The 143,240-nt window shown below is 42.5% G+C and overlaps 6 protein-coding genes across 12 annotated transcripts in view; 3 read left to right on the top strand and 3 right to left on the bottom strand.

Annotated features, from left to right (window-relative positions):
* Positions 1 to 8,261: 8,261 nt before the first annotated feature.
* PPARA (peroxisome proliferator activated receptor alpha) lies at positions 8,262 to 17,857 on the top strand. Of its 3 annotated transcripts, XM_062490884.1 has the most exons (6): positions 8,262 to 8,469; positions 10,246 to 10,406; positions 11,382 to 11,520; positions 13,981 to 14,183; positions 16,986 to 17,433; positions 17,610 to 17,857. In XM_062490884.1, the coding sequence occupies exons 1-6, from the start codon at positions 8,262 to 8,264 to the stop codon at positions 17,855 to 17,857; spliced, it is 1,407 nt and encodes a 468-aa protein (XP_062346868.1). The 3 variants fall into 3 exon arrangements, with proteins under 3 accessions (XP_062346868.1, XP_062346870.1, XP_062346869.1); XM_062490886.1 differs by lacking the exons at positions 13,981 to 14,183; positions 16,986 to 17,433; XM_062490885.1 differs by lacking the exons at positions 8,262 to 8,469; positions 10,246 to 10,406; positions 13,981 to 14,183 and having other exon boundaries at positions 11,419 to 11,520.
* Positions 17,858 to 27,813: 9,956 nt separating this feature from the next.
* CDPF1 (cysteine rich DPF motif domain containing 1) lies at positions 27,814 to 35,560 on the bottom strand. Its single transcript, XM_062491573.1, has 4 exons — positions 35,457 to 35,560; positions 35,390 to 35,399; positions 33,177 to 33,287; positions 27,814 to 27,957 (listed from the first exon to the last, which is right to left on the bottom strand). Exons 1-4 carry the CDS (start codon positions 35,558 to 35,560, stop codon positions 27,814 to 27,816), a joined length of 369 nt encoding a protein of 122 aa, XP_062347557.1.
* An 8,524-nt stretch (positions 35,561 to 44,084) lies between these two features.
* PKDREJ (polycystin family receptor for egg jelly) lies at positions 44,085 to 50,424 on the bottom strand. The gene is given in 3 exon segments (XM_062491574.1): positions 44,085 to 44,381; positions 44,384 to 44,475; positions 44,478 to 50,424. Coding segments are annotated over 3 exon segments (6,336 nt in total).
* A 341-nt stretch (positions 50,425 to 50,765) lies between these two features.
* On the top strand, positions 50,766 to 69,172 carry TTC38 (tetratricopeptide repeat domain 38). Its single transcript, XM_062490888.1, has 14 exons — positions 50,766 to 50,789; positions 54,761 to 54,838; positions 55,306 to 55,387; positions 55,739 to 55,910; positions 56,870 to 57,043; positions 57,870 to 57,945; positions 59,136 to 59,255; positions 61,411 to 61,470; positions 62,529 to 62,567; positions 63,321 to 63,402; positions 64,279 to 64,444; positions 66,432 to 66,591; positions 66,871 to 66,944; positions 67,393 to 69,172. Exons 1-14 carry the CDS (start codon positions 50,766 to 50,768, stop codon positions 67,484 to 67,486), a joined length of 1,401 nt encoding a protein of 466 aa, XP_062346872.1. The 3' UTR covers positions 67,487 to 69,172.
* A 952-nt stretch (positions 69,173 to 70,124) lies between these two features.
* LOC134043450 (zinc finger CCCH-type antiviral protein 1-like) lies at positions 70,125 to 94,682 on the bottom strand. 5 transcript variants are annotated; one of them, XM_062491782.1, is made up of 15 exons: positions 94,385 to 94,682; positions 91,541 to 91,673; positions 88,715 to 88,967; positions 88,488 to 88,604; positions 88,036 to 88,104; positions 87,422 to 87,484; positions 85,188 to 85,289; positions 83,622 to 83,745; positions 82,236 to 82,401; positions 80,328 to 80,448; positions 79,683 to 79,779; positions 79,194 to 79,260; positions 74,551 to 74,681; positions 72,531 to 72,682; positions 70,125 to 71,948 (listed from the first exon to the last, which is right to left on the bottom strand). In XM_062491782.1, exons 1-15 carry the CDS (start codon positions 94,663 to 94,665, stop codon positions 71,542 to 71,544), a joined length of 2,283 nt encoding a protein of 760 aa, XP_062347766.1. In that variant the 5' UTR covers positions 94,666 to 94,682; the 3' UTR covers positions 70,125 to 71,541. The 5 variants fall into 5 exon arrangements, 3 of the variants coding, with proteins under 3 accessions (XP_062347766.1, XP_062347767.1, XP_062347768.1); XR_009933138.1 differs by lacking the exon at positions 74,551 to 74,681 and having other exon boundaries at positions 71,833 to 71,948; XR_009933139.1 differs by lacking the exons at positions 70,125 to 71,948; positions 72,531 to 72,682 and adding an exon at positions 74,888 to 76,821 and having other exon boundaries at positions 74,550 to 74,681.
* Positions 94,683 to 133,983: 39,301 nt separating this feature from the next.
* The window catches only part of ETV6 (ETS variant transcription factor 6), a 120,527-nt gene continuing 111,270 nt past the window's right edge, over positions 133,984 to 143,240 (top strand). The window contains exon 1 of the mRNA XM_062491785.1: positions 133,984 to 134,195. Coding sequence (XP_062347769.1) covers positions 134,163 to 134,195 — 33 coding nt within the window. The 5' untranslated portion in view covers positions 133,984 to 134,162. The remainder of the gene's footprint in view (positions 134,196 to 143,240) is intronic.

The following is a 143,240-nucleotide window of genomic DNA, read 5'->3' on the forward strand; positions in this document are numbered from 1 at the left end:
GCAGTATGAATTCAGCAATTGTCTCTTCTGTTTGGCCTGTCATTTTCCAGCCAGCACAGGAGAATAAGTGAGCTCAGGCTGAAGCAGCCACAGTGTGTTTGTGGTGCTTTGGGGGTGCAACGTGGGCAGGGGGCTGTAGTAAACACCTGTGTAAATGGTACTTCTGAACTCTGGGTACTGCCTCAGTGCTCCCAAGCTTTTATCGTGCTATTTAAAGTCACAAAATCATATACAGCTGCAAAAATTTCATTGCCAGTCAATAAACTCAAAATTAATTGTCATCTGTCAAATATAGTACGTGACCTTGAATAAGATTATATTTACTTGAAGTGTTTATGTCATAGGAACAATCCTTTGCACTTCTCTTGAAGAATAAGCAAGGTTGAAATAATACAGGAAGGTTAAATATGCTCAGAAAACAAAAGATTTGGTAATTATTTCTTATCCTTCTTTTATGACAAATTTCAGCTAAAGACAAGTATTTTTACTTATAACACAGCAAGGATTCTAATTTCTAAAGAGTACATTACTGCAATATGTTGTTATATATATCTTATGATAACATGCTAAAGAATATGTTATTATCAATAACTTGCTATCACACATAAAAGTCTGCATATAAAAAACAAAAGGGATTCCTATATCCTGTTTTGTAAGAACACATTTTAAGTTATCTGTACGTACATGTGAACCCTAAAGATTGTTGAAATACCATCAGTTTCAGAAAATGCATCCAAGTGTTTGTTGGACTTTAAGTTAGTGGCAATTGGCTTTTTCTTTTCATAAATATAGTATGTCTGAATTTTCACATTTGTAAGGAAGAGTTACTAGACACTTCTGCTTGTAAAAGTTATGATGTTTTTCTTGACAAAACAGTCATGTATGTTATGTTTTTGTGGGTTTATTTGGTTTTGATTCTTTTTATCAAGCATGTGAGCAAATAAATCTTCTGAGTGAGAGGTTTATGTAGCAGCACCATCAATATGCCAAAAATTTTGCCTTGCACTGCATCTGTGTGTATTAGATTATAATTTTAATTGACAATTTCAGTTGCACAGATGTCTTTAATTTGTGACCTTATGAAGTTTATTTTTACCATATGTAGTGAAAATGTACTCTGCAGGAGACTTAGCAAGGGGCTTACGTTTTATTTACTTCAGGAATTGATTATATTTGAGATAATAATTTAGTCACCACTCTTGAAATGAAATTTCTATTTGCCTGTTACCCTCAGATATCTGTATCCTTCAACAAATAAGGTCTCTGTAGAATATCAAGGTATAGTTAGAAAATTGTTGAGCAGGCACTTTTCATAATCTGAGATACAGTAATCACATGTATAAAGAAAGCATTCCAATTTAGTCTTAAGGATCTGGTTCCCAATGAGCAGCTTGTTGGAGCAAATGCGTGGGCTGTTTGTAAATGCTGTCCATGTTGTAATCAACTTTGACTTCACCACTCAAACTTACTTCTATGTATTAATTGTAGAAAAAAAAAACCCCACCTTATAATGGCTTAGGACATCTAATCTATGCCTGCAGCTCATAAGACACACTTTTTCTGAGATTTTTTGTTTGTTCCTTTTTCTTAATTCTCTTAAATCTGGCCACACCATGCAACCAGATTTAGCCTCAATCTGAGCTCTGATCTCTGAAATTAAGGTATCCCTAACTGTCAATCAATTCAAAATTTTGGCTTATGTAATTAGCTCATCAGACATTGGTACAGTATTGCAAAACTTAGAAAAAACCTGGCCACTTCCAAGTAAATGGGCAACGAGTTTTTGGGACACACCGATAAAATGGGTAAGGAGTTTTTGGGACACGTGAGGAAAGTAAAATAACTTTCAGTTCATCAACAGGGTCATAAAACTAAAGCAAATACTCAGGTGACACATTTGTGTGAACGTGACCTTGGCTCTTGGATCAAATAACAAATATACGTATGTCATGTTTGTCAGAATGTGACCTCTCCTTGGTTCAAATATCAATCATAAATCAAACCCCAGCTTTTGATGTACATGCAAAGGGAGCTGCCTCTTAAATGATGCACCAGATCTCCATTTCTCAGCAGTTGTGGTCTCCACATGTCTGTGTTCAGCGCACACACACCCAGCATGTGTGTCAGTATGTTCTGTCACCTTCATTGCCTGCCAGGTGTTGTCACAGAGGCTTTAGAATCTGTAGAACTTCGAAGCACAAACTGTTGTGATTAATACATGTAATTTTTTCAATCCTCCTCGAGAGTGGAATAATTTGAGAGGAATATAGCAGAGAGTTGAAGAGATGCTGACATTGAAATGGATTGGATGAAGAGCAAAACCCAAGGATTAATTTGGGAGAGGAAAGGAAAAAGGGGAGTGTTTTGCAAGTGCAAAGTTGTAAATGCAACAGTGGTGTGGGGTTTTCATTAGAAGCTCTGGTGAGCTGTGAGCAGTGTTGGTGGAACTGTAGTGAACCTGAAAGGCAGCACATGGCAGAGAGCATAGACTTCTCTATAACATGGTGGTTACTAAGATGTTGCTGTGGCTGAGTTTCTTGCAGAAAAGAAATTATTATTGTCCTTTTGAATCTCTTGTTAATAAAATATACTTTCTTCAGTGGTCATGCCTCAAAAACATTGGATATTATGAACTCCAATATGAATATTTGCTTTAAGTGCATTAACAACCAATGTAATAAACAGAATAATCTTCCCTCATACTGCTTTACAGGCTGATTTTTTTAAATGACATGTTAACATCTTGATTCCATAGATTAGGCTGGAAGTCAGTATGATTACAAAAATGGAAACAGACACCACTACTAACTGAGAGGTTTTTAGGCCTTCTATCTGGAGTATAAAAGTTGAAGCATGACAAAAGGCTTTTTTAAACACAAAGTTTTTCACTTGAGTCTTTGGCAGTGCTTGCTTGGATTTGATGCCGTCTAAATTTTAGACCGGATTATAATGTAGTTTAAAAAATACAAAAACCTAGGAACTCAAAATATGCAAAACAACCAACAACCACAAAAAAAAAAAATCCCAAAGGCTCAAAAACAAGCAAAAAAACCCAAACAAAGACTCCTCCAGAACTTCTTGAAGAAAATAGTAAATTGAAGGGAAACATAGGTTTTTCAATAACCCTAAGTATAGTATTATACAGTTTGTTAATTTACATTACTCTTGACTTATACTGAAGTCCTGAGTAGACAGCTCTTTAAAGGATTCAGCAGACACAGATTTAAAAGAGATTTGAAAGCTTTACTTTGACATACAACTATTTCTGACTTCAGTTACAGTTTGAGATTCACTAGACAGAAAAGTCAGGTCTTCTATTCCCAATAACGGAAACCTCCAAAGGATTTACTTTTTGTATATGAAAACTCATGTTTAGAGGAAAAAAAACTCCAACCACCAAATCTCAGTCATGTTGACATTCTGTGCAGACTGGAACCTCTTGAAGGCAGTTCAAACAACACCTCATCCTCCACTCTTTACAATATGGGATTTTCCTTTTATCAGAAGGGCCTTGATGCAAATTTGGGTAATGCCATGTTTCATACATCCATTTATGTGGAAGAAAGCAAGCATGATTGCAGATAGGTGTAAACTTGAGGTGATAGACCTGTAAGTCTTGTCTTTGGAGCCTGGAGGGAAAGGTTGCAAAACCTTCCTGTCCCATTGCTGATGAAACCCAATCTGGCTCCTGTTGTCAAAGGGATTGCAGGGGCTCCTTTTAAACACAGGCTTCAGATCTTAATGCGCTGATACCCGGGAGCTGTGGTCTTTTGCTATGTCTGCAGCTGAGCTGTCTGTTACAGGCTGACTAGTCTAATGGTGTAGATGAAATATGGTGAAATCTGTTTTCAGGTCTAATATGAAGTTAGTGTAAATATAAAGCATTCTGAACAGGGTTCCTAGTTACCAGGATTTTGAGGGGCTTGTTAAATTTCAGAAGGCCACTTGATGTTGTTTTATTCTTTACAAGCAGCTGAAGTCTTTCTCTGAGCTAGATTCTACTCTCAGTTTGAGTTTCCAGCAATGAAACTTTATATTTTGTTATTTATTTATTTATTTATTTATTTATTGAAGCACATTGTGTCAACTCAGAGCAAATGTCTGTATCTTCCATTTAGTGTATTTCTGTGGCAGTTTTACTGCTGGAAGGTGAGTATCAATGGGATGTGCACATAGCAGCCTGCATGACATTTCTATGGCCCTGACAAAAGATGGTAATACCCCTTAATCTAATAGAGGTGCTGTCTGATCTATAAAGCAGTTTTCACCTCTCACAGGAGACCAAAGAGGCATTGGCTTCTTCAGTTCAGGCAGTGCAAGTGCCTGGTTTGCAGACCCAGCCTGTCCACACGGTCATTGGATTCTGCAGAGGAGATTCAGGCTGCACATACAGTTACATTTTGGCCATGCAGCACGTGTGTTGCTCTTCCCAGCTGCTTGTTTCTGCTCTCTCCATTGAGCCAGGACTAATATTTGTAAGGCTTTGCAGTGAACTGGATCAGGGAAGTGGTTGAATTGAAAAGTGCCACGCTTTTAGTGTGTCATCATGGCCTTGAAGATCAGTCATGGCTCTGGAAATTCCATTGAGCTCCACTCAACCCAAACATGTTAAGTGAGCTGTTTGACATTAGGTGAGATTAATTACCTCTCTTATTTCTGTTTGCTGAAAATTAATTTCCTCTTTGTAGTATTTTCTCCATTAGTAACTTCATCTGTTGTGTGAAAGTGAGAGGGTATGATATTTGAAATAGTTTCGTTATGACCTGAATAGTGTTGTTGCTGCCCTGTTATTAGTTGCTTCTTAAACAGTAATCTTGGCATAACAAACAATTTTTAAAACTGTTTAGTGTATAATAAATGTGTTACATAAGTGAAAGAAATCATTGGTGGAAAATGTGGATATATAGTCTCGAAGGTCTAGAAAGCAGCTGAACAGTTAAAAGCAGGAGTCACATTTTAAACAGGGGTTGAGTGGTCCTGTTCAGAGACACTGATTTGTAATGTATACTAGCCAGTGTAATTTAAAATCCAGTGGGACAGAAAATCCTGGGTCCAAACAAACACAGCTTCTTAGCTCAGTAAGTTCTCCTTGAGTTTCGCTGAGTAATATAAAACAAAAAACCCCCCATTCATACATTGTTTTTATCATTTTGTGTGGGCTTAACCCCAGGCAGTAACCACACCCCATTTGCTCGCTCCCCTGCCATGGGGCTGGGGAGAGAATTCAAATCAAGATTGCATAGAGTTTTTCCTTACGTGACTCTTAAGATCCTGACTTTACAGTTTTGCTGTCAATTTTCAGAGTTAGGGTATGTGAATTTTGATTTCTTTTAAAGGATACCTATAAGTTGCATGTGGTGTCTCAGAGTACAGCTTAGTAAAGGGAAGATAGATTAAGTTTTTTGGCGGGGGGGGGGGTGGTTTGGAGACAGGATGTGTAACTGGCAGTCTTGATGAAGAGGTGGCTTCTGAAAATGTTTCATCATGTGCATAGAAAATGTTCTCTGTCTTATGTTATTAATACTTTTTAAAATAAAAAAATAGTACAAGTATGCAGGGTTACAAATTAAGAAAACTGAATGAATTGTCACATGGTAGAGGAGAAAATATGCATCCTTTCACAGTGGGAGACTGGGTGTCACTCTTTAGGTACCAAATCTTATTTTCTGTTCTTTTTTGTGTTGAATCAGGATATTAGATATATTCTGCAGCTTACATATTCAAGGCTCTTCCTATCCAGTGAAGTTTTCTAAAAATATCTATTGCAATCACGAGTTTTATGTGTGCTGTTTTCAGCCCCACCATTCTCAGAATGACCTAGAGGTAATGATTGTTTCAACTTTAACCCTGGTATTTGCAAGCAAGCCCTTTACACGATCAATTTGTTTATGCAGTAAGATCAGACTTTGTTACTGCTTCCCAGAGACCTTTGCATCCCAGATACCTGTTTCTTTACAGGGATTATCCCTCGTGTGGCAAGTATTAAATGTGGAAGGGCTGGAGGTTTAGTATCCCTCCATCCATTTCTAAAAATGAAGCAAGTAACTGGTAGCTGCATGTTGAGGTATTTTTGTTTAATAATCTGATTTCTTTGGGACCAATTTCAAGTTTGTAGGTAAGTTACTCAGTGGATATCGACAGTGAGGTGGTGGGAAGGGACTTTTTGTGAAAATACACATATTTCAGAGGTAACAGGATGTGAGAGAGTAAAACCTGTTAACCTTAAAACCATAATTACATTAAATAATGTAATTAATTTAAGACATTAAATAGTGTCCTTATTTTTCTATGTTCTGTTCTATTGTTTTTAGTTTGTATGTGTTGGTACTTGGGGTAGGAAAGGGATTATGGAGACTAAAGTATTGTATGGGAAACTGAGAAAATCCTCTGCAGATGTCTTTGTGGCACAGAATTTCTGTACATACTTAGAAGATAGATCTTTGAGTGGAATCATCATGCTGCATCTACTACATCTACTGTTGTAACATGTACAGGGCTTTTTGTAAAGCAAAATTCCCTCTGTGAATATTAAATGAACTTCATGTTCATTACCCTTTTTATTTCAGAAGCATTTTTTCATTCAAGCAAGGATCAATGCATATTATGTGAAACCTGCCAATGAAAGCATACACATGTGTAAACATGCAAAGAACACAGAGAAGCCAGAAGGCAGGTTACCTATAAATATTAGACATATTACTTAAAGACTTTCTGTTCTTAGTAAAAAAATTGTTTGCCAGTATTGCGAATATTAGTATATTTTGACAGTCTTCAGAAATTATGTTGTCGCCATGCTTGCTTAAGTACCTGTTAATCATTGACAAGAGCTCTAATGATTAAGCAGCTGTAATTTACTTGTAGTGTTTGAAAGTACAAAAGGGTATGTAATTTAATAGTTAAAAGAAGAAGCACTCCATTTATGTTTCACTAGCGATTAGGTTGTTTTTACAGAAATTTTGCTAAAAAGGCTGCTGAATTTTACATATTGATTGTAAAAGTGGAAAAGTATGGTGCGGTTTGGATGATAACAGGCAGCTGCTGCCATATTCAGAGGTCGGCTCTCAAGCCTTTTCTTTGCTTTCCTGACAGATAATGTCTATTTTGGTTGAAGGTAGACTTCAGTGTTCGCTCAATCTTTTAAAAATATGTCTGCTGGATAAGGAAGTGGTACTTGGAGAGATGTATGTGATTCAGCAGTGAACACTGGGTACAAGAATCCCAGTGCCTACTGGAACCTCCCCAGCTATCCTGGAGCTGAGTGTTTGCAGAGGAATGTAGTGTTTCTGTGCTGTGAACAACTGGTTTAGCCCAGGAGAACTTCATGGAGAGCACACTGAAGGAACAGTGCCAATCATATGCTCTGCCATTTTTCTCTTCTTTTTGCTGAAGTCTCTTTAGGTAGACAAATTTGGTAGTCTCCTTTGGGTTGCTAGATGTTTCTCTATATTTTCCCCCCATCACTAAATAAATACATCACACAGATAGGAATTTCATTTTATTTTCACAAATTATATACAAGGGAGTTTCTCATTTCTGAGTCTGAGCATGTTCTGGTTATGTCAGGGATGTGAGTAGATAACTAAGAGCAAACAGTACAGTTGGTTCCAGGTGTTACTGGGCTTATCCGTGCTCTGTGTCCAGCTCTCACCCACCAACACAGTTGGTACAGTAACATCCCTGTTGTCTGTAACTAGTGTTGAAAATCATGGATAAAATCCCATACTTAGTCCCCTTCATATTTCTGCTTGCTGCATTATGTGACATAGAAATTATTTTCCTTTTTTTAGTTAAAACTATCCTGTTTCAAAGAAATTGGGAAAATAGATCTGTACTAACGGTGTTTGTAGAATGAAATGGCAAGTTAGTAATAGTGAGAGCATCTCCTTTATTTTTCCTGCTCAAGAAGAGTGAGTCGAATATTGGTGTTTATGATAAGTTTTGGTGGGAAGTACATCATGCCTTCTGTAGAAACACTTGTTTGCAGTGGAGAGAAAACAACAATCTACAGATTGATCTTGTCATAACTCTCATTCATCTTGAAGTCTTTTGGGGAGTTTTCCCCACCCTGTGCTCTTGATGATTCATGTTGCATAAAACTTCCAGAGCAATAGAATGTTGTATAATATTTCACCTTTGGATTAGAAATCCTGTATTCAGTGTGCTGCAACTGGTTCAAATAGTTTTTTAAGATATCTGATTTTTTAAAAAATTATTTTTTCACCAGTAAAAAGAAGTTTAAGTGACTGCTCTACTTGATCAAAATGGTGGACACTGAAAACCAGCTCTATCCCCTTACTCCCTTGGAGGAGGAGGATATAGACAGCCCTTTATCTGGAGAGTTCCTACGAGATATGGAGAACATTCAAGACCTGTCCCAGTCTTTAGGTGATGATAGTTCTGGAGCATTAAGTTTAACAGAATTCCAGTCGCTGGGAAATGGTCCAGGATCTGATGGATCGGTTATAACAGGTAAGAGTTTGGTTTAACATAAAACTTTCTTTTATAAATAGAATGGTAGAAATTAATAGCTACTTTAATGCAATAATTATTGTTTATGACGAAGTGACGCTAGAAATATATAAGCTGATTATGGCATGGTCTTAAAATATTTAAGGCTAAAGTTAATATGTTAGACAAATGTCACTGAAGAATGGCTGTAAACATAAAGTTACATAGTCCTTGTTCAGAGGCTTTGTTTGGGAGATCAGAATGGGAATTTACTGCAGTGGTGTGGGACACTGTGATGATCTCAGTAGGGTTTTCCTGTTGAATCTGTGTGTTTGCAAGTTTTTTAGCAGGAGAGCCATTTGAAGTAGTTTACTATTAACTTTTGGTTGTTTTGCATTATGCCTTGTTTTGGGGGCTACTTACTTGAGATCAATTCCCAGCCTGTGATCCCTTTTTCACCTTGGAATAATAGAACTGAGGCAGCTGAAATGAACAGTGTGGGTTTGAAGGGAATGGGGAAAGCTGTCTCCTGGTGCTATTGACCAAAGGAGTGTTTCTAGAACTATTGACTTTGTACCCTTCTGGTTGCAGACCTTCCCATCAGAGAGATGACTTGTACAGGAAAAGTTAGGATGTGCTTTATATATGTGTATATTTGTATATAATGTGATTCTTCAGAGGCAGGAAGCTTTACCATTATTTGAGTGTAGGTGTGTACAGGGTGTACTGGTTTTGTGGGTAGAGAATGTGCTAAATGTAAACTTCCAAGGCTCCAATTCCATAAGGCAAGTAAAATGAAATCACACTTTAAAAAAACCCTGGGGTTTAGGCTGTTCTTGATGACTCTGTTGCCTTTGGGCTTGGCAGCGCTGGCAATGCAGACTCTGAGTTCTGTGCCAAGGCTTTTTCCAACATAATACTTGCTGACCTACATTCATGAGTGTTTCTTAATCTGTCTGTTAAAATAACACACCCATTAATTGGCTGAAGTCTTGTGGTGCAAGTTGCAAGATGGAAGATAAAAGAAATTCTGGCCTCAGAAAATATTTTCCTCAAACAAGGTGGAAATATTAATTGAAATAATTAAGGTTGGAACGTGTTAGTTTTGTAATGTGTTCATCTACTGGTGGCACGACTGGCGAGTTTATTTCATTGTACAATTCAGACGTGCTTTGCCCATTATAAGAAAAGCACAAAATATCTGAGCTAGGCTATTTTAGAAGCAGGCATGTTACCTTCCTTTTAACATCTGTTCAGGCTTTCTACTGATGTGCAGGACTCATCCATCTGCTTTTCAGACCTCAGTTTAGATTGCCATTTAAAATTATGAGTAGCTTTTCAAAGGTCAAGGGTCCTTGTGTGAATCTGAAGTGTATCTGTGTGAGGTAGGAATGTGTCTCTTGGGGTACTGCTCATCCCTGCAGCACAAGAGATGGAAGATGTGAAGCCCAGATGAGCTGTTCACAACCTTTCTGCAAAGAACATTGGTGTGGTGTGTATTTATTGGGTCCATATCACCCATCTAGTTCTTGTTGCCAGAGTCAGTTCAGTAAGGCCTTTTCCTTCTGACATTCTATGTCACATCAGAATTAGCAAGGTACACCCTGTATTTTGTGTGTGTTTGCACTGGGAATATGAATTATTTTTGAAAGACTTATGGTCAAATTGTTAGTTCACTTAATGACTATTTACACAAGATTCTTTTTTAGAATAAAATCATTTTTGTGCGGTTTTTAGTATAGAAATTGTATCAATCTTGATATTATAGCATTTATGAAGTGTTCCTTTTTATTTTAGACACCCTTTCACCAGCATCCAGTCCTTCATCCATTAATTTTACCACAGCTCCAGGTAGCATAAATGAATCACCTAGTGGAGCATTAAACATTGAATGTAGAATTTGTGGGGATAAAGCCTCAGGCTACCACTACGGAGTACATGCTTGTGAAGGTTGTAAGGTACAGTCATAATTTTCTTCTTAAGAACTAAATCATTTTTGCTTTATTTATGGGGTAATATGAAGATTAACATTTGGTACATAAATGTTTAATTACTATAGCTCTAGCCATTACAATTATTTAAATAATAAACCTATCTGTGATCTTTTTTCTGAAGTAAGTCATCCAGATACCATAACTCAATACCAGACCTTCATCAAGAAGGAGCAATTCACAATGGTAATTTTAATGCTGCTTTTCTGCATGTAGTTAATGAAATGCTAAAACAAAACACTAAACTGTGACCAAATAAAAAAAAAATATATCAAAGCCTTCTTGCTCCACTAGTGTTTTGTTTTGGGAGTATGGCTGGGAGGAGTATGCCTCATTACTGTTATAAGAGCCACAAATCCCGAATTTCTCGCCTCCACCACATGCTGCCTGAATCCCTTAGTATTGTACCTCTAGTAGTTTTGGGGCCAGGGCATGTCTCTCTCACAAATTACTCTTACCATTTATGCATAATTCTTGGGGTGATATGACCCAACAACTGTAAGATTCTTTTCTTTTTCCTCTACTGTTTTAGATTTTTTCCATATTAGAAGGTATCAGGAGAGAAATAACGGTCTTTGTGTACAGCTTTCTTTCATGCATCATGTCAGTATGATCATTTGAATGTAAACCTTACGGAATAATGCAGAATATCTATTAGAGAAGGGGAGCCAGTTCCTAGCGGGGTGTGTCCCACAGCCTAAATGACATGCTACTCTGTGATGTGACACAAAATGTTGTGATGGCTCTGGATTTGCTGTCCCTGTGGTTGGGCAGTGTGTGACCAACCTTGCATTGCAGACTGGACATGTCCCAGGAAGAGCAGTTGAGGTAGAGGCTGTTCTACAATAAACAGTAAAAGAAAAAAAAAATTAGCTGTGTGATTGAAGCTTAGTAGTCAACATTCATTAACATTACATATTGTTTTTTTCAAACTTTTTATAGGGCTTTTTTAGAAGAACAATTCGTTTAAAACTCATCTATGATAAATGTGATCGCAACTGCAAAATTCAGAAAAAAAATCGTAATAAGTGCCAATACTGTCGTTTTCAAAAGTGCCTTTCAGTTGGAATGTCACATAATGGTAGGTAAGAGTGCCCTTAATTTGTTTGTTCCTACCCAGAGTCTGCTGCTGGAGGCAGGGACTTGGATAGCATTTTTAGTCACACACGATTGAACCTCAGATTTTTTGCAGGATAGATGGCTGTGGGGGACGCCAGTTTCCCTGAGGGGTTCATGTGGTTTGATACAGAGCTGCCAAATGTGCTGTTACGAGATTTACACATTTGTGCTACGTGTCAGTTTGTCCATATGAATGTCCATGTATTTGCTTTCTTCACCCCAGAACTTTGGCGCCAGTACTCCCATTGAAACAAATTTCAGTACTGGAAGAATTCTGATCAAGGGTTTTGTGGAAGAGCAGGAGAACAACTGCTTTCATTGTGAAGGGGAGTTACATAGGATAGAAATCTGTAGGAAAGCAGCCTTCATTATTTTTCAGGTTACAGTGCAACAGCTCTTGGGCAGATGGTTCAGAAAGTGAGAGGGGGAGGGCAAAGGTCCGTGCTGACTGTGCAACAGGAATCCAGGAGATTGTTTGTTAAACAGAATGGTAAAAATTCAGAGTATTTAGATATCCAGTTTAAAAGTTATGTTGTTGTTTGTGCCAGTGATTTAAGATAAGGGTGGCAAGCTTGTGGCTTACAGACCAATTTCAGCCCACAAGGCAGTTCTCTGTGCAGGATGTAGCTTGCTGAGCAACATGGGTGAAGAGGGAGAGGCCAAGCCATGAGAAAGCACATCTCACTTGGACAGATGACTGTACTTTGCTATCCCTGCTTGGCTCTGATAATGTCCAGGCTGAACTTGGGGGTAGGTGTAATGTGAAAGTGAGTAAAAATGCTGGCCTAGGTAAAAAACTGTAGGTTAGGAGACAAATTTCCTCAGGAAACTAGGCAATCAGGATACGTGGGGTGGGAACATGGTTGGGGAAGCTGCTTGTGACATTGTAGTCTAGAGTCCCAGCAGGAGGCGTTGTGAGAGTTGACTTTCTGGTTATGCAGAAGTCTGGCCCTCTTGAGGTGAGCCTTGACTGAGGTTGAGGTCCATTGGGAGAGGGTTGGTAGTCTCTGCAAGACTGGGGATAACCATCCTCAGAAAGTGTGCTGGACAACAAAGTGACATCTCAGGTTGGAAGCTGAGCAGGGAACTGTACTGGTTGGCAGGAACTGACATCCATGTGAAGCTGTTTCATCTTACTGAAAACACTGTGGCCTCTTGGGCTCCAGTTGAAGGGAATAGCCACAATTTGATTGCAGAAAACACGTGAGAGGTAGCAGGGAAAAGGGATGACTGCTGACTTGCTGGCAATACTTCTCAGGAAAAGCACTACAACTAAATTTACACCCATGATCTTAAAATTGTCAGTTTTAGTTTAGAGCAGCTATTCTTCCACTTTTTCAAGAGTTATGGCGTGACTACCCACTCTTAAGGAGAGGGAAGCACCTAAGCCAGATTCCAAACAGGCTTTCCTTGTTGGATTTCTATTGAAGTCCACAGCCATATTTCAGATTATGCCTAGAGTCACCTCCTTATGTCGTGAGAAGACCCCCTGGGCATGTTGAACGGATGATGGTGTTCATGCCTTGAATTGCCCAGTGTAGGCAGTGAGGTCCTGTCCTCACTGGTTGGCTGCTGAAATGTGGTACAAGCAGCTCACTACATGAGCCATCTCAAACCCTTGCACACCTCCCAAGGGTGAAAAAGGGCTGGCTTAGCTTGAAACTGAAACCGAAGCTGAAACTGAAACTGAAACTGAAGAAGGATGTGGATGTTCCCATGAATGGCAAGAGCACTTGGCCAAAAACCAGGAGATCTCCATACCCAGAGGTGTTTCAGACTTGCATCTCCTGCCTCTTGGAAGAATATCCCAATGACTAGATTGGGTATTCAGACTGTTCTCTCCAGTCTTGGAGGGCTAGTCTGTTGAGAAAGCAGTATGGAGTGTTTGGGGTAGAGGAAATTGTGTTGCCTAAAGCCTTTGAGCTGTAAATGCAGGTCTTTGGGCTGGTGTTCCCACTGGCAGTACAGATGTGTTGAATAAAGAACAGGATGCCCCTGCAGGTTCTGAGCCAGCAGTGAGATCCAGGCCTGACTCCATTGAAGCTCTCCAGTTTGTGTGCTTTCTGCCAAGCTTCTGTCATGACTTCACTCAGTGTTTCAAGAGTTCCCAAGGTGGACTTCAAGTTTCACATTGGGAGCTGTGGAACTCAATAAGGAGAAAACAAAATACGAGTGTATTTAGGTAATGCAGAAGGGAAAAGGAATGTGTTCTAGCTCACTGGAGATAGCACTTTGTGTTCTGAAACACCTGATTTCCTTCAGTTTGGCATGTTAGTCACTGACTGTGTTGGGAAGGAGGCAATTTCTTCACGTCTACCTCAGTTTTTCTAGACAGAAAATCTTACTGCTCTGATCAGCAACAGTGAAAGGCTTAAGTTCTTGTATAATTTGTGTGTGTTTTACAATTATCTCTTCCCATCAGCAATACGGTTTGGACGAATGCCAAGGTCTGAGAAGGCCAAGCTCAAAGCAGAAATTCTAACAGGTGAAAATTATGTAGAAGATTCAGAAATGGCAGATCTTAAATCACTTGCCAAAAGAATTCATGATGCCTACCTGAAAAACTTCAATATGAACAAAGTCAAAGCCAGAATCATCCTTGCAGGGAAAACCAATAACAATCCAGTAAGTACTTTTTTTCTTACTTTAAAGTAAAACTGACAGATATATAAGGTGATTGTAGTAATTTGGTAGACTCTTCAGCAAATCTTTTAGAAAATAAATATCATGGTAATACAGACATGAACTATTCAAAGCAAGTATCTATAGTAAGTATGGTTGGTTTTAACTGCCATCAGAATAGTAAGAAGCTTTAGGAAAATCAGGTGATTACCTTGTAAGCGGAAACTCATAACCCTAAATTATGGTCCTTAATCAAAAATGAAATTATATCTGAATACCTCTTGATATGGGGAGAATGGTATAAAATTATTTTCCTATTATGACTGTGAAAAAAAATGTCTTTTTCTGTCACAAATACCAGGATAAGTACTATTAGCTTGTAGGTTGTACAGGTGCTCTGCATTACTTTTGTTTTAATCAGAATAATATTTATAGCAGGAGGGGAAAGAAAACTTTGAAAAGAGTTTGCAATTTTTTGTTTACAGTGCTGGCTATTTCCTCACCCAGCCTTCCTGGTCTTTTCTGTATGGTTCCTTTGAAAGGCAGAAGCAAGCAAGGTTGTGAAGATACCTATGCTGTGGAAGTTATTTTTCTTTCAGGGTAATTTAGCCAAGGTCTGCCTAATTTGATCAACTGCTTTTTGTTTGGTAGTATGTGGGAGAATATAATTGATGTAAGGATTTGCTTGTTTCACTTTATGCATTTTTATTTAAGCTCTGCTGTGATTTTTGTTACTTTTATGCAGAAGATAAGTGTCTTATCAGCAACTTGTTTCAGTAAAAATTTGCAGGGAAGAGACTTTACATATGCCAGAATGAAAACTATGTGAGTGTGGGGATGAGTGTTATCAAGATTGAAAGCAAACTGTCTTCTGCGTTATGGAAATTGGCATATAATAGTTTAGTCTAGCCATGCCTACAGCTTTCTGCATTAGAAGAAGGACATGTGAATTATCCCAGTCTTTTTCATTGCACTAAAGAGGTGTGTAAAATGAGGTGCAGTCTTGAACATTTTAGGGGTATAGGCTGACTGAGCCTGCAGTAAATGCCACCTTTAGCTCCTCAATGCATAAAATCAGTTTTGTGCCTGTGTCAAGACCATAAGCCACAACATGGTGTCACATGTGCAGGGATGGATCCTGCACTTAAACCCAGTTTTTGTATTTGAATGTGTGTGGCCACAGCCTCAGGACTGACCAGCCAACAGTGACCAGCATGCACATGCCCAGGTGAATATGCACATAATCAATGAAGAATCAGCCCTAGGATGTTGCAAATAGGCTGCTATCATTTTTTTCCATATGCAGGGAAGAGTAAAGGTGTTTTAGGCTATTTTATCATCTCTGAAGTAAACAAAGATTCTCATTTTATTTTGATTTTTCGGCAGAAAACAAATTTTTAAAGAAGGGGGTTGTTGGTTGTAATTAGCAACCCACCTGTTTCAGAACTGTGCATTAACAGCTGATTTCAGTGAATCCTAATTTTTATCACCACTACAATTAATTTCAGAATGAATGAGCATTTTTCATGATAATGTGGTATCATTTTTTAATTTAACTCCCAAGTCCTTAGCTATACCTCTTTTCTGCATACTGAAATTATGTTAGTTTTTGGGTTTTTAAGTGCAAAAGGCAGTGTACATCTTTTACAGGTTTAGAGATGTGTTTCTTGCTTTGCCACTTTCCACTCATATCCACTTTCCCATGTAAAGTTCTTCTGTATGTAACTGTACTGGAGTGAGATGGAATGTGCAGTAGCCATAAACATTTTAAAATGGAAAAACATAGGAACCTGACCTGTTGGACAATTTTCTGAATTAAACAAGAGAATCCTATGACTCCCTGACAGAACACTATGTGTTCCCCATGCTATTTAATCTGAGATGAGCAAGACAGCACAAGAAGGGTGCTTGGAACTAAGTTTCTGTTCAAGACCAGTTGCTCTGAGTTTGCTAGGCTGGGAAGCACTGGGGTTTGTTTTGGTTTTTTTCTTTAATGGATTGTTCTTTGTTTTAGTTGTTGCTCTGCAGATATGTATCAAAATATTTTTGAGTTCTGATTGTTCTTAAGAAAGTCTGAATGCTGCTCTTGATATGATGTTTTAAGAGAGTGGCTCATCTGTTTGTAAAGCATGTACCTTTTAAATCAAAGGGGATTATGAAAAGACCAAATTTTGTGTTTGGCATTCTAGTGGGATTCTCTGTTTAGAGATGACTCAGCACCAGCTGCAGCTAGAAGGTTGGGACAACTGGGACATTGTCCATGAAAATCTGATAATAAAACACAAAAGTAGTGCAGAGTTCACATTCTTATGCAAATATGCTGCCCTGTGTATTGAAATGACTGTCTGTATTCCTCCAGGGTACTTCAGAAAAGCATCATGATGTGCACCAAGTGTAGTTAGTTTAGGAATCCATAGGAGTGTAGGCAGAATAACCTGGACTTCTGGAGAAGGTAATAAAAGTCTTTTGTGAACCCTCTGGGACTTGGTCTGAGATGGATATGTGCATACCAAGCACAGGAGTGCTGGACCTTCACTGTAACTATTAGATAAAACTAAATTAAAGATATGCCATACATCTTTACATTTGACCATTTGCATTGTTGTTTGCAGAACAGACTTGTTAGGTATTGCATTTTGTCACACACTCTTTGTCTTGATGAGTATAAAAGAACTCAGGGTTTATTGACAGTTGAGGACTGATTAGCATAGAAATTAACGTTTATCAGAATTTTTATTCTTGAGGAAGAAAACTGTTAAATTACCATGATTTAGTGACTAAACTAGTGGGTTTTTTTCTCTGTAGCCATTTGTTATACATGATATGGATACCTTATGTATGGCAGAGAAGACCTTGGTGGCAAAACTGGTAGCCAATGGGATTCAGAACAAGGAAGCAGAAGTTCGAATCTTCCACTGCTGCCAGTGTACGTCTGTGGAGACTGTCACAGAACTCACAGAATTTGCCAAATCCATCCCAGGCTTCTCCAACCTGGACTTGAACGATCAGGTGACACTACTGAAGTATGGGGTGTATGAAGCCATATTTGCCATGTTGGCCTCTGTGATGAACAAGGACGGGATGCTGGTGGCCTATGGGAATGGTTTTATAACCCGGGAGTTCCTGAAAAGCCTGAGAAAGCCATTCTGTGATATAATGGAGCCAAAATTTGATTTTGCAATGAAATTCAATGCGCTGGATTTGGATGATAGCGATATATCCCTTTTTGTTGCTGCCATTATTTGCTGTGGAGGTAAGCATTACACATTTGTTCTCTAAGGTAGTAAATTTTAATATTTCCCTCTAATTAATTAAAAAATTTAATGGAAAAGCTTCTATCCTCTGGAAGATTCAGTTCTCCCGCTAACTACACTTTGAGGAATCATTATAAAATTATGACATGTATTCTTTTGCTTGTTTTGAGAACAGATCGTCCTGGTCTTGTAAATGTAGGACACATTGAAAAAATGCAGGAGAGCATTGTGCATGTACTGAAACTTCACTTGCAAAACAACCATCCTGACGACACCTTCCTCTTCCCAAAACTTCTCCAAAAAATGGCTGACCTCCGACAGCTGGTCACAGAGCATGCTCAGCTTGTTCAGATAATCAAGAAGACTGAATCTGATGCACATTTACACCCTTTACTACAGGAAATCTACAGGGATATGTATTAAGGATTTTTAGTATTTTTTTCCACAATATTTAAAGACAGAGAAATACAGATGGGAGCAAAACTACTTGTACAATTACATGCATTTCACTCAGCCCAGAGCAGGAAAAATCTAAAACTGGGGAACTGGAGTGTTAATACTTCTTCTGGTTTGGGATCTTTTGTCTTCTTTTGAAAAAGTGCTGCAGAAAAATACTGGTCAGAGTGCTCAATGAAGTGTCTTACAATGGTTCTTTTATTTGGAAATTTGAAGATTGGTAAGGAATACATATTTGTATAATATATCAGACTGTTAAATAACAGAAATGAACAAAATTGTATTTCCTCTTGGCTTAGTCATTTTAGTATTAATACAACAAATTCAGCACCTTCCTTCCAGGTATCTGCACAATCAGAAAGATTATGCACTTTTGCCTAATGGTAATTACTGAGAACCAGCTAACACTTTTTCTTAAAGCATTCAGTCTAGGTGTAACAAATGGCTGGATATTACTGTCCAAACACTTCTAAAAATTTGGAAAGATGTTTGATCCATTGATGCTTTAATTCCATGAAATTAAGTACAGCTTCATCTAGTGTTACCTTGGAATCCTTAGGGTTAGCATGTTTAAAAGATGGTTCTCTTATGGAATGAAACAAAATCCAAAGAGTTTATTAACTAAAATACAGCAGAGATGCTCCAACAGGTGTGTCTTGAAGAGTAAACATGATAAACTGACGGGACCGTTTTGTTTCAAAAGTCTTTTAAGGAAATGTGCAAATAACTCTTAAGAAAAATATATTGTATACCCTGTATTTTTATAGAACTTGTAATAGCTCAGGATACAGTTTTGACTTAAATATACTCTTTTGAATTATCAAGAGTTTTGGAGAGACTGAAAAATCTGATCCTACCCCAAAAAAGTAAAATTAACTTTCCAGCAGTGATCTTGCACTCTACTGCAAAGGAATGATTGGATGGGAAAGGCACCAGCTTCCTTTAAGTATTTTGGCAGTATAGTTGTTTGGATCTGTTTACTTTTCTGATGAATACTCTGCTTCATTTTTTACCCACTTGGATATATTTCTATACCTTCTTTGGCCTCATTGATAGAAATATTTGGTACTTGTTTTCACCAGATTTTGTCCTTGTGGGTAAGGTGACAGTAATACCAAGAGCAGTGTTTGTATGTGTCAGACTCTGTCATAGTACAAAAGGCAGCACAGCTGAGAGTAAGCTTATCATGCTTCTAGGAGTAAACCGATTTTTACAACCACATTTTTTGTACTCCTGGTGCAAAATAAGCCACAAGGAAATGGCTTCCTGACTTTGCCACTTCATGGGCTCTTTTCTCAGAGAGCTGTCCAGAAGTGCCAGGTGCATGCAAGGCACTCTTGCTGTTTCTCTTTCGTTTCTTTGATATGGTAACGTCACATAATTGCCTCCTAATTTTACTTTCTGTTTCACAACAACGAGGCCTCAGGAGCAATCCCAGCATTTCCACTACAGTTAAGCTTTCAATGGCAGAGGAGGACACTTTGTACTTGTTTTATTGTGGCACATTTGAAGACACCAGAATCTTCAGTGCCAGGATTGAGTGATGAAGTGAGAATAACACACTGTCATTCCTATTTCAGTGGCATTGCTTGTTTCTGTCCAGGCCCACAGGTACAGCTGGACACTGGAAAAATTACAGGTTTAAAGGCAACTTGGGGTTTATCTGGGCAATGATTGTGGCAGATACAGATAAATATAGATATGTTTAGTGTAAAATATTGAAGTACAGGCCTCAAATGTGGTGAGTATCTCAGGCAGGATAGAAACAGCAACTGCATGGGCACAAAACTTCCTCCCCTTCCCTGTTGCCAGCGGGAAGAACAGGCCTCAAACACTCAGAGAGGAAAGTTGGTCTTGCCAGGAATTCTCAGATGAGAAATGGGCTGCCTTTTGTGTCCCAGAGCAGCACACGGTGTGCCCTCAGAAACAAAGGATTTTAGGAATTCCGCTGCTTTATTCTCTCAGCCAGTCCTATTTCACTGAGGAGCTGTGGGGTTTAGGCCATGGAAATAACTGATCTGCAATATTGCTGATGCAAAAAGTGTCAAAATACCAGCCATTCTGGGATGGTGTTCTGAAACTGTAGGAGCCAACTATTAGTTTATCTTCTTAAAAAAAAAAAAAAGTAACTTGAATTTCTTTTTCCCCAAAGCTCAGATTTTTGCAAAGGGCAAATTTCAAAGTCTAGGTGCACTGTAGGTTGTCAGGAAAATCAGACACAGTCAGTGTGCATAAATATTTTTCCAGCACTTGTTCTCAAAAGTGGCTAAAACACTTTAGTAACACTTAAAAACATGGAAAATTAATAATAAATATTTAAACTGTCAGCAAAGCTATAAAGAATTGCAAATAGAGTAACTCAGTTAAAGATACAACCTTCTGCTGTTCTAGCAGCTGCTTGTAACAAGGTCCTGTTATTAGAATGAGAAAAGTGCATAATTTTTTTTTGTTATTTGAAAACAAATAAATTTTTGACTGCCTCCTTGGACATTAAAAGTTTAATTTCTGTTTTAAATTAAATTGCAGACCCCTAATGAGAAAAGAAAAAATAAAGAGAACACATCTCTGAATTACAGAAATATGAACAAGATGTTAACGCAGCCTAAAATTCTGGATGGATTCCACTGCACATTCCCACAGTCATTTCAAAGAGTGGCACAGGGCAGACAATTCCTTTCCTGAGAGTTTATGAGCAAAAGAACTTCTCATTTCTTAAGGAATTGCATTTGCTCCTTCAGGAGGTGAGTACAGCAGGCTTAGCCAAGGAGATTTTAAAGTTACTCAGTTTATGTCAATTTTTTTTTTAAATTTGGAATCCAAACTAGTTTCAAATCTATTTCTGATCTATTATTTCATCATCTCCCCTATGTGCAGATAAACTAATACTCTAAAATACCCGATCTGTAGAGGGAAGAAAAGTGATCAGATTTTAGGATTTAAGTGGTATTAAAGATTTACTGGCTCATCAAGTACAATTTGGATCTGATTCTTGGATCTGAATTCTTCTGATTCCTTCATTTTACTGTCATAGCATGGAAGAACTCTGGTTAGCAACCAGGCCCCACAAACAGCTTAAGGCAAGAGACAGCAGATGCATAGAGAAATATCCTGGGAAACAATGGTATGACTTACTTAAGTTTTCAGCAAACCTACAGATTACTCTTTTTTGAGCATTGTTTGGGGGGGGATATTTATTTATTTATTTGTTCTGGTGCCCTAGGTACTCTTTGTCAAAGGGGAAGGGGGGAAGAAAAGGAAGGTCTTGTGCCAAGCAGTAGGGAAATCTGATATTAATTCTTCTCTCCTCCTTAAATATTTCCTTTAAAGCTGCTGTTTAAAAAAAGTTAGTTACTTTGTACTTTTCAAAATACCTGATCCCACTTTTGCTTTAAACACAAACTGACACCTGATAGGAAAGTTTCCAGTTACAGAAACTGCATCTTTCATTGCATTTAAAGAAACCATATTTTGTGTTAATTGCCATTTCCATGTGCCTTTGTGCTTTGGTTCCAGCAGCTGCTGCAGAGCTGAAGTGCTGCCAGAGAGCAGAGTTTTGCATTATTCCTGCCCCACGCAGATCTCGGAAATACCAGCAGTTGCACTAAGCCCGTTCTCATGAGAGAGCTGGCACAAGGCTGCACATCAAAGAGCTTATAATAAGCATCTAAACATTTGTTTGTTTATTCAAACTGCTGAAACTTGGGGAGATTTATTCATCACGAGAGCTGGGTCACATACAATTGAGTTTGAATTTCTTCCTTATTCCTGATGGAAAGCCTGGACAAACTTAGGCCCCATCTGAGGCAGAGCAGCTGGGGGATATCTTTCTGTGGCTGCAGAGGAACAGTTTCAGTCTCTCCTGAAAAGCTCCCTGTAACTTAGCTGAAAATTTGCAACTGCATTTGACAAATGCATTTGCAGCTGTCGTTGTGCTGTTTATGCATATGGTCTTACAAATAATGGTCCCTCTCAGAAACCCTTCGTCCTTTAGGAAGTATTGGAATGTAAGGTGGAGCGTGGTATCTGTGCTTGCTTATGTCCCAAGTGCTTTCCTGATAATCAGTTGCATATAATGTTTGTATTTAGGTTTAATCAGCTTTATTATCCTTCTTTTACTGGAGATTTAAATTATATGTGGGTTTGATATAAGGTTATTGATATTGTAATGTGTTGTGGGATTTTTTTTTAATTTAATGTAATACCATTTCTTCCTGTTTTGATTTATAAAGTACAAGAATATAATTGCAAGGTATAAACTTTCACTAAATTAATTACAGAGGTGCTTAAACAAAAATGTGTAAACTATTTAATTTAAATATTTGTTACATACTTTATCTTGTGAACCCTTTGTACAGTGAGGAAGTATTTACTTTCATGGGCTGAGGATAAAGGGGCTGATGTCAAAGACAAATTGCTATTTATTCCTGTCTGGTCTTTTATTGCTGTATCATTTGTGAAGAGCTATCACAAATTTTTCTAAGTTATCAGTGTTTGGTGTTGACAATTATAACAAAACTTTAAAATATATTTTCACATAGAACATAGACTTCCTTTTATTTAATTTTAATAAAAGCAAGTCTAGTTGAGGAATAGCTGCAATCCCAAAATTGAGGTTTTAACTCAAGTTCACCAGTAGGAAAAATTGTGTGTAGAACTGAGTTCATCATTGTTTTGCAGCATGGTAGCTCATTTTCCTTTGAAAAGGGCTAAAAAGAAGCTGCATTTGGTTCGTGCACCAGTGCTGGTGTTTTCTGAGGAACTGACTTGTGGCTTACCAGGAATAACAGCATGTACTCAGGATTATTCCCTGCTACCTGCCCTGAGGGCAACCTGCTGCGTTTATAGATTTATTTCAAACGTGATTTGGCAGTGCAAAACAAGATGTTGAAATGACATTATTGGCTTCCCTACAGGAGGGTTCCTGTGGGATTTTAAATAGAATTCCGAGCTTGCTCATAGGGATTCTTTGTCTGGTGCATGCAGGTGTGACAGTCTGTGCCTACAGCATCCTGCTAAGGAAATCTGATATAGGGATGAAGGTACCTTTCAAAGGTATCTATCTTTAATTTTGCTGTAAGAGTCACCAAACACAGTAGCTATCACAAGCACAATGTATTACAAATGTTCTAGCTATCATTTGTATTTACTGCTTTTTATTTGTAACATATAACATTTTATTTCCTCAAATTGCTGCAACTTGGCATTTTCACTTCATCAGTGTCACCACACAGGTATGTTGTCTCCTAAGGTGTTTGTGTCATGTTTGCAAAAGCTCTGCTGGACTTCCCTGTGCTAACCTGCAGCCACTTCCTTTACACTGTCACTTCACATGACACAAACCAACTGTGTAACTGAGCCCACCCTAAGGAAGGCTGTTTCCTCTTTTCCTTTTTCCATTGTGCTCACAGGTTTTTAAAATCTTTTTCTGCTTCTGAAGCTGGAGTGTTTTTTTCCTTGAGCTCCTTTATTGCATCAGTCAATCTTGTCAGATTCCATTGTTGTGTATGTTTCGTAATAGAATTCCTGTTGCAAGGACCTCAATTTCAGATGAGCTGCCTCTGCCAGGGGATGGGCAGCATGCACAAGAGACTGATCTGATTACAGGCTGGACCTTAAATAAGGACTGCAAAATCAAGCATGAAGTAGTTGAAGTAGTAGTAGTATTTTGGTATGTTTTCTCAGGTTGGTTATGCAGGTAATCCCTGTTGTGGTAAAGACACCAGCCTTATTCTCAATGGCAGGAATTTATGGCATTCTTTCCACTTGAAAGAAAAAAGATTGGCAGGATGGGGAAGTCCTGAGCCACTGAAATCCTGGCAGCACACCAGTGCTCTGTTGTACTCCGGGTGTGTAGGAGGGCAGTGTCACCAGGCAGCCTGTGTGGGATGTGCTGCAGAGCTGGGAGCAGGTCATCCCGGTCCTCCTGTGGGTGGCTCACTGTCAAACAGCCACCCCTGCTCACCCCGGCCCATCCAGGGGCTCACATGGCTCATCCCCACACACACAACAGCTCTCTCCGTGGAGTCACTGTGCCTTGGCCCTTCGGCAGAGGAGGAACGTGCCCGGTTTAGTTAGCTCTTTAGTAATAATGACTCTAACCAACGTTTCAATGCTATCGATGTGCTCCAGAACCCCCTCTGAGCTGTTTGACAGTCTGGTTTAGCAACTTCTCTGGGAGCTGCCTCCTGTGCAGCTCCAGCTGTCCCACAGCTCTTACAAAGAGTTGCTCAGAATTTTCTCTAGGAATGCAGCACCACAGCTTAAGTGCCCCGGGATGCTGAAGCCCTCCCTCACATCTTAAATGGTCTGTTATCTGGTAGGACATAAAAAAAGCATAGTGTTGTTAATGTTGCCAAACCCTAATCAATAGAGGTAACAAGTGTTTCATTAAATCAAGATATCAATATTAAAGAGAAAACAAAACAGCTTATTGTTTCCAGTCATCTGTTTTTTAGGAAGTTTTGGGTACATTTTACTACAGTAAATACAGAATGTCGAACGAGCAGACATTTCTTGCAAGGAGTAGTCATACCTAATTCACATGGAATGTTTGTTTCCCAGTAAAAAGCACTAAATCAAGCCAAGTTCCCAAGTTTCTTTCTGTTAGAACAATGCAAATGACACTTCCAAGGACGAATGGATGCCCTGGTCTCTCAGGGATTTTTAGGAAAGACAGCGAATCTTGCACTTGTGAACGTTAAAGTCACATCTAGCTACATGCAATGCCGCATTCTCAAATGTTACCAGCCTACTGATCTAGGATGAAAAAACTTGAACTAAACATTTTTTTTCTTTTTTACATTCTGATTTTTTTCACTTTCTTTAAAAATAAGAGGTTGAATTCACAGTGTTTGTATAGAGACTGGTAGGAACCTATGTGCTTTAATCCTTTCAGACTGAATGTAAATCGACATAATTTGAAACACAGTTTTGCCTTAATGGTTTTAAAAAAATAAAATATTTTTAAAGGTGAATTTAATGACTTGTGCTGATCTTTTATCTCCAGGAAAGGAGCTCACTGCAATGTGACATTCAAAAGGCAGCATATTTGAAGCATCTTAAAGTACTGATGCTTCCCTGTGTACTGTCAGACACCTTTTGAAGCAGGAGTGGGTGTGTAACATACTCAGAGACATTGCATATACATTTATCTCTCTACATTACCAAAGTTTGGTGCTGACCCACCATCCAGCTGTGATCTTTCATATTCTCATGGGTTGTATGGCTGGTTTGAGACATCCATGGAATTCAACAAGTAACAAGTGCACTTCTGCATGAAGGGTAGCACTGACTAATTCAATGAGCACATCTTCAATTAAATCAGTCAGGGAAATATGTCACAGATAGCTGTTTTCCTTCCAGAATCTGGGGCTATTTTAAGCTGGTAAGAGAGTGCTGAAATGAAAGTACAGCAGAGTAAAAAGACTCAGGTTTCTTCATCAGCTGTGCTCAGGAGCATGGAAGACCTGATGTTGAGCAGCAGAAAGTACTTGGAGACTCTAGTGAAAATAATCTGTAAAGGCTGTGCATCCATGAAGAGCAGGAAAGATTGGGCATGCTATCATTCAGGCTGTGAAATCACCTATATACCAAAATATGATACTGAGACCATAATGCTCATGTTCAGTGGGAATACAAGAATGTGGAATACCTAAGTTCTAACAGCTGGGCACAGATAATAATCCACTGTCATTCCAGGAAATGCCAAGTGGCACATAGGGCAGTCTCCTTTCCCTCAAGCATAGACCAGAGATGCCAGAACAGTTCTGCTTTCCTTCTGTGGTACCTGCTGGTTTTCCTGCACCTGCCAGGTCTTCACAACCAGGTAACTTGAAGAAGAGGCATCCCTGACTTGGTTTTTCCTACTGTACAATAAATAATTGAGCTGTACTGAGCCATATTAAATATTCTGTAGTTCTACTCTGAGGTTCTGCTCCCTTTTAATACCGAGTCTTTTCCCCCTGCAGTTCAACGTAACAAGTACTTAAAGGCATGGCAGTTTCTGAGGGCTTTAAATGACTCCTCAGTCATATTGTAAAGTCAAAGATAGTGGTTATGAATAAATGAGATAACTGCATTTGTCTTAAAAGGGCACAGAGGAAGATGAACAGGAAGGAAAACACGTCAGAGAGATCAGATCCCATTCTCACTGACATGGGAACTGCACTAGGCAAGCTTTTAAGATCTGCTTTTAGGAGTAAAATCTGTCATGAACAATGGGAAATCCAGAAAACAAAATATTTCAAGGTATGTTTGCTGGTATAAACACATCCTGTGATCTCACATAACCATGTTGCTTTGGCAGCTTGCTTATAAGACTACAATTCCGAGGTGGGAAAGTTCTCTCTTCAGTTGTGGGACATGCCTTTGGTGTTTATACAGAACAGATACAGACACTCCACAGCTTTTAAACAGCATTCCTAACATGAAATTGAAATATAATACTAACCATCTTATATAAGTTTAGTATCACTTTCCCTGAAAGTGTAGTCTTTTGTAACTGCAAAAAAGTATCTGAAATGTTGCCTCCTAACATGGATTTGTTTTTCACAATTAGAGACATGCATTTTATTTATGAAAGTATTTAGGACTTGAAAAAGCTACTAATAGGACTATTATTTCTTCTCCAGTCACTGCAAGAAATTTCAGTCCTGAACAGAGAGCACCAATATACTAAGTTCAGAAAAAACCAAAGATTTAGGGTACTTAAATGCCCTAAACGATTCATTGAAATAATGTTGATTCCTTTTAACAGACACATGTTCATTCTACCAAAATTATCGATTTTTGATGTTGATTGATTATATGGATGTTTGATTATATGGATGAAAGACTTGGAAAAAAGAGATGTTAACCAAGGCACTAACAGGTTCTGAAGCAATGACCAACAATAACTTGAGTAATAAAAGGTGATTTTGTGATTAGGGAGCATTCTAGACATATCCTTAAGCTGTGTGACTCTGGTTTACATAAAAGACACCTAAATCTTAAGGCAGTCAAAACAGATAACTGAAGAAGCTAATTTTTGAGCTAAACAAATTGCTTCTTTCCATAAGAACCTTTTACCTTTTTGCCTGAAACTGTGTTTCTGACACCCCTATTAGAGCTTCAGTTTATTTTTCCGGTTCAGGAAAGAATTGAGTGTACTAATGTAACTTTTCTGTCTCCAGATTAACTGCTTTGAAAGTGAAAAGGAAGTCATCTTTATTGTAAAACATAAGCCAAATGTATTCATGCTCCTCTCCAGTTGCTGTGCTGTCATGGATTGGAAGGTTAAGTAAAAAGTGACTGCAAATGCAAGGGACTTGTAAATAGTTTTATTGATTGCAGAAGCACTAACCTTCAGAATCTCAAGTCTCAATGCTATAGTAACATTAAGATTACCATATTGAAAAATTTATGTATTATATGTATGACATTTTCCACAGCACTTTTATTTTAGACTTAAAAATAGAGCTTTAAATTCCCTGCCTAATGTAATCTTATCAGGACGGCACTGCCAGATTAGCAATTGGTGTACACTGACTTTCTTGGGTATATACCGAATTAAGCCAGATCAATCTGTTTCATGATTTCATTACACTGCAGGAGTGTCAAGAACACTCAAAGCACTAAAATAGCAAATGTGAAAATCTGGACGTGGTTCCTATGCTCTTTGGTTTCTTACTGCAAGCATTTCACATGGTGACAGCAGGCTCATCTGCCTTCCTTTCTGGCTCCTCAGCACCTCGGAGCTGCTCCCTGGCGTGGCCGGCGCTGCACGGGGATGTCTGAACCCCAGCCAAGGGCAAGGCAATGTGCTGCTCTCTCCAGTAGTAGTGAGCTGATGAAGGTCACTTCTTTAAAAGGAGCAACATGATAGTCTCTAAGCAGAGAGAGGAGAAACTCCAGCCAAAGAACTGTCGCTCTTGGGCCTTCAAGATTTATGCTTTGTATCCGTTTTCTTTGCAGGATTTCTGCTGGGGCTTCCTTTTATCCATGTCTTCTTTTATTTCCAAAGGAAAGGTGTTTAAGTTTTCCTTCACACAGGGGAGGCAGAAACTTTTGGAGTAGAACAGACTACAGTCCTGTAAAGAAATAACATTACTAGCAGGATACACAATGGAAATATTTACGTTCCAGTCTCATTAAACTACATTTATATTTAGAATTCTTCTAAAATAAATTATTCTTCTAGGCTGAAATATTCCATCAATTTAACTTTTTCTTACTTAATAATTCTAATATCTGGTTAGAGCCAACTGGGTGAAAAATAAAACCTCCCAAATCAACTGTCCCACTGCTTCTATTAAACTGACCTTCACCAATGGCATGTGAGACTTGGAGCCTCAGCACACTCTTCCTTACCGGTCTCCATAAAAATGGCCTAAAGGCCAATGTAAGTGCCAAGTACTGGGGGCTCTCCCAACAGACCATCTTTTCCATAAATCTCAAAAACCTATTCTTACTTCCATTAATCCACACACTTGTACTGTCCTAGGACACCACTAAAAAGTATCACTATTATATCACTATCACACAGGTGTCCAATAAGTGGAATAATTAAATGAACTCCATTCATCTGAGACAATTCAAATGATATTTCATCCCTTATCCTCAGTTAATACATTCACTGGTTAAAACCTAAAACCACACCTGGTACTAAAGTTTGAGCTAGTGTCTCTCCTCTGAACTCTTGACAGCAAAGAAAAAGCTGTTGTGCACAAAGAAGTTATTTCTGTTCTGTTCATAGCTTGTACAGGCCCAATATTTATTTTTTCCTCAGGAGCTGTAACCAGATGTCAGTAATTGAATAGAAAGAAGCAAAACTGATGGAACATTTTAATGCATTTGCAATGTAGAGTTTGAACAATTGGAAGAGAAACTAATTAATGCATTATTCCTTTGCTCTGCAATGAGACTTGACATCCCTGGTTCTCTTGACGTGCTGATCAAATTCCAAATAGGATTTCATGGGTAAGCTGGAATTGGTATTGCTGATGCATTATTCTTGGGGATTTAAGAATAAATAAAGACATCAGTTTAGATAGAACTGGACATCTTTTGGGGAGAAATGGATTCCCTGGGTCTTATCTAAATAGCAAAGTTTTCCCCTTGCCATGGTCATTTGCAGCTGGGAGCTAGGCTTGGCTATTCCTGTGTTCCTCTCCTTGCTTTTGTTTCTTATGTCACTATCTGGGCTTTAGCAGCAGATTCATCTGATAATTATATCAAAATCAAAATCAGCCTGCTTCCATGTGACTTGGAAGCTTGAGGAACAACTTCTCTTCATCTATTGTCCTTTTCTTCGTTGACTGCCAGGCCCCTTCATATTCAGGAATGAGTGTGGGGCTTTAGCCTCTGAAAAGCCCTGAAAGTGGATTTCAGTTGCACAACCTCCAGAGCCTATTGTTTTTTGTTTCATGGTATCCTTAATACATTAAGCTTCCAGTTTAAAAGGGAAGATTAGAGTTTAAGTTGGCCTGGCTATTGTTGCTTGCATTGCCAAATGGCACACAGCCCCCCAGCTCCAAGGCTCAGGGCTCTCAGTGGCAGCCACCGGGTCATGGCCCCTCCCTGTTCCTGTAGGTGGGATCCCCAATGTCAAGACACAACTTCTCACAGGTAACAAAGGTCCTCAACTTGCATTCTTCTAGCTGAAATGAGTTGGCAGCTAGTGCAGATTTTGGCCAACAGGGGCTGGAGAAATCACGACTATGAACCACTGCACCCCTGAGCATTTACTTGTAGTCCTGCTCTCTCGGTCCTGGGATTTTCAGCCTCTTTCAATGTCCTATGAATTAAACTTACTATGTATAGTCAAGTCCTTCTTTTAAACTCTCATCCTGGTACAGTTCTGTGTTTAATCAGATGATTCTTTTATGTGTTTACTCCCTTCCATGGCCGGGGATGGGGGGCATTTCAATTTCAAACTGAGTAATCCAATTCAGGCAAAACTGAGCTGTCCAAGCATGCTGCCATAGTTTATTTCTGTTTTGACATGAATCACATCTGAAAGTAATATAAATAAATAAATATATATATATATATAGAGAGAGAGAGAGATAAATACAGGGATGGTATCTTTACCACAATATGTAAAGGAAAGGCTTTGTCCATCCATACCCAGGACTGACCCCATATGACTGGAAGTTGAGTGGGAAGCAGCTGTGGTATTACATTTATCACTTAATACCTACAATCATGTCCAAGGTCAGTGTGCAGTCACCTTCTGCTGAGGTGAGCAATAAGGATTGAAACTTCCTCCCTTTCCTCCTTTCTTCTCCAAAAGCCACTTTTCCATGTCTTTAGAAAGTATTGCAATAAAACAGAAGTAACTATTTTAAATTACTAATATGCTCACGTTATATAATTTCCACTCTCCTTTTCTGAAAGGGTAATAGGAAGAAGGGCACTCAACCTGCCCAAGAACTTTTAAAAGCATTTCTATTATCTTCCTTTTTGTGTGGTTTTGACATGCTTTAAGACATTACAGATAATCACTGGAATTATTCCCAGTTGGATTGGAACTAATGGCACTTACCAAGGCACTCTGATAAAACGACTTGAGCAGGGTGATACAGGCTACAAAATGATTGAAGTAAATTAACTGAGTGAAATTTTAGAGGATATTTGGAGATATTTAAGTTTATGAGCACTATACAGAACAGCTGCTAAGTTATGACTTTTATTGGTATAGCCACTGTAAGGAAATACACTTCAGCTAGCATGGGCTGTCTCATGAAAAGCCTAAAGTCTGATCTGTCTTTCAAATCTCCTTAGGTACAAAAGCTAGCTAAAATCCCTTTGCCAAACCCAGGGTCAGAAAAGTCTTAATTTTGCCACACGTTAGCCTAATACTATTCTGAATTACCATAATATTAAAAGCAAACTGTCACTAAAACCTTTCCAATTGGTCCAGCTTCTTTGCCAAAGAGGCGCAAGAAAGTATGATTTTCTTCAGCTTAAATTCCTATGTTTTAACACTTAGCTCAGGAGTGAACTGATATACTTGGGTCAAGCACAAGAAGGAACCACAACCAATACAGAGATATTATCCTGACTTTCTCTATTGTCTTGGATAAGTTTTTACTTCTCTGGACTTTTAATTTTCACTACATAAAGAGGAATAGTATGTGTTTACTTACTTTGTGGTGTGGGTGTTTAAAGCACTAATTATCATTTCTGCAGATCTCTTTCAATGTTACCTAAGAAGTATTGCTAAATTCATTTTGAAACCATAGTCATATGTGTGATTCACTATCTGGCCTGGCCAGTTTGGCAAGAAGTTTATTCTCAATTATTTACAATCAATGTTTTACTTTGAGTGATACCATCAGGGGAATCTTGAAAACTCAGATAACAAGCAGTAAATGACTGACAAATTTCCACAATAGGCAAAATAAGCAGGACTTTCAAAAAAATTAGAGGCTTCCATTAGCTCACTTCGAGTATCTTCTATTCATTGCCAAGGTCTAGGTTAACTGAAACAAACACATCTTTTTAAAGAAAAAGCCCCACTTTCATTCAAAAAAGCACAGTGTGTGCGAAGACCCTACAAGACTGAAATGCTCTGACTGCTCAAACTGCCTCATTTGGAAATACCTGCTGAATCCTTCCTAAATTCAAGACACTTTGTTTGGGAATGAAAATAGTTAAATGCATTCAAGTTTGTCCCAAATGGGTCTGTGTTGCTAATCCTCTGCTGTTAAAAAGGAAGGATAAACCTGGCATGTCAGGGCAGGAATCAAGCCCCTAAGCCCAAACTCTCTGTGTAGCTGCACTTGGCTCCTCGTTGGGCTCTGTGTGGGAGGGAGTCAGCTCCTGCCACTGCAGGGACAGCAGGGAAGATCCTGCTCATGTGAGCCTCTACACAACTGCCCAGAAGTTTCCTGGCTCTGGAAACTTGAGCCCAGCCACCACAGCCACAACCAGAGAGTGCTGGCACTTCACCTAGCCAGAGCCTACAACTCCCTCTTGTAGCTTCAGAACAGAAAGAAAACAAAAAAACAAAAAACAAAACAAAACAAAACAAAAAACTAACCCTCCGAGCTGCAATCACTTTTGCTGATTTTCAGACATTTAAATGTCAGAAGATACTTCAGATAGTATGTTGAGAAATACTCCCAGTGCAGGTATCTGAATGTGCAAGGTCCCATGCCAGCTGCACATTGTGCCATGGAGGGTAGGAAACAACTGAAGCCCCCAGCAACAAGCTGGGAAGAGGCATGGATCCTTTTCCTAAAAAAGGACTCACGGCCCTGCATCACAGTTTGAGAGAGAACTGGTCGCCCTGAGACTCTGCAGGAGCCAGTGAACAGCAGGAAGACCCCAGACCCAAAATTCCCCATGGGAATGGGATCACAGACTGTAGGGGTATAAAAGCCATGGGGTGCCATCATTCAGGACCCCTCCTGGAGGAAACAGCCTGAGCTGTTCCTGCTGCTGCACCATTCAGTTATTAAACCTTTTTTTCCTGAAATTGGATGCCTGACAAAACTGGGTAAGAAATTTCTTGAACAAGGAAACAAACCAAATCAGAAGAAAGGTGCTATTGCATGCTCCTCTTAGCCCATCCTTGGTGCTGACCACCCACAAGTCAGAATAGCAACTACACTGAGCCAAGTGTGCCACAATCCTTCTGGCTGTGTCTGCCCAACTCCCAAAATTTGAGGCTCACAGCGGACAAAGGGGCCAGTTCTGCCCTGAGAAGAAGGAATTAAGACAAGTAATTTTACACCACCTTTCTGGACTGCACTCAGATTTCACAGTTTAAGGTTGCCTTCTAGCTGCTACCTAAATTCATTCTTCTTCAGAAAGCAAGCATGGCATGGTACAACTCTCTTCGCTGCTCACTTTAAACATTAACTTTTGCAAATAGGATGACAGCCCTGTGCTGTGAGTGCAAGCCTAACAATCTGTGTCTTATATTCTCTCTACAGAACAAAAAAGCTACTCTGTGTGATCTCTACTGCCCTTATACTGTGATCTATATTGCCCTTGAATTTCCTGGTGCTAAGGAAGTAGAAAAGAGCACTCCTTGTGCTTGAGAGGCTGGACTGTGCTCATCTGTATATAGAACACTCAGAGTTGCTGATCATTTTGATTTTTATACTGAGAGCTTCATGTGGCAGAATCCACAAGAACGTACAATTATGTACAATTAACATACATGTTGTGGTAGGACAAGGGGGAATGGTTTGCCTTGAAAATGGATTGTTTGGGATTTTGCTGCTTGATCTTTCTCTAACAGGTCACCAGGATTGGAACAAAGATAAATGATTGAAGCAGCTTGATTTTCTTGTACTGTACCAACACACACTGCTCTGCTACACAAACTGCAGTGAGACCCAGTGATGAGGAACTTGTCTTTGTCAGGGGTGACAGGAACCTTCATGACATAAGCTTTTTCCAAAAGCTTGCAAAAGAATAATTTCAGGCTTTTAAGTGTGTACTTCATGGTAGGGGACGGTTGAGAGGGAGAAATTGTGGAGGCTGTAAAGTTATCAGCCTTTTGTAGTTGATTTGCTCATATGGCTGTTGTGCATGAGGCAATGCAGCAGCTCTACAGCTCCTTTTTTCTTCAAAACCCTCAACTCTGCAGCTGCCTTCAGTCCTATACTACACTTTCTATCTCTCTTCCAAAAGTAGAGCAACTGTTGACCCTCTCAATGTCATCTTATTAAGTTTTTCTCAATCCTCTACCTTAAAGTAATTATCTTCTATTTTTTATGACAGGCACTCCTTAGCATGGCCAACTTCAGTACCTTGTCAAGTCACCATTACAGTTGCACAGCTTTTAATCAGAAATTCTCTTCCAAAGCTGCATGCATATGAATATAAAATACAAAGGTTTTACTGTCTTCATTATGTCACTGCTGTAAAGCTGAGGTCCTCAACTCCTGAAAGCAGGAGCTACTAGTAGAGAGCCTTGCAGTTACCTCCAGTGTGCTTACTTTATGTCGCAGATTGTACTGCTTGCTTCAGGGTATTGAGGGAGTGCAATTATTAATAATTTGGCAACCTGTTGGGAAAATCTAAAGCTATATTTTTTATGGGAGCTCCAGGCAAAATAATACAGAAGCCAGTTGAGTGTCTGTCTGCACAGGGCATCCAGCAAGGGCACCTGACTTACTCCTGGTCTTAAGTCAAACTTGGATTATGATAGTAATATGGATAAAAGGTATTCTGTCAACTCGTACTGCCTTCTCCTCACCTCTGTACACACATAAGTGTACAGCACACAGCACTGTGTTCCTCTCTCCTTTTTCTGTCCATTCAAACAGCAAATGAAGGCCAGAACCTTCCACTATTAGGAAAGATAAGGCACCTTACCATGGCAGATCACCCTGTCAGCGAGTTCCTGGGGTACAAAGACAGGATTGCATTTGCGAAGCTCCCCTTGCAGGATTCCCATCTCTCATCTGTGCAGAGCCATTGGACAAGGCCCCCTGTCCAGCACATTTCCTGCAGCACTGCATTCTGGAAGTGTGAGCAAGCCAAGAAAGATGGGGTGTGAAGATGTTTCTTAAAAGCATCTATAGAAGTGTGATACTTCAGCATTATTCTTTTGCTTTTGGCACCTGATCAATCCAAATAAAGCTGGGATGTTAACACTGAGCTTGGATAACCTGAATTAAGATTCACATTCAGACTCTTCAGGAATGGACCTGATCAAAGGTAGGCCATTGCTCTGCTGAGTGGAAGGGGGAAAACCAGTAGCACTGTGGGGTTTGAAATGATAAAAAGACAGCTGTCCACAGACAACAACCCCAGCAGGTGGTGATCGACAGCTGTTTCCATTCTTTAGGAAGCAGAGCAGTCTTATTGGGGTGACATGCTGAGTACATGCCTGACTTCCAGCTCCAGAGAGTTCTTGACCATGTCTGCCTGATGGATTTGTTGACTATGATGGCCTCCACCAAGCACCTCATGCGTTTAAAGCAAAGTGTATTATTTTATGGGAAGTTTAATGTCTGCAGACATAGCTGAAACAGAATAATTTCTGGTCAAGCTATCCCTATTTATCAGAGGAAGAAAAGGCTTTGGTCCCTGAAAATACAAATACACAGTGAACATCCACACACCCTGATATCACACGGTCTGACAAGGGATTGTCCACACAAAAAAGCACTGCTATTCAAAACTCCACATCATGCCAAAGAGCTCTTAAGAAGTGTTTTTGCCATATATATTTCATCCATGTTGTGTGTATGTATTGCTTAGCCGAGGGAGGCTACAGTGGGGGAAGGGCTATTCCCAGAAATACCAGGCTGGCAGTCAGCAGTATTCTAGCAAGACAATATTGGTATACTAGAGTTGTCAGTGGGGCTAGGAAATAGGTTAAATGCAAATTTTTGCATGGTATTGAAGCAGGGCACAAAAATTGATTATTGTCTTTCCTACCAACACTGAAAATTTTTAACCCTCCTTCTGCTTGGAAAAAATGAGATCACTTTAAGTACCAAGTGTCATGTACAGGGTGAGTAGAGCACATTATTGGGCTCATGCAGTGCACACTACCAGGGTTCTAATGCTCATAGTGGAAATGAAGTCTGATCTCAGAGGGCACTTACACAACTTGAGCATTGAGTTTGGTGGCATCCACCCATAGGATGTGTATGGGGCTGAAAACTCACAGAGCTCACATTTGAACTCTCCTGGTGTCTCAACTTCTTTGGGAGCACCCATTTTTAAGCTACCTGCAAGAAACACACACGCAAAAAAATCTTGTAGCTTCAAAACGCAATTCTGGGAACATACCTGCAAGAAGATTAAAGACATCTGGCTTTGCAAATTAAAACCCAGTGGAAAACTGACAATTGCAAACCTTGATTAGTAAATATCTTCTCCCCAGTCAAGCTGGTTTCCCATGTCCCAGTTAAATTTTCCAATTCCTCAGACAGGTCTACAAATTGCAGACTGGGAGCCTAACTATAAAGTTCACCTATTAATTTGGAACATCCATGAAACAACTCAGGTGATAAAGCACATGGCTGCGAGCTTGAAAACCCTCTGTTCAACTGAGGTTCATACTCCCTAAGTGCTTTCCAGGACGCTGTTCCCTATCTGCTGCTGTGCAGAATTTCAATCCAGTTCTGCAATGCCCATCTCCTCCCTCAAACTGGAGCCATGTAAGGGTTTGGGACTCCACTCAGGAGGGAGGTACCAGGAAGGTAAGTGTTGCAATGAAAAGACTCTCTTTTTCTTTGCTTCTGGTTCACCTTGGAATAGAGTTTTGGAAGCCTACCCCTGGATCCCTGGTCCCATCTGGCTTTCTATGGAAATGAGACCAATGGAATCACCCTATACCATGTGCTCCCAGCTGAGCACATCCACAGCCTGCCAAAGGACATCAGGGTATTCCCACTCCTCCAGGTCTGAGCCAGAGACTTTCCCTTCAGAGCTGATCCAGTTCACTAAGGCCACGTCCCTATTTATGCTTCAGCTCAGGCGTTTTCTTTGGGGACAAATCACCTGACTGTCCCTCCTTACCCCACAAGCTGGCACCACAGAGCAGTCTCACAGTACACAAATCAGAGGGTTTCAGAAAAAAAATAAACCAAAGGATGTGCTCCAAAAGCACATCCAAAAGCACCTAACACACTCCAACCTGAATGCCCAGCTGGTGGCTATGCAGCCTACAGGCTGACACCAGAGGTGATCTAAAACATCCCAAAACACAGAGAATGGGCAGCTGGTATCCAACACCCAACACCTTGGTCCATGGTCTCAGCCTTACTAAATCACACTAATTACTAATCAGTAATAAAAATACTTTTAAATTTTTTTCTTCCAGTATTTTTTTCCTTATTGCTTTTAAGAAACTAAATTGGCTTGCAGAGGAATCCAACAGCTGCTAACAGCACAAGGTAAGAGCCAGAACTGCAGCACCAGCAGAAAGGCAGGGCTGGGATGAGGGACCTGCACATCCCTCTTCTGGTGACAGTAAGATGCTATTTCTGCTTGCCCAACAGAGTGAAACTGAATCCTCAGAGACATCTGCTGACAAGGTGAACTAGGGGCAAGGTGAAGCAGAGCTGGAACTACTTGTCATCTAATGTTCCAGAAAACCAGGGAGATCCTCAGACTCCACAGAGACTTCATGACAGACACCCAGTTCAGAAAGTCCTAGCCTGTTAAACCCTGAAACTTAATTTTGGGAAAAATCTCCCTTACCTCATCACTCCTTTACTACCAGCCTTTCCTAGTCATTCCTGCCATTTCAGTAACACAGAGTTCTTTGGATGTAACACAAATGGAGCTGGACAGTGGATTAATAAATAAATTCACCTTGAGAACACCTTAGAAAATGATATTTTTTCACAAATTATATGACCCTTGGATATTATGTGTTTTCCCTGCCTCACAGGGATGATTGAGAGCATTTAATTAACTCAAGTGCTTTCCGATTTGTCAGGTGTATGGCATGCACATTTCTCCCTGTATACTGTAATTCAGATTCTTCAAGCTATGCACTAACTCAGCTAAGAAGTCTACTTTTTGAACCCTGCATTTTAGGAATACCAGCTAGGTCCCCCTGACATACCGAATTTCACCTTTTCTGCAGGTACCCAGCAGCAGTACCAACATACCCACTTGACTGAATGAGATTCAGATCCACACTTGTATGCAATTTTTTGTAATCAGTCTTCCTTAAAAAGGAGAAATCATTAGCCCTAAAGTAGAGTATGGAAAGTCACTTGAATCAAATACAGAAGCTATAATGGTGACTTTTTCTTTAAAATAGTGCAAAAGACCAAGAACCACAACAACAAAAAAGAAGTATTTATGGCAGTGAGGGTCATAGACTTTGGAATTAATATGTCCTGATCCCAAGTTAAAATAACAGCCCTGGGTTCAGAGCTGAAGTACATTAGATATAGAAACACCTGCTCTCTCGCAGACCATTGGCATGTAGAACAGAATCTGTTCAATGCCTACCACTGGAAAGGAATGATATCTATGTCCAAACACATTTTTGGCTATGCCAGTTGAAAAGCATATGATCCTGCCTGCAAGGCACCGATGAATTTATGATGCTTTCCATCTTACTCCCAACTTACAAGTCACTGGTAGCAGCTGTACCAAGTTTTATTTCACTGGGAACACCATTTGTCCCAAGAGTTTGTCTACACATCAGCAATTGGGAAAGTTAAAATCCATGACTAAAGGTGTGAGGTCAATGAAAGCACAGATTTCACAAAATAAATGCTCCCATTCAGAAGTAAAGTTTGCTATACAACAAAGTAAAGCCATTTCCTTCTGAAGAAAGGTATTTAATGGCAAGTTTATGCATGTGCTTCACACCTTTAGTCTAAACCACTAAGCAGACAAGTCCCAAGATGCACTTTCTCACAAAGAGTTGCTTCCAAAAAGTTCATTTGCTTTGAATAACTATGCCTTTATAACATAAACCCAGTTGAGCCAGACATTGCTTTATCACATTGGTCAGCTCATTGATTTGGCACTACACACCATCTTAGTGGGATGTGACAGTGTGACAGGTGTCTGTCTGCCCTCCAGAAACATGAAGCAGAGTGAGAACTCATTTCTCTCTAGCAAACCAGCAGCAGAATAGAGAATCTCTTGAGGAGAAAGTCTATGGCACTAATCCCTTCTTAATAATGATAGGAAATTTGTGATCAGAGCAGCCCAAATCATCACCAGGTGCTACCAATATTTTGTTTTTATGTTGGTATGTTCTGAAGCAGCATTATGTCCCAGTAACTTGTCACAAGTCTGTCTGGCTCACACACGTCAAACAGGTCTTTGACAACACCTTGTCCAGAACTGAATTCTGCCCAAGCACTTTCCACTCTGGAAACCACAAGGTACTTGAACACATCTTTACTTGATGCACATGCCCAGCTCTTCTGGAAAGAACACAGTTACCCACATGCTTGGGTAACCACTGAACTAACGCGGTCTACAGAAACCTGCCAGGTCAAGCCTAGAGTGCTGCAGGGTGTGTGTGAATTTGGCTCACGTGTTTCTGGCAAAAGGTGAAGCACACAGATTTCAGTGCCATAGTAAGGAAATAAATGCAGGAAAATAAAGGCACGGGATAAGTAGCGCTGAAAGAGTGTTTCTCCATGCTGTCTGCAGCTGATACCTGATATAGACATGGGGAAATAGCTCTTAGTCCAGTTCTCTGGAGACTCCTAAAGAGTTCAGGGCAATTCTGCTTGGAGCACTCTGCTAAGAGGCCTGGAAGGCATGCCAGAAATCATAAATCACCCTTAAATTGTCAGGGTCAGTGGCAAAGCAGCAGCACAGATAAGTAATCTGATTTTCTTTGCTTCAAACCTCATTAGCACAAGTATTTACAATGCATAGGTTAAGCCCCTCTTAAGACTCCACAGGAGACTCCTGTATTTCTAAGTCACTGATAAGCTAGAGAAACCATACAAGAAACAAAGTGCCTAAAACAGATGCAGACTTTGATTTTAAAAGCTGTCAGATAAAACCAACATTGACACACCCTTAATCCTCTCCTACAAAACCCTTGTTTCTTTTACCTGCCAGGATTTTCCTGGTATCCACTGTTGATGACAACAATCTATTAAAACATTCACAGTTTGATTTTCTACAGGTAAGACTGCTCTCTAGTAGAAGGGCAGGAGTTTATACCCTGGCATGTCCCAGTGTTTGGTATGATAGATATTTAAATACACTTCAGCACCAGCAATGCACTTGCCTTCTTCAGAAAAACAATCTGCTGCCTAATTGATCAGGTAGTAGATAAAACAGCAGAACCTTCTTACTTGCTAGTTAATCCCCAGGTGAACAACTTTCTTCCTCCTGTTCCTTCATGCTACAGACCTGAAGGCATGTTTAGATCACCTGTGGCTGGCTTCCTGCTCTTCTTTTGAGGTGACTTACCTTGGGTTCAGTATGAATGAGCCCAGGACAGTAATATCACCAAGCATGACCATTCAGAACTTTCGTCCTTATTCACTCTCCCAAAGATGACTTGATTGAATTAAACCTCGATTTGCAGCACCCTTTCCCCCAGGCTGGGGGGTTGTGCTGGCATTGTTATGCTTTCTCTGCTTGGAAGGAACAGAGATCACTGCAGGCTTCCCTCTAGCCACCGGGTCACAGAGCAGGCCCCAAGCCCTGCTCCTGAACAACAGCTTCCATGGATTCCCCATGGCAGCAGCAGGATAAACGGTCTAGGTGGTCACAGATGTGAAAGCCAGTGTGTTTTCTGAACAGTTGCAGGGAAAGAGGAGTAACATAAACAGGCAAATCAAACCCTTTTCTTAGGTAAAAAGTCTTTCGAACACACAAGGAGTCTCAAAAAGGAATCTATACCTAAAATCCATGATTTAACAAAGCTGAAAAACCAACACTCAACAAAAACCAAGCCCAAGTGCCCCTTACTCAGAGATGGCATGCAGCCTGCTCTAAATTAGGCAGCATTTAGTAAGAACCTCAAATTAGGTGAGAATTTAAAGCTTCACACAGGAAAGCTGCACAAGGCATCATCTACCAGTAACACAAGAGATCCAAACACTAAAGTGTTGCTGAAGTGATCATCAATTCTGGATCACAGAACTGTTATTCTTTGCCAAAAGGAAAAAAACAGACCTGAAGTCAGATTTCACTAAATTTCCTCCTAGTTCAGCCACAATTAAAAAAAAAAATCAATCTACAGCCACAGTAACCCTCTGTCCTGAACTCATTTTGTCTTCCTTCCAAACTGCAGCTCCCTATTAGAAATTTGTTACATTAAGAGCCATAGTGGGGAAGAGCAAGTTGCTCTATTAATATATAAGCGATGACCATTACTTTTTTAGTTGTCCTTAGAAAAAGTTAAGTGCAGGGCCACACATGTAACACTGAAAGTATCAGCTTGGTTAAGCACAATCTAAACTTAGTGCAATACTTTCCAACAGAGTCCAAAAATAGGAACACCAAGATTTTGTGGAAATACAGGAGAAGAGGCTAACACAGTATTTCAGGAAATAAGACACTACCATTTGACATAATCCTGAAAGGAAGAAACACAGCTCCAGTGATTAATCTCCCCACAGAAAGCAAAGTTGGGACTGTAAGGAAAGACTCAGGCCCATGACATGGGGTTGCATGTGAGTGTCCATGCTGTGGATCTGGTGTCCACTTTCTCCTGTCACCAGGAAGATGTTCAGCATTAACATAGTTGGGAAAGTTAATTTTTTCCAATAAAGCCTGACTGCAGCTCTTGGTTTGTTAGGAATGAGCTTGAGCTGGGGACTGCAGAATAAAGAAAAACTATCCAGAAGGAAAAGCAAACAAAACTACCACAGGGGTGAGGGGTATGGGGTGAAGAGTGCCAGCTTCAAGAAAACCTGGGAATAAAGACAGACCTGTCCCTACTAAACCTAAAACTTCTGCATGCACATGGCCCAGCACACCTTCTGCAGCCATGCTCATTGCCTGTGGGACATACTCCTCAAGGTTTGTTGTCCCATCTGGTGTGAACAGTAAGCACAGAAAAGCACCAGAGATCCACTGGCAGCACATCTGATAGAGCAAGTTTTTTTTTTTTTCTGGGGCACTTGCTGGGAATTTGCAAACAGCTTCCTTGTTTCATACCTTCACCCCAAGGCCACATCATTGGTTAAGTTTACAGGGGAAATTAAGTCTTTTAGTCAAGGGTTAGCAGCTTCCAAACTTCGTGACATAGGCCTATACAAAATTCCTGTCTTCTAGCCAAGTAGCAATATGAAACAAGGCGAATTCAGGCAGGCACAGAACTTCCTGAATTTTTAGTGATGTTTTCAGGTTTCTCTGTTTGTGCCTGTCAAAAAGACTAGGCTTTCCAACTAGTATTTTATTAATTTGCCTAAAAAAGATGCAGGTACTGAGGTTGCACTTCTTTCAACACCTGATGCACCAAAGAGGTATTAAGGCACACGCACAAGAACCACTTCCATAATTCTGTGTAGGACACCAGGTAATATGTGTTCTTAGAGAGCTGGAGACCTATTTTATCACTGAGTGCCAGGCCATTCCTTTTGTGCATGCTCTGTACCCTGCACAGTCTGTTATCCAGAGGGTCTGTACTAATGCTCTTTCCTTCAGAAGTTCTTTTGGACAGATTTACTTCCATGTCCATCAGAAGTAAAATAGAAGAAAAGTGGCTTTTTCTCATATGGTAAATGTACTCATGGACGGAGATGAACAACGCAAATTCTAGAATTCAATATAACGAGAGTGGTTTGCTCCTCCTGGCTCACATGCTAGGAAGGCAGGCACATAAAATTTTCACAGTTCTGACTTTTTACCCATGCAGCTCAAAATCCACTAAGAACTGGCAGCAAAACATGCCACAGATACTTAATAAACTCTTCTTTGGCTTTAGATCTCCATCTGTCCAGCAAACACAGACAGGTCTAACTAAGATTTCACTGAGGTCCAAAAAGAAAGTGTGGGCTCAGAGTAGAGCTGATTAAGCAGCAGAGCTGATGGGGTCTTGACAGAAATTTTATGTTGCCCATGTTTTTCAAAGTTTTTCAAAGAGCTAGCTTTAGGTCTAGGTAGATAAGTCTTAAAAACACTGATGTTTCATGCCAGATTCAAATGTGTGCTTCCTTTCTGCACATACACATGGCTCCAAGTATGGTTAATGGTTAATAACTTCACTCATGTTGGGAAAATTATGACAAAATAAATGAACAGCTAGGGGAGAAGGCGTAGTGCAAAGTTATTATGGCCTGTAGTTAAAAGCAGACTTCAAAGGAGGCAGCAAAAAAGAAAACAGAAAGAGCAGGTGAAAATGCTATCACCAAGCTCTGATGAAAGAAGCAAAAAACACTCACCATTCCTCTCTTGCTTTTTCCAGGCCTGGACTAAGGAAGCCCAAACCATTGCAAACATATAGATAAGTTCTTTCTTTATTTTATAGATAATTTTTTTCTTAATCCAAATCTCATGTTTTGCCTATCTATTGGGAATTTTGTGATTTTTTACACTTTTTTTGTTGTAGTGATGTTTGTGCTAGTAAGAACACTGATTTAATCAACAGATCAGTGCAAAAAGTGCACAGGATAGAGAGCTTGGTATCTCAACCAGCCTGGGAAGCACATCTCCATCACAAGTCACCTTACCAGCAGAATCCAAGTATTTTCCTACAACTCTCATAGAACAATAACCGTCTTTGATCTGAACAACCCCAGACTGCTGCATCTGGGCAGAATAAAACTTTCAGAGGAGCCTTCATCATAACCTTGTCATATTTGTAGCGACTCTGTTTGAGGAAAGATGAAAAGTGAGACAAGGTATCACTAATGCTCTTTCACTGTAACAGCTCCTTTGTCCTTAATTTACACGGAAAATTAAGGCATGAGGAAAGTATTTCTGGTATGGGATCCAGAAGCATGAAGGTCTTAAATTTTGATCATATGAAGCATGCCATTTCATTTGTAATAACATAGTTACATATCCTCTCTAACTAGGAGTGCACAGATCCACTTCTTCGGCTCCAAGGTGCCTGAAGTTGGAAGACAGGGGGCTCTAGCTCGGGAACCGTGTCTCCTGGCCGCCAGCTGCTACCCCGCCTCCGGGCTCCGCTGTCCTCCCCCACTCCCGGTTCCCTCGCCCGGACCCCGGTTCTCTGTCCCGCTCCCCTTTGCCCCAGAATTCCCGGTTCCCTCCGCCGTCGTCTCGGTTCCCAGCTCCCTCATGCTCTCCCTAGGTCCTCGTTTCCACCCTCTCGCGGATCCCCAGCTCCTTTCGCCCCCGTCTCCCGTTCCTCGATCCCCTCCTCAGTTCCGCTTTGCTCCCCGTTTCCCGGTCCCTGTGTGTCTCCCCCCGCCCTCAACCCCCATTTCCCGTTCTGTCCCGTTAACCTCCCGATTCCCACTTCCCGCCGGCTCCAGTTCCCTCCGGCGCCCACCTTCCACCCGGGGATACTCCCGTTCCCCGTTCCCCTTTCCCCGTTCTCGGTTCCCTTTTCCCTTTCCCCGTTCCCCGTTCCCCGTTCCCCCACACGCGACGCCCACCCAGCCACTTCCGGAACGGCGCGCGGACGCCGCGGCTCCGGGGCCTCCCCGACAGGGGCAGGGGGCTCCGGGCGGCCGGCAGGGGGCGCCGTGCCCCCGTGACCGCGGCCTGCCTTCCCTCATTCCCTGCTCCGGCTTCGGGGGACACGCCGTGTCCCCCGCGTATCCCCAGCCCTCGGGATGGACACGCCGATGTTTTCCAGCCCTCGGGGTATTTTTTGCTCTTACATCAGCATGTGCTCCAGCCAGAGGTGAGAGCCGTGCTCAGTGCGGAGCTGGCTCCGTGGGCATCCCGTCTGCGAGCTGGGTAGAGGAGCTGATACTGCCGTGAGATACAAGCTCATGCTTAGCCACAAAACTTGGGTGGGAGAAGTTTTTTGAAAGCAGCTTCTACTCAGGGACTGGCTGTAGTGGAGCCTGTTGGCATTCTCCGTGGGATATGCAAAATTTAACAGCGGTGACAAAAAGACAATGTGATGGATGATACCCTCAATGAAAATAAGTGCATTTATTTTAATTTTTTTATGCCCTTCTCAGCATGTTTGCTTTCATCACCTTCCAAAGGCTGATATTACTTGGTGCCTCTGACATCAGCAAATTTCACAGAACTCTCTCAGTTTCTTCAGCTGAGTTTATCTCCACATGCTTTTCCTGAGTTACCCATCTGATGTCTTCAAGATATTTTGGACGAATTGTGCTCATAGCTGAGAAAAGTAAGGATTTCAGAATTGAATGGAAAAACACGTTCTCAAGAAAGGAGGTTCCAGATGCTATGAGCCACTCTCGGGAAGTCTGGTAGCCATAGGACAAACCATAGAGCACAATGAAGAATGATGAGAGCACAGTTATGCTCAGAACCAGTCCCCAGGCCACACAGACACACCACCAGCACAGCAAAGGCTCAGTGTCCGGGATCTTGCGAAGCTGCCTGATGGTACTGCTCAGCCTCCTTCCTTTGGAAAAGATGCCCCCTTCTGTCAAATTGGAACTTGACTTCTGGGACCTTCTACCCATCTGAGGGGAATTCACACTTACCGTCTGCTCCTCTGTGTCAATTACATTTGCATCTTTTTCAGATATTATGCAATTATTCCAGTACCTAGAATCTACCTTTGGGTACATCTTAGTCACAACAGGAGGAGGATCCTTCTGGGAATACTTAAATAAGGCAATTATTAACATTTCCACGGGGAGGGTAAGCAAAGCACATTCTATTCCTACTGTTATTGATCTCAAATACCTCAGATATATTGGAGTTTCGTCATCTTTTTCAGCATTAAAGAACATAATATTAACAAGCAAGCTGAATAATATTACTGCTAAAAATGTAGACAACCTTTGAAACCTGGTGAAAGCCCCAGCGATGACAGGAGCAAAAACTGAAAGCCACAGATGGTACTCGGTCAGTCTCCTGTTAAAATTAATTAGAAAATAGTCTAATTTGGGTAGAGGTATCTGGGGGTCTGTGACGGAAAATTTCCAGTCTCGCAAGGGATTGTTCTTGTTAAGGAAAAGCCATTTTCTGCACAGAAAGAACCAGGTCTTCCTGGTGGACATGTCCTCAACTTCAGCTCTGCTTAAGAACCACGTTGGTGATTTGCCCTCGTTATTCAGCCTGACCCTGAAGGATCGAATATCTCCCAAGTTTTTCTTAGTAGTTATCAGAAAGCAATCAATGCTTCCCCGCTGGAAAGCTGGAGAAGGGTGGTGCCATAAACAACGAAATTTACTCCTGCCATACTGGCCAACTAGCTGCAGAAAGACCTCTGCTGTGGTCCCAGCATTCCAGCGACTGCCTGTGTACAAAGTGACCAAAAAGGTCCCTTCATCAGAGGCCTCGTTGTCTGGCAGAACGATAATGTATTTGATCTCCTTCTCAACCCTGTCTCTTCCTATAGCCCAGCAGCACAAAAGCAAGTAGATGGCAAAAATAGAGAGCACTGTTATAAGGGTCAGTGGGTTTTTAGGTATGTCTGCTATCAGGTTTCTCCCCAGATCTACTGTGTTGGGGAGAACTACGACTTTGGCTGCCAGGAACTTGATGTTGCCTGAGGGAAGGGCTGGCAGACGTTGGCGAGTCTGCTTGGAGTCACAGACACAGTGTATCTTCTGCCAGTCGGTCAAGGAGCCAACCTTGCACATGTCTTTGTTCCACTGACTTTCAACCCCATCCAGATATAGACAGCCATCATTAAAAATGTGTATGTCCACCAGTTTCCGGTTTGGGTACCTTAAGATATAGTGTGTCTGCAAGACAATAGAGATGTTCTGACTGTCTACGCCACTATCCTGCACTATGATTGTCAGCAGGGACTGTGGGATACAGACTATATAGGGACCTGTAATGCTACAGTCAGCAGTGGTTGTCCCATTTCCACTTGCAACTGTTGGCATGTTGTGAAAAGCAGCAAACGAGGCCACAGGCTGAGCATGAGTGAGATTGGTACCTGTAAATATCAGCACCTTGAAAGTAACTTCTAATTTTGTCATGATCTGGAAGTATATGCTTGTGGTAGTTTTATTGACCTCAAAACTAAATCCTCCAATTGTGTAAGTTTCGGTTTTATCGGGTCCCATTACTAAATTAAAAGTTGTAAGTCCACCTTTCCTGGCAAGAAAAATGTCTGCTCTTTCAGTCATCATCGGAATTAGATCCCCATTACGTGTACTCTCTGCAACTTTAAACCCCATGACTATTGATATGATATCTGATGTGTAACCTAACCAAGGGAAGGGGCTCTCATCAAATTCAAAAATAGCAGTGGCAACCACAGTACTCGGGCTCACTGCTGAACCATCTTCGTTTCTCACTATTGGATAAAAGCAGTTGTGGCAGGTGTATGTGGCAGGCAAATCATTTGTAATGTTCCAGGCTTCCTTTTTCTTCAGAGTGATATTCCAGTGTCCTGTTTCTATTAGAGTTTCTATTTCTTCAGGGACTTTCCCCAAGGAAACTACTTCTATTACCCCTTCAATGATGGAGAAAACATGTTGAATTCCATTTGCACTGACATTCTTGAGACGCAGAAGATCAGCTCTCAGGATGTTGGACAAGCATCTTAGTATTCCACTGGTCTGAATTTCTGCTTCCTCAGACAAACGGGTCCTATGTCTCTGTCTCAGTAGAGCTCTTTTTGCTTCTGTCAGTTTCCCAATGGCAAGGTCTTGTGACCTAACATTCATTTTCTCAACTGCCTCTGTGACTTCAGAAAGAACAGCCACTACTTGGTTGATTTCCATCATGCTCTTTACTGAAATACTCGAGGCTGTATTAACCACACTTTCCCGAAGTTGAGCCTGAGGGAGCTGGACAGTTGGTGTGTTTTTAATGTAGTTTAAGAGTGAGGCTGCAAGGTAAGTCAAATAACCAGCTCTAAGACGATCTTGAGTCTGCTGATCAGATGTTGACGTGCTTAAACGGCTTGCTGAAGCCAGCAGTTCATGAAACACATCTGAAAGGGACTGAGTTTCATGTGGGTTCTTTACATGGACATGTAAATTCACCTGGGTAAATGTCCCCATGGAATCACAGACTTGAATATAAAGTGTCAAAGTGTACTTGTGAGAAGGCACTCCAACTGGGAGAAAAGATGGAGGAGTTTGAGGGTCATAACCAAAGTGCAGAATTGGGCCAAACGTGTTTTCCACCACAGAAGTTACTGTGGTAGTTTGGGGTACGCTGGAAGCTACTATTACTTTATATGTCAGAGGTAAATGGCTGTCATAAAATCCTCTACACTTAACAACAAATTTTGTCAGAAAGGCTATACCATAGCGGGGGCTGATATTACACCTGCCTCCCCGAGGTGGAGTATTTACTGTAAAGGGTGATATGAAGGATGAGCTCCTACCATCCCAGGTAGTTACGCTTAAGTGAAGTACATAGGATGGATATACAGGCTTTATGAAAGTCTGAGCATGTATAGACATGTAAGCCCCAGACCTCCCTGTTGATGTTTTGGAAGCCCAATCAAACTGAATTTCTTTAGAGGTGTCTGAAAAAAGGGACCAGTAATATAGTGGCTTGTTGCTTGGTTTGCAGTTTGAGCATTTTCCAGATATGGAAAATCTCTCTGTTGGAATTATACTACTACCACAGTTTTCAAGGCATCTCACATTCAGAATGAGTGGAGGACCAGGATCCACCTCTACAATTTGGTCAGCATAAGCCATCCTTTTGCCCTTTTGAATCACCAGGCGAAAGTAGTATAAGGTGCTTCCTGGGAGGGATTCTGGTGGTATTTTTTGAATGGGACCTGAGGGTGTTATCCATCTCAAATCCTTCTGGAATGGATGGCATCTGTTTTTCAGGTTGAATTTCATGGTTTTATAGTCTGCTGAGTCTTTAGTGCAGTACCAAGTAAATATCAGTGGTCCTTCCTGTGAATCAGGATCAGAGGATTCAGAGCCATCCAGAGTCCAGCTATCAGAAAAACCCACTGTGCGGACCGAGCCTCCTGAAATATTCGCCAATAGATCAGCTCTCTCAATCTGAACATAAATCATATCATAGGCCTTGAGGACTGTTGAGGTCCTAATTGGGACTGCCTCAGCAGTGAAATAAAACAGATACAACCCGTAATCTAAAGTATTACTGGGAACAGTTAAATGTATCATTTTTACACCAAACATTGAAGAAGTGTTTACTGGATGTGACCAGTCTGGCTCAGTTTTTGTGTCCTTAGCAGGATAAACACGCCATAAAGAGTTGATAGACATGCCAATGTGGCAGTCTACATTCAACTTGACAAAGAGGAAAAATTCTAATGCCCTCTTCTTGTACAAGATATTGGATCTGGGATCGGGTCTCTGAATCCAACACCTGGTTATCCTACATTCCTTTTTCTCACAAACCACTGGTGCTTCTATGGTTTTTGCAGTATGGTTGTTGACCCTGACACTTAGAAGAGATGGTATAGATGCACTGCTGGTGCAGTTCACTTTTGCCACAAACCCTGTGTATTTGTCTGCATCAAAGGATAAAGCAGAACGACGGACAAAATGCTTGGCATTTTTTATGTGGTCATTGTAAGTGTACATGCTACTCTGGACAACGTGGTCTTTTTTTGTGCCAAAAAGCTGCAGATAGAAGGTCCACTCGCACTGTAGCATCGGATGTTGTGCAGGGATAAACCACACTAAATAACTAAAGTTCTGCAGAAAAGGACGGCCACTGCTGAAAACCTGGACGTCAAGGTCTCTTTCTGAAAGTGACCTAATCAAAGCCCTCTTCTGATTCAAATAAAGGTACATTTTGAACTTGTACCACTCTAAGGCCAGAAACTCTATGGTGAGTAAGTAGGAGAGCTCCTTGTATTGGTATAATACAGTGCATGTGTTAGGGCCATCTGTGGAAAAAGTGCTGTTGTTGTCTTTAGAAGTGTAAAATGTTCCCTGGTTGTACCTGAAAATGTAAATGCTGCTGTTGGTCTTCCCTGGATAAAGATTGACATGGATGGGAGTCTCTTTGCCAGCAGTTATTAAGCTCAGGGTACCATTGACCAGGTGGAGTTCCCCTGCCAATTTCTCAAGCCTCTTTCCATCAACATGGAAGTAAACGCTGGCCACCACTATCTCATCCAAGCTCTGAGGTGTAGAAATGGCACAGAAGTTGCTCGACAGTGTGAATGAACTGTAGGAGTGGAGCCAACCACCTATAGCCTGAGTGTCCACCAGTCTGTAGGCAAGTGTACTCAGGGTAAGGGGCTGAAGCCACCAGGACAAGCTGAGGGGCTGATGAGCAACACTAAGGAGCTTGGAGCTGATACTGAGGACATGCACCAAGTCACGCTCCACCTTGAGAGAGAGGTTGAAGCTCATGTGAGGCATCTGTTCAATACTGACCAAAGCAACGTGGATCCCGGGGTTCCTGTAGCACACAGTCATGCGGTAGCTGTAGTAGGTGGCACAGGTCTGCTGCAACTCAGCTGTTGGGTAGACAGCAGGTGATGTGTCCTGGTGCTCACTGCTGGGAAGGAGAAGGGTGGAGGGCACACCTCCCCGGCTGCTGAAGCGGTACTGCCAGCCGGCACTCTTGAGGCGTGCACACCAGCCCAGCTCCACCGGCTGCCACACTCGGATGATGTGTGTCTGCGGCCACAGCACGAACAGTCGCATATCCTGCCCCGAGATCTCGACGCTCACGTTGTGGTGAAAACACTCGGGAGCAGCGCAGGAGGCAGACGAGCACTGCACTGTAAGAAGGCTGGAGGCCCCGGGTGAGGGAGCTTGTCCTGTCCGCAGCACCACCTGCCCTGACCAGCGTGAGATGTTCCTCACGGAGGCCGAGTTCAGGTACCAGAGGCAGCAAGGTGGGGATGGTGACTGCCCTTCCTCCCCCTCTACCTCCGGCCCTGCTCCTGGGGCGGGCTGGTAACGCAGGGTCACGGTCCTGTTCCACAGGCACGACACACTGTGCTCGTTGTCCTGCCGCTGGAAGACTTGGCCGTGAGGGCCCGGGCAGCTGACCCGCAGGGGTGACGGCTGGAGACGAACAGGGGACGACGCCGAGCCCCGGCGGCAGCAGGCCAGCAGCTGCAGAAGAAGCAGCAGAAGCGCGGCCATCGCGGCCAGAGGGGACGGGGCGGAGGACCCGCGGCCTGACGGGCGCTGCTCGTTGGGGTGGCCCAACGGCTGGGACAGCAGCCCAAGGGTACCCGAGCCTTCTCCGGAGGGCAACTGGTGAGAACACTATTTAACTTCGAACACCGCGGACCAGAGGTGGGTCCGGAAGAAGGAACAAAGATTTGGGGGCCGATAACGGCCACCGAACGCCCGCGGTCCTCCCTCCGAGGCGGCGCGGACGCTCCGCGCGTACCCGCCACCCACCGCCCGCCGCTCGCGCCGGTGGCGGCCCCGCCCCCGCTCGCGTTGGAGCCGCGAAGCGGCGAGATTGCAGTGGGACCATGGCTGCGCTGAGGGACTGCAAGGTGAGGGCAGGGCTGAGGGGCTGCGAGAGGATGGCAGCGTGAGGGGCGGGCGGAGCTAGGGGGCTGCGGGGGGACGGCAGGGCGAGGGGCTGTGAGGGCTGCGGGGGGAGGGCACCGCTCACCGCTGCGGCTCTGAGCCAGCGAGGCTCGGTTCTGCCCGTGCCCGGCGCCCAGGAGCGGCGTGTGGCCTCCCTGGGGCTTCCGGGGCTGCCGACGGGCTTTGGGCTGCGGTGGGCGGGGAGCTGAGCCGGGCTCGCTGTGGCTGGAGCTCGCCCTCATATGCTCGTGTGGATTTCGGAGGAGGGAAGCTGCTGCTGGGATCTGGAAAGGGGGAAGGGTCGCTGCACCCATCCCTTCTACTGGGGAAACAGACTCATGTCTGAGCATGTCTGGGTATTGTCCCCAGCGCAGGGGTCCCACGGCACCCACCTGTCCTTTCCGTGGGCCTCGGAAATGGGTTCGGCCTTCGAAATCAGCCTCGGGTCAAAGGGTGCAACCTACAGAAGGTGCTCACTGATTAGGCAATTTGCATGCTGTTTTTCTGATAAACTCCTTTTATGGTTGTGTTTTGGTTAATTAGGGCAGTGGCAGGCCGAAACAAAATCTTGAAGATTGAGTGTGACAGGTGAATGATTGACAGAGCTCTGGGGATCTGTCACACAAGGTGCCAGCTGCACCCCACAGAGAGCACAATTCTCATAGCCAGCTAACATTCGAGCAGAGAAAAAAATACAAATAAACAGTCACCAAGATCTCATGACTGAACTCTAATCTTAGAGCGGGGGAAAGGGCAAGGCTTTGGTCTCACCAAGAAGCAGTGACAAGAGCAAAGGCCATGACTCTCTAATGCAAGAGGCATCACAGAGAAGACTCTCTCCTGGAGTTAAGAGGGCTGTGGGAGATCAGTATAAGAGAACCCAAAGGCAGCCTCTCTGAGAAGGGGAACTGATAATTGCCTTACAGACTCTTGAGGCTGATTTTTGCCCACTAACACTCCCTCCTGGATTTCTTCAGTCACAGTCTGATACCTCCCTAGAGAGAAGCCCCCAGGACCTGATTGTCCCAAATAGTCTGGGCAGGACCTCTTAAGTACATCCTAGAGGACCAGGGGTGCTGCCTTTTCTGTGGTCCCAGTAGTTCTTTAGTTCTCAGTTGGCAATGAGAGGTTATGCTTGGAGCATATCTTTTGCATTTCTTAGAAGCCAGCAGCTGCTGTGGGATGGTTCTTCCCTGTAGCCCATTGTCCTGATGTGCTAGTAGTGGCACAGAGTGGTGCCAGAGTAGTGGCATCCCTGATGTGACACTCTTGCTGCCATTCTCCTGTTTCCAGAGTGGGAGTTTTCCAGTGAGGCGTCAGTCAGGTGGGCTGTAGCCATAGCAGGACAGAGGCTTTCCATAGTGGCTGGAAATAACACATACCTCAGCTAGATCAGCAGTGTCCTTAGGGATGGATGCAGGCCCATTTTCCACTAACCCTTGCTCTGCTGGTTTGTTCTGGTGCTCACACAGAGACTTTTCCATTCCTGTGAATCAGCATCAAGTCCCTTCAGAGTGGGACATCATTTTCTGCTTAGCAAGCACCTGAAGCTGTTGTGTAAAACAGACAGTGATGCAGAGACCTGCTCCAAGTGAAGCTTTTTTTTGATGACTGATGCTGAGGGTGACTCCTGACCTGCTTTGCAGATAGCCTGTAAGTAGCAAGCCTAACCTTGCTACCTGGTTGACTTTTCTCTTTATTCTTTTTCTGGATGATAAATGACATAGAGAATAAAAATTTTCCCCCAAGGTTGTTGAATAGAGTTTAAAGACTAACTGGCAGAAAAAGATGAAGGGATACACACAAGATTATAAACGTGGCTGGAACCAGTGGAGAAACAGATAAGAAGGAACACAGTGTTTTCTTGGTAAGTTATGTAACACAGAGACATGCCCAAAGAAAAAGTTCAAGGAAAGGTCTCCTTTAATATTGGAGCATTCAGTGAATATGACTACCAGAGACTCCTTTTTATGGCTCTCCTGGACTATAAAAGAACCTCCAGTAGGAGGAAGATGCATGCAAATTCATTATAGGAATTAGTTCTTTGTATTAGATAAGAGGCATGTATTAATGAATATGTATGGTTGTGATGGATGGGGACCTTTTTGCAAAGTCTCACCACACCCACAGAACAAGGAGAGTATGTCCTGTGCAGATAGCAAATGTCTGCTTTGTAGTGCTTCAAATTGTGTTAGGAAGTTTATTCTGGCCAATTTCAGCGTATAGTGTGAATTGTATATATAGTTATAGTATGAATTGCAAAGAAAATGTGTAACTTTAGATTCAGGTCTAGTTTTTCAGGCATGTAATTTGAAGACTCAATTGCTTTAGCTGTTGGAATGTGAGCCTTTAATCCAATCACAGTAGGAAAGCTTTAGGATGTATTAATAAAGTTGTCTTTGCCTGGTTATTTAAAAATTTTGACAGATTATTATAGCGAGGAAATGCTTTAAAATGTAAAATGAGAAGAGCTGAATCCTTGAAGCATCAGGAAGGACTAAGCCCCCATTAGGAGAAGTCTGAATTAGCTTGCCCAAGGTCTGTTTTTATAATATCCTCTAAGTTCTGTGTACTGCATTAAAGTAATGCTGAAGTGACTGGGGCAGTTTCTCAAATGAACTTTGCTCATTTGCCAGCAGCCAGCCAGGGGATGTTGTGCCTCAGTCATGTTATGTTACTAGAAACTATGGCAGCCCAATTCTGTTTTGCTTTTTAGCTTTATCCATTTCCCATGTTCTTATTGTTGTCAGGCTTGTATATAAATCTGTGATCCAAATTTTCAGTTGGTTAACTCCAAAAACTTAGTGGATTTGCTCTGACAGGCTGTTCGGTCTGCAAGTTGATTCAGAAGAACATTATTGTTTATACAAATTTGTAGATTATAGGGGAACAGGGTTTTATTTTACCAGGTCTCTACTTCACACAAGGTATGCCTGTACCAGAGGAACTCACCAACAACTGTAATGAATTCAGAATGGCACTGTCATTATGAGCTGTCAGGATTTTTGGTTCTCTTTAAAAAGAGCTGAGCAATTATTAGTTGCTATAAAGTTGTTTGTTGTAAAAGCACATCAGTCTCAAAAAAGCAAAAGGTCCTAAGTGTTAAAGTCTGTGCTAAAAGCTTTCAGCATAGAGTCCCAAATAAGCAAAGTCATGATGAGAAATAGAAGCAGCTCTCCGGTGCAAGGCCCTGAGAAGGCTGAAGTTGCAGACTAGTAGAAAGTCCTGAGCAGAGGCAGAGGCTGTGGGCTGGTACAGAATCTTGAGAAGCAGGTGCTCCCTGGTTTCTTTCTTCTTCTGTTCTTCTGTGAATCTAAAGCATTTCTTCTCCATCTATTAGAATTCTAGTTTCTTAGTATGAAAGTTTACACATAATCTACACATATGGTCTATATGTTCTAGCTGAAAAATGTAAGCAATATTCTTACTATATTTTTATTATGTCTAAAACTATGTTTTGGAGCTCTCATGCAGTGTTGTTTTTAAGACTTGTTTTCTACACTGATGTCTAGGGCTTTTAGTTTTTAAGGCACTTAAAGCATATTCTTACTTAAACTTACTTATCTAAAACTTAAACTTACACCTCTATTTCACGTATGAGTGTCTTAATATACTTCAATCCATCCAAAGGTTTTAATTCAAACCTTTCATTTTGATCTCTCTCTGAGGAACTCAGAGAGACCTCTGTTTCTGGTACACTTGGTAATTATTGGCTTCTTTAGTCTCACTACTGGCTCAACTAATTGAGTCTTAGATCTAACTACAACTGAACAAAAGGTTTGTTTCTGCCTCACGCTGTCCTTCCAATTTCTCTTTTTGAAGGTGCACAGCTGATGAAAATATCAGAACAGCATCAGTTTGAACATCTGTCAGTGTAGCCTGGAAGATGAGGGTGTAAAAGGAGCATGTTTGTGTTTGTTTGTTTGTTGTGCAGGCCTGGAAGGATGCTGGACTTGTCTTGTCCACGACCAGCAATGAAGCCTGTAAGCTCTTTGATGCTGTGCTGACACAGGTATGATCAAAAAGCACAAGAAAATGTGATTTGAATGGATTTGTGCATGAAGCATTCTTTTCTGTAGCTGATATTTAAACTTCTTATCAGCTGGGAGAGCCTCGAAATCAGGCCACCACAGAAGCTCAGCCTTTAGCTGGCAGCAGGAAACCCTTTTAAGCAGAGGGCTGTGCCAGATGCTGCAGCTGTGGTGAAAACCTCAGCCAGTGTGCTCATTCCACTTGATACCAACAAATCAGCCAGTTGACAAAAGCCCCATAGAAATCCAGGGTAATTGGTTCTGCTGGTGACTGAATTATATTAAACCCCAGTTTTTCTGTTTTTCTACTTCACTAAACCTACCTGACTGCAACATTTGTCCCCTAGTCATTTGCCTTGCTTTTGAATTTTAAGTGTCCACGAGAACAAACAGAAGTCCAGTATCATAGAGGATTTCTTGACCCTCTCTTGCTCTGTCTCTCTTACAGTATGCAACTTGGACCAATAATGAGAGCCTTGGAGGTATTGACGGATGTCTCTCCAAGCTAAAGGCAGCAGATCCAAACTTTAGTGAGTATAACCTTTGATTTTGAGCATTGAAAGTGCTGGATTAATGCCTGTTGTCTTGGTATTTAACTGACTTTGTTTACGCAAGGGGCAGGGTGATAGTTTATAGAATTCTGTAAAACTTCCTCAAAATCTAGAGCAGGCAGAATGCTTTTGTTTGGTGTTTTTTTCTTTTCATTTCACATAATATTTGAGTAGCTGTCATGAAAACCTTCTGAGAACTTTAGGCTTGGGAGACTTCCTGGACCCCTGTGTCCACAAGTCAGTTTTATTGTAAATGCTCAGCTCTTCTGGTGTTTTGCAGAGCTGAAGGCTCTGCTGTGAGTTCAGCTGGTGCTGTGCTGTTTCCTGCAGCGATGGGACATGTCATTGCCAATGGCTTGGAGCTGATTGGCACTGGAAGGACCGTGAGACTCGACAAGGAGCTGGACAGCGCTGTGAGGGCCATGGTGGCACTCTCCAAGTCACAGCCACTGACAGAGCGGGAGAGACTTCATGTGTCAGCACTGGATGTGTTTGCCAGGGGGTGAGTCCTCTGTCACCCTGCTCGAGGGACTGTGAAGAGTTCCATTGTCTACTGCAGGCAGTAGCAAAGGTTGGCAGTAGTGGTGAATGATGTTAGCTGACATCTAGCAAAGGATCAGGGTGAGATGTCACAGATTGTCCCTGAATTTCTGTCTCCACCCTAAGTGCCATGTCTAGCTGGTGAGCAGCACTGTAGGAGGTAAAGTGCTCTATTGCCACCACTTCTAGCATTAAGCACTCCAGGTTTTAAATCTGCCACAGATCCATCAGTGTGGTTTAGAACTAGGAAATTAAGTATTTGGCTACAGTCAGGTTCAGACTCAGGTGCACAGAAGGAAAGTTACAGAATTCTTTCTCTTGTCTCCCTGTGTCAAAACCTGTTTCCCCTGTAAAACAGGGAGATTAGATTGTCACACGTGCTGTAGAGGCTCACTGCTTTATTCCATATGATAAATCTATATGAAATGCAGAACATACGGGCTAATGATTCACTTTCATTATTTGTTTGCCAAACAAATGGGTGAGTATGGATTTGCCTCACATCTCAGCAAAGGAAATGAGGAAGCTACTGAAGCTCTGCCACTGGGTTTGATTCCCACAAAAGAGGGAAGGTGTCTTTGTACATACAGAGTTCCATTAATTATGGTGGGTCCCTGTAGGAACTATTCAGCCCTGTAGGAAAATTTTTAGATTTATGGTGTAAGCTTGTTTCATTTTCCTTGTGTGTTGCAGTGATTTGGTGTAACCCAACACAATTTCTTTCATAAGATTTCTCAGAAGGTGCCAAATGAAGATAATCCCATTATTAGCTTAGAAAAGACTAAAGAATTCCTTCAAGGAAAAGAGTAAGTCATTTGGTGCTGTATTTTCTATTTTTCAGCATCATTTAAGTTCAGGACTAACAGTAGGGGCACATATGTGTGCCTTCTTTCAGTAATGGAAATAATTTTTTATTTCTAGTCAACTTCCAAAAGCTTGTGATCTATGGGAGCAGATTCTGCAGAACCACCCAACTGACCTGCTAGCCCTCAAATTTTCCCATGACACTTACTTCTACCTGGGATATCAACGTCAGATGCGAGATTCTGTTGCCCGTGTTTATCCTTTCTGGACACGTGATGTTCCTCTGAGCAGGTGGGTCATGCTTCATTTGGAAATTGCTCTTTACCTGGTGTGCATGGACTATGTGATTTTTAGGTTCAGACTTACAAGTTCAGGATCTTTTGGAAACAGACATGTAGACAAAATCTAGAAGTTAATCAAACTTGACCACACACAGAGTGTGTCTTCGATATCCTCCTTGACACTGTTGTTGAGGGATTTTTCTTAAGTGAGCTGTGTCTCTCTGCTGTCAAATATGGCACATAGTGTGTGACACACAGGATAAAATCATGTCCTCACCCAGGGCAGTGGCAAAATTTAATTTCTTCCCAAAAAATAGTATTCATCTAGATCCACTAAATAAATCAGGTGCACATAACATCCTTAATTTTCCTTTATGTTGGGAATTATTTACAACCAGTTTTAAAGGGCCACTTCATGTAAAAGTACCCTACCATGGTTTTATGGGCACTGGGGAAAATGTAGAGGTTTGCCTTTGAGATGCTTGGATAGCTTTGTTGACAGCAGTGTCTCACTTCTAGCTTTTTAGTTCTGCATCTTGCAACTGTTATGGAGATCAGCTGCTAGTTCTGTGTAACTGGTGATTGCATCTCATCCAGAGATGGAAATGTCTGTTCTGATGTGCATCTTGTCACTATTTGCCATGCTGGTGTCTCAGGGTCACTCATTTCTTCTGAGAATTAGCTTAGCAGTTCTGTATCTTGTGAGCTTGAACCTTTGTAAATTGTACTACAAGAACTTTTTTGAGATAAGTGCTCTTTCTAGTATTTTTTTTTTCAGTCCTGGATTAAACCTAGTTGTAAATGGATAATGTGCTCTTTTTTTCCCCTTTTGTTAGCTATGTGAAGGGCTACTACTCTTTTGGACTTGTGGAAACAAACCTTTTTGACCATGCTGAGAAGGTTGCCCATGAGGTAAACTGCCTGCTGTTGGTGCTAAAAGGCTTGAGAGTTCTCAAGACAGGGTGGTGGTTCTGCCACTTGTTAGTCAAAGTAGCAAAGAGATACAGCTCAGCGTGGAAATGCTCACAGACCTTTGTGAGACTTGTTGATGACTATTCTCACATTTCTGCCCCACCAAGGCAGTTTCACTAGACTGTATTCCCCTCACTTGCTTATGAGCATGCCCTGTCAGGTGGGATCAGAACACCCCTATAAAATCCATATATCAGCCTATCTGCTGCTTCCCACATGTATAATTGGCTGTTTACTCCTGTTAAAGAATGGTGGATTGTTTGAACGTAGTCTGCTCTTGACAATCAGTCTGTTTGGATCCTGCTTCCTTTTTTTCCTAGATGTTTTTTCCTGGATTATTGAACAATTAACTGTTACAGTGTTCCTGGGGATCAGCCTGTTTCTTTTCTATGAAGATAGTAATTATACTTGACTTTCTCCAGTCCTCAGGATTATCCCTGTCCTCCGGAAGTCTTAGACACAATCTCTAATGGGTGTTCTTGACAAAACTTCTGTTACATCAAATTGCTGAAAGTGACAATAGAGACTAAACCCCAAAACTTAACCTTTATTAGGTTTATGATTAACTTTGCAAAATGCCGAAAGACTAGTGGGAGTTGTTGGGCCAAGGAAGAGGAATTGGCTGAATACTCAGAGCTGGCCATTTTTTTGGAAAAGAAATAGTTATCATTGTAATAATAGAAATGTATAGTATAGTATAGTATAGTATAGTATAGTATAGTATAGTATAGTATAGTATAGTATATAGAAATTGTTGTATAGTGCAAGGCATTATATCATGGAATATATTGTGCCTGTGCCTGCAGTTCTTTCATTGATACATGTCTGTGAAATAGATGTAATTTCACATCAAACTAGGACACACAGTCAGCATCAAAGCCTGCGTTTTGAAGTGTTTTGCAGGTTTTCATCTCCTGGCAGCAGAAGCTGGGAAGTGAAGTCAGCCAGAAACATTGTCTTCCTTTTCTGTCCAAATCAGACTTCTGGGCTGTGCTTAGTTGGAGTGGTACAAGGAGGTACTTAACATGCAGCAAGTAAAAAGTAGTCTCTTGTCTCTAGATAAGCAGTGATAAATGTCTGTATTTGCAAGTTTGTAAGGCTCATTGTGTTTTCCTGTTCTTCACTCATAGGCTTTGGCTATAAATCAGACCGATGCCTGGTCTGTCCATACTATAGCTCATGTAAATGAAATGAAAGCAGAGGTGGAGAAAGGCTTAAAATTCATGAAGGAAACGGAAAAGAACTGGAAGGTAAACCTTTTTGTGGCATCCCTAAAAAGGCTCCTTTTAGGTTTTCCTTAATTCCTGCAGCCAAGTTATTGAGTCCTCTGCCTGCAATTCATTCCTATCTGTAGACCTGTTACAATCAATGCAGAGTTTGCATATTAGAGGAAATCCTTGAGGTGCTGCTACTCTCCATGCAGCTTTTAAACAAGAGGGAAGAAGAAGTGGTGTGTTATGAGGCACATGGCTGTCCCTATTTGTGATCTGTTGTGTGGTTATAAAAGTGACGTGACCACTGATTCTTTCACAAGCTTTTTACTTAGGCCGGTAAGCACTGACAGTCACTTGAAGGACCTGGCACCTAAGATGAGCTGGGAAATGACACAGTCAAATCAACTGTTTCAAAACACTAAAATATTTGTTTGCTTCTGGATAGGGAGAGGATTTTAAGAATAACTGTGAAGAGAAGAGAAATTATGCTCTTTTTTCTAGTGTACTAGTTACTTTCTAGTGTATCAGTTACCTTACATATCCAAAATGTTTGATACCATCTTTCAGACTATTGAAAAGGTTAATTGGTCTTGTCATGTGGTCCTTTGCTGGAAATTAAGTTTCATTTTGTGTTTGACAGATTTTACCCAGTGATTTACTCTGTTATATTCAGAGCTGAGGGCTGTGAGGTTTGCCTTTGCTCGAATGCACAAGAGTCTATTTTAGAGTCATCTGAGCTGACTGTTCCACCTCACCCAATGAACAGGACTGGACAGTCAGACTAGAAAGGCTGTTTTTGTGCTTGTTTTATTTTTTAAGTTCAGCATTTAGATACTGGGCTTGGAAGTGCAGACAGAAAACTCTTGCTTGAAGTTCACACCTGTCACTTCCCAGAAAGGATTTTGTCTTTTGTTAGTTTTAATGAAGCAATGATGTAGGTGGCTGATAGTTTGGATGATACCTTAAAAACCCGAGTCAGTGATTGTTGGATAGATTTTTTTAAACTCTTGCTTCTTAAAATAGTTGCATGTCTCTGTGATTCATACTGTTTGTCCAAATAAAATCAAGTGCAAGCCCACATCTCTCTAGCAGTTTAATCTTCTTCAGAGTTCAAATTTAGCAGCAGGGAAAAGGTTTTGCTTTATTTAGTCAGGTAATTCCATGATCTTATTTGCATGACATTTGGAACGGCGGTATGATATTCAACTTGATATTATCAGTGTTTGTGCCAAGCACGTAACTGCTTCTGTTGCTTGGGTTTGGTTTGTGATTTAATATTAAACAAACAAAGATTACCATAATGTTTATCTTAGCACTGTAAGGACCTGATACTTATTTGGAACCTTACCTTTGTGCTTCCTAAAAGTGGTTGTTACAGTTGTCAGTATGACAATAAAGATGATTTTTCCACTTATGAGACCATTAAGTTTAACTACAGAACTGGGAGAGAATGGGAGGAGAGGAGTGAACCTTTCTGGTATTTTAATTTTCGCCAAAGGATTGTGGAACTACATTTGTCTATTTTTAATGCATTCACAAAAATGAACTGCAATTGCCTTGAACTGCAATCTAGGGAGGAGGATTTGAAGTTCAGGTGCCAGCTGGAAAGGACAGTGCGAAATTGGTGCAGTCCAGCAAAAATTCATCTCACCTGATGAGCTGCCAGTGTGTTTAGCATCTCTTGCAGCTTCTGTATCCTGTAGTAAAACTTGTTTAAAAGGTGATTCCTCTTTGTCTGAGGTAGGTTCTGGATGGCTGGGAGAAATGGCCCTCATAAGGCCTCCATATCCTCTTCTCTCTGCTGTCTGGCCAGTTTACTTCAGACAAGATGCCTAAATTTTAAATGAGACAAATCTTACTCCTATAGATGTGGATTAATTTTTTTTTTTTAAAGGGTGCTGAAGAAAGGTGAATTCTGAAGCAGCCAAGTGAAACTCTTATTTGGGAAATTGTGTGTGGGGAACCTTGGGTTTGAGGTGTTGCCCTGAATGTCTGAAAGGAGAAGTGTACCAAATGAGGTGTCCTGGAGCTGATTTAAATTTCTTGACTCTTTTGTGGCTCCTGAAGTACTCTGTTTTGCTGAAGGAGGAAACAGAAACCTGACTAGATAACTTGAAAAGAGAAGTTATTTTGTAAATATGTAGTTAATTTTTAAAACTTTTTTTAACTTTTTTTTTTATTTTGTCTCCAGAGCAGTGATATGCTTGCTTGCCATAATTACTGGCACTGGGCTTTATACTACATTGAAAAGGTATGAGATATTTTCATACATGTGCTTTTATGGTCCAGATAGATTATCTAAAGCTCTTTAAAAAGGAGAACTGGCATTTACTAGGGGGGTGTGTCAGCTATTTGAAGGGATGTTTTTGTAAAATAGCACAATGCTACATTTACAAAGTGGCATAGGCTTTTAATACTGTTATTTTGAGAATTTTAATTACAGTGGTCAAAGGTTTCAGTATCTTTCTAAGAATGTTGAAATATTGCTGTGAGATTATTGCATGTTTGCAGAGCCAATAGTCTCACTAATTACATTTAGCACAGTTATTTGATAGCAAGATGAATTTAGATCTCTAATTCAGTGACAAAAATTAACAAAATTCTTACCAAATTCAGTACTCATTTTCTGGCCCAAAAAATTCTTGAATATAAAAAAAGAGACCATAAACGCTAAATTGGGTTGCCAGTGCTATTAATTATTGTTACTAATTCTTACTGTTGAAAGCCTTTAAAAAAGATTGAAATTTTATCCAGCCTGTCAGAATTTCCTTGGATTTAATGCTTAGCACTCGTGGGGTTCAGCTTAATAGGGAGATAAATGTGGCATCCTTGAGAAGGCAGCATCTTTAGGGCAGAAAGCAGGGTAACATAGAAGGAACATAATTCTCAACAGGAGTCCAATAGTTTTAATTTGCCACTTCCTGACCACATAACTTTTTGAAGGCTACTTAAAACTGTTTTTTATTTTCCCATCTCTTCACATGCACCATGAGATGCTCTGGTTCTTGCAGAAATCTCTGAAAGGAACATTAGAATGAGAGACAATACCTCATGTTTCTCCTTCTTGCTTAACTTGTGCCAGTATTGGTACTTATTCTTAGATGAAACCTCAACATACTGATTATTTTGGCTGTTAAATCCAGGCTTTTCTGCTTTGATTACCTCAAAGTTCTTTGACTTGGTTTGTTTTGATCAGGCAGTCCTGAAGAGATGTTATGATGTCTGTTAATGTCTTTGTCTCTGGTTGCTGCCAGTTTCTGCTGGTTGCTGTGTCTGCACAATAACCACAGTCCTCCTTTGCTTTTCCAGGGGGAATATGAAGCTGCTTTGACAATTTATGACAAGCATGTGAGTAGGGGCCTTTTTCCATTTACTGAGATCATGCCAGATCACAATGTGTACTTTCGTCCTTCTGTGTGAGATTGAAACCTATCACAGTGTGTGATCTGTGTATAAATACTGTTTACATCTGTTATTACAGTCTTTTGGGGAAACAGCTTCTCAGCATTTCTGGGAAAAATGCCCCAAGGACTTGAGTGTTACATGAGTGCTTGAAAGAGCTACAGTGGTACTGATTTCCATTCTGTTCATGTTTCTTATTCACACCTTTTAAAGGATGTAAATTAATTTTCCGATTAAGTCAAGTCATCTTTACAAAGAACTGGTTTTGCATGTTAGGTACGAAGTCAACTGTCTGGATTTCGAAACAACCTTTGTAAATAAGTAGTATCAAATTAGATAACATAGCACATCTTTGTAAGGATTGTAAAAATACTGCAAGCATTAAGAAAGCTGCTGGGCAGATTTCTATCTACTAATATTGATCAAGAGAAGTAATATTTATGGCACAATTTTGGAAAAAATAAAATACCGTGGTGATTCTCCATATTTACTGAGAAAAACAACACATATAAAGCCAAAAAAATTTCTGTCATTGCAAATTCCTGTATTCAAGAAAGATGCAATTAGGACTATTACAAAACAAGTAATTTTGAATTAATAGGATAAAATTTATTTAGTACTGTGAAAAATAAGTTCATAATCTGAGGAAGTCTTCACTAGCACATCACTTGGCCAGCCTACGAGTACTTGTGATTACAGATTGCTCCCCCATGCCTAACAAGTGGAAGCATCCTGGATATAGTTGATAACACTTCAATGCTCTACAGGCTTCATCTGGAAGGTAGGATATCCTCTGGCTATTCTTTTTTGTAACTTTTCCTTCTTCCCTTCCCCTGCTGTTCATGTTGGGGAGGTACTTCAGTGTAATTACACAGCAAGCTCAATCAGTGTTTCAAAAGAAACTTTAGGAAAGCATCAGTGTAAAATTCCTAATAATGTCCATAAGCTTTATTCTTCCCAAGAGCGTCCATTTTCCATGCCAGTGTGGCATAGCAGTCAGCTCCAGCTAGCATAGGTCACATACTTCTTTGACAAGTCCACTTCTATTGTCCCTGGAGGTTTGAGGCTGAGCAATCAAGTGCATAAGCCTCTAAAAACCCATAGAATTTTCTGGATGTAAATTTTCATTTAGAGCCTTTTTTTTCTGGTTTTATCCTGATTGAAATAGTTCATATGGGCATATCACCTTCTGGCTTTTTGTACTTTCCTAACTCAGTGGCATTTCCCCTCTTAATATCAGTGTTTTTACACTGGGGTTCATGGCAGGGGACATGATGGGAAGACAGCGTCACACTGTTCGGCTGAAACATTAATGATGTATTGGGGTATTTATTAAATCCTCTCACTCTGTCTTGTGATTGCTACAGATGGCTCATGGTGAGCAGCACCTCCAAGACATTATGAGCATGTCATAATAAAGCCAGAAGCTCACACTATGCAGACTAAAATAATGCCTTTAAACTCCTGACAGTCAAGAAACTCTTAGCTCAGATAAGGCAGGCTGTGGCTGAGCATTATTGCTACCTTAATTTTGCCACATCAGGAAACATTCTCTTGAGTTCAGTAGGAATGTTTTATGCTGAGTGTCTAAAAGTACATTGCAAAGTCATACTTTCGCATGTGGCAATGTTATTGAGAGAAGTATTTTTACTCTTAGGTGTAAAGCTTGGGGACAGGTGGAATGATCTCCTTGGGGTTACAAAGAAGCACACCAAGGATCACATTCTTCTATTCAATGATGTTCACTTCTTGATGTCTTTCCTTGGAGCCAAAGACCACAAAACTACTGAAGAGCTTTTAACAACTCTGCAGGAACTTGCCAAGTAAGCAAGGAATTCCTGCATTGGGTTCAGTGAATTGCCCTCTGAACTTCAGGGTGATGATGTCTCTGGCTTGCTGAAGCTCCAACGTGTTCCTCCCTGCCTTAGCATGTCACTGGGAAAACATCTGGTTTAAGCAGGGCAACATCCAGTTAGGAGATCCATATCATTATTTATTTTTTGAGTTAATGTCTGGAGGGGTTTCTCATCTTGTTAAGCAGAAATCTTTCATGTTTGAGGTCATGGACACCACCTGAGCAGTTGCTGTGTGTTTCCTTTTAGTGGGGTCAGACTAAGCTGTGTTACAGACAAGGAGTAAAGTATGTTAATAAGAACATTCTACAGGATATGTCAGCTGTCTGTGGTGGATCTTTTCTGCTCTGGTATAAAAGGTTAATAACAGAATGTTAGTTGGTAGTGATATTCTAATGGCTACTCTTTAATGTGTTGTTAGGTCCATCTGCAGGAAATTAGGTTTCAAGTACTACTAAAGTAATAATCTAGGATATTTCACTTTCAAATTAAGTTATTTGAAAAAGCTGAGTATTTAACTACTACATCCGAAAAATTACGGTTTTGTGTTCCCTTAGGTATTAAATGAGTGTGAGTTGCCTTGGGTTTTTTGAAGGGGTTCATACATATCTATACTTTAAATTCTTCCCCCCACTACACCCTTTTTTCCCCTCTGTTTAAACATCTGTTACTTCCTTTGCTGTTAAAAAAAAGGAAGGAGAGCCTGAAATTTTCACTATTTGTTCCTGACTATATGTAGTTTCAAGTAATACTGTAATTTTTAAGAATACTTATCTAAACAAATAACTTTCAAAGCAAGCCTGTCTCATTTAACTAAAGTAGAAAATGACGAATATATTTTGTTATTTATTCTATTATTTATGTAAGTTTGTCAGTATATATAAGTTATAGAGAACTGCCCACTCCAGAGGCTTTAATGAACATGTGTTCATATATGCTACTTATTCTTCTACCCAGTGCTTCCTTTCATCTACTTCCAGCCTTAATAATGCATGTGTACATTTTTAGCTGTAGTATGAAATATTATAAAGCTTAATTTCATTACTTGAGAAAGCAGGCTGTGATCTGAAGGAGCTATATTAATGATTGGATTAATTTACGTCTGTCACAAATATGTAATATACAAATGATACCCCAGAGGCATTTTGTATGTGTTAAGAAAGTAGTGATACAATCTGGGCACAAACATCAGTCCCATCTGGCATTGCACCAGTATTTTTCTCTAGCCTTAGCCATGGAAAGTTGCTGGGAATTCGTCGGGTGTCCCATGGCGCTCTCTGGTGGTTGGTGTCACACGCTCCTTTCCATGGAAATGCTGGACATAACGCATAAATGAGGAATTGTTCCATCATTTTCATCACTGGCTGTCTCAAGTTGCTTCAAATGAACATCTGTTGTGCACTTTTATCTTTCTAGGATGCCGCAATTTATTTAAGGAATGATAAACACGTAGGGCAGTGTTGCCTATTGGAAAATGAAGGGTGGCCAGTGAAAGAAACAGGAAGTTTTGTAACACTGACTTGAGAAGGAGCTGGCTTGCGAGGTCATGACTGGGAGCTGTGTGCAAGGACTGGTGGTCACATGTTGCCAGACAAAGGATTAGCAGTAGGATGTTCTGGTGGGGTCAGCAGAAGAGAAACTGCAGTTTTCTTACTGTCCTAGCCCAAACTGTTTATTGCAGAGGTAGGAGGGGTTGGGCTTGTGCCTTTTGTGGGTATATTCAGGAGAGTAAAAACTTGATTGCTGGATGAGTAACAAAACGCTGAAAGTAGCATAGCCACACCAAAAGATACGACCTAAGTAAAGTACCTGAAACATCAGGCTTTGTACAGTAAAACCCCTCCCCCCCCCCCAAAAAAAAAACAAAAACCTGTCTGCAGGCAGTGGCAGACTTGCATTGAAATATGGCTATTTATGCTTTGGCTTTATGGAAGTTAACCACTTTTTCATTCTACAGAGCACCTCATGAAGACCACCAGCTTTCTCTGGCTCCTAGTTTGGGGCTGCCACTGTGCCAGGCTTTTGTAGAGTTTGAAAATGGGAATTGTGACAAAGCTGTAGACCTGCTGTACCCAATCCGTTATGAACTAGTCCAAGTGGGAGGCAGTGATGCTCAGGTAAAGGAGATCCAGAAAAGATTTTGATGTGACTTAATCCCCTTTCAGTAGACACCATTAAGCACTTACCTCATCAACAGCACTTCTGTCTTAGACAGTGAAAAGCTAACTTGTGACTGAATCCTGTTTGTAAACACTTACTGGCAGGGTTAGCTATTTATTTTTAATGTTGATATGTTTCCTTCCTGTCAATTTAACAGTCTGGTACCCAAGACACTGTAACCAGCAATACATTATAAATTACTTATTAATTTGTATTTTGCTGACTTTTTTTTCCAGAGAGATGTTTTCAGCCTGTTATTGATTCATGCTGCTTTAAATTCTAAATCAAAGGCCAAACAAAACCTTGCAAGGTGAGTATTTCCCCTGATAAATATTTGTAGAAATAGCACTATTGCTAAAAGTAAGAAGTAATGAATATATTCAAACCAGTAAATTTAAGGCTAAAATTATATGCAAGCATTTGTGTTAAATGTAGCAACATTTAACCAGGATAAAAAGTACAATAGCTTCCAATTCCAGAAGTCCACTCTTGCACCCTGTATGGATGATCTGTGTATGTTCAAGGGTAGTTGATTTTCAGATGATTCTGTGTTCAAATATGGCCTGTTGGACATGTGTAGCATGGACTGCTAAGCTTCTGTGAACTACTGCAACTCCAGACAGTGCCACTGCTGACATCTCTTTTGCTGGGAGGTCAAAGGTGTGCTCTTCCACGTGGGCTTGCCTCAGCACAGCCTGTTTGGCAGAACAGTGCATGTTTATCACCCACTTCTCGCCCTCCTGCTTCTCCTTTCGCAGGTGTCTCCTGCATGAACGTGATGTGATGAGACCAAAGTCACCAATGACTGAGCGGCTGATCAGGAAGGCAGCAGCCGTGCATTCCATGGCATAGGGCTTTCCTCCAGCTTCAGCTGAAAGAGCCAGGAGCTTTCCACAAAGTCTGGGTGCAGGGAGTGCAGGAGTGCTGTGAAGGAATTTGGGGAGGTACTCAAGGTAAAAAGATCTGACAATAATTTCCTTAAAAAAAAGACAGAGCTGTTGCATTTCTGAAGGTTGTGTCTTAGATGATTGCACAAGGAAAGAAGAAAACTTGCTGATAATGCACAGCTTTCTGGAGCATCCCAAAGGCACTGCTGCTCTGATATGTTTTCCTGAATGTTCCCTCTGATCCTGATTATACACAGTGTAGTAACAATGCCTGGATTTCAGTCTTTCTTTGGTCCAGTTTGTTACTTGGCCTACATGTGAAGTAAACTGCACAGGTAATTCAAAGAGAGCTTTTAAATAAAGCTAATAGGAAGGTGTGGGGCCAGAGCCAATACAGGCATGAACTGAATTCCATGTCAAGCTTCAAGCCCATTCAGGCAGGAGCCACTGATCTGTCTGCATTCAGGTTCTCTTTCCAGGTATACATTTTTTAACTCCCTCTGCTAAAATTTCTCCTTGCAATATAGCATAGCAGAGCTTTTTGGAATTACTGGGTGACTGAAACCAGACAAGAATAATGTCTATTTTGACACAGGTGCTCTCTCAGCACTTTTAAATCTTTAAGGTATGGACTGGGTCTTCATGCTTCCCTGAGCTTTTGGATAGTCAGGCCTTAGTACCATCTCACTCCAGAGAGTCCCTGCATGTTGGGGTTTAAACCAGGGTTAAAACACAGAGAGGTGAAGACCAGGAGGGAGTACTGCCATGGAAAGAGGGCTCAGGAGGATGGACACAGTTCTGTCCAAGCACACGTGATGGGACAAACTTCAGTGCTGCAAGTCGGGCACGATGTGAGCCACAGGCCTCGAGGGAGCTCTGGTGTCTCTGTATTCCTGCAGCATCCCAGAGCTAATACACTGTCTTGCAATAGCATTCCAGAAATCCCCAATGACAGGGAAGATCATATTTCACACTGAAACTGAACTCATGCCTCCTCTTCCAGAATAGAAATCCAATACTCTGCAACTGCCCAAGCTCTGGCTTTGCTTCCACTCTCCTGGCCTCACTTTCCTGCCCCGCCTTCCTGTCCCCCTCAGGCTCTTCCCCGTGTCCCACAGCAGCCTTGTCCTACAGTTTCCTTTTGACCTAAGAAAGCACTTCTAATAGCTGGCCCTACACTGCCCCAGAGTTCCTGCACTGTGGAACAAGAGGTAGAAGTGTTTTGCTGATATTTTGCTTTACCCAATCCACCCCTGAGGCAGAAACAGCTTAAAGCAATGATAATGAAACCATTTAAGGCATGGCATTCCTTGCCTTCAGGTCTTCTTGATTTATGAGCATGCTCTTCATCAGCTTCATCACTGCTTGTCTGCTCAGCCATGGTGGGGGGTGACTCACTTGGGACAAGTTACACTGGATTTTTACTATTATTTTTAGTAAGTGCACTTCAAGCAATGACTTCAGACAGTTAACTTTTTACTCGAGGAATGTAACCAATTGTATAAGGGAACAAAAGCCTGAGAAAGCTCAGACTGGCTATGCGGGGTATAATCAATGTAATCAATGACAGCTCTACTTTCAGTAGAACGTGACTGAGAATTTTGTCTGCTTTGCCTTAATAAATTCAAAGATGATTTTTGTTGAGCAAGTACATGACTTCTTTGCATGTGTGAAGCTTTTAAATGTGTTATTCAGCTGAATTTCATGGACCTGTAACAGTTTGCACTGACTTTGTTTCCATCACAGTGGCCAGAAGCATCCTGCAGTGGAGAGCAGCAGTACCTGTGCTCACACAGAGTCACATGGCACAGCCTCCCGGGGTTGTCCTTGGTGCCAGTTAGGAAGAGGCTGAGGTGCCACTAAGTGGGAGAATCGTTGTTCCTTTTCCAGCCTTCCTTCCCATTCAGCTCAGTTATCCAGACTGCAGCTGTCACCTCCAGTCCATCCCTCTGTTGGAAAAGTGCAGCAGAGAGCTGCATCCTTGCCCTGGGGTGGGTTGGACCATGGAACAGCTCCTGCAGTTCCTGTATTGCTGTGTCCTTACCCTGTGCGTGGTGATCTGGACTGATCCTAAGCTGTCAACATCTCACTGGCACCCTCCCCATACAGGTCTGCCTGGTCCCTCGCAGGCCTGGGGGTTTCTACAGATGCCCGATTTAGATTCTTTAAAAATTACTCATCTGAATATTAAAGAAATACATCCTTAGAAGGTCTCAATATCTCACTACTGCGAGATTTAAAACTAGCAGTTCTACCACTACCTCACTTGATTCTTTCACCTTTTATAGGGACTTCATCAACTGCTCAGAACAGCTGTTTAATTACATGAAATCTAACCAAACTACCTCACCACTTTAATATTAAACATCTCCTAGTTAGAGAGTTTATTTACAGAAATAATCTCCCTGAATCATGCTATACTCCCTTAGTAATTAGTTGAGCACCTACCCTACAATGGCAGTCGAAGTGTGCAGTTCCCTGGTTTAGAAACACTGAAGGAAGATGGGGAATGCAGGCAGAGACTGGTTCACTCAGTATGTTTAGCCTTGCCATGTTTATGTAAAGACAAACTGCACCCCGAAAGTGCCTGAAAACAGGTTTTATTTGCAAATACAGCAAGCTTAGGAATTCAGGAACTCTACAGGCAAACTAGAGAAGGAGAGATCTTAAAAAGTGTTAAAATCTTCCCCGCATGTTTTCATTTAGTTCTAAGTCATTTTAGTAAGTTTTCTGGATTCATCTTTTGCGTTCTTCTTGGGAAGAACTTGCTGTCTTTGAGTGCTGACAGATTTGTATCACAGCTGCAAAAACCTTAGAGGCTATTGGTGTTTCTGTAAAGCTTATCTGAAGGTAAAAATTACTGCTCCCCTGTCATCACTCCCAGTTCCCCTCTGAACAGCTAAACTGCCTGAATGTGGCATTTTGTACAGAGGTTCTCCAGTTCAATCTGTTTACAGGTTCCTTGCTAACATCCAGTAGATGCACAAGTTTCTGACGTAGGATCACCCCCAAAACACAAAGAGGATCCTCACTTGTCAGCATGCTGCCCCATGCAAGCGGGCAGCAGAACATGCAAACGGTGCCTTAGGACAGCAGTTCTACCACTGGCCTTGAGAGAACCTAACTGGTCTCCTTTGGTCCCGTTCTACATCTGGAAAAACGAAAATTACTGCACCAACACGGCAGAACATATCTATGCTCCTTAAGAAGTTTCTCCTGTCCTATTGTGCTATGTGGCCACATCCACTGGAAAGCCTGGCTTGTTGGGACACAGGTTTTGTGTCCTTACAGCCATTAGTTGCAGCCAAACCACCAGATTTTGGTATCTGCTTACTCACATGGGGTGGCTTTCACAGCTTCAGTTGAGCTCTGCTTTTGTATAGGTTACAGCACGTTACTGCACATTTCCACGAAGAATCAGCTTTCTGATCTATCTGCCATTATACAGATGAAAATTCTCGAGAGCTAACAACATGGATTTAAAATACGTTTTTTGCTGTTTACCATTTTAACTCGAAACACATACCAGCATTAACAAACAAACTCAAGGCATTATTACCTACACTGAATTGTTTATAATAATGATAGATGAGAGGGTCAATAACAGATGAATTCTGCACTGAAAAGAACTCTGGCTACTAAAAATTTGAAAGCTTCCTTAAATACTACAGTACTGTTAATTTTTCTTTTAACTGCTTGCAAAGAGAAATCCTCTCTATTTTTTTTAATGATGTATTTACAATTATTTGCCCGAAGTAGTCATAACATTCAATTTCCCATCCCACAATTCTGATTTTCTTGCTATGGTTATTGAAATGTTTATGCTTCATTTAAGAGAGGAAAAGAAGAAGATAAGGCAGTCACAACAAATGTAACATCTGCTTTGCCAGCCCTCCTCAATGCAACAATTATCTGGATTAACATTCCGAAGAACTGTATTAAAAACAAAGAAGTCACCAAGTAGGAGAGAACACCTGCAATACAAAAAACAAGATGAGGGACACAAACTGCCATGTTCCTCTACGATATTACACATTTACTTCTCTCCTCTTTGTTTTCTCTTATTCCATGCTCTTTAGACACTTTTATTTCTGCCTCTTTCTGCTGTCTTATTCTGTCCTCTTTATAAAAAACTCTTATTCCTGCCTCTTTCTGCTCTCTTATTCTCTCCTCTTTATACTCTACTATGTACTCTGGGTAAATCTGGTGTTTTTCGAAGACAACAAAAACAGAAGGATTTAACTCATCATCCACACAGCTGTCATAAAACCACAGCTTGTCAGCACTCTTCTTTGGGGGACGGACGTAGTCGGCGTTGCCTTTAACGTAGTCTCCAACCAGAACACGAGCCACGAACATCAAGTGTCCCTGTGGCGTAGCCTGACAGTAGGTGTGGGAATAGCAAGCATCTCTAGCAAAGTAACTTCCTGGAAAACGAGATGAAAATGTGGTCGTGAGGAGAATCTGTACAGTGACAGCAAAATCTCAGCATCCCCTGGATTTTCAGGAGGTATCGGGCTCAACTTTCAGGACTTCTCTTAGTTTACAGAATACCACCAAAATTTTTGCAAGAGAGGGGATTGCACCATGTAATTTCCATTCAGTATTTGCTGTTTTAGGAGTAATTTTTTAAAAGCTGTACCAATATGCACACTACAGGTCTGTGTGTTATGATGGAGGGACAGACAAGAACACGTGAGGACCTTCCACAATCACACTTGAGGCCATGCACACCCCTCGTGTCCCTGCCATACAAACTAATTTCTCTTTTAAGTTCAAATTATGACCTCAGATATCAGAAAATGCCACCTACAGCAAACCCCTGCACTAATGATCTTGATACCTTGTGAGAAGACTTACCCCCATCCCAAAGCAAATCCTGGCCCTCCTCAGAAGGATCATAATAGTGATTCTTTTTATTATTTTTTTTACCTTCTATAGTTAGACTTCAGAACTTTGACTGCTCCATTATCAGGGGAGTCTCAGCAGACATCTCACTGTCTACATACCCTTCCCATAGTTAGATCCATTGCTTCCACAAATTCTCCAGTCAAAGTTCTGAGTGCAGATCGTTTTCATGGAGGTGATGTCAGTTCCATGGAACAGAAGTTTTTCCTGAACTTCCTTTCCTCCATTTTCCCTTTTCATCTTCTCTTTTTGCCTGACAAAAATGAAGGGGTGAAGACTGTGAGCCATGGAAGAAAAGGGAAAAAGAGGTTTTTTTAAACAATTCCAACAAGTATGTAACATCCATGTAAGTATCAGCTGAAAGAGCCTGCTCAGCCTGCTCTCTCCTCTCAGAAGACAAAACACACTAGCAGCATGATGAATGACTACGACTGAGCACTGTACTGACAGCACCACTCGGCAATTCTAGGTAATTCTGGCTTTACTCGAGGAATTTAGGCATTTGACACTATTCCAGTAGCCACACTACCAACCTTTTGCTCCTCTGTAGGGCCTGACTGGTTGTGCTTTCAGGTCCCTTCCCACCCAAGCTCTCAATGGAGTGGATGCAGCGTTACCCTGAGAGGCTCTGTGCTTCCACAGTGGCTCAAAGCTGGAGGCAGCTTGTGCTCCATAACACAGCCCCAGCTCCTGCCCCTGAGAGAGGTCAGTGCTGCTGAGGAGATGGGACCAGGACACAAACCCAGCCACTTTGCCCTCTGCTCATCTTTCTGGCTGAGCCCAGAGTCAGAGTGAGCTACAAACAAGGTCAAAGGAGAAATCACAACAACAGGCTCAACTTTTATTTCCCATCATTATTCCACAGCATCCAGACACCTCTCAGGTTTGCAGAAGCTGCTGAAGTGGACAAGACAGTAATATTCTTCAGAAAGTCATCAGCTACAAATCAAGCAGAGCCAGGGGGAGGGCAGACTCCTTCCAACTTGTAAATTAGTAAATGAAAAGTTAAGAGCAACTAACTGAATTAATTGAGAATTTACTGTGAGGATGGTGAGACTCTGGCACAGGCTGCCCAGAGAAGCTGTGGCTGCCCCATCCCTGAAAGTGTTCCAGGCCAGGTTGGACAGGGTTTGGAGCAACCTGGGATAGTGGAAGATGTCCCTGTCCGTTGCAGATTGCATAAGCTTTAAGGTCTCTTCCAACCCAAATTACTCCATCATCCTCTGGACTTGGAAATGTTAAACTGTGCCTGCTTAGCTTAATTACCTCACTGGAGGAGGATATAAAGTATGCACTATTGCATCTTTTGAAATATCATATGTTTTGCTGGATGAAAAGGTTTTATAAAATCAGTAGCTGATAACTTTCTGGGTTCCATAATTTTGCAGGTGAAAGCACTTATTTGAGCAGTATTTTTCTACTCCATTACTATTCTGTACAGTCTGTGAATACTTACTCTTGTCTTAAACTGAACAGACAACTGTTCTAAGCAGCAGCTTAATCTTACATGAAACTAACTTGAACATGGTTGAACCCCAGCTCTAATCTGCTGGTATCCAGCTTGGCCTAAGTACCTGGAGTTCAGTATCACTGATGCAGATGTTCAAAACCAGAAAGGAGCTCTGGAACTCAGAGATCATCAAGTTAAAACCCAAGGATTCTTTATCAATGAATACTGACTTTGTTCAGCAAAAGCACCTGAAATAAATCCGACTGGAACAAAAAGGCCCAAGCAGGCTTTATTCTTTTTAGCATTTCATACACTCTAATGGATAAAGATTTCTAACAGACAGAGCACTGTGCAGCAGGCAATTATTGCTCCATCCCCAAGGCAATCACTGTTCCACATCCCTGTGGGTATCCTCAGCCCAGCTTTGCATCATGCATGTCTTTCTCTCCATGCTCCTCTCTCCCCCTTCCAAGGAGCCACGTAAAGGGAACCTCCCCACATAGCATGGCATTCTGTGGAAGGCCTCACACACCAATCTCACTCCTGAAACTTCTAATTTTGAAATATCAGTCACGTTAAGGCACAAGTGGCAACCTCCTTTCCTAGAAAGCACATACAGGACTTGTTCTTGGAGACTGCCTCCTCTTAAGGATAGGGAAAAAAGTACTAACCACTGAAACACCTTCCAGAGGGATGGATTCTGAATCCTCTGTATTTTAAGGATGCTGTAATTTTTCATAGTCTGATGAAATAGCTGCTTTATTTCATTGTATTCAGGGGTCACATTGCTGATAACCACTGCCTATAAAATACAAACCAAAGCAAAAGAAGGCATGAGGCTGCAGTGAGCTTGGAACATGCAGAAGCCTAATTCCAGCAGATACACTTTCAGAAGGGTCTCCAAACTATGCTTATGAAGGGTAATTAAATGCTGTAGATCACGATTATGTGAATAACCAAATACCGAGTAAATCAGTATGTCACTCCTGCTTTGCAAGGACACCTCACCTCTCTTCAGGAAGGATGCTGAAAGGTTTATCATCTCCAAGAGTTGACACTTGCAACTTTAAATCTCAATGGAGCAGAAATTGCAAAAAGAAAATTTGACAGATTATTCCAGATAATGCTAGTTTTATATCTAAAGCTGATTAACAACAAAAGATGTTAGATAATGGCATCATTTGTAACCAGACATTTACAGGCGCTTCAGCTATTGAAGATGAAACAAACAAAACACAAAACACCCTCCTAGCACTGTAGTACTTTACCTTTTCAAAGTTAGAACTTAGAAAGCTTCATTTAAATATGGACTTAATAAAAAAACTACATTTCTAAACGTGACACCAAATACCTGCTTAAACAAATACATCTCCTTTCCCAAAGGAAACAGTCTATTTAGTCATTATCCTTTTATTTATTTATCCATACAGTTGGTGTTTAAAAATCCATTAAGAAATGCTCATTTTTCCCAAAGAGAATTTAATGTAAAATATAATCAAAACATTACTTGAGTTCTTCTGCTTGCTTATGTCATGCATAAATTTTCCATTTTTTTCTCTAAAGCAACTTGTGTCTTTAATCTTCTAGAATCAACATTTGTCTCCATAAACTGCAGAAGTGTGATGCTGGCAGGCTGATGTCACCTGGTAATATTTTCCACTTTACCACAACTTAAGCCAAGTGAGGACTCAAGATGACAAAGTGAGTTCACAACACCCCATGTTCCAAAGTGTTTTAAGCATGAAAGCTGTGGCCATCCTAGAAAGTAACAAGGAAACTCACATCTTACTCTACCAGGCAAAAACTCCCCATTTTAGAAGGCTGAGATTAGAGAGGAAAAACAGGATAAAACTTGTATTTCACAGCTACATTTAAGTACTCACTAATGAGGAGATCACTCGCAGGGAAGTATTCTCAAGATTAAAGTCAGCTGCACAAGAAAGAACTATTTCTTTGAATTTATTTAATAACCTTTAAAAAGTTGAGTAAAATTTCCCATATCTCAATACAGGAGCATGTTCCAAAGCTTTACAGCTCAACACACAAAACAATCAGGATGTGCAAGTACTGATTGTCTGCACAGTCTGTGGCACCACAGCCCAAAGCTGCTCATCATCACCTACAGGTTGAAAATTATGTCTGTATTTCAGTACTGCATCTTTTACTTAGAATCACAGAATGGTTTTGGTTGGAAGGGACCTTAAAGCCCATCCAGCACCACTCCCTGCCATAGGCATGGACACCTTCCACTACTCCAGGTGGCTCCAAGCCACATTCAAACAATGGCCTTGGACACTTCCAGGGATGGGACAGCCACAGCTTCTCTGGGCAACCTGTGCCAGGGCCTCACCACCCTCATAGGGAAAAATTTCTTCCTAATACCCAATCTAACCCTCCAGTCAGTTTGAAGCCACTCCCCCTTGTCCTGTCACTCCAGGCCCTTGTCAGTAATCAGCTCAGCACAAGGGGGGTTCAGGGACAGGGCATGTCCCACTCTCACCACCAGTACCCCCAAGTCCTTCTCCCAGGGCTGCTCCATCTGCTTATCCCCAGCCTAGACTGACCCCAGGGCTTCTGGCCCAGGTACAGCATTGGCACTTGTTGAACCTTACAGGATTCTCATGGACCACTTCTTGAGTTTGTCCACATTGCTTTGGATGGCCCTGTCCTTCAGGAGTGTCACTTGCAGTGTTAATCTTCGTGTCATCTGCAAATTTATACATGAACACTGCTTGAACTACAAATCTGCTTTTGTTCTGCTGCATCTTTCAGTCTCATGGTGTGATTCTTGGAGCATCCTGTGCAGGGCCAGATGTTGGACTCAATGATCCTGATGGGTCCCTTCCAACTCAGCATATTCCATGATTCTATGATCTCTTCCTGAGGAACTGTATCCTTTCTAGGTAAAACAGACAGTCAGCCATGTTACACAAGGCCTAATCCTGTAAGAAAGGTCCTTCCATTATTTTATCATATGACAGTCTCCTGACAACAAAGCTGTTCTCCTTTCCATAAAAACTTTGTGGGTTTGTCCTTATTTCCCCAAGGATGCTTCTAGTGCTAATAAAGGGTCACAGCACCACATTGTTGTTGAAGGCTGATACTGCATAACTACACTTCTTTTTTCACCTTCAGGTCTGAAAAGGAAAATCCCACTGAGTGTGAGCATTTGCTACCCTTTTATCGAGGAGAAGAGTCCCCGAGGCAAAGAAGGAATCACTGCTCTGGCAGCAATTCCCACCAGTGTATGACTGCACAAGAGCAGTACTCTGTGACTCACACCCTGATCTCTGCTTCACTGAGATTTGGGAAGTAGTAGGGCTGGTGCTGGTGGCAGTGACCCCACCAGAACTGACATCTATAAAATGCACAGACACTCTTCACCTTGCATCCTGTGTCTGGTACAGTGCAGCAATCCTTGGCCTGTGTGTGGCCAGGATTCATCAGCACATCTGCCACACAAAGACTGACAGGAAACCACACTTTCTTGGTTGTGCATTAAAGAGACAGTTTTAAACCCAGCATGAAGTTACAGGATACAATCAATTCTTTTTTTTTTTTTTCTTTAAAACATTTAACAACTACTAATTCCACTTTGTTAAAACAAAGACAGGAGAAATTCACACCAACTTTTTCCCATTAGGTACCAATTTCCATTGTGCATTTTGTACACTTCTTTCTACAAAACTATTCTCAATGACTTACAGTAGTCGAGCAATAAGCAATATTACCAAAACACAGCTTCTCATTTTAAGCCAAGATGACTTCCTGCCTATCTCACAGGTTCCTTTTTAAAATGGATCACTTCCAGTGCAGCAGATTTTGCCAGGATTATTTGTCAATGTCTGACGAGATGGCTGTTCATCGAGTTGTAGCTGTCAGCTCTTACAATGGTCACCACAAGCATGCAGAATCCCAGCCACTCCCAATATTACCTACTGCAAAAAAACAAGCTTAAGGTCCCAGAGAAAGGTTTAATCTAACCCAGGCTTTCACTTTTAGTGCCAACAGGTATCATGGGCATTGTCACTTTTCCTTTCCTGTGAAAGGCACTCACAAGTTAAGAGATGTTTTCTTAGATGCCAATTCAGCAAGCAAACTGAACTCTGGAAAACAACCAAAAGATACTATGGATCTGTGCAGTGCATTCCAAAGCCTCCCATATTCACCCGTGACTCCAGAAACACCCCAACAAATGTACACAACTAAAATTCACACAAGTTTTCACAGCAAGTATGGGAAGCAATTAAGTACATATAGCTCAAGAGACTTAAAAAGAACAGAGCTATCTGTCTTTCTGACATTCTTTGGAAAAATTTACGCCTGTTAGTTAAGATGCTGATAAGCCAAGGGAAGAGTATTCCTGTGTTTCTTCCACTGAGCTCCAAACATTACAGGCAAATCTTTAAATGGGCTGCCTGCCAGATTCCCACACACTCTCATTATTATTTTATCTTTTCTTTATGGAAGTCATGACTCAACAGGAGGGTCTCTCTAATGGTTATGTCTGACCTTGTCCTCTATGCAGTAAATAATCAAGTGTACTTTGCCATCAAATCTTGTTAAACCACTGACACCTTCACTTTCAAATTCTGTTAAATGGTGATTTTATATCAACATAGCACTGCTTCTCTCTTGGAAATGAAGTGCTTTACTCCACCTGTGACACTGACACACAGCCACACACTGGTGTCCCTCAGCTCCCAGGGTATCTGCCAACACAACCTGGTCAGCATCACACAAGATTCTGTGACACAGTCAGCAAGGAAAACCTCTTATGCTTCTGTTCCTCAAGCAGGGTAAAAACCACTACACAAAGGGCAAGTGTAACATGAAAAAGATCAAATAAGAATACAGACTTTGGGCTGACAGGGGTTGGGTTTGTTTTGTGGAAGACATCACGGCATATTTTTTTTATTTTTATTTTATGGTTGTAGATCTTTATTTCTGCCATTTCTTGAGGCCAAGGTCTGTGCTCAGATTTGTGATGTATGTGACAGTACTGAAGGATATAGAGATTTCCCTTCCTGGATCTGCACTCTTCCTGTCTTGAATTTGGTGAGTTTGGGGTTTGGTGTTGTTTGGAGTGTTGAGTTTTTGGTATCTAGAAAAATGCCTAAAATGCAGTAAAAGTTCAAGGCAATTTGGCACCTGTTTTGTGACCCCTTGGGAGATCACCTAGATCTTTATAAAGCACACCCACCCAAGAAATGACTCCTGTCCCTTTTTAGCATCTATGCAGTTAGAGTTGATTCAGTTAAGCTTGAACTGTGCCTTTCCCATAAGAATTACAAGGAGGGGGGGGTTAAGATACCTTGTATCCCAAGTCAGGCAGTGCAGATGCATCCCAGTGACTAGGAACAGAAGAATCCCTCTGACAGCTTGAAAACAGAAAGGAAATTAAGTGTTACTAATTCTAGTACCGCTCCAAACACTCAGATCTGAAGGATCCCCTCTGGCCAATTCCTGTATTTAAAAATTAACAAAATAAACTACCAAGAAACTGGAAAAGAGCCTCAGTCTGTAAACCAGGCTCTGCATGTTGCCACTCGACTATCACAGGCCTCCTGCAGTTGCTTTTTTAAGTAACAGCTGTGTCTGAAGTACCTGGAGTAACATGTGTCCCAGGCAGCAGGTAATGTACCAAGACTTCAGTTTGTGATAGAGCTTCTGTTGCTCTGTCCCACGGATGGGCTTTCTCTGGCAGCAGCTGTCCTCTCTGTACAACTACTGCCAGCACTGTGAGCCATTTTGCCTTATAATTACTTCTAAAAGATGAAAAAACAACCTGAAGAGTACTTACCCTGTCTTTATCTTCTGCACATCTTCAGAAGACACAAATTTTGGTCGCCTGCAGACCTGTCTTCGAGTCTTAAAAGTAATGTTTGTCTGAGTCATTTCTTGAAGAGAAAAAAGAGCAGGGAAAAAAAGTCATGAATAAGTCCACAAGATGGGGTCATCTTGTCATCATCAGTCATTCTTTAATGAAAACTGCAAATTCAGTCTCAATTCTACCTGCTGAGGAATAGTTGCAAAAAGGCTGCATAAGCTTCCTGTCTTTCCTGTAACTCTGACTGAACCTGTGCCTACCTTGCTTGCTCCCTCAAGCCACTCAAGCTCTTTACACATTCCTACAGCAGCACAAAGATGCCTAACTTGTATTTTCTACCATCCAGAGTTAACTCACTTTACTTAAGGTTTACTGTGACTTTATGTGAAGACCATGAACCTTTGTATTTGTGGTCAAATGTGAGTCTGGAGAGTGACAAGGAATAATGGGGGAAGGTTACTTTTGTAAGGAATTTTCTCTGGGCCATCACTACCTCACTTCCAGTAAGTGAAACTGGGGGTGTCAGGAAAGGAAGTCATAGCTTCTAAAATCTGGGAGATTTTCCAAGACTCTATAAAGCACTGCACAGTTGTAGACGAGAACCTTTAAAATGACTACCTTTAAAATTGAGTTCGTATTGATATTGGCCAGCCTGGAAAGGTACAACAGCACATGGATCTGCTTGATACAAATTTTCAATAATAGCAGAAGATGGTGAGGTCACGCTGTTCCCTTCTTCCTTTGTGGGGAAAAGAGAAAAAAAAAGAAAGAGAATGAGAAGTATCACAGTCAGGACTAAACCCTGGATAACTAGCTGGGGTAGATGAACAGAAGGGGCCAAGAGCAGGGTGACGAGTAATCTACCCAGAACTATGGTGGCCTGAAGCTGAGTACTGAAAAATTGTAACATAAACACAAATACATAATTAGTAATAATGGACACACATATATTCCATTTAAATTCCTTAACAAGCTGTACTGGATCTGGCTGGGGTAGAGTTAAATTTCTTCCCAGTAGCTGGCAGTGGCAGTGTTTTGGATTTGTGCTGAACAGTGCTGATAACACAGGGATGTTTTAGTTACTGCTGAGCAGGGCATGCACAGAGCCAGGGACTTTGCTGCTCCTCTCCCACCCCCCGTGAGGGCCTTGGGGGGCACAAGGTGTTGGGAGGGTACACATCCAGGACATCTGACCCCAACTGGCCACAGAGACATCCAGGACCATAAGGTGTCACTCCATTATACAAAGCTGGGGGGAGGAGGAGGAGACATTTGGAGTTACGGTGTTTGTTTTCCCAAGTCACTGTGCCCTGCGATGGAGCCCAGCTTTCCTGGGATGGCTGAGCACCTGCCTGTCCAAGGGAAGTGGGGAATGAATCCCTTGATTTGTTTTGCTTGTGCACACACTTTTGCATTATCTTTTAGTCTTGATCTCATCCCATGAATTTTCTCACTCTGCCCAGTCCCACGGCAGGGGAGGGGGCGGGGCTGAGCTGCCACCAGGTGTGATGGCTACACTGGACTCCTTACCAAACCAGAGCTCATTTGGTTCAAGCTCCCAAGGAAGCTAAGTCCTAGGCCAAGAACTTTTCTATTTCCAACCTGCTATCTGAAAACCCACAAAGGAACAGGGTGACATAGTGAGCATTGATGTGTATGAGCTTGGAACCAAACACTGATGATGTGATTAATGCATGAATACCAGGTGGTTCTTCCAAGACAAACTTGCCAAGAAAACAAAAAGTTGTAAGCGTAACGAATCTCACTCTTACCTTTTACTTTGCTTGTGATTTAACTATGAGCCAAGCACTTCATTCCACAGATAGGAAAGCCTGAGCTCCTTGCAAGCTCTCTCCCTGCTAAGGAGCAGCTGGACAGCTGTGATCTCACCTGGACCTGGGACACTTCTCAGGGTGACTCCTTGAGGTTGAGTACTCCTTGAGGTTACTCTGAGTCTTTTAAACTGTGCTCCATCCAACAGCTTTCCCTGTGTACTTTTTCAAGTCCCTGGATCACCTTTTTGTTCTACAATTTGTGCTCCTATACTGTAAACCATACCTATAAACCTATACTGTAAACTCATCTGTCTTGGGGGAGGGTGAGATTCTATATATATTTCTTTTCCTGCATTTTTCAGATAGATTACTGTCTCATCAGAGGACTTGCACATACATGGAAAAAGACTGCATTTGATCTGAGAGAGTAGAGCAACCCCTGCATGTCCAAGGAAGCAAGGCAATGCTTAGGAAACAGGCAACTACTTCCCATGTATCTTAAGGACAGTGTTTATATATGAAATCTCTGTAGGAGCCACAGACAACTCCAAAAGGGAGCTCTCTTCCCTCCAGCCTGTCAGCATTTTATCATATCTGTTATGATCAGATGTAGCTTCACTGCCTTAGTCAAAGCTGTAAAATTCAAGAACAAGGATTCCCTTAATAAATCCTGTTGAAAAATGGGGGAATGACACCAAGAGGCTCCACATATGCCTGCAGAAGTGACTCAAAGCACATGATGTGAACTCACCTGTTCTCCATATTCAATCCACTTGTCTTGGTTATTCTTCCAGTACCAAATCCACTGTGTGGTCAGTAGGAATGTGGGTTTTGTGACCGATGATGGTGTAGAGAGGCGTCGAACCAAAGAAGAAGAGCAAGTCATTGTCTGGAAATTAATGTTCCTGCTTTGAAAGCTGCGAGAACAAATTAAGGTTTATTATAGTTAGCAGTGAATATTTTATCTTCTAATCCCCAGTTTAAGATGGTGCCATTTTCTTTAATATAATGTAAACCAAACTTAATTTGATCTGAAATAGGAGTATTTATTTCCCACAGCACATGGCAGCTCTCAAAACCTTCAGAAGTTCAGAGTTCTTCAGAAGTGAACTCTGGCCTGTGAGACACCAAATGGCACCTCAGTCACATGTGGCACTGCCAGCTTTACAATGTCAGGCTCCAAGTACAACGTGGCAAAAGGAACTTCTGTGATAACTAAGCATGGTTACAGTCTTTCTCTGTACAAAAGCAAAATGTGTGAAGTGTGTGACTGAATTTGCCAGCAAACACCTGCAGGCTATCAACCTTGTTCTTTTACTGTGGTTACAAAGAATGCAATCACAGCAACCACAGCTGAGAGTTCTGCAAACTGGATTCATCACTGGAGCCACCTGGGCTCTTACTCCTGTGAGGCTTGAAAAGTTAACTCCCAGGCAGGAAGACTTTCACGGCAGGCTCCTCTTGGGAATATTGCTTGTGATCACCAGAAAAATGTAAATAAAAATCATCTGGTGCCTTAAGAGGCATGGGCCAAAACTAGAATACCATTTTGTGAAGCCAAACTTTGGATGCCTTATGAATCCAGGTGGATTTGAGCGAGACTTTTCAGAAAGGAGTTAAAAGGAAAACATACTCTTAAAACAGAAATAAAAAAGAGGAAAAAATAGATGGGCTGCCTACACAAGTGACATTTCATAAAATGTCTCTAGACACATAATAGATTACTATTACTGTTATTATAGATACTAGCTGTAGTAGGAAAGAAATAGCCACAGAGAAGGATCAGCTCTGAAATGTTGTCTAAAGGCCCAACTTCATTACTGTAAATAAACTGACTAATGATCTGAAATACTAGTGTTTTAAACACAGTATTCCACTGGCTTTTTACCTTGTACAGAGTTTTAAATGCAAGATAGTTTTGTTATTTTTTAGAAGACAAAACTGGAGTGGGATTTTCATGCAATCACTCTTGCTTTGCTTTTTCAAAAGGAAAAATTCTTGTTTTTACATCCTCCCAGCTTCTGAGAAGCTCTGTAACCAGAAGCTCAGAAGTCAGACATCTTTAGGAAGAAAACACAAATTTTCCTACACAGGCTTAATCACAATACTCCAAGCAAGTAGTCCAGCATTACTACACCTGCTGTTCTTTGGGTCACAATAGGCCTTTTCAATGTCCTCCATCATGGAAAGTTCATGCCAGAACAGCCCATCATGTACCTCCCATTTATATGGCAAATGGTAATGAACAGATTTGCATTTATCTGTAACAAAATCAGACATAGTCAAGAACTCCGCAATCATTAACACAGAGCAAGACAAGAAAAAAACAAAATAGAACCAGCATCTTTTACACCTTGAGGCTTTCTTTCCTGGTCTTAGGTATAAGCAATGATGACAAAGTGCTGAAAACAGAAGGGGAGTGTATTTCTGCAGTCTTACCAAGAAAAGCAACATATATATATATATATATATATATATATATATATACACACACACACATTGTTTTTCTTGGTCTCAGCAAAGAGAATATAAAGATATATACATATATATATGTGTGTGTGTGTGTATATATATATATATATGTGTATATATATATATATATATATATATATATATATATCAACATACTCTGCCAAATATATTTGGAAGACACCAGAACCTTCTCTTTGCTGAGAGACAACATTGGCAGCTGGGAGACCAGTGCCACAGATAGGAAGTGCATGTTATGTGTCACATAACCATGTGTCTCAGCTGTAAAAAGTCTGGTCTACAAATCACATAAACACTCTGGTATATTTGGTTCTCTTTTCCTTAGTCCCTTGCCAAGGTCTGAAAGGTTTTCTTCTGACACTCCACATCCAAGTACAGACCAAACATCTCATAACTTTCCAGCCTAATGTGGCAAATAAAGCACACTAACATTCCAACAGTGACTTTTAGTTATCTGGTGGTCACAGAATGGCTGCTTTCAGCCTGACCCTGACAGTTTCACCCAGGTACACTGTTCACATTATACAGGGTCTTTTGTCAAGACCAGGTGGTCAGAGGAGCAGCAGTCCTTTAGAAAGTGACTGGACAAGATCAGGGAAAGACAATGTCATGGTACCTCCTCATAATAAAGGAAGATCCAAACCTGGCTTTAAATGATTCTTCAGGGACAGCTCCCAAATACTTACATTATCCCCTCAGATCTCTGTTCTGGACACTACCAAAAAGACAATGGACTAGATTTATCTTTAGCTTACCTGGTACAACTACTGTGGTTTTTTAAAGATGTTTAAACACCTCAGATCACTTTTTAAAGGACGTAGTGAGGCAGAATATGGCTGTTATCTGATGTACATAGGATAGATATAGCAGGAATAAAGGGTGGCATACATTTATGAGCTATCAATGATGACAGCATAAAGCCAACTCATAACTTGATCTTCTAGCTACAGAAAGAGCTACACTTTAAGGGCTTTGCCACAGTAACATACCCAAAGCCTGCCCTATCAAAAAGTCTGAAATCGGATGGATAGGAGGAGAAAGGGTTGAAGTAAACCATTTGGCTTTTCTCTGATTATGTTTGTAATTCTGACAGTGTTTATTGATTACTTGAAAAGAAACTACTGAGGCACAGTTATCACCACTAGCCCAAGCCACTGAGCAGGAGTGCCTCAGCAGACAACACTTCAAGAACATTACTTTTCACAAAGCTTACCCTTGTTTTTGCAGTACTTCCAGACATAAAACAAACAGATCTCATCATAGTTATCTTTTTCGTTTTCCTTTGAAGCTTCATCAGAGGAAGTGTCCTTTTTACCTACAGCAAAGAACACAGCAGTCCATATTTGCTCTAAGAGAAAGATCCTGCATTTGGTACTTCATCCCGGAAATAACAAGGATTTGACTGAAGTAGCAAAGTCAAGCAGTTTAAGAATCTGACTATCTCCCATACAGCCCAACACAGAAGTCAGGGCATTGCGAATGAACAATGACACTGGAAGAAGTCTCAGCATGGAAGGGCAAGGCCAGTGTCAGGAAGCTCAGAACAACATGGGGTGTGACTGTCCATGGTTCTTGCAAAGAAGCTGACTTTGTCTCCACACGAAGGGGACCAAAGGGTGCATAAATGGCAATGTCAGCTGAGCAGACTGACTGGAGGTAGAAATGTTTCTCTCCAAGTCAGCCAGACCAGCATGGGGAGAGTGAACACAGGGCTCAGCACCACGCAGAGGTATTAAGCCTAAACAACCCACCAAAGAATTCTGAGAACAGCAACAGCTTCAAGCAACAGCTTGAGCTGGCTTCAATTTCCCCAGGGAATGGGGACACCCAGTGAGTAAATACTAAGACAGTGAGCATATTATACAGATCTGCAACGGGAATCCCATTATTATTGTGATTGAACCATGCACAGTAACTGCTGTTTTGTAAGTCAACATTTGTATTTTGTTTCCAGTCGACTTTGCATCACTTTGCTACATCACAAATGTCACTGTACTGGACATGGCTAGAATAAGATGTAATTTTCTTCCTAACAACCCTTATGATGCTGGTTTAGATTTTTGACCAAAACAATGCTGTTAACACACTCATGCCCCAACTTCTGCTCAACAGTGATACACATTAAGGCCTGTTTTTCACCCTGCCTCCAGAGTGGAGAGAATCAGGGGTGCACAACAGCTTGGGAGGGGACACAAGTGGGCAAAGGACCCAACTCACCAAACATTCCATATCATATAACATAAAGCTCAGTAATAAAAGGGAGAAGAGAGAGTTTTAGGGGGGTTAGCTACCTTCAGCCTGCATGTGGGATGCAGTCAGTGACTGCCTTTGTATCACTTCTTTTGCTTGGTTTTCCTCTTTCACTTACTATTTGGGGGATTTTTCCCTCTCCCACCTTAACCCTCAAGTATTTTGCCTTTACTCCTTCTTTTCCCTTCCTTCTGGGGATCATGCGGAAGTGAGCAAGTGGCTATGTGATGCTCACGCTAGGTTTCTTTTCTTTTGCTCTTTCTTACCTATAGAATTTTTCCCATGAAAATTGTTGAGAAACACTGACTGCTGGTACTAATGGGTACTAGAGAAAACAAAGGGTTGGCTGGGTCCAGGTAAAAGGAGGGCTGGGGACAGTTGCTAGCTCAATTGCTCCGTGGCTTCAGAAGACGCTCAGAGCTGCTGTTTCTTGGGAAAAGGAATTTGCCATAACCCAGCTGCTTCTTCTTCTTCTGTGGGGCGAGCCTCCGCTCGTGAGCCACCCTGGACCTTATTATCACCTACCTACTTCACTAAAGGAGGTGAGGTCACTACCTCGTCTGCTCATGTGCCCAGGCAGCATCCTGAGCTCACCTCTCCCTGCCCTGCTCGGAGCCGGCCATCGCTGCCCCACCCCTGCCCTTCGGCACTGCTCTGGGTTTCTCTGCGCTGTAGCCCTGCACCCCATGCCCTGCCAAGACATCCAGCAGTTCCAGCTACAGCCGCAGTTTAATACATCTCCTCCAACACCTCGGGATTTCTGCTCGTTCCCGTCGTTCCGGCTTGGTGCTTCCGAGAGTCCTGCAGGGGCACAGGGATCAGCTGTCCCAGGGCTTTGTGAAGCAAAGCCTCTCCTCCATCCTTTCCCGTTTCTGCCGAGGCAACAGTCACAGGGTCGCTGGTTCTGTTTGTTACTAACTCCGTAGCTGTTCTTGTTTTGTTTGCCTTGTTATACATGTCTTATACATATTAGTAAAGAACTGTTATTCCAATCCTCATATCTTTACCTGAAAGCCCCTTGATTTCAAAATTACAGTAATTCGGAGGGAGGAAGTTTACATTCTCCAATCCAAGGGAAGGTCCTGCCTTCCCTAGCAGATAGCTGTCTTTCAAACCGAGACATCACAACACCTGTGTGATATCAACTCTCTTTAGATAAGCTCATCTCAAGACTGGAGGTTAAGGAACAATCCATACCTTTATCTCCTGCTCCTGCTGTCAACTGGTCTTGGCTCTGACCAGGTACAGTGCTACTGGGACCTGTGTGAGAAGACTGAATGAACAGCACTGCTGGGCCAGAAGCTCAGCTAGTTAGGCAACATCCCAATCTCTACAGAGAATTATGTCCCTCATACATGTAATTTGATATGAAACATTATACTGTCCATGTGAGGAATATCTAAAAGAACCTGTTTAGAGAGTACTGGACTCTGATAAGCTTTAAAGCCCAGAAGAGCAAGAGATTTACAAGTTCCTATTCCTTCAGGAACATATATTGAGACAACACCTCTTCTAACAAAGATGTATTAATTGCCTATGGACAGAAAGATACTGTATGCACAGAAACAATTCTGTCACCTTCCTAGGAAAGAAAAAATGTGTCCATCCAGGTCAGTACAGAGAGCTGCACAATGCTTGGGCAGAAACTCCAACACTGCTCTGCTGGCCACCTGGTAGCATGGATTTCAGCACACAGTAAGGCAAACACATAAGATGCACTCAACTACCACTGAGAGCTGTCAAGATGTGTGAAATTAAGTCCCAGTGAAAACCGCTGGTCTCATGACTGGAGGGTAAGAAACAATCCATACCTTTATCTTTATCTCCCATTCCTGTTGGCAACTGGTCTTGGCTCTGAGCAGGTACGGTGCTACTGGGACCTGTAGGAGAAGACTGAATGTACAGCACTGCTGGGTCAGAAGCTCAGCTAGCTGGCAATATCCCAATCTCGGTGGAGAATTATGTCCATCATACCTGTAATCTTCCAGTGGCACTCTACTGCTGATACAACAAAGGTGCAATTACAGTTACAAACTCTAGCTAGCCACATTTATTGCCAGCCACTCAGGTGCTGTTTTGAATGCAGTACTTTTGACAATAAAAGTGCAGATCTCCCTCCCATATGATTGTGCCATAACTTACTCCATTCTTGCAAGCACATAATAGCAGAGAGGGAAAAAATGTGTATATACTGCAAGAGGAGAAATACAAAAGCTGATTCCACAAGGGAACAGTTGGTACTATTTACTAGCCAGGTATTTACCTTTGGAAGGCGGCACATCCAGCAGGCACTGCACTGTTTCCGAAGTTGTCTTCACTTCTTTAATCCTTGGAACTGCTGGTATTTTCCAACAATCATTTCTTGGTCTGTAGCTGCGTACTGAAAGCACCGAAAGGATGGTGGTGTTTAGCTGGGAGGTAAGGCAAGAACAGTTTCTACCTCTATCAAACTCAAAATCATGTTTAAGACCAATGTTTCTTGCAACTTACCATACTCCTTCTTATTTTCCTTGTTGAATTCAACATGCTTGAAATCATATATAGCCTGGAAGTTTGAGGCTATCTTCCCATCAATCCCTCCAGTTTCCAACACTCTCATTGCATGGCCATCCAAGAGGTTATGGGACATTATGCATTGAGGAAATTTACATTTCCCCTTGAGAAAGTGTCGACAAACATGAAGCTTGTTGCAGTTGTTTTGCTGCATACAGCGACTACCTTTTGTGTTGTAGAACTGACAGGTCTAAAAGTGGGGAAGAAACAATAGGAAATAGAAAAGCACATTAGAATTCTTTGTTCTACAGGCATGCAGCTTTAACACCAGAAAAATGGTGATTAAAAGGTATGTGTTTATTCCAACTTCTTTAATCTACACAGACTTCTTGCACAGAGGAGCAGGTATTTTAAGCTGATTCATGCATTTTCAGTTTTGAAGTTGTATATATTTTGTTTCCAAAAAAAGCAAACCCAACAATCTTAGGAGTGCCAAAAATGGATGCAAGACAGGTGCATAAAACCAGACGGGTTTACAGTTATTATATTTAAAAACACCCTACAGCATAATGACCAACAGATAACAAATATTTCAAAAAACCATGTACACTGTGTCAAATGAGTTAGCATTTCATGGAGCTAAAACTGAGTTTGCACTTCCTATTTGTAAAGCTTATCCGGCATTGAAGATTTGAGTTTATAAAATGGTAAGAGGAGTGCTTTGAGATTAGAGTACATATAGAAAAAGCAGTGCTCTTCTTTATTCCTCTATTCACTAAAAAAGAGGTACACAGAAACTCAGACCAGGGAACACATCACAGGCCAAAAATTCCTTCACATTGACCACAAAAGCACCACAGTAACAGTTTTGCCACACAACTGTCCGGCAGAAAGCCCCAGTTTCACCCTGGGACTCTCACAGATCCCCTCCAAATCCCTCTTCCCAGGAGCCACCAACCACTGCTCCAGGGAATCAGTCAGTGGGGTGGGGAGTAACTGTACTTGGAATTACTTGTTTCTCTTGGGTTTTATTAATATCTCTCTCTCCTCCTCCTCATTACAGTTATTATTAGTATGTTTTATTCTATTTCAATTTGTTTGGTATCCTTATTCTCAACCCACAAGTTTTCCCTCTTTTCGAATTCTCCTCCCCATCCCACTAGGGTGGGAGAGAGCAAGTGGCTGCACAGTACTTATCTGGGCTTAAACCATGACAATAGGGAATCCACTATTTAACTACATCAAGAAAGCACACTGAATCCTTGCATCTGCCAAGAAAGAAAAGCAAAAAACAACCAAAACCCAAACAAAACAAACAAAACAGGAAAGCCAGAGAGAAAGTGAGGGAAAGTGTGAAAACCCCTGATGCTGGGGTGCTGTTCTGTTTTTCTTACTCTGAACCTCAGTTCAAGTCACAGAATACCAAAGTGTCCTCTTGCTTGAGAGCTTCCTACATGCCATGTCTTCACACACACAGCCAGTCAGCATCTCTAAGCAGGAAACAGCCAAATTGACTTCTACATCCAACCCCCAAGCTCTCAGGATTATGAATGGCCTGCACTGATCACCATTTTCTCTTGGTTTTGCTATTTTACTGCATGATATGAGTTAAAGGGGTCAATGACAGGTTATTAATGATGCCTGCCAGGGGTGAGGGCTGACCAGATTTCTAGTAAGCACTAAAGGATAATGCCAACCAAAAATACTTGTTAATATTTGCTCATTACTGGGAACAATTAATAATTCTCCTTGCTTATCACCACCATGCTCCTTCAGTCTGCCAGTAAAACATATTTTAAAACAACAACACTACACAATAAAAAAAATCTCTTTTGTCAAAGTCTAGCACTTTCACAGCAGGGAACAAAGAAACAATAGAACTGTTGTGTCAACCAATCTGTGCAGATTATAACCTGCAAAAGACAAGGGCAGTACTTTGGTAATTTCTTAACCAGGAGTAGCTGTAGCCAGAAGTGGGTATGACTGACTTTGAAACAGCCATACCTTCAAGGCAGTATTGCCCTACATGCTGAACCAGAATGGAATGTTCAACCAAATTTAACAAAATCAATGAGTGGCATACAAACTGGGCCAAGTTTATTTGTCGAAAGGTTTATTTGCACAAAAGGTTTATCTGTAGAAAGTCAGAGTACAAAAACTCCATGCACTTTGGAAGAGCCAGATTTGACACAAACTGACTGCAGTCATTTGGTCACTTTCTCACAGATTTTTCTCATCTCTTATGCCCTCAAGCACCAAAATGTGTGCAGGCCTGTGCCACATGGACTGGAAAAGGAAAGGAGCACAGACTTCCTGATCTTCGTTGTACCTTTTACCCTGTAAGCGTGTACAATTATTGTGATCTTTCAACTCTCTCTTGCTTATCTCAGCCTTTGGTATATCTCTGGTGAAGTTGCTTACATTTTTGTTTGCTTGTTTTGAGCAGCTTTATGGCCATCCTGTTTGAATAACAGAAATGGCACACAAGACAGGTTGTAGCCTTGCTGCTCACTTCCTGCTATCAGAGGGCAGGTCTGCTCCTGACACATGACAGATGACAGGGTCTTCTCCAGATGCATGTCTCTGAGTATTTATTAAAGAGTTTTACTGCTGCAGTGGTGGCTTTTTTTATTAAGTACACACCCCTTTCACAGATACAGCTTTAAGTTGTTTCACATTGCCATTCCCATTCCTTCTTCATTCTGACTAATCCTCTTTTGTATCTGAACAGCTGGACATTAAGATCAGAACTCCACATTCTCTCTTGCCCTCTCCCATTCCTAATGAACAAAAACTTTCTCTTAAGACATCAGTACAACTTACATCAGGGAGGAAGAATGGATCATTTTGGAGAAGCAGGACTTGCAGCTCATTTTCACTGAGGCCAGACAAATCATGTTTTTTTAGAACTTTTTTGTTCTCCGCATTCATGATGTCATGCGAGTACTTACAAGAGCTGCAAGAAAAGACACAGAAATATCAATGAAATATCAGTATCTTTTAGTCAAGTTGATTTAAAGAAGAACCTCAGATAATGTGCAACCTGGGAAAAGCCACAAGAAAAAGGTGGCTTGGTGAGAGTCTCTCTCAACATTTAGATAGTGTCTGTAATTAGTCAGAGAATGGCCCAAACAGCAGAACTCCTCTGTGAAGTGCAGTGACCCTATCTCCTCATTTTAAACTTCAATGCAGTCAGACCCCACACCTTCTTTGCCTCCAGGAGGGTCCAAGTCAAGTCACATGACCTAAACAGCTGGAGGGAAAGTTAATTTTAAAGGAGTACACAAACAATGCTGGAAGTTGCAACAGTCTTCATTTCGTGAACATAAAAGGTTGTAGTCCTAGGGATGGCAAGTAAAGAAACTTGCAAGAGTCTGCACAAAACAAAAGCAACAGTGAAACTGAAAATGACACATTTTGTTATCTTCAGTGGCTGTGAACTTTTATTTAAAAAAAATCAAAAAACAGGTAAGAAAGTTAAACTTACAAGTTTTGATTAAGGAAGCAATTGGGCTACAATAATGAAGTCAGTGCTGCCACTTACAAAGCAAAAAATCTGATGAGTATGAATTAGAGAGGAAGACCGTAGATTTTTTACATCTGTTTGAAACAGTAGTGCAAATCAGTAAGAGAGGAGATACGTAGCCTGTGCACTAATTCAATGCAGTAAAATACAGCTTCCTTATGTCCTGCTCTTCAACACAAGATCTGATACAGCATTAAAATTAGACATACTCAAACAATAAAAGTACCTGTTAATTTACCGGATTCAAGTCTATCCCTTTACTCTTTCAACCTCTAGTTAACTCCTGAAGTTCTCCTCGTGACAGTTTTACCCCAAGTCTGATCCAATCCTTGGGTACAGACCCTTGTGCAGGTATTTCTCCCCTGAGCCCTGCTACCTGTTGGACACATTTTTTGTAAGCAATTAGGCTATGCAAGTAGGTAAGCTACAGAGCATCTGAGGTGGGAGCCATGACCAGTGTTCCTCCACACAGTCAGAGAATGATCTAGAACACCTGAGTCTGTCTGTACTCCCAAGTCAAAGGTTGAAACACTCTACAAATACAATGGTAACGACACAGCTGAGTCTAATAAGACTTTTAGGAAAAAAGAAAGTAACAATGAAAAGCCACTTTCCAGATACTGGTTAAAAACAGGATGAACTGGACTAAAATAATTATTCCACTAAACAGGAAGACCCGAGTAACTTGCCCAGATATTTTTCTTTCCAGGGATTCTAAAAAAGGATGCAAGACCTGGAAGCAAAGCTAGATTTTACCTTATCAATTAAAAAACAGTCTCTGTCTTGATCTATGCAGTCCACCTAGCAGAATTCCTGCCCTCTCATTTTAATCAAGCTCCCTCCCATGAAAGGTATACTCTTTGCTTTATTAATTTTTAACGCATACCAAAGTGATTTTAACTACTTAGTGTTATTGAGAGGACAGAATGAAGGGAATTATCACTATGAAGGGGATGTCCTCATTGCAAACTTTAATTCACACAAAACCATCCATCATGAGTGTCTGCACACACGTGAAGGCATTTCCAACAGTGAACCCCATGGGAGCTTATTCTATTGTCTGCAACGTAGTAAAAAAGCAAGAAAATCTTACAATCCTAATGGTGAGAGAGAGACACAGCTTTTCCCCTGCATGCTATCCAGATCTTAGTGCACAGTGATCCATTTCGTTAGGGCATTACAGGAAGGATCTAGTAGGATCATGCACATTCCTAATGCTGCATCAGCATCAGACCTGGAGCTTGAGGGCTTAAACTACAAAGTTCTTCCATCAGTAGTGGCAAAGCTGGGCTGCTCTTCTACATTTGCCTTTGGTTTCCTTTATGTTTTTTAAATTAGGCACCACCTTTGGCCTCCTGTGGCTAGAGAGGCTGCCAGGCCTGCCCATCCCACAAGTCTTCCATATTCCAGAAATTGGGACTGATGCACCCAGGTGATCAAACAGTGCCTCTCAAAGAAAGGGCCATAAGCCAAGCAGTGACGTATAGCGAAACTCAACTTTTGTAACTCTCTAGAGCGAAACCAGAGGTCATGTCAGCACATTGCTGTTTCCTTCAGCGAAATAGGTGTAAACTATTTCAGCCAGACGCCAGGGGGATGGAGAGCAGGGTGCGGAGGTGAGTAGATTTAAGCAAACAAACAAGTAAACGAAAAAGGAAAGTAACAACAACATGAAACAAACAAAAAAAAAATAATCGGCTTCCACGGACACAGCGGGGGCAGGACACGAGTCCGTCGGGAGCAAGGATTCCCCCGCGGGTGATCCAGGGGATTACTGCCTGCTCTTCCCGGGGCACCAGGGCGGGAGCGGCGCCTCCGGCGGGGCTTGGGATGCGAGGGAGCCGTAGGGGAGTTTGGGGGGGTGTGAACGGGGTGCTGAGGGAGTTTTGGGGGTGGAGATGGGGGCTTTGAGAGGGGTGGGAGGTTTGTGAGGAGATTGGGGGATGCGTCAGGGAGTTTGGGCAATGTGGGGAGGGTGTAAGGGAGTTTGGGGGGATGTGAAGGCGTTTGGGGGCTGTGAGAGGTTTGGGGAAGTTGTGAGGGGCGTGTGGGGGGGATTTGGAGGCGTGAGGTGGTTTGGGGTGAGGGGACTGGGGAGCGCTCCCGGCCGTCCCCAGGGCTGCCCGCGCCCCCGCGCTCACCTGGGCCCCTGGTGGCACCTGCCCATGAGGTGCAGCTTGCAGAGGTGCAGCCGCTCGCAGCCGTCGCAGGCCTTGCGGACACAGACCCGCACGTCCGTCACGGCCAGGACCACCGGGCCGCTCCCCACCTTCAGGAACCGCCGGGGACCCGCCGCCGAGAGCGTGTCCTCCAGCTGCAGCGCCGACAGCCCGACGTTCTCCTGCAGCTCCCGCAGCCCCAGCCGCCCGCCATGGGCGCACAGCGTCTGGGTGAGAAAACTACACACGGCCGGATCGCACATGCTGCCCCTCCGCCCGAGACGGGACCGCCTGCGGGACTGTGGCCGGAGCGGGAACAGGAGCGGGAAGAGGAGCGGGGCGGGGTCCCCGTCACCGCCTCTCGGCCGCGCCGCCCGGGAATCGAAACCGAAGGCACGGGCGGGGCCAGCGGCTCGGGTCGCGCTGGGGGCAGGGATCTGCCCAGCCTGGAGGCCTTCTTGGCTGAACATCGCACGGGAAATAAGTAGTTCAAGAAGTGAGTGTAAGGACTGTGAGGTTTCCTTGTTATTATCGTGGAATCACGGCGTGGTTTGGGTTGGAAAGGTCTTAAAGATCGTCTCGTTCCGCCCCCTACTTTGGGCAGATGTCCTTCCACTAGACCGGGTTGCTCCATGCCCCATCCAACCTGGCCTGAACGCTTCCAATATGAGGTAGTCACATTTCCTCACCTTGCTAACTTTCGTTCTCTCTGTACACTAACGTGAATCTAGTGCAGAGCATTAAGCACAAAATGCAGAATAAAACACACAACATACGCAAATAACTCTAGTATTTATGTAGCAATGCCATTACTTTTCTTTCTTCCCGACCTAAAGTGAGCTGCTGTCAGTGCTGGTTGCAGCAGTGTCCTGGCAGGGCTGTGAAGCTATGCTGGTTTTGGCCGGGGTAGGGTTCATTTATTTCAAGTGGCTGCTGTGGGGCTGTGTTTTGGATTTGTCCTGAACACAGGAAGGATAATAGAGATGTTTTCATTATTGCCGAGCAGTGCTTGCACACAGCCAAGCTCTTTTCTACTCCTGGTACTGCCAGGCTGGAGAGGAGGCTGGGGTGCGTGGGACGGGAGGAGGAAGGCGGGGACTCTCGGAGTTCCGCTTTTGTCATCCCAAGACACAGTGACGCGTGATGGGGCCGTGTCCTCCCGGAGGTGGCTGAGCACTTGTCTGCCCTTGGGAAGCAGGCAATTAATTCCTTGATTTGCTTTGCTTGTGTGCGCAGCCTTTGCTTTCCATTACGCTATCTTAACACAGGAGTTTTGCAGCTTTCACCCTTGTGATTCTCCCCCCAGTCCCACCGCTAGGGAGGGAGGGAGGGAGGGAGGGAGTGAGTGAGTGAGTGAGTGAGTGAGTGAGTGAGTGAGTGAGTGAGTGAGTGAGTGAGTGAGTGAGTGAGTGGCTGCCTGGGTCAGCCTGTTGGCTGCGATTAAACCAGGACAGAAGCAGAAGAGCCAGGTTCCTCTCAGTGTTGAAGTAGGGCTGGGGAGGGTCTGTGGGATGGGGAAGAAGCACAGCAAATACTGACTCGAAAGAGGGTTGAGGATTAAATCCATTTGAGATGAACTTTTGTACCCTTTGACAATGCAAATTTCAGGGACAGTATCAACTACTCCCTCTTAATGAGGAAGTTAACCTTGAAAATAAAGTGAGTGGCTTGTGTTGCCTGTTGCTAATGCCTGATTTGTAAGGCATGTGAAACTAAGTCACAGTCACGGTTCAGATCATAAAGAAAGAACCACCTCCAGAAATAAGGCCAAGGCGGTACTGCCTGTGGTATGCTCTTTATTTGTTGTTGAAGGCTATGTAAGAACCTTTTCTTTGGGCATATTTCCCCATATCTGTCCCCTTCCTATGATAATCGATCCAATGAAATTATTTTTAGAAAGCAATAGAAAAGAAGAAGCAGGAGGAGTTTGCCACGTCATATAGTTCTGCAGTTGGTTTATGCTCTAGGTGTGGATCTTGGCATTCTCAGGTTGTCAACAGATCATCATAGATAATAAAACTCAGACCAATACTCGAGGTAGTTTCAGGACTGATCAGGTAGAAAATTATTCAGACATTGAGTCAGCAAAATATTGCCAGCTTTAAACAGTAGATAATAATAATGAATCAGGCAAATGGTACAGTAATTTGTTTATATTTATTTGTCTTTTGTTTTTTCAGCCAGTTCCAGTGAAAACATACACTTCTGCATTAATCAACTCAGAAATCTGAACTACTGGCCTGAGGAGATTTGCTGCATACTTTGTTGGAACAGTATTGTTATAAATGTTATTCAATCATTAATTTTGTTAGTTGTTGTTTAATAGTTTGATTCATCCATTCAACTCGTCCCGAGTTTTTGGGATGCCATGGGGTATGATATTCCCAGGTAATTCCCAGTGCTTGGCTTAAATTGTTAATTATCCTCGAGGTAAAATGAGTGCCTTGATCTGAATCAATAACCTGTAGTAATCCAAATCTTGGAATAATATGTTCCAACAAAATTTTAGCTACTGTTTGAGCTGTAGCCCGAGCTGCAGGAAATGCTTCTACCCGCTGAGTCAATTGATCTACTATAACCAGTAGATACTTCCACCTGCCTATTCTGGGTAATTCGGTAAAATCTACCTGGATCTTTTTGAATAGCCTATAGGCTGTTCAACAACCTCCAGAGGAAGGACTCCTCAACACCTTTTTGTTCACTTTCTGACATGTAAGACATCCTTGAGTAATCTGTTTCCCAATTTCAAATATTCCTATACACCCATAAAATTTTAAAAAGTGGTCACAAAGTGCCCTTGTTCCCCAGTGAGTCCTTCGATGTAAGTTGCTTAGGATCTGTTGGGCTAAAGCTTTTGGTACTACTTTCCTACCATTGGGCAGAATCCATTGTCCTTCCTTCAGGGTTGCCCCTATCTCCTTTATAGTTTCTACCTCTGCTAAGGAAAGGGATGGTGTTTCATTTTGTGTTTCTGCCTCCTGAAAAGTCATAACTACACTTTTGTTTTCCCTTAGAGCAGCCTTTTTTGCTTCATCATCAGCCAAATTGTTTCCTCTTGCTGTAATATCTCTCCCTCTCTGGTGTCCTTTTACATGTGCAGCTGCTATCTTTTTCGGACCTTTCAAAGCTTCAAGTATTTTACTTACTGACCCTGGTGTATTAATCCTTTTCCTTGGGTGTTTATAAGTCCCCTTCCTTTCCAAATTTTTCAAAAGGTATGCATGATCCCAAAAGCATACTTTGAATCCGTGTATATAGTTCCTTCTCAGTCCTTTAATAACAGCAATGCATGGAGTAATGCATAGAGTTCACAGGCTTGTGCTGACCAGGATGAGCTAAGGGGACCAAATTATTTTAATTTTTCTCCACTAATTATAGCATACCCAGACTTCCTTTTCCCATTTACTACTCAAGATGATCCATTAATAAATAATCTTTCTCCTGTTTGCAATTCCTGTTCTCTTAAATCTGGACATGTCTTTGTTTGTAACTCTATGGTGCAGTCATGTATTAATTCTTCCCCTGGGTCCCCATATAGAAACTGGGTGGAGCTTTGTACATTTGTCACTTTCAACTCTAATTCAGGGAAGGTTATCAAGATTGCCTCATATTTTAATATTTGGCTGTCACTTAACCATTTTTCAGCCTTTTGAGCAAGAATTTCTCTAATATTATGGGGGGTGCATACTGCCAGTGGTGCCCCAGAAGTTACTTTTCAGGCCTCTTCTACTAATGGTGCAGTTGCTACTAGAGCTTGCAAACATGTTGGCCAGCCCTTACTAACTGGATCTAGCAACTTAGAATAATATCCCACTGGCTCTCGGCTTCCTGCCCAGTCCTGAGTCAATACTCCATAGCCTGTTTGTTCTGTTGTATTGACAATAATTGAAATGGCCTGTCTAAATCGGGAAGACTTTTAAGACAGGAGCTTGCAGCAGGGCCTCTTGAACTTGCTCAAAATTTTCCTGATCCTTTTCAGTCCATTTTAAGTGATTTGTAGTTAATTTCTCGTATAAGACTTTTACTTCCCCACTTAATCCCTCTATCCACTGCCTACAATACCCCAAAAGACTCAAAAACTGCCTTATTTCTATTTTTGACTTTGGGGGTCCCATATTCAGTATTCCTGAAACCCTTCCAGGGTCTAGTTTCTTCCTTCCCTTACTGATCCAATGTTTTAAATATCACACTTCTGACTCCACGAATTGTAATTTTGACCTGGATATCTCTAATCCATTTTCTCCCAAAAAATTTAAAAGCTTAATAGCTGTCTAGTTTCTTCTTCAGTCTCTCCTGCTAATGATAAATCAACCACATACTATAACAATTTAGTTCTTCTAGGTAACTCAAAGGACTTCAAAAGATTTTCTAATGCTCTCCCAAAAATATTTGGTGACTCAGTGAAACCTTGGTATATTACTGTCCACCTAATCTGTTCTCTGCTACCTGTGTCTGGGTCTTTTCACTGAAAGGTGAAATAGTCTCTACTGCTCTCATCCAGAGGGCAAGTCCAAAAGGCATCTTTTAAATCCACTACACTGTACCAAGTATAATTAGGGGCCAATTGGCTTAGTAAGGTATATGGATTAACCACTACTGGAAAGCAAGTAATGGTCCTTTGATTCACTGCTCTGAGATCCTGAACTAGTTGGTAGCTGCCATCAGGCTTCTTTACTGGTAGAATGGGGGTATTATGTGGTGACATACAAGGTTCTAATATCCCCTGGTGTATTAAATACAGTTTCAATCCCCTCCGACTCTCTCGTGATATTGGATATTATTTTATTCAAATGGGGATTTCTGGATTCTGTATTTCGATGCTAATGGGCTGAATGTTTAACTTTCCCACTTCTCCAGAATACCACACAGTATCACTAATCTCTTTACTATCTTCTTCAGTTAAATAGTAGATTTTAAGTTTTCCTTCACAGGGCTTTATTTGAATTCCCAGGGCTATTATTAAATCCCTTCCTAATAAATTATTATCCTCCTTGGGTATTAGTAATAAATCATTCATCCCAAATTTTGTATCCGACTCAATTTGCACATTTTTGATCACGGGAACCAGAAAAGCCTCCTTAACCCCTATTACTGGGACACGCTCACAGCTAACATTACAGCCTTGAGGCAGTTTTCTCACTGTAGACCTAGAAGCCCCTGTGTCTACTAAAAATATGTTTTTTTTTCATTTTGAGGATCTACTTTCAGCTTTATCAAGGGCTCTTCTGGTGTTTCGGTCCTCATTAAATAAGTGAGCCACTGACTCCCCTAATCTTCTTGAAACATCTTTTCATCTTGCTGCCTTTTTTTGCAGGCTTTTTGTAAATGTCCTTTTTTGTGACAAGAAAAACACACGGGTCTTGTGTCTTCAGAGGTAGGACCTGTTTTTTTCTTTTATTCCTTCCTGGTAAGTTTTCTGTGTTTGTGGCTACTTGTGTTTCCTTGACTGCTGCCATTAGAATCCTCGCTTTTATTTTTATTTTTCCTCATCTCATCTAACATACACTTTTTGCACTTCCCTTAACAACTCCTGAAGCCCTCTATCCTGCCAGTCTTCCAATTTTTCTGGCTTCTTCCTGATGTCTCCCCAAGATGTAGCTACAAATTGTGTTTTCAAAAGGACCTGCCCTGCTGCTGTATCAGGGTCTATGCCTGAGTATAACTGCAAATCCTTTTTTAGTCTCTCTAGCCATTCTGCTGGAGACTTGTCCTTCCCTTGGTGCTCACTCAGAGCTTTCCCTATATTTTATCCCCTAGGCAATGCTCCCCGAATTCCTTGGATAATCATCCACCTGAAATCCCTCATATTCTGCCTATGTTCTACTTCCTGATAATTCCAATTTGGATCTGCCATAGGCCATTTCTGGTCTCCCCAGTCTGGCCCTTGATGATCTCTATTCCAAGCCCATATTCCTGAATGTCTAATCATTTCTCTCTCTTCCTGTGTAAACACTATTCCTAAAATAGACTGCAATTCCACACAGGTGTATATATTTGGCCCCAAAAACTGATCTAATCTCTCTGCTACTCCAATAGGATCTTCTAGCATCCTGCCCATCTCTTTTCTAAATTCTCTAACATCCCCTGTATTCAGGGGAACACTCACATAACTAATAGGTCCCTGTGTGGGGCCAGATTTGCCATTGGAACCTCTCTAAGAGGGTATAATCTATCTTCCCTTTCTGCTCCTGGTCCTTTCTGTCACTTTCTTCCCCGTGTTCCCATCTGCCTCTGGTTTTGTGTGCTCCTCCTGAATGGCAGGCGCACTGGGGACTAGGGGCTGAACATGCTGGTTAGGTTGTCTGTAAGGGGGTGGGAAGTGATCTAATGGACCCCTTGGCTCCGATCTGTACTTTTTTTCTGCCTGTCCTTTAGTCTGTAAAAGATATAATGGATAACCCTCGTTTTCCTGCCTTTGAACAATGAATTCACCCCTCCCCCAGGGAAGCCACAGGGTAGCATATTCATTTTCCTCCTGGTTAAGAGGTTCTTTTTCACTTATAGATTTAAAGCCTGACAAATCCAATCCTCAAATGTTCCAAACTCTGGCCAGTATAAATTGTCTGCACAGATATTTTCCTTTGGTCATTCAAACATACAATAATTAATCATTTTCTGTTTAATTTTCCCTCTTCGGGATTCCCTTGTATCCCAGTATCCTAACATGATCCCCAGTGGGCTGTTCTGAGGAATGCTGCTCCCCTTCTGGGAACCTCCCTCTTGGTTTCGAGGCATACCGGGTTCTCGTGAGTTTTTCTCATAATTCGCAACCCCTGGGTCGGAGGTTTTACTCTTCCTCTGACCCATCCCTGGCAGCAGCAGACTAAGAAATTCCCTTTATCTTAGTCTCCCTCACTCTCCCTTCATTCATTTTGTGGTTCAACTCACTCAATGTTACTCTGTCACATTATCTCATCTCTTGCTTGTCTCCCTCCTAATTCCCTAATCTCCCTCTTACTTCATCTTCCCTGACTTTTCTTTCTGGCTACTTCTCAAAACAGTCGAACCTAACTCAGTCACTCCCCTCCTAAGTGACCTCTTCGAGCCATCAGTCAGCTCCCTTCTCCTCAGAGACTTTTCCTGTGAGTTCTTGGGCTGGGACCTTCTCTCCCAGTCCCTCCCGGGGTCTTCACTCATTCTTCCCTTTCGCTTCCCTCCTTTCCTGGCCGGTCTCCCCGCGGAGAACCAGAACCGCGGTACCGGGAGGTCTGCACTCGCTTTGGCTACCCAGCCGTCTCAAACATTCCTCACTCACGCACACAAGCACACAGCCGCCCACCTTTCCCAGCCCCCTGCTACTTGCACAGTCTGCTTTCCCACGCGGTTCCTGTGCACAAGACGTGTTACAGGTACTTTACCTCTGCCACCACTCCAAAGGGAGCCTTCCTTCTGCGTGCACCCTATTGCTAGCTTCTTGTGTTCATGCTTTATTTTAATTTGGAACTCCTTCTCCAAGAGAGCCTGGTCTAACCTTGGGACCACCTTAATGACTGGTGGGGAGCTCCTTCCCAAAACTAGCCACTCTTCCCCTGGACTGGAGTTCCCGGGTTTCGGCACCAAATTGTTATAAATGTTAATTCTATCTGTCCAATTTACCAAACAACAAGAAAAAAATTAGCAGCGATTTTTTTAATAGCAGCATTTGTATATAAATGAATACAATCAAATATATTAGATATATATATTTAAGAATATACAAAATTTGGCAGTGAGTAATTCAGGATAATTAAGGTTCGTATAAAGCATAAGCAAAACCGACTGGGGATACGGAGAGGACCCTGCCCTTCCTCACATATCAAACAATCAGGCCAAAAATCCCATTTATATACTATATTCTGATACATATTAATACAGAATTTTCTAGAAAACTCCTCCTAGTTTCTATTCCTAAAATTAATGTCACTATATTGTGTTGCGCATGCTCTACTAGTAGTTAGGGGTCTCTCATCCTGTTGGGGATCTTATTTCTGATGAAGGCTCTTTGTCTTCATCAGTGTTTGCTATGTAACTTTGCAGGTAGTGCAGGTGCACTAAGCTTGGTGTTGTGTAATTAAGCACATGTTCCTCATAATAAGACTTATTCAAATTCCGTGCCTGGAGTCATCCCAATTTGGCCAAGTCCAAGGTCAAAATTTTTATTTCTAGATGTGGCTTATCAAACCTACATCCTTCTACTACTCCCACCTAACATCTGGGGGATTCCATCTGCTTTTTCTCACTATTTCCTTTCTTGCTTTGTAACGATTATTTATTTATTTTTTTATAAGTATTGCTTTGTAACAATTATTTTCTATTAATACGATTACAATTTCGCCAATATAGTTACAATTTAGCACAAATCACATTTATTACAGTATTGACAGTATTGAGCAATAAAGTGAAGCACTGCAAGAAGAAAGAAGCTACAAATGCACTCTTGGCAAACATGTTTTACTCTCCACTTAAATACATTCAAAAAAGGTTTTGGATCAGGCCTGAGTAAAAGAAAACAAAGGAACAGGATTTATCCTGTTTGTTACTATGTTTTGCAAATACACATGCCTAAGTACTCGACTTCCTTAGCAACTTTAAACAGAATCAGTTTATGTGAAACAACACAACTGGGTGAACCAAAAGGAATCACTGTATGGAGTCCCAAAATGGTGTTATTTTCATTGTGATACCAACCTTAGGTATCAAGGCCTTTGCTTAAAGTTAGAAACCAGTGTGGCTGGATTGTTGTAACCTCTTGCTATGCAGCTGTAGTATTTCCTTGTTTGCCCTGACTCTGGTATTCAGCTGACTCTGTAAAATCAGCTTTCAGACTTGAAACTGAAGTATCAATTGGTATGAGCAAAGTAGGAATGGAAGTGGCTGTGTGTAAGCACCAGAAGAAACAGGAGAGCAAAGGTTAAAAGAATGGCCCGTGTTAAATCACCAAAACCACAGCTAACAGCAGTAAAATTGAGAAATGGATTGTTTTGTATCAAACCGGAAATTCTGCATTCTGCAGCATAGACAGCTTGTCAGCAGAAAATCCTACCACCTGAGTGCTGAATGTGGCAGGAAGATACAGCATGTCACAAATAACATTTATTTCCTGTTGGTTCAACGGGGAGCAGACCGTAGAGTGAGGAAACACAGAAAGTGAGCAAAGAAGTTCCATTATGTACGTGGAGGCAGCAGTAGCCAGACTGTGAAGCACAAGGATGCCACCACAGTCAGTGCTGGGTCCCACAAGCTTTCCAGGGCAGTTTTCTACTGCCAGTGGAAAATAACACAAGAGATACCAAAAGGGGGTGATGGTTGGCACCCATCTTCTGTTACATGCAACATGGATCCTGGCGAAACCATCACCCCTTGGGAGCTGTGAGTATAGGATTTTGACAGTCTGAACAGAGTTGGATAAATTGAATTAATGCAAGTGAAAGTTGGCATACTGAGTGAAATGAATGCATATCTAAATGCAACTTTTACAGCTTGACTGGGTGCAGATGGATTTTGAAAAAAATCTGCCTTGTCTGATGTGTCTGCAGTCGAAGCACAGGATGTGGTTACACTGGATTCTGTGGATCTGCCCTGCTCTATGTAAAGAAGAGGCTATTCCTGTTCTAAATGGTGCAGCCCAGCTTCCCTGGTGGCTCTGAACACAACAGCAGTTCTTCCCTGCGGGCGTGGCTAAGTGTGCGGAAGCGCCCTGGGAAAGATGCTGTCGAACCGGTTTCTTCTCTTTTTTTTTTTTTTTTTTTTTTTTTTTTTTTTTTTTTTTTTATTATTCTGGCATGTGACCTGTTCAGTTCCTCGTATCATCACCCCCATTCTACTTCCTGAGACGCCTCTTTCAGGTCTCAGCTTTGGGTCACCTTACAAGTTATTCTCTGCCACATGTCTAACTCTTTTTCTAGCCTTGGATTCCCCAGACTGTTTCAAATAGCATTTTGCAGAACGTCCTGACACCACTGTTTGCTTGTCCGTCCCGCCCCCCATTTCTTATACAGCCAGTTCAGTATTGCTTACTTAGCTAATGGCTGCGTTTACAAACTTGCCCGAGGCTTTCCCGATGATTTGGAGCTTCATTGTTCTGTGGAAACTGTTAAAATATATGATACAAATTCAGCTGGTGGGAGGTGGGGGCTCTCTTCTCACCTGACATGCCTGCCCTGCACACACCCAATAACTCCAATCAGTGCAGACTGTCTCATCTCCAGCACAGGCACTGGAAGAAGACACAATCTTCACTGTAAATTGTAACTGTGACTTTGCTCAGGTCACTTGCTGGAGTGGATTGGACTGTGGGGCTTGACTGGGCAGGGATATGTTTCCCAGGCACCTGTCCAGAGAGGAGGAAAAGGAGCACGAGCCAAAATGGGAAAAAGCCGATTTGGATCATACAAGAAAGGATTAAATTATTATGAGAAATTTAGAGGAGGAACAAGTGTGGGAAAATAAGGGGATAATCAGCAACTGGAGTGAGTGCAGATGTGTGAGTATGTGATGGACCAGCTGGTGTAAAGGTGAAGGCGTGGGAGGTGGGGGCAAGTGCATCTCCAGGGACAAGCTCAGGATATGAGGGGATCTGTTTGTCTCTAGGAGCAAAACCACAGGATAGTCAGCTATAGGACATGGAATGTTCTGGCTAGTTCTGTGTGACAGTCTATCCTAGCAACTGGAGTATGGCTGTGCCTTGTGTGTCCCTCTGTGTGACCAGAGTGTAGGATGGCTGCAGTGTGGGAATGGGGCCGTGTGCCTGGGAAGCCTTATCTTATAGGAGATCTGAGACACTCACCTGTTTTCTTAGGTGGAGGACAGCCTAGCAGCTGGAATTACAGGAGAGGAAGGGAGGAGAGAAGCAGAAAGATGCACCTGGAATGGTGAATTCTCCCAGCAGTGCCAAGAAGAGCTGTGGCGAGTCCTCTGGGCTCTGTCTCCCCTCTTGTATGTCCCAGGATGCTCCCTGCCCCTCCACTGCCCCCTCCTCCCTCTTTCCCACAGCACTTCAGTGTTTTTATTTTGGGTCCTTTGCATCTCCTTTCCCCATCTTGCTCTGAGCGATCCCTATCCCTGTATTTGCCCTATAGTTCCTGGTTTCTTCTTCCTTTGCTGTCTCTCTGGCTCCCAGGCAGTATTTTGGAGTTCCTAACTCTCTGTCCTGGAGTTTGTGTCTCTGTGTGAGGTGGCTTGTCCCTGGCCAAAGTTTTCCTCCTTGGCTCGATAGCATGGAGTGAGTCTATTGCTTTCTCCATCTCTCTTTGCTCTGCTCCCTGCCCCTCATTTTGAAATCCTTGCTCTCTGTCCTGTGGCCTACTGGGATATGTTCTTTCTCTGCCTCCCCTTTTTCTGGTTCTCTGTCCTTATTTATCCATTACTTCTTTCTCCATCTCTCACTCTGGTGCTGGATCACAATCTTTAATTCCTCCTTTTCTTCCCTGAGGCCCATCTTTCTTTCTCCTGCCTGCCTCAGTTTCCCTGCCCCTGTTTTAATTCCTCATTCCCTAGCTGGTGCTGTGCTTCCTGTGCAGATGATGTGGTGTCAGGTCTTTATCCCTATCTTTTAATTCCTTACTCTCCTTCTGTTAGCCCATTGCTATCATATTATTTTGCTATCTCAGTGTTCAGCTCCATATCCCAGTTTTTTTCTTCTCCTCTCTCTGTGCCCTGTTGCCCCTGGCTGTTTTTAATTTCTCCATCTCTCCCTGCCTGGCTCCAGCTCCTTGTTTTTTCCTTCCTTTCTCTCTGTCTTGTAGCCCATCAGTATTTTTGATTTCTCTGACTCTCTTTTTCCTGCTCCCTGTGATTTAGTTTCTTCCTTCTCAACCTTGTACACGGTATGATTGTTTCCTCCTCTGCCTCTCCTTTTCCATTTCCCTGTCCCTTGCTCTGAATCCCCAGGCACCCCCTGCATTTCCCACCCAAGTGTTTTAATCCCTCCCTTCCTGCTGCATAGCCTGTTGATTTTTCCTTTTTTCATCTCCATCCATCTTGCTGTGCCCACTTTTTATTCCTTCTTCTCTGCTCTGTACCCTGCTGCTATTTTTTGGCCTTTTCCATCTGTTTGTCCAGCTGCCTGTCCCTATTAGTTTCTTCTGCCCTCTTTCTCATTGTCAGAGACTGAAATATTATAGCTTGTGACTTAAACTTTTCATGAAACACTTCTGCCTATTATAGCAAAGCTGTATTGTTAAAGCTGCAGAGAAGAGCACCACATCCTGAATGGGGCTCTGAGAGGCCCTAGACCTTTCACTGATGAAGATAAGATTAAGTAAGGACTCAGGGCTGGGCACATTCACAAAACACAAGCCTAACGCCTTCAGGGTGAAGACCAGATCCCCAGGGCTGTCGGCAGCCAGGCTCTCACAGGCTCTTGTACCACACAGTGGGGGGAAAAGGCTTTGGGTGTGTGTTGGGGAGGCCTCTGGTCACAGGCTCAGTGACTGCCCATCCTCTGCTGTGCAGAAGAGCCCAGCTGTGGGACCCTTCACCCGAGGAAGCTTCTCCACAGCAAAAGGGGAGACACAGCCCATCAAAGGCCCCCCACCCCAAAGGGGGGTGCAGACCCTGCACCGAGCACTGCAGCATGATGCAGCAGACCCTCAGTGTTGCGAGGGACAGTGTCAAACTGGCCCCTGCAAGGGAGGCACGCGGGCGTTCCCACCTGGCCCAAATGTGTATTAATTCACAGAATTCTGTCATCTTCGGTGTGTGGCAGCAGCAGCAGCAGCAGCAGCAGGGGACCCTCACTACCAGGACCAGATGGAGGGGAGCAACGAGACATTGCTGGGACCCTTGGATGTGTGATGTGTTCCACCTGTCCCTCTACCCCTGTCCCCCCACTCTCCATGCACACTTCTCTCTCTGATACTTTATTTTTTCTTTCTTTATCTCTCTCTTACTTTCTCTCCCTCTTTAACTATTAAATAAAACATTTTTTTTAGCACCAACATCTAACCTCGTTTGGTTTTAATCACGTTTTTTGGTATATTTTGAACCTTCAAATTTCTTTCCGGTTTATAAGCAGAGACTCCGTTTCCTTTGCTCTTCTGGGTTTAAACCGGATGGTAACACTCCTGCACCCACCACTATCCCCTCTGTACCCATCGCCAGCCCTCTCTGTCCCCAGTGCCTCTGTGTCGCGTCATTAATTCTTCCCTCTGTCAATCCCGATTTTCCGCTCACTCTTCGGGACGAGTCTGGGATATGGATGGGCTCTGTGTCCCCGCTGCCACCTGCTGACGGACCTCGGTACTGCTGCTGCCCCGCCCCCGGGTGGCTTCATTTAGGGAACCCCCACCCCCTTAACTATTACAGACTGGGAGGGGGGCACCCCAAACCCTCCCCCGTTTCACCCCTAAACCCCCCCCACCCCCGGCGGGATCCAGAACATGCGGATGATCGATGGGCTGGTCAGTGAGCTGGGGTTTGGGGGTGCCCCGGCATTTCGGGCCGTGGTTTCCATAGTTTTTGGAGGCTACCTCATAATTTTTGGCGGGTTATAAATAACTTTTCGGGTGTCGCAGTCATTTGGGAGGAGGGTTCCCGTAAATTTGCGAATCCCTCCTGTTATTCTGGGGGGATTCCCCATAATTTTGAGGGAGTCCATCATAATTTTGGGGGGTTTCCTAATAGTTCGGTGGGGTCTCCGTTATTTTTGGACGGCTCCCATAATTTTGAGGCTGATGCGCGTCATTTTGAAGGGCTGAGGACTCTATCCAGGTGCACAGAGTCCACTCCAGGGGCTTTGGAATAACCGGAGGAGGAAGAGCGCCGGTATCGGGATGAGAGTAGCGACACGGTGGTTGTGCTTTACGGCAGTGTGGCGGGCACGGCGGGGTGCTGGCTGTGCTTTACGGCAGTGTGGCTCCATGAGGGGGCAGAGCACTTTACGGCAGCGTGGTGGTCCGGGTGGTTACAGCCCAAAAATACATGAAAATTCATAGGGCGGGTGTGTGTGTAAAATACTAAATCCTGTTAAGTTTCTCATTTATAGTATATATATTGCCAGGTAAGAATAATTTATATAAAAATTGATTTCAAAATAACACGATCCCCCTTGACCCCGTACATACCATATTATATACTATCTTTGTAGCATAGGAGCTCCTTGATAGATCCACAGGGCTTGAAAATGTAAACAAAACCTTTTTTTAAATATATATGTAAGTAAAACTGGATTTTTTTTTTTTTTTTTTTTTGTAAATGTGAGATAACCTATAGGGGACAGAATTAATATCTTGGGTTTAATATCCGAGGTAGTCAGTAGGGGACAGAGGTAAAATTGGGGTAATCAGTAGGTAACATCTCGGGAGAAAAACCTGAGATAATCAGGGGATGTTTTGGGGCTAAAATATGAGGTAATTTTCTCAGGGACAGAATGAACATTTTTGAGGAAAAAGCAAAAGTAGATTGTGAGCGGGAGCAGAAGTGACATTTTTGAGACAAGTGCTGGACTAATGTAGATGAAACAAAATCAGCCTCTTTTTTGGTGTAGAATCTGGGGCACTTTAGATAGAAAATAGGGTCTTTCTGAGAGAAAGTAGGGGACTGAATATTTTGGAGAAGAAAATTCAGGTAATCTGTAAGGGACAGAATGAGCATTTTGCAGGGAAAATGGAAGTTATGTAAATTATGGAAGGGTTTGGGGTTAGAATCTACAGGGAACATTTATAGGTAATTTTTAAGGGAAAAACTGAGGTAATGTGTAGGGGACAGAATGCAAAACTCCTACATAATCTGCAGAGAGGAATAAAATGAATATTTTAGGAATGAAGTTGAGTCAATTTTTTGAGCGGGAAAATATTGAGGTAAACTGAGGTAATTGGTAGAGGACAGTTAGGGAAAATTTGGGGGTAAAATTGAGATAATCTCCAGGATAGAGAATGGATATTTTGAGGTAAAAAATGACATAATCAGTAGTGTATAGGAAGGAAGGACACCAGTTGCCACTAATATCCACTGGGACACTGAGCTGTTGACCACAACCCTCCAGACTGGACTATCCAACCACTTTCTTATCCAATCTAACAGTGCACTTATGAAATCCATCTCTCAAATTTATAAAGAAAGGTATGGGGGAGCATGTCTTTACAGAAGCCTTTTACAGCTGTTATAATAGTAAATTATTACAAATGTTTATACTTATTTTTTTGTTCTTTTCATGCCACTGCTTTGTTTCAGAAAGCTCCTTGAAATTCCCTGAAATCTGTTTGATACAGATGGTGGTCACAATCTCCTTTAACATAATCAATTTGGGGTACCTGCCTCCCACATAATTTATATATTTGATCCAAACACTCCCTGTGTGCACTCATATTTTTCTTCTAGCAGGTGTGCTGCTTCAGGTCATTTGCCAAGGCTGGACACAAGCACACAAAAAGGATCTCTCTGTCACAGTTAGGAGTGCAAATCATTTAGGTAAGCATAGGTCAGCCAGAGAAGACCTTGTGCTGAGAGAATTAAACTACAAGGCACTTTTTTCAATGTAAGTGGTGTTCTCGTGGCTGGTGGTAGTAGGAAAAGAGATTTTCAGCTCTGGGTCATGTTTTTCTCAGCCCTTCTGAGCAGAGTTACTGAGGGAAAACGTAATGCAAAACTTCAAGTGAAGCAGTGTTGAAACACTGCATATAGATATAATCTCAGTTCTAACTGCAGTCTTTTAGAAGATCATGGAACAAACTCTCCTGGAAATTCATTTACCATCATGTTTAACATCTTGTTAAATGAGGAATGGACCACTGTCAAGCTGTGTGAGGATGGGAGTAGCAGTTGCTACAAGGAATTAAGTTTCCCACTCACAGGGATCTTGACAAGGTGGATATATGGGCTGACAGTAGCTCTGTGAAGTTTGAATAAGTGAATGTAAGTCCTGCTCCTGGAAAAATAATCCCTTGCAAACTTCCAGGCTGGGTCTGACTATCTAGGCAGCAGATCTTCAGAAATAAAACAGGGGGTTCCTAGTGAACAACCAGTTGCCCATGATCCAGTGGTGTGGCCTTGTAGCAAAAAACACCCATTGGCTTCCTGGGATGTTTTAGTAAGATGTAGCTAGCAGACCCAGGAAAGTGATCCTTCCTCTCTGCTTGGCACAGGTGAGAGCCACATTTGGAGTCCTGTGCCCAGTTTTGGGCTCCCCAGGATAGAAGGAGGAAAACAACATACTGGCACAAGAGTAATGGGAGACCACCAAGCTGTTCAAAGCTCTGGCATGTGACATGTGAGGAAAGGCTGAAAGAGCTCAGTGTGACCAGCCTGGGACAGATGAGGTGAAGGTGAGCCTTTACTGTGTGTTCTTACTATGAAAAGCATGGAGGAAGAAAATGGTTACACAGAAGAAGGATCCAGGCTCTCAAGATGCACCAGGAAAGGACAAGAGGCAACAGACACAAACAAAAGATCTTGCAATGAGATATGGGATAAAAACTCTTCCCACTGAGGGTAGAGATCCAGCAGCCATTTTTACCTCTGGCTCATTCTCCCAGGTAGTCTTTACAAGAATTACCTAAAATTTACCAGTTGTTAGCATAAACCTGAATTCTCAAGAGTTAATAATATAGTGAAGACAGCATGATGAGTCTCTTGAGCCCCTTAGTCTTTCCAGTAATCCTCCTTGCTGTGTGATGCTGGAAATCAGCAGCAGCATCTTACAGCTCTTTGGGAAAGATTACTGTGATTTAGAGCCCGTGGAGAAAGCTAATAATAGATAAAAATTATAAGAGTTTAAAGAGAAGGATAAATGAAAGTAATGAAAATGAAACAAAACTCCACAAAATTTCCAATCACGAAGGATGGAAGCTGAATGAAGAAGTAAACTGTCAGGAGCAATAGGAAGGTTGGGTTGTTCTCTGCTTAAAATCAGACCCACCACATTTCATGCTGTCAGTGCAAAGCACTTGGATCTTCCTATTCTCCTTTCCCACCCTCAGGGCCAAGTGTTTCACAAAGCTGAAGCTTTTCTCCTCTTGTGATATTTCTGGGCCCAGGAGCCCCAAGAGTAGGAAGAAAACTAAAGAGAGCTGGTAGGCAGAAGACCAGTGGGTGTCAATGCCTCAGAAAGGCAGAGGCTAAAAGACTGGTCAGAAATCAAAGGACCAAATAGGTGATGATGACATAGTAAAATCTGTATTATGTCCTGGCTGCCCAGCTGCTTCTGGAGCCCTGAGAGAGGGACATGGGATGGGAACAACCCATTTGAGAGACACAGAATATGTGGAATTGGAAGGGATTTGTCAGGATCATGGCCTTGCACAGACACTCCAGTAATCCCACCTTGTATCTGAGAGCATTGTCCAAACACTCCTGGAGCTCTGGCAGCCTTGGGGCCATGACCATTCCCTGGGGAGCCTGGGCAGTGCCGAACATCCTCTGGGGAAAGAACCTTCCCCTGATATCCAGTCTGACCCTTCCCTGACCCAGCTCCAGCCATTCCCTTGAGTCTTGCCCTGGGAGTGAAGAGATCAGTACCTATACCCCTGCTGCTCCTCAGGAGGATGTTGAAGACCATGATGTCTCCCCGCAGTCTCCTCCAGGCTGAGCAATCTGCTGGTGAATCTGTAACCACTAGATGGAACCCAAATACTTCACATTAATTCACTGTTCCTCCACAGGGAGTTGATCCTGATTTTAGGTAAGGCTGTGGGTCTGGTAGCTGAATGTCAACACCTGTGCTCAGTAGCAAAGGCCTTTTGTGGAAATACAGCAAGAGCTCCTAAAATATGGGTGAATAATTCATTCATTCTAGTGAGCAGGTATAGTGAATATTTTATGTCCAAACCATGGTAATGTTATTGGTTCCTACTGAGTGGCACAAAAGCGTCTGATGGCTTGGAGAGCACTGGGATACATCATTCATTAGACAGACCACCAGGACATGATTTTGGGTAAGTAATTTAACATGACTGTGGCTTGATTTCCCCTTTGCTGAAGTGAGTTTTGAAACTGTCTGCCTTAAAGTGTGCTTGAGGATCCAGTGTGTCATTCTTGAAGCTTTTTAATACTCCTTGGTGGGATATATCTTGTCAGTTTACAGTGGCAGACAAAAATGCAGTCTACAAGAAAAATCCTACATTCTGCTGTCCTCTGGTTTCTGTGACTCCAGACTTGCTTTTTTACAGCCCATTAAATAAAACCAACTAAAGGACAGCTACCATTCATTTCTTAAAGGCTTAGAATATTTAATTATAATTAAAGAATAACCAGTATTATAGAGCCTAGAGGCCCCAGGCAAGATCAGCTCTGTATTGTGCTGTGTCTTGTACAGAGTAAAAGGAATTCCTTCCCTTAAGCAGGCTACAGTCTTCACAGGAACAAACGTACCTGGGAACAAAGAAAGCAAGCAAGCAGTGCCCTAGCAAATGCAAAAAACCCTTCACTTGACATGAGGGAATTCAGAAGTAAAAGAGTAGTTCAGCAGCTGGTGTAAAGCTAGCATCGTACCACTGATGCAGTGAATTTACAGCAATTTATACCAGCTGAGGATATGCCTCAGGTAGGGGAGGTGTCTTTCTTAATGTCAGATTCAAAGTCTAGCCTACAGCTGATCCAGATCATCTGAATTCTGATCACAAGGCTTTGTTTTCATGCACTTGCTCCCCCACTGGCCAACTTCTGGAAGGGTGGCTTGCTTGTCTCAGATTGTGCTGCTTAAGGACTCAGCTGAAACATCACTGCACACAGTTTGTAGAAACCCAGTTGGGATTTTAGATGGGCACAGAGTAATGTGGAGAAAGACTAGTTCAGATATGAAACAGAAGAGACTGAAAAATTGCAATTAATTGTTTTAAAGGAGTAGCAGCTAAAAGGAGAGTAGAATTCTTGCTTTGACCAAAGAGATTTTAAAATTAATTCATATTCTGAATTATGCTTAATGATTAAATATGTCTTTTCTCACCAAACACAGTATCTTTAGCTGTTATTAGATAAGTAGGTTGTGAGTTAATTGAATATATTTTTCCAAATGCATTAGCCACTTTCAAAGTCAATAGAGATTATTTTTTCCTTATCTGCCTTGAGGTGATACTGTGACTATATTAGTAGTAGCAATATACTTCAGAGCAATGCAGAGATATTTGGTTTCTCAAGACACATGGGCGATTCCAAAATATTTCTCAATAGTTATTTTAAAAAACTTGTGATAATGGTGACTGTTCTGAGAAAAAGACTCTTCTTTATCAAATTGTATGTATAAACACCAGGAAACTAGTGATAAAGTAATCAGAATATTGAAAATGGAGCAGGAAAACCTGCTCTGGTAGTAGGAGATCAATGGCCTTTCTGGTATACAGTTCTTCAGGGAAAGAAAAGACAGATTTCTTACATTTTGCCAATTGTCCAAAGCATGCAAGGAAAGTGGTAGGGAAGTTAGTTCCTAATGTAATGTATCAATTAATTGGTAGATTATATTAAATATATGAATTGATAGCAGAACAATCCAAACCTGTAACTTAAAGGTTTAGGCTTTTAGTCTTCCCAATTCAGCTTGGGGTAGCAGTTTACAGGACCTAATCTGAAGCCAGTGAAGTTTCCTTTGGAGGGGTTTAACTGGGAGAGTAAAGCTCCAGGAAAATCATTACCAGGTGTGGTCACACAAAAAGAGGTACAGAAAAAGAAAGAGCATGAGCACTATCCATATAGAAAGCTCCTCCTGATTCACAGACCCAAGCTTAAAACATTGCAGTTCCCACTTTTGGCATTTCTTCCTGTCTGTGTGGTGTTACTCAAGCAAGATACAAACCTTTTCTCAGCAGAGCAAGGTCAATCAAACGAGGTACTTGGACTGAGACTAGGTAGATAAGGAGTTTTTTAATTGGAGTCTTGCCTTGCACATGAATTCTGAATTTCCTGGCTTTTCAGTGCACTTCTTCTGTTTCACAAATGCTAATGACTGAACAAATCCATCACCCTGCTCTTGGAAAGAAGCAGTTTGCCTGAGAGACTTTGCAATATTCTTGGAAATAAGGACATAAATGAAGAAGCAGCTGACATGTAAAAAGGGAGTAGCAGAGTTGTAGTACTCTTGGCATATAAGAGACTATGCTTGTAATGATAAATTTTATGAATATGATATAAAGTAGCAAAACTTTAAAACAGTAACTAACACTTAGCAACTCATTGCTGATCCACCTAAGAGTAAATAATAAATGCCCATTCAGCTATTTCTTCACTTCCATAAAACTATTTGCACTGACCATACAGATATAGTGTCTTACAGATTGATGTAACTGACATTAATTCACAAATTGTGTTTTATTATAAAATCTCTGTGGTCTTGGCTGGAGACAGTTTTCCTAGACTTTGGGCTTGACTATCTTCTGTGATATGCAGACATTTATTTATTGGAGGGCACAATGATGTGCAACATTCAGAAGTGATAAAGGTTCTACATTTAGTTTAATCCCATTCCATCTATTCTGGAATAATTCTGCCTCCAGAAAAGGGCAAATATGAAATATGAAGTACGGTTGACTAACAAAGGTAAAACTGAAAGCTTCAGTCTGAACTGGATATCATAAAAAATAAAAGGTGGCCCACAAATTTTGCTGTGCTGTGGTGAGTGATGGAGAACTATGTGATAACTGCAAGCCTTTCCTGGAAACATCTTGACTGTTCCAAGATGCAGAAACTCTGAGGATGATGTAGCAGTAAGCAGCACTTTACCTGAAAAATGTTAGCAGTGTTCACTTCTTGGAAAGCTGAAGTGATAGGGAACATGCTGTCAGCATTTAACTCTGGACTAGGCAGTGATGTTTTTCAGGCATGTAGGTAATCACCAAGCCAGTGTAATGTAGTTAAGGTTAAACCTGCAGTACAAATTGTAATCAACATTTGAAGTTTTCACTTTTCTGACAATTTTCCTTTAGATTTTATCATTACTTGGAAAGGTTTTTATGTATATTTATATATATAAATATCTCAAGAGCTTGTAGATTTTTTGGCACTTTCTTGCAGCTGTGAACATCCCATGACTAAGTGGAAAGATGTTCTTACCTGTTGTTTGTCGTGTGTAGTGCAGGGTGACTTTACAGCAGTAAACTCAGTCCAGCACCTCTTAGCACTCCAAGGACCAGCCACCATGGCTGTCAATTTAAACATTGTCACGGAACATCCCCAGCTATGGAAACACAGCTACCTGCCCCGTTCAGTCACTGACTGGAGTGGGCCTTGGCAGCACCTTTCCCCTTGTACCAACCATCATGCACCTGAGCAAAGTCTGAGCATGGTCTGGGAGTTGATGTGGGACATGAAACCTCAAAGGGCTGGCTTGGAGGGGTGACGTTAACAATTATGTTGTTGGCTGTCCCATGCCAGCAGTGTCTTGGGGATACTATGTTTACCTGATTTTACTGCTGTTACTTAGGAGTAAGAGATACACTTTGCATGCAACTGTGACTTCCCACCCTTAAGGGGAAGGGAGCACCCAAGATTTGTAGATGCTCATGGTCAAAAGGAACAACGAAAGTCAGAGTGTCTGCAAAAATTCACGTCAGTAAAATGCATCCTTGGTGTGGAAATTGGTAGGTTGATCCCTGACCTACTATATAAGCACACATCAGCGGTGGTTGGATAAAGTGGTAAGATGAAAAGGAAGAAAGGAGGAAAGAGAGAAAAAGAGAGCAGCAGTCCTTGTTCTGGCATTGGTCTAGCCCATGGGATGTCAAGGATCCTGGGGCATGCTGCCTGGGCTTGGTGGGGGTACCTTTTTATAGACAAGTTTTCCTTACCTTGAAAACAGGTTCTTATTTTCTGTACAAATTAGTTCTTCAGCACAGTCCCTTCTTTCAGATCTTTCTTGAAATGGGTAGGAGAGCTAAGGGGGTCTTGTGTCCCCCCTATAGTCCATGTCTACTTCTCAGCCTCATCCCTGTGTTTGCTCTGTGCTGTGTTGTGCTTATCTCCAGGAACTAGAACAAGGGTGCTTGTCCCAGAGAAGTGCTTCCCTACCTCCACATGGTCCCCTTTTCCAGCCGCACTTTGTTCTTTCCCACTGCATGTTACTGTTTGCTGTTTCCAACAATCCTTGGTTGGCTCCACAGCCATCTGGCTATCAGTGTTTCAGATACACACATTAGCCCCCTACTTTCTGGGATTCTACAGCATTGCATGATTAACTTTGCTGGGAAAGGGAAGATTTAATCCCAGTTAAATTACTACAGTAAACAAAGTTGTAGCACCTCCATTACCTGCAGTGCCCTGGGCATCTCTAAATGTCCCATCATGACAGGCACTGTCCAGATGCAGGTTGTTTCTGCCTGTCAATGGGCAGGAAGGCTTTGCATCGAGGAATCTCCCTCATGGCTTGTGTCACATGCCAAGGTAGCATATTTTTTAGCATCTCATCCAAACGTAGACTTTAGCAGTACTGAATGTGTGTGTGATATGATTGACTGGAGTTCTTCATAAGCATTTGCATGAATGAAGGAAACCTTGCTCCTGTCCCATAAACTGTGTCACCCCTGGGCTCCCAGTGACACTTGCCAGCTTTGTCTCTTCACAGACAGAATGCACCAGGCTTTCTCCAGGGCTTAGACTTTCCCCTTCACTGTAGACAGGCAAGCAAATTGGCCCCAAGACATATCTCTTGGCTTTCAGCCCTTTCTATCTTAGGAGAAACTAACAGATGTTCTGCTCTGAGTTCATTACAGGTTTCCAGGCAGGGGAAATTAGCAAAGTCTCTTTAGCATCTGCCTTTTCCAGCTGAGGAGGAGTCACATGCAGGGGAGCTCCTCAGCCCTGCCTATCTGATCTTATTTGGGCACAGATCCCTCTAAATTCACTGCCTAAACTGTCCCACTCCTTTGCCACTGTGGCAGCCCCAGCTGGCCCTGCCTTTTCTCTCTAGGGCAAAATGAACTGGTTGTGCTCAAGAAGTGTTGCTTCAGAGAATTTGCAATTGGTTTAGATGAGGAGTGAGAAAATAAAAAAAAAAAAAAACCCAACCCTCTAAGGTCTTCACAGAATTGTAGGATGGGTCAGGCTGTAAGGTGCCACAGTGGTCATCTGGTCCCACCTCCCTCCTCCAGCAGGGTCATTCCAGAGCACAGGGCACAGGATTGTGTCCAGAGGGGTCTGGAATATCCCCAGAGAGGAGACCCCACAGCCTCTCTGGACAATCTGTTCAGTGCCCAGGGAAGAAGTTCTGCCTCCTGTCCAGGTGGAACCCCCTGGGCTCAGTCCCTGCCCGTGGCTCTGGTGCCATTGCTGGGCCCCCCGGAGCAGAGCCTGGGCCCTGCTCGGAGCCCTCCCTGCACACAGGGACACCCAGGGATGAGGGTCCCTCTCAGCTGGGGCTCCTCTCCAGGCTGGACAGCCCCAGCTCCCTCAGCCTTTCCCTGTCACAGATGCTCCAGGCCCTAAATCATCTCTGCAGCCTCTGCTGGCCCCGCTCCAGGAGCTCCCTGTCCCTCCTGTGCTGATGATCCCAGAGCTGGACACAGCTCTCCAGATGTGCCTCCCAGGGCTGGGCAGAGGGGCAGGATCACTCCCTGACTTGCTGGCACTGCTCCTCCTGATGCACCCTAGGGTTCTGTTGGCCCTCTTGTCACCCAGGGCATTAACTTTTCTTCAAGTTTCTGGTTCTACAGCCCAGTAATTGCATGAGAAACTTGGTTCTTGCCTTTATATAAGTTATAATAACAGCTGCAATAAAGACATGGAATTACTGATTCTAGCAGGCAAAACAAGAAAGGCTAAAAAGTCCCGACAGAAGAAGATGCATGGATGGGCAGTGAGGAAGGATGACAGCTGGTTGGGCCATGTCCTGGGTGGCATGTCCCCACACTAGGTCATCTGATGAGGAGCAACGTCAGCATCAATTAATGTGACAAGAGCCCATGTCAGACCCAGTCGTACAAGGAACGAAAGAAGCACCATCCCTTTTGGCAGGCCTTGCACCAAAAGTCAGGCAACCTAGTCACACAAAGAGGAAGGTCTCTTCTTCCTTTTCCTCTCCCTTGGCTGTGTCATCTCATCTGACTCCAGTGCAGGCAGAGTGGTAAGGGTGGGGTTTGAGCTGGGGAGTTATGAGCACTAAGAGCAGGCAGCTGGAGGCAGAGAAGGGCAGCTTAATCACAGGTCTCTACTTTGGCAAAACAACATCACAAATGAAATTTTGCTGATGATGTTTTAGAGCTTGTTGGTTTTAAGTAAGTGTCTACATGGAGAGCAAACCTTTCACCAGTGATCACCCATTATGTTTGGTGGGCTTGTAACACTGTTAAACCCATCATGGCAATGCTTAACAGAAGTATGTTCTGTAATGTGAGACAATGCCTTTGCAGTTCTTATTTATTTCTAGTAAATTCAATATTAGCAATGACATTTTTAAAAACCTTTATGCCTCTTTCTTTCACCAGCAGAATATTGCTGGGAATCAAGATTATTCTATTAGATTGTCTAATTGTGGAGTGGTGAGGATAGGAGACTCTTACCTGGGATGTGAAAGTGTTAACTCACACGGGAGGGGCTCTGAACCAAGAAGGATATCAGTTTTCTAACCTTGGTGTTATTGAACCTCAGACTGTTGGAGCTTGGTGCAGGAGTTATCAAGGGAAATCTACAGGTCCTGTGAAATATATTGAGGTGGACAAGATAATCAAAACAATAGTAGGGTTCGATGAAGTTATTGGAGCTTACTTTGGCTTTATGCTGATATAAATTCTTCAGTGCTGAGCTACTGGTCTTTTTATAATAGATGCTCTGATCCTGTAACTGGTGGCACCAGTGAGAGACAGACAGCACCATCCTCCACTGCCTTGGAGCTGTGATGGACCTGCCACAACAACATGAAGCAGAGGTAAATACACTGCAAGCACAAATGTGACAGCCTGGAATGTGTGTGTTTGCATGACACTGACTAATTGCCAAAACTCCTGCTGCAGTCACTGGCGACGGAGATAAGAGAGCCGGTTCCTCTGACTCATTGCAGACACCCCGCAGCAGGGTGAGGTGAACTTCAGTCGCTTAAGAGATCTTTCCCTTTCAATGCCACAGACTGACAGGGGAACAACTGATTTGGACCCCCAGCTCTATTGATTGCAATTAATGTTTTGGGCTTTTTTTCTTGGTATCCATCAGTAAAGGTGAGAGTAGAATTAAACCCTGTTTGAGGAAAGAAAGGATATCTGAATTTGGTATTTTTTTTTCTACCTGGAATTCTCCTTGGCCATATTTAGTATGGGCCACTATTGCATGAATCCACAGAGTTAGAAAACTTAGGAAGTGTCCAGATATCAGACCAAAAAGTAAGAATATTAATATGGAAATTAGTAATTCAGATTGCATGAGTGGAAAATGACATAAATTGAACTCTAGAAAGACAAGATTAACTGGATAAATTTGACATTACAACAGTAATCTCTGTATGGAGTCAGTGACTGCTCCATATACTATGCCAAGGGCAACTCTGTATGGGCTACTTTTGAAATACTAACTGAAAGGCTTTGTGGCAAATGGAAAAAGAATCCAACAAATGGTAATTAACCAAATTATATCATGGTCAAAACAAAGAAAAGATTAAACTCTCACATATAAAATTAAATCAAATGCCTTGTAATATGACACAGATAAACACTTAACAATTATGGGATGCAACATCACTGCCCTTAGGCGAATACAGAACAATGTATTTCTAATGGGAGACACTTGAGAGACAATTTATTTAAATTGCACGAAGATTTATACTGTACTAATCTCATTATGAACCATACATAGAAAACATGGGTTGCAGCACATTATATGATAAAATTGGACCTTAGAAGATTATCACATTCATAAGGATCTTCTCCTAAATAAAGGTAGCATGACACTTTATATACTGCAACATTTGGCTCCAGAAAGTCATGCTGTTAGAAAACCTTAATGGTGTTAGACTTGTTTAACAAGCAATTTGTCTTCCAGGATTCCTTTTTCAATTGAAAATCACCATTAACACCTGTCAGATCCATACACACATATTCACCTTTCAAATCATGTTACCTGGTTTTATTATGGCTTGTGTGCATTCTGAATTTATGTCTCTGAGGGTGGTAAATTGAGTGAAAAAATAAACCTTGTCTCCCACTTCATGATAATAACTACTTCCCATGCTGTATTTTTCATCTGTCCATGCTCAGCTGCTTTACCACTACTCTAATTTTGTTTGGTGAGAAAGCTGTAACAGAGATGGGAACTCGGGTGCAGACACCCCCAGGAAGGCACTAAACCCCAGGTTTTTGTGTTCTCTGGTCTCTGGAGGTAGGGATGACACTGTTGTACCACTGCTGATGCCACTGTTGCAGGTCTGGCACTCTGGGGTTGGCCAATGGCTCCAGGCACACTGGGCAAATTTATGATCAGCAGTGGGCAAAGCAGCAGCTTTGATTTAAAATCATGAGCCTATTTAAAAGGACCGAGGAGCTGTTCCAGTCTCTTTTATCTGCAGCCTATTGCCATTTGAAGGACAATTGCTCAGTTGGACACTTCACCCACAGTGGCTCACTGCATCCTAGTAATTGTGGGACTTTTATAGAATTGTCAGACATGTGGATCTGTCTGTCTTCATCATGCCACATCAGCACACTTCTGTGATTCTGCCATTGATTCTGATTGGGAAAAGAGGTATAAAATCCTCATCAAAAACAGTTTCTGATTTTTATTTGAAGTTTTTCTTTCTTGTGTAGCACACATACATATCCAGAAAAATACTTTTCTTAGCAAACTGAAGAAAGTCTTGTCACTCATCAAGCATTCATGGCACTGACCTCTAGAGTTTGAAGTGATTTGCGTTCTCTTACACAAACTAGGAAGCAACTTTTCAATCAGCTTCTCTTTCTTCTTTGTAAAATAATGTGTCATTTGGCATCAAGCAAGGCATTTTAAATAGAGACAGCTGGTGGCAAGTGTTTTCAGGGAAAAAGCCTGAACTTGTGATTTTCCTCACTTTCCCCCATTACAGATTTGGTATCTTTAAGCCATAACACTTTTTGTTTTTTACCCCACATCCTTTCCTCTATCTTATGTTGGTTGGACTTGCTGGCTGGTGGTCAGCTAGAAGGGTTTGGGGCTTAATAAACAATATAGAGGCCAGACTGTTCAATTGGGATCTCTGGAGACAGAAGTATTGTGGAGACTAGACCAGGGGACAGAAAACAACCCACAACTATGCTATTTCTGTTGCAAAGATATTTTGAGGTTTTCTAACTTGTAAGAAGGTTTGAGAAAGGACTCTCTGTGTCTTGGGAGATTCATCTGTGGGAAGGTGTACCAAGGAGGGACATCTAGAACATGCTCTCTACCTCTGCCCTCTCTGTAGGTTTTTATGGCAGACATGTCTACCTGTGAAGCACAAGGATTCCGCCTTATGCATGTTTTTACCCACTCTGCTAGTGAGAGATCTGGAATCACAAAGTAAAATAATCTAATCCCTTATCCTGGTGACAAAGAGGTGGTAGAGTTTTCATCAAATTTAATAAATGAAATAAAGTGTTGATCTCCCAAAAGGAACACACATCATCTGAGAAAATAAGCTGAGCATGGGAAATCTTTTACTGATGAACTTCAATACTGGATGATCAAGTTGGGGAGTAGTTGTGTGGGGGTTTTGTTCTGTTTGTTTTGTTTTTGTTTATTATTATTATTATTATTAATTATGATTATTATTGAATGCATCATGTAATCAGCATCAGAAAATGGCTTAAGCAGCAGTACCCCCAAAGTCCAGCCTTGACATGGAGAGGCAGTAGATTTACTTGAACAAATATTGTCACCTGAAGACAGACGTTTACTGTCCAGAGAGGAAGCAAAGTTTAAGTACAGCCTTGGTAAAAAGTTCCTTGGACATTGAAATTAATCCCCTTTCACATTATGTGACATGCCAGTTTTGGGCACTGAAGAGTGTGATGCAAGATGCCACAGTTTGCCGTGGCTTCCTCTTCCTCTGGGCAGATAGCCAGGATCTCTCTTGTAGATGGAAGTAAAAAAAGGAAAAATGAGTTTTTATGTGTCGAGAGCTGCTGGTTTTAATTTTGGGAAGCATATTTTTAATAGCAAAGTGGTGGGCATAGTAGATGTGTTTTTTCCTGTTAGTTTTTTTTTTTTTCTTTAAATTAATGAGCACTTGGTTATGGACAGGAGGGTAGATGAGAGGAGAAGAAGGGGCAGGTTGTTTTTGAGAAGTTTTAGAGATGCTACTGGACTTTTTTCTCCCAAAGGGTAGCTGTAAAAACTTATGTTCCCAAAGATAGAATAGAAATAGAAATAGAAATAGAAATAGAAATAGAATAGAATAGAATAGAATAGAATAGAATAGAATAGAATAGAATAGAATAGAATAGAATAATTTCAGTTAGAAGGGATCTGCAATTGCCTGGAGTCTGCATATGACCAGGTAGGAGATGAACCCATGAGGAGAATTCATGAGAATCAACACATCTGGAAGTGTTTGCATCCTTCACCCAGATGAGATCTCTTTACAAAAGCAAGCAGCTCAAACAGGCATTTTGTAAAGCTGCATCAGAAGGTGTAAATCACTGCCTCTCTTTACTGGGTGCACTGAAAAGCAGCATTTATCTCCCATAGGTGTGTGAGGCAAATGATGGACCTCAGAGAGCTCCTACAGATGGAGGATGGTGCTGTTAACAGTGGCCAGAGGGTGGTAGCACTGCACAGCTCCTACTACTCTATCCTCCTCAAACTACTGTAAAAAATAGCTGCATTTCTTCATTTCTTGTGAGGAAAAGAAGAAAGAAGAGGCGAGGAAAGGTGGGGATTTTTAAATGAAGAGGAACTTTTACAAAAACATGTCCTTTTCCTAGGCCATAAAAACATTATGCTAGCTCAGACTAGTGCTGGTGGCAATTTTCTGAGCTTCTACTTTTTCAGAGAATGCTCCTTTTGATATGACAGCCACAGGCTCTCAGGCTTATAGTTTCTCTGCCGTGGCACATAACTGCCATAAACAATGACCCCACCACAATAGTGGTCATATGCAGCTTCCAGGCAATTGCAGATTCTTTCCAAATGAGATATTCTATTCCATTCTGTTCTCTTTAATCTCCAAGGACTTTGGGAATGTAACAATATTTGGTGTTGTGGAAGTTTTCCGGTATATACATCTCTCCATTTTTGTAGGTTACCTTAATTTTTCTTAAAGTTGGAAAACTGAGAAAAATAATTGCTGAAGGGCACAAACCACACTAATGCTAACTTCAGAACTATTGTGTGCACATGTACTTTGTGCCTATGGTGGTGTGTAGTATTACTTAGCTTGTAGTTTAAAGCATAGAGGGTGCAAAGCTCACAGGTTCCAAATGTCATTTGATGTGACATTATGTATTTTAGAGCTATAAAAAATTAACTTGGGCTGCCAACATCAGTCATCTCTTCTTTTTCTCTCCAATGCAGCTGAGAACTGTATGACCCTGTCTGTTTACTCCCATTTCCAGTTGCATTTACTGTGATAGTTTAAACCAGAATATTGTGTTGGCCTTGCTGTGTGACCACAGGCAGGTGGCTTCACTGCTCTGAGCTTCAGTTCTCCCATAGGTGAAACAAAGGTAATGATGCTCTGTGGAGGGCTCTGAGATCTCCAGCTGGTGTGGAAGAGACAATGGTGAGATTGTAATTGCCCAGGCGCTTTAAGACCCCGTATTCAATGGCACCTTTTTGTCTCCTGACACTTTCAAACACTGTCATGCACACTTTCACTGTGTTTTTTTCTCCTTCCCCACTGCTGCTCTTTCTCCTCCTGTTGCTACCTCTCCTCTGTCCCATAGGCCTCTCTCAAGAAAATCTACTTTGTCTATTGACCCATTTTCTTCCTATTGTTAGGTCCTGATTTGTCACTTCTTTTCCCTTCATAACCATTTGTATCAACACTTCCTTCACCACCATCCCCTTTCCTGCTCCCCTCTGCTGAAATTCTTCTTCAGCCCTAACACTTTCTAGAAGCAGCCTCAGGCTATTTCTAATCTTCCTACTCTCATCAAAGCCCTTGAAAAATCAGCTGACTTTCTTCTCTTGGCAGGGAGGCTGTGGTGGTTCGTGGGCCAGGCTGGAAGTCAGGAGCTCCTGGTTGGTGATGGTGGCAGTACCACTGAGTCACTACCTGGCCTTCAGTACCACACTTACCCTCTCTCCTCTCCTAGCTTTAAAATAGGAGCAGTACTCATATGCTTACCTCACATGGATGTTGTAAAAACTTAATTCCCAATTGTAAGATAGTATCTAAGAGTGAAATGTGTCTTATCTTGCTGTGATAGCTGTGACCACTGCAATCTCCACTTAGTTCAGGCCCTAGCATATGGAAGTATCTTCCACAAGCAGCTAAAGCCTTTGTTTCTCCTGGTCACAAAGGTCCCTGTGTCATAGTCCTCTGACACAGAGGAGTCTCTCTGGATGCAAGGGTAACAGGCAAGGAGGCTGAATTTCCCTCCAGTCAAGGTCCAGCCTATCCAGCCACTAGCTGATCACTCTCCCTTTCTCTTCCCCCCTGAAATTGTTGATGAGTCCTCTTCTGAACAAAAATCCTGGTCCTCATTATGACTGCCTTTTCCAACCTTACTGGTTGCTTTGCTCTTCCCTTTCTCCACAGCTGACAGGACTTGTTCAAGCTGCCCTCCCTGCTCCTCCTTCATGGGTGCCCTCTCAGCCTGCCTTGATGGGTATTGCCCAAGACAGAGCCTTTGCCTTCCTGTGCAGGGGCTACAGGGACAGCTCTGGTGGGAAAGGGCAGTGAACCACATGCTGGGCAGGCAGCAGTGGTGATCCCACCACTGTCTAAGTAACAACCCAGGTCAGACCTTGGCACACAGGTCCACCCACCTCAGCGCCTCTTCCCAAGCTAATATTGGGGTCAGCTCAAATTTCCGGTCTTAATGACACCACTCCCTACACACACCAAAGAAAACCATCAGCAACATGGGCTGATTACTACCTCTTTCCTGGGAGAGGGCAATCTGTTTGCTGTGATGGAGGTGGCAGAATGTGCAGTGCCTGCAGAAGCTGGAGTCAACCCTTCTGGGTGCAGATCCACCTTTGGGAATGGGAAACAACAACAGAAATAAAGCCCACTTCAGATCAGGACAGTCCAAACCCAACAGGAACAGAAAAGTTGTTTATCTTTTGTATTCTTCACCAAAATATTTCTCTTTGGAGTGTATTTGTCTGTATATGAGCTCAAGGTATAAAAGAATGAGAGAATGGAGCAAGACCTGTAAGTGGAAACTGCTGCTCAGCCAGGGAGAGGCTACTTACTCTCCATAATGCAGGCACTCTAAACTACATCCATAAATGTCAGGCATGATTTAATAGGCTATAAAATCCTACATCATGATGCCACTGGAACTATTGAAAATAAAAGCAGATAAATCACAGTTCTGTGCAACAAGCTGTACTTGCATTGCTATTTTTTTCATCTACCAGGGCTTCATTGTACCTTTTGCTGAGCACACACAACTCTCAGCCTTGAGTTTCCATCTCCTCTATTTCCAGGTTTGAGTTTTCACATCAGCCCACTGGCTTTGCAGCTGTGTGGTCACACTGCTGTAAGCCCAGGCCCCAGAGACTGCAGAACTGCTCAGAAACGTGCTGAGCTTCCACAGGCTCAATTTTTCCCGTGAATACCAGGGGACACATACCATTATGAGCAGATTAACTGCTGTTGCTCATATAATATTATTCCTCACATTAGGTTATAAGCACACTAGACAATTTTTATCTGGCAGGAAAACAATTTGTGTCACTTTTCTACTGCCAGCAAGATACAGTTACAATGACATAGATGACAGAGTGTGCACCACATCTTGGAACGGGCAGGACAGTGGTAATCTTGTCACCCTGTGGAGAAAATGATGCTGAAAAAGGAGGGAGGGACTGGCGAGACTGGGAAAATATTACTAATAGAGAGGACTGGGTTTTTAGAAGAGTTTGCTTCACCTCTACAGCCGATCTGACTGAACTGGAGAGGTGAAAAAATCAACCATAGTACCTGCAAAAATCAATTTGAACCTACCTGACACAGAACTTGAACTCTGTCCCTTCAGTTTCTATTTTTTCTTTATTTTTGTTGAAAATTATTTTCCAGTAACAGAATATAGCTTGATGATTCTTCTACTTTTACCTTGACTTACATCATATAACTTAATGCTTCTTAATTCTCCTGGTCCACATAATTTAATTACATATGAAATAAAAAGGCAGGTGGAAAGGCAAAAAGGAATAGATAAAAATAACAGAGAAGAAAGAAGAAAGAATGAAAGAGAAGAAAGAATTTTTTTAGCATTCAGAATTTATGGGGGAGGTTTGAAAACATGTACTTTACAAGACAAAACCTGGATGCAGATAACAAAATACACACTCATACAATTTAATAAATTTTCCAAAGTAATTTTTCCTCTCAAAATCTTGTGATCTTGAGGTGAGATGCAACTGACTCTTTTTTTTTAATTCAAGAGGATGTAAATATGGACATACACTTCACTGTTCTGGACTGTGAAAAAGCCAAACACAAAAGTAATAGCTTATGCCTGAAACTGGGAGCAGGGCATCTAGTGCTTTGCAGAAATGATGAGCCCACATCCTCAGCAATTTCTCTGTGGGCATCAAGGCCCTTGGTCCCTGCTCTGGCTGCTCCCGTGCCTGACCCTGGCCAGCACAGCCCTGCCCCTGTCACTGCATGTCTTTGGGCGATGCCAGGAAGTTCTTCACATATCTGCAGAGATTTAAATTCCATTTAAACAACCAGCCCTACTAAAGTAGGTTGAGTGGGGAGATTTTGCCCAGTGCAGCCCAGCCTCTTACCCCAGCTTCTCTACAGCTCCTGCTGACCTTCCCCTCCCTGTTCAACCCAGGCTCAGGGGCTGCTCTCGTTCCTGCCGAAAGCCTCTGATACAGCCTGCCCAGCCTTGTCAATCTCCAGCCAAATGCAGAGGTACCCTGCTTTTACCCCTTGGTCCTTGCATGCCTGGTGGCCCTTCCACACGTTTTGCTGGGGCAAGATTCTGTAGTTGCAGGGACAGGAGCAGTACCTGGCCAAGCCTCTTGACTTTGGAAGTGAGGAAGAGACACTGCCAGCATGAGCTGATGGGGACAAGCTGCATCTGTACCCTTGAGGGACCAAATTGTTCCAGTTTAAGGTATCCCTGTCAGTCACCATCTGCTTGCACCATAGTCAGGGGAACTGAGCTGGCTTTAAACATAGGGACACACATGCACAAACATACAGATAATGTATTCCTGTGCCTTTTCACAGTACTAAAGGCAGCTGCTAGCACAGACGAAAGGAGCATTTGCCATGACCTGCACAGCTAGCAGTATGGGATGGGGTACTTTTACATCTTTTACACTCTTAGCCCTGGAAGTTTTGCTTTGTGGCACCACACTGCAACCAAAATGCTAGGAGAGGTAGAAAAGGACTTGACTGTAACCACCTCGTGGTGCCATGGCACTGTTCCACAGTGACATGAGAGGGGCCTGTGGTCCTGAGCAGGTTGGACCAACCTGATAGGTTTAGCTTTTGCCAGGCTGGTGTCACTGGAGTCAGTGCTCTCAGGAGTTCTGTCAGGGCCACTCATTGCCTCATTTTTATGTGCTACAACTTGAGCTTATGTGCCAGGAGTAGCATTGTCAGCACGTGTTTAAGCAGTGACTTGTGCAATGGAGTTGACTTCTCAAACACGACTATAAACTTATCTCTCAGAAAATGCTGCACTGCTTTGAACAACAGTAAAATTCTTAATTTCCCTTTCCCTTTCTCAAGCACAACAGTCACATTTGGAGTAATAGAAAACTTTTTCTCCTATTTACAGAAGCAATACACTAGATGATTCAAAATAATACAGTATGTGACAATATGTGAGGATGACATGGCTTAGACCATCAAGAATGATGTTCAGCATTATTTTCTTTTACATATATTTGCTGCTGGATGAATAGGTGTCATAGCAAGATTTTTGCATTTCTAGTTTGGCTGTTGTGGGTTTCTGAAATGGGAAAGCTATGTGAGTGCCTAAGAAAACTATTGAAGTATCTTTATATCAAAATGCCTGCAGCTTTGGGGAATGCAGAAATATTGGTATTTTGACTTAAAACCAAATCAAATCAAAACAAAACAAACTTTTAATCAAAATCAGTATACTGGTACAAATCCTATTCAAAGAGCCAGACTGTGGAATCTCAAGTAAGACCAGAGTCTTAGATGAACCAATTTGCAAGAATGGAAATAAAATGGATATAGCATTTCTCACTCTAACACTGCAGACTGGATTTCATAACTGCTCCTAAAAAGTCAAGGATTTGGTGCTTCTACCACAAGAAACCTGTCTGAATCTTGGAAAAATCTTGTTATCTTGCCTGATACCATGAACTGAAAGCTAGTGTTACTGCTAATGATGAGAAGCAGCACGACTGATGCACACTAGGGCTGTAAAATACAATTTGATTTCAGAAACCGATTTGGTAAGATGGAATCACAGTACTAAATGTGCAGCGGGAATCACTTACACAGCACCTCTGTGTGCCAGCCTTCATGGATTTCCCTTTAGCCCTCAAGACTAAAAAATCAGTTGCATTCTATCATGAACATGTCCTTGCATGCTCTGTGAATTTACTGTCTCCTACTGTGCTTTGTTGCTCAAGAGCTTGATTCTGTCCCTAGTTTGGACGAGTCATCACTGTTGGGGACCAGAAATGTCAGCAGACCCATTAAGTCACATCTGAATCTGCTCAAACACTGTAAGACAAAAGTAAAACTAGTAATACAAGTGAGGCAAACAAGTGAGCACTACATGAGTCAGTTAAGTTGTGCTGGGGAAAGATAAAGGGAAGGAAAAGATAACAGAGGAGAAGCAGTAGAATGAGTTAATGATAACTGGGCACTGGGAAGTAATGACTGGTTTGAAAATAAAAAGAGAAAAGGAAAAATACTGCTATGAACAAAGTCTCCTTAACATAAGTCAATGATTATTGCAAACATCTGAGGCGTTGGTGTACACTGCTGAAACCAGAAAAACAGTACACAAAAGAAGGTATGAAGACTGTGGAGACCCTGAAAGGCATTCCCTAGTTAGGGAGACACAAGAGGCTTCTCTCACAGCAAATACCAGTGTACCCCTGTTCTGTTACCTCGCTCTGCCCCGTGCCCTCTCCCTGTCCCTCAGTCTTTTGGTCACTCCCATCCTGTGTCCCTGTCAGCTCCCATGCCCTAACCCCACCTTTATGCCACCCCCATGTCCCCTGGTCACTGGTCTCTGATGCTCTCCCTGCCCAGAACACCCACGTACTTTAACCTAGACCTCACCAGGAGATCTGCCTTTGCCTTTCCCTCTGACCCTGGACTATCCACACGCATGACTGAAATAAACATCTCTGTGGAACCCTTACAAAGGCCCTTCCTGCTTCTTTACCTGCTGCCATCTCAACAGCTATCCAGGGTACAACAGAAAACCTTGGCTTTCAGTTGGCTATAGGTGGCCAAGTGTCTAGCTCCTTTGGGAAAAAGGCTTCAACATCCTTCTGGGACACATGAAAAACCCCCTAGCCTAGCTGCTGAGCAAGTGCCAAATAGGAAAACACTGGTAGTCCTATGGCTGTGAAAGAGGCCCAGGTGGCAGATAATCAGTGGAAGCTGCTAGGCAGATGCACTGCTGTGAACAGAAAATTGTCCCAATGAAAGGGTGGTTTGTCTCCTTCATGGTTTGCTCTGCTTTCAGGGACAAACTTTAGGCCAAAAAATACAATACAAATCTAATCTAGAGCCAGATTTTTCAGGCTACTATGAGAAAGACATACTTCAGTCTGTTGGTTTTCTCATCCTGCTGGTGTTCCCCAACACATCACCCACCTTTCCTTTCTGGGAGAGCCCTAAGCAAGGTAGGAGCTTGGCCTCACTTTGTAGGCCATGGTACCTTTTGCCCGTATTACTGTTGCTGACATTTATCTGAACAGAAAATTTGGGGAATTCTGGCTGGAGTGTTGATGACAGGTGGCTCTGATGGATAATAAATCCTGCTTTTAACTAATGGGTCCTCCGTGGAGATAAGCTAAGCAGTAGCCTCTAGGTGAGAGGGAAAGAAACTCACTGGTTAAATACGAGTTAATGGACTTCCCTTCCGCTCTGTGCAATCTCCATGTGGCACAGATCTAAACAGGAGCTGACAGCTGGAGCAGCTTCCTCCTTACTTTTCCAGAACAACTGTCCTGCAACCATGGACCACCCTGCACACCAAGAGATTTGGTAGCATTTTTCTTCTCCTGCCCAGAGCAGCAGGCAGGATCTTAAAAGTCTGAGATCTCAAGAGACAGAGCTAATGAGAGGAGCTGCAAGAAATAAGGGCAAAGAAACAAGGGCAGAACCAAGCAGAAAAGCTAACACATGACACAGGGTTTGGCCTTCCTTGTTCAAAGGGTTCAAAGGTGTTCTCCAGTCACGGTGTGTAGCACCTAGCCAGCATGGTTGAGGCATACCTGCTTCTGTTGGCAAGGGCACACCACAGGGTGGGGTGGGGTGTGTTTTTTCCAGCCACATTTCTTTCCTGGCTTTCTTACAGCAGCTTCAGTGGGACTGACTAGTGGCTGAAGATGTGCTGCAATCGTGCCTCTGGACTTCTCTACACATTTACCATTTCTTTCATTACCCTTTCTAGTTTCCATCCATTAAAGTCACATTTAGTGGAGTATTGAAAAAGATCAGAATGGGCTGGAAGAGAATAGCTCTAAACCAGGATGTGGTCTTGGACAGATACTTGCAACAATCCATACTGGTTAAGAGGTTCGAGGGGATGGATCAAGGCCTGTATTTGTAAAGGCCATTAAACAAAGTGCAAGGAAAAGCAGCTATCAATGATCCCAGAAGGAACAGATGTTGAAACTTCAAGCAGAAAAATGAAACCTGGGACACACATCTTCATTAGAATGTCTGTGGAGAAAACCAGATTGCAATGGCACTGCAAGAGGGAATGCTGAAGACACACGGGATCAGATCTGCTGAGAGCCATATCAGGTGACAGATTCTGTACAAACCTTTGAGGCAGTTTGGAGACAAATGAAAATGTGATGGGTCACCACGTGGATATCCATGGGCTGAGAAAATGATGACCAACTGAATGGGTATCAAAGAAGACCAGTGACATAAGTGATAAAGTGGCTGCAGTGACTGATTAATGAAAGGAGATAAAGGATGGTAATAGCTAGGAAAATAAGTGATACCTGTGTGTAAAACACAAACAGCTGTCGAGGAGAAAAACTGTTTAGGGGAGTACATGATGTGGGCATAACCAGAAGTAATTGGGTGAAACTGGACAAATGAAAATATAGGCCAAATGTCCTCCTGACCATCAGACTTTCTGGACTGTGAAACAGACTCAAAAAAGAAGAGGTGCAACCATTACCTGAGGCATATAGAAGAAAAATCATACAAGTGCTGTAAATCCTCTACCATCAGGGGAGTAGGGTAGATGACCTAACTAATCTTTTCCACCTCAAATTTCTGTATTTGATATAAAGAATTTCAAAAAACATCCAACTTGCCATGTAAGAGAGAATAATAACCCTGCTCCTGGGGAAAACCAGTGGCAATCATGTAGGTAAACAAGCAAAATGTCATAGTGATGAAACAGAGAGGATAAGAGGGGGGGAGAGAGGCAATGCCTTGTATTTGGCATTCAGTTTTGGACCCCTCACTTTTAAAAGGACACTGAGGTGCTGTGCTATGTCCAGAGAATGGCAAAAAGGCTTGTGAAGGGTCTAGAAAACATGTCTTATGGGGAAGGCCTGAGGGAGCTGGGGTTGTTTAGTCCCAAGGAGGCTCTGGAGAGACATCATTGCTCTCTACAACTCCCTGACTGGAGGGTGGAGTGGGATGGTCTCTTCTGCCATGCCTGTAGCAAGAAAATGAGAGGAAATGGTCTTAAGATGAGACACAGGATTTTAAAATTGGATACGAGAAAAAGAAAACCAAAACCACTGTATGGGGGTGTCAGGCATTGGAAGGGGCTGCCCAGGGAGGTGGTGGAGTCACCATCCCTGGATGTGCTTAAAAGGCATCTGGATCTGACACCAAGTCATACAGTTTAGTGATTTAGGGGAATACAGTAGTGCTGGGTTCACAGTAGGACTGGATGATCTTGAAAGACTCTTCCAACCTTGATGATTCCATGACTCTGAAGAACAACTCTACTTCAGCAGCTCAGCTGTGCCGAGGGAAGACAGTAAATATACATCCTTCATTGTTGAGTTGGTCCTATATTTAAAAAGGGTAATTTGTTCCTAGTCTAGGAGGGGATAGTACCTTCCCTCTCTCTCCCTCAGTTAGTTTAAAGCCAAAATGAAGCTGTAAGAGGCTGCAAAAGAGTAGGTCCTGGTTTGCAAAATGGACCAAAGGGTGCCTACAGCAATCTGGCCTTTTGGCCATGCAGGTGAACCATTCTGCATTCGCTGCGAGCACACCACGTTTAAGGCAGGCACTGCGAAATGAGCTAAGCCTTGCTTTGAAAGCACCGCGGCTAGATTCCCTCACGTTTGCCATTTTTGGTAGCACCAAATCCCTTACAGGAGCCTACCCTATCCCGGTACACAGCATCCTTCCAGCAGACTCCAGAGGTAGCTCTGCCTTGCAGTCCCACGGGTACAAAGCAACATTCTGCTCCCAGGCTCCTTCAGGCCTTGCAATAATGTAGGTGCATCTAAAAACCAGTCAGGACACCAAAAACTGCCCATAAAATCACAGAGAGATTTGGACGAAGAGAGATTTGGAGGAAGAGATGGCCGACGTGTTTTTCACTTTCCCCCTGCTCTTTTCACTCTCATCACGAGGGCTGGAGCTGCACTCTCCAGACAGAAAGCGGCGCCGAGACCATCGCAGATGCAATCACAAACAAGGCAGGGGCTTGTGTCCACTCGCTGCTGGTGATACAAACACATCTCTGAGCCCTGCACTGGAGCGCCCGCACCGGGCTCGGAACGCGGGCACCGGGCCGGGCCGGGCCGGCGGTGGCCGAGCCGCGCTCCCCGAGCGGCGGCGGAAGAAAGCTCGCTGCGCTGCCGGGACCCGCCCCGGGGCCGCCGCTCGGCACTTAAAGGGCCCGCGCGGTGTCAAACGGCACCGGCTTGGCTACGGCGACACGGCCCGCCCGCGCCCTTCCCGTCTGCCCCTAGTCCCGGCCGACCCGCAGCGGCACCCAGGGCTCCGTCCAGACGGAGCCGCACACCCGCTCCGCCGCGGGGCAGAGGTGCTGGGCAGGCTGTGGCCGCTGCTGCCGGCGCTGCCCCTTTAAGGGGCGGGGCGGGTGCCGGGAACCCACGTCAATTTCGGCCTCGAAACTCCGGATCAATGAGGGCGGCGCGGGGCGGGGCGTAGCGCCCGGCCCGGCCCGGCCCCCGCTGCCGCCTTTCAGTTTCTCTCTTTCCCAGGAAGGAAAACACCGGCGGGGATCGGGGCCGCGCCCCCCCACCCCCCATTTCCCTTCCCGCGCACTCCCGCGCCCCCTCCCTTTTCCCGCGCGCGCGCATCGCCTCTCACCCGGAGCCGCGAGCACGCGCAGGGCACACGCGCGGGGGGGGGGGGGTCGCGGGCGGCGGCGCGCGCCCGCGGGGAGCGGCGGCAGCGGCAGCAGCGAGGAACGGCCCCGCGGCCGGACCCCCCGCGCCACTCCGGCCGCGCCGCGCCCGCCCCCGGCCGCCACTTCCCCTGAGGGGCCGGGCCGCGCCGGGTCGGGCCGCGCCGCCGCGCCGGGAGAGGAGCGGAAAGTGGGGAAAGCCCGAGAACTTCCCGTCTGCCTGCTCGCGCCTGCCCCGCCGGGCTCCGCCGTGTCCCTCCAGAGAGATGTCCGAGGTTCCTGCTCAGTGTTGCATCAAGGTAAAGACCCGTCCCTCTGTCCGCCCGGCCCCTGTCAGCGCGGGTCGCGCCCGCCGGCGCCTCGGGGCGGTGGGCTTCGCCGTGTTTGGCCCAGGGTTATTTTGGTGGAAACAACTCTTTTTCTTCTGCTTTTTGCCCGGGCGGACGAAGGGCGGCCGCGGGGCTCGGTGCCCTCCGTTTGCGGACGCTGCCCGTGCCGCTCCGGCCGGGGCGGGGACGCGGTGCCGCGGGCTGTCAGTGCCCTGCGCTGCCCGGGGACACGGCGGCGGGCCCGGCTCTGCTGGCGTGGCTCTCCACGGCACGGAGCTTTAAGGGAGCCCGGCCCGGCCTCCCGCGGGGTTGGCTGCCCGCAGTCCCCGCCAGCAACTTTGTAGAAAGTTTCCTGCCGTGGGGGAGATGCAGCCGCTGCTGCTTCCATCAACAGTAGGTTTGCTTTCTTTCTTGCTTTCTGTTTTTTTTTTGTTTGTTGCGTTTTTTAAAAATTTAATTTACCCACCTTATTATCCATATTACTGCTGTTTATTTCAGTGGTTGCAATTCCTGGCATCGCTTGCCGGTGGCAGGTAGGGGAGCCAGGGCTGCCAGCCCGGCCCCGCTCCAGCAGGGGCTGGGGGATGTGTTTCCCCTTTCCTTGGCCTGCTGAAGAAGGGCTTACCCCGGGAAGCTTATCGTTTTAAGTGGAGGTGGCATGAAGCTGAGACAATGGAAACAAAATTGAGTTTCCTTTTTTGTCCAGACCCTTCCTATATAGCAGCCCATTGCTTTCCTCTCTCCTTCCCTCACTCCCTGGTTTTGCATTTTATTTAGGAGTCGTTTTTTCTTGTTGCAAGTCGGGAATTTCCCTTCTGTTCCTGACTAACTGAGCCCGAGTAAGAGATTTTTAGTGTCTGTCTCTCCTTGCCTGGAAGAACGAGGTGACTTCCAAACTCTCTCTAAGGGAAAGAGCCTGCAATAAACACTTACTCAGCGTGATGCTCTTTTGTTTTTTTGTCCCGTGTGTGTACAGGGGAGTCTTGTGTTCTCTATGGTGAGAACACAATTTGAAAACTTCTGGGTGCATTTTCTCTTGCTGAGTTAAATGTAATTAGGCCCATGTCCCGTGAAGTCTCGTGGCTTAGAGTCTAGTTTAACTTTTCATAACACAGACAGGCAAACTGGATAACGGCGTATTGTGTGCGTGTTACTGTATGGTGAAATGCTAGTGCAGGCAAAATGTGTTCTATTAACTCATTGGTTCCCTAAAAAGAAATATAGCTGCCTTTTTTTTTCTGGTAAACCCTGTGGAAAGGTAGGATGTGTTCTTTGGCCCAAAGAACATGAATATCATGAAAAAGTGGTGTCATATGAGCGGTATTTCCTTGTTTTCAGCATGTGTAATTTTGAAAATAGGAGTCTTACTTCTACTCTTACTGAAATCAACAACCATCGTGTTGATTTCAGGAATTGTAAAACTGCTCCTTACCTGGTGTCACTAAGGAATGTTACAGAATCGTACTGTGAGTAAACAGCTTCCTAGCTGGAGAGATAACAACTTCTCCTTCAGTCTAGAAATGAATAAATGCTACATTTTCATTACATTTCAACAGTTACTGGAAAACTGATATTTAGTTTTTTTAGAAGTGACCGATTGTAAACATAATGATCTGAACTTATTTTTTAATGTACTATTTTTTTACTCTAGAAACTGCTGTTACTGGCTGTTTTATTAGTTTCAAATTTTAAAATTGAAACTTTTCAGACAGAAGCATTTCTTCACTAGTCTAACCGTTCTGGGTAGCTTCCCTAACTATCATTTTTGGATACTCCTTTTAACCAGGTGATAAAGGTGATTGCTTTCAGCATCTGGATTTAAGAGGAGCTGTTTAAATGGTAGTTGATTATGTGAGTGCAACTGATAGTTTCTTCAGTATTCTATTCTGGCTCATGGCATGGAATGTGATACTGAGGCAGAGGAAAAAGCTACACAGAGTACCCCAACTTCACTGCTGTGTTTTGAAAAGAAGGCAAGTGTTGTGCTACATGGGTGTCACAAAATTTTGCTAGGAGCCTGTGAACGGGAAGCAGTGGTGCTGGTGGGCTTGTTTTCTTGTTTTTGGTTGGTTTGTTGTTGGTGTTCTTTCTTCCCCTTCCTCCTCCAGTTTGGAACAAGGGTGCAGGCAGTAAATGTCACAGCACCTGGGGTGATGAACATGGAAGACTTCAGAAGAGGGGGTGAAGGCTGGTGCTTTGTTTCTGCCCAAGATGCTCAGTGCATAGTCTCCCTATCTCATTGTGTTACAGAAGTGCTCTAATAAGATTTGGGAGAACTTTGAGGAGGTGAAGTTTTGGTCTGCATTTTATTACTGGTAATCAGTATAAGCTTGCAGTAATATCTTGGTTTGTGTTAAGTAGTTTCCAGTATGTGTGTGTGACTGTGTATTGATACGTGCTTGCTTTGCAGTAAGTATGTGCCGGCTGGCTCCTCAGAGATGAAAAATACCTTGCTGATAGCCAGACCTTGCCAGCACTTCGGTGCATGCATGCCTGGCTCGTGGCAAGCACGCCCACTGTGTAGTTGTGGCAGTGAGATGAAGTGTGTGCATAGGGTCTAAAGCTGCAGAGAGAACTCATCCTGGGGGTTTAGAAAATAAAACCTCTGGGATGAGAGATGAGTGTGAAGGTTGGACTCTCAGTGTTGGCTACAGCTTAGGACATCAGCATACTCTCTGCATGTACTGGGAGGCTTTGGGGTTGTGGTATACTCCGGTTTGAGAGGGTTTGAGTGCTTTTATTCCAAGGTCAGCTGAGAAGGGGCATCTGGTGTGGTTGTCATAGTTGGACTCTTTTTTCATAGATGGAATATCTGTGTTGGTAGTAAACCTGTTCCTCTGATCTGAGCCACAGTAGTTAGCTGATTATATGATTGTAAATAGTGCCACGGTGTTGGCACTCATTACAGTATTGGCAAGTGATCCTTAAGGCCTCGCCTTTCCTCCCACAGATGGGAGAATTGAGGCACACAGGGGAGTGTAAACATCTTGGCAAAGACGTATATACGGGAGCAAAAGCTCAAAGGGAGACAGGACTAGCAGTTTAGACACAGAGGATGATTTTTGTGTTGATTGAGGTCTTTGTGGTGATAAGTTTTGTTTAAAGCCTTGCCTGGAGCTTTCTGATTGTCAGGGTCTCCTTGATTTTTTTGCCTGAAATGAATATACCTTGAGAATATCACTGTGGCATCATACGGAGATTCAAAATACAGCAGGCAAGTGGAGTGCTCCTAAAGGGCACGATTTGTTTATTTTATTTTTTTATTCATATAACGCTTTCGGTTACTTAGTCTGACTTACCATGTGACCATATAATTGTGCTGGCACAAGTGTGGAGTTATGTGGGAAATAAAGCTGGCGATGGGGGGACAGATCAGCTGCTTCAGGTCTTGCAGACCAGGACCTTTCTGAGGCAAGGATCCCTTGTGTGCACCTGGCTGATGCTTGAGCTGAGAGTGCTTTCTATGGGTACCACTGAAGGCACAGAGCCTCAATCCCAATGAAGTTTCACAACTGGTTTCATTGCAGATTTTATGCAGATGCATGCTGGTGGTTATAGGTGCTCTCTCTTGTGGTGAGCTCAGTGGGGTGGCTGCAGGAGTCCTTCAGCACAGGATCCTGTAGCTGAAAGACTTTACAGAGTGCTCATTTTGGATTGGAGGATGTACTTTGTGATAGTTTAAAAAAAGGCAGAGGAAAGAAAAAGCTGAAAGGCAAGGAATCAGTGCAGTGTTTGAGTTTTCAATCTTAACTGGCTTCCCCTGACTGACTTAATTTTTGGCTGGTGGATTATGTCTCCTTATACCTCATTCATGCTGTTTCTGCAAAGAGCCCTCTCTCACTGAAGGCTTCCCATGCTGAGGGACTGTTCAGCACCACATGGCCAGAATCCTGTTGCCCTCAGCTAAGGCTGAGTATCTGTTAGTGCAGAGCATCTTCCTTAATGTTTACTTGTGTACTAGGAGGAGGATCTTTCTTCTGTTAGGGTCAATGACAAAGCTATCATTAAATTCAGTGGTGTAGGATTGAATGGTAGAAGACCAGTGTTTGGAAGTGCATACTATTTAACACCTGATTAATCACTTAACTCCTTGGCACCAAGTAAATTGAATCCCTCTGAAGCAAAATTTTACTAGCACTGCCCCAATTAAACACTGGTCATTAGCATTCACTGTGTCATTACAGGTGAAGTCAGTTTCCTGGGAGGCAACCCATTAAAACAGCATCTTGAATCTGAAATGCCCCAGTGAAAGAGCATACTTTAATGATAATTTATATGCATATTGCAGCATGCATCCCAAAGTGCCTTTTGGAGGGAGGCAACTAAACAGTGCTCTGCTGATAGAAATGATGATAAGAGGGAGATGAAATCTTGTACAGTGACACAGGAGCAATCTTTCTGCCTTTTAGAAAAGTTATCTGGGTCCTTGAGTGCTTGTGTTCTGAATTCTTCTGACAAAAGCTCTCCTAATGACCTGCTTACTGCAGGAGAGGGAGAGAGTTAAGGTAACTGGTGTTTTTAGCTGTAATAAATATAGTTTTGACCTATGGTCCAAAAATTGGCTAATTTTTTTTTTTTTGCATATGTTTGTTTTGGAGTGCTTTGTAGTTCATTGCCTTCAGCTGGGCATCCCCAGAGTACCAACAGCTCAAAAGCCAGTGCTTCTGACAGTGATCACCTTGGCTTTTGCTTTTCCTATCTGTGAAATAAGCATAAAATAATAAATGTACCTATGCAGGGCTAAGTAATGCAGCATGGAAACAAACTGTGTTTATTGTAGAAATGGGGGACAATGATCTGATTTTTACCTGGCTTTTCACTTCACACAGTGTTTTGGGGACAGGGGTGTGGTGGTGGTTGTTTGGCTGTAGGCTTTTTTGGTGTGGGCCACCTACCTCTGCTGAGCAGTCAGAGCAAGATCTTGCAGCTGCAGTCTGTCCTGACGTCTGGATCAGCCACACGTGGGCAGGGTGGTGTTTCTGTGCCCGCAGCCTACATGGAAGGCGGCTTTGGGAGAGGCTGGCACGTGTTGCTGTCACAATCCTGTTCCTGGCCCAGGGCAGGAGCACCTGGCAGGGATGGCTGCCAGAGCTGTCCCCACCACCTTCCCCTGACCACCACCCTTTCCAGGGCTCCCTGAAGCTGGATGCAGAACAAGCTGCGTACACAGTTGTTCCAGGTGCTACTCTTTTCCTGGAAAGGGAGGACTCCCTGCTGAGGACAGTGGATGATCATGAACTGCTGGCATTGCCTCTGCCTCAGCAATTAGTTTTTAAGTTGCAGTGTGTCCCTGTGCCTCCCGAGGGAAGGAGGCTTGCCTGGAACAGCCCACGGGTGGGATGCTCCTCTAGGCAATCCTGAAGCAGCCAAACCAAACCCAGGTATGTGCTCAGGTTCAGCCTGAGCAAAGAGATCAGACAGGCCACCAAAGCTTCTGTGCTTTCAAGTGGAGTTGTGTCTATTGATTCCTGCTAGTGTGGGTTATTTTTTAGGTCTACAACCCATGCCAGATTTACACTAGTGGTTCTGATGTTGCTGAGTTGTCTTCAGGCAGTGTTTTGTTGAAGCAAAGAGGAGAACTACACTCTTCATCTACTTCTTTAGCAATATGTGGGACTCGAGCCTAGATTTTAGTGACTGCTTTTGTTGGTGTTTTTTTTTTTTTTCCCCAAAAATGGCACTGCTGGAAGGAAAATAAATGCAGAAAACTTCAACCAAAGCAAAACTTGTTTATGGAATGTCCTGTACAACTGGTAAATTAAGAATTTTGAAAAGGGTTAAGCTTTCCACTGATAGCTGGTATCATCTGCTGTAATGCTGCGGAGCTCTAAAGTGAGCTGGGTATAGCAGTTAAGGAAAGCTATAAATGATTCTTCATCTAAATGAATTTCCAAAGGTTATTCCTTGTTAAGCCACGTGCAGTGTCTTTGCTTCTGTGTTGTTCTTGTATAGTTTGCAAAGACTGTCTTGGTCAAGACAGTCTGGAAAGAAAAAGGGTATTAAGGAGATTCTTACTGCAGTGTATGTTGGTGTTCTATGGAATGTATGCACATAGAAATACATAGTATTGTAAATAATTTTAAAGGTATGTATATTGCCAAGAGTAGCACTGAGTGTAACTGCAACAACTGTGTGTAATGCAACTGTACAAAAGTACTTTGGATGTGACTGCTGGATTTCACATATTTAACTAGTAACAGCTGCCCAATATTGAATCCAGAGCTTCGATGTTTAATTTTAAAATAAAATTAAATATGATTATAAATAGGAACAACAAATGATTTTTTTTGTGTGTGTGTGTGTTCTCTTTTGTTGCAGGTTTTGTTTAGGGCTTTTTCTAGCCAGCTCAAGTAGAATCTGATCAAGAAATTGTAAATTATTTGTTTTGGGAGTTCATTCTGAAGAAAACCAACTGGCAACCACTAAGGACTATCCTTAAAACTGATGAAATGAAGCAGAGAGTGAGATTCTTTATATGGTTCAAATTTCAACTGAATATAGCTGAAAGGATTTTTTTCATTATGTTTTCAGTGGGATCCTCCAAAACATCTATTAACAGAAACTAGGAATGTTTTCTCCATGGTCTGGGATTCTGTGGAAATCTATGAGCTTGGAGCTCTACTAGGTAAATAATCTAATAACAGTTCCAGAGATAGCAGTACTAAAATTCAGAGATGGGTTTATCCAGATAGTAGGGCCACAACAAGGCATTCTGTAGCTGCAAACCACATTTCCCTCTTTTTTTTTCTTACAAAGGATTTCACATAAGATAGTTTCTGTCATTGATGGAGCCCCATGAAGCTTTGCTGATGCTCTTGGAGATCAAATGCAGTGGTCCCAGCATTTCTAGCAATACTGAGGAGCCCTTTCCTGACTTTCTCTAAGGTCTATATTGTGATTTTCCCTTTCCATGTCAGAACTAATCCTTTTTTCCTCCTGTTGGATTAGGACTGGAGATAGTTGTTTTAGCATGTTCCCTCTTGAATGGCTTGTTCTCATCTTCCTACCTGCCTTATGCTTTAAAACACAGGCAAAGCCAAGCATTTTCTGGCTTGGCCGAAGTTGAGCTTTGAGCTGGTAGGGTGTGAGGAACTTCAGATTCTGGGCTGAGGCTTTTGGTTCTGCTTGTCACTGGAGGCTACTGGAAAAAAACATTCCTCAGTAGATGGATCCTCCCTGGCGCGTCTCTGAGAAGCTGATGTTTCCAGTGGGCACCACTGTGAAAGACTGGCTGCAACTTAAAGCCTGCAGAACAAAGGAGGTAGTGCTGATGGGCCCTTGTCACCTGTGCCACTGCCCTTCTCCTGTAGTAGCTCTGATCCCAGCAGTGTCACTCCAGCTCCATGGGAGCAGCTCCCTGCAGTTCAGAGCACCACTGCTGCATTAGGCAGCTTTTTGGAGACACATGTAAGTGTTGGATGTCCAGTTGTATGGGTGCCTGTGTCATGCTGGATGCACACCTGAGTGGCAGACCCACCATCTCCCTGGAGGCAAGGAAATGAAGGGCTGGACTGCTTTCACAGAGGGGTGAGGATGCACTCAGTGCTGCCAGGGGTTCCAGGAAGAGCATCAGGTTGCAGGAACAGGAGTGTTGATGGTTATAAATTCACTTCTCAGTTGGCAGACTGAGTGGTTGTGTCGCTGTTTTATGCCTTGAGCAAATGTGCTCTCTGGAACAGGACTTGGGGAAGACTGTGGAAGAGGCTTCTAGGAGAAAGTTATGAGATGTAAAATGTTTCATGGCTTGTGGCTTGAGATATGTATCACCCACTGCACAGCAAACACTGGATTCAAACACACTGGAGATGGTGTCCTAGCAAACTACCTCACAGCAGCTGAGTCATCAGAGCCATCCGTGACTGACCGTGTGCTGGCTTCTATTACCTCCCAGTGGGGACAAATTACAACCTCAAAGTAAGAAGAGAGTGAATTAATAGTGTATGCAGATCCAATTAACACAGTCAAATGAACTATGTTGACAGGCAGTGGCTGCAGGCTTGGAGAAGTGTGCAGAAAGTGCAGGGGTAGGGTTTTTTTTTCTTGGTAAAGTTTTGAGTGAGGCACTTTCAAAGCTCTTCTGCTTAACAGAAACAGCAGTCTCTTTGAGATGTTTAGTACTGTTTGCTGACAGACAAAGAACTGTTCTGGCACCTGGGATCATATTTTAGGAAATGGTTTGGTTAGTGAATGAAAGAGAAAGCTGAGCTCAGTTTTCGATTTGGGGTGAAAAAGGCAAATAAAACCATAGTGGGAAAGCAACAGGGAGTAAAATAAAAATTATCTTGGTATTGCAGTTTGAATCTGTGCTGTTCATCAGTTCTGATTACAGTATGCCTTCCTGACTGTTGAAAAACATACAGAAATGTGCAATGGAGTTGCTTGGGGAAGCTTCTATAGAAAGACAGGTTGCAGTGTGTAGGACATTTTATTTGGGAAGGAGACTGCTGAGGGAGATATAATAGAAAACTGTAAAACTGCACAGCAGCATAGTAAGGAGAACAACTCCTGATAGTTCAAAGCTAGAGCAGGCAATGACATTACTATCCAGGAAGATAAAAACAAGTACTTCTTCCATCTGTAGTTATGGAGCCCACTGCTGCAGGGTGGTGTGGAGGCTAAAAGTGCAAATGAATTAAAAAAAAACAGGGTAGGTGAATATGAGGAAGATACTAAGACTAACAGTCTGTGTGTAAAATGAGGGGAGGTGAACGCAGGGGTTTACCTCCCTGTGTTTTACTCTGGGGAAAGTTAAGTTTTTTCTGTGTGCTGAGCCTTTCCCAAAACAGAGACTTTTTTGGGAATAAGATCACAGGCTTGCTCTGATGATGTGTAGGCATTCAGATGCTTCCATATAAAATTTTGTACCCTGGAATTACAGTCTAGGTGCTCTTCTTTGGATTCTTTTCTGAGTCTCAGCCCCAGCAGTCTTGATTTCAAGAGGACTAGTAAATTGTTAGTGAGAAGAGAGCTAAGGAAGAGTTGGTGTCTGTGACTCAGAGGCTTGTGAAGTCAAGG

Source organism: Cinclus cinclus, chromosome 4 (genome assembly GCF_963662255.1).
Source record: "Cinclus cinclus chromosome 4, bCinCin1.1, whole genome shotgun sequence".
NCBI classification, from domain to species: Eukaryota; Metazoa; Chordata; class Aves; order Passeriformes; family Cinclidae; genus Cinclus; species Cinclus cinclus.

Coding starts and splice junctions, on each gene's coding strand:
- TTC38 (XM_062490888.1), top strand. CDS start 50,766: ATGGCTGCGCTGAGGGACTGCAAG. Junction 55,388..55,738: donor GGCAGCAGATCCAAACTTTA/GTGAGTATAACC, acceptor TGTTTCCTGCAG/CGATGGGACATGTCATTGCC. Junction 57,044..57,869: donor CGTGATGTTCCTCTGAGCAG/GTGGGTCATGCT, acceptor CCCTTTTGTTAG/CTATGTGAAGGGCTACTACT.
- PPARA (XM_062490884.1), top strand. CDS start 8,262: ATGGTGGACACTGAAAACCAGCTCTATCCCCTTACTCCCTTGGAGGAG. Junction 8,470..10,245: donor TGATGGATCGGTTATAACAG/GTAAGAGTTTGG, acceptor TTTTTATTTTAG/ACACCCTTTCACCAGCATCC. Junction 11,521..13,980: donor AGTTGGAATGTCACATAATG/GTAGGTAAGAGT, acceptor TCTTCCCATCAG/CAATACGGTTTGGACGAATG.
- LOC134043450 (XM_062491782.1), bottom strand. CDS start 94,665: ATGTGCGATCCGGCCGTGTGTAGTTTTCTCACCCAGACGCTGTGCGCC. Junction 82,402..83,621: donor TGTGACCCAAAGAACAGCAG/GTGTAGTAATGC, acceptor TTGTTCTCGCAG/CTTTCAAAGCAGGAACATTA. Junction 79,261..79,682: donor GTGCAGAAGATAAAGACAGG/GTAAGTACTCTT, acceptor TCTGTTTTCAAG/CTGTCAGAGGGATTCTTCTG.
- CDPF1 (XM_062491573.1), bottom strand. CDS start 35,560: ATGGGTGCTCCCAAAGAAGTTGAGACACCAGGAGAGTTCAAATGTGAG. Junction 27,958..33,176: donor GAGCAGTGTGTGTTGGTACA/GTACAAGAAAAT, acceptor ATTTCTTTACAG/GACTGTAGTCTGTTCTACTC.